This window comes from Medicago sativa, chromosome 4 (assembly GCF_051527215.1).
Source record: "Medicago sativa cultivar Bolivia chromosome 4, Bolivia_mono, whole genome shotgun sequence".
NCBI lineage: Eukaryota > Viridiplantae > Streptophyta > Magnoliopsida > Fabales > Fabaceae > Medicago > Medicago sativa.
Genome location: NC_140752.1, coordinates 66,217,262 through 66,357,219, shown reverse-complemented (window position 1 = coordinate 66,357,219; position 139,958 = coordinate 66,217,262). Strand labels below are relative to the sequence as shown.

The window sequence follows — 139,958 nt, the reverse complement described above, 5'->3', positions numbered from 1 at the left end:
ATATACGAAATTACGAATCTATATTATTATAAAGATAAAAAAAAAAGTACACATGACATTTTAATTTACTTACAAGACTTAATTGCTCTTAATTCTTCATTTGTAAATTTCCTACAATAAACACGTTACTTCTTTTTTGTTATTATTACTTACTCATATTAATTTAGTAATTTTTATGAACATTCAAAGTTATTATTACTTACTCATATTAATTTAGTAATTTTTATGAACAGTCTTAATCAAATCAAGAAAGAGAAGATTTTCACGTGCCAAAGCAATTGCCCTTTTTTATGGTGAAAATTTTATAATTTTTTGTCAATCATTTCTATACATGCTAACAATTCAATTAATAATCTTAAACAAAATTAAAAAAATATCTACTTCGAATCTCTATAATAAACAAAAGGCATGCACAGCAAAAATAAATCAAAATAGGTGAATAATTATTGATTTAAATTGTACTAAAAAAAACTGATTATGATTTTATTATACAGTTTCCACTCTATTTTATTACTCAATTATAACTTAATCTTTGTATTTTCTTCATAATTTTTTTAATCTATGAAAATAATATCCTAAGTAAATAGAAAATCATTTTAACGTATTAATTTTCCTACGAAAAATTTAAAAAAATAGTTTTCCAAATATTTGTTTTAATTTTTGGAAAAATAAATCAAGGAAGGCAAATTTTCCAATCAAACTTATTAGGCCATATTTTGTTAAAAAATTGAACAAGCAAGAATTTTGGTTAAGAAGTGTCCATTTAATCATACATTATCACTGCAAGAATTTTGTTTTGAATGAAAATTATATGCATTGATTTTAGTTGATTACATAATATGCATGTTCAAAGATAATTAATAACATTTACCTTCAATTCCTTAATGGTGATCATCATTTACCTTCAATTCCTTTTTCCTCTAAAAAATAATTTGTTCAATTCCTTCAACATGATAAATAATGGATGATTTGCGTTTTTAATCATATGTTTAATGTTCAATAATCTGCTAGCCTTTTCCCTATATATAGTCGATCCATCTTACCTCATTTTCACTTGCTTATTCATTTCATATGATCTTATTACCTTTAAAAAATTTGCAATGGTACCATACACATATTCCATTTCCGTTGTTTCTAAATATGAATCAACCATTAACGTTAGAAAAAAATTAATCAAACAACGTGTTTTACTTCTCTTGCTTGAAACAGAAATTTTATAACATCAAATAAAATGTATAATTAAATTAAATAAAGGATTAAATGACAATGAAAATTCATGAATGAGTTTGAATGAAAAATAACCGTTAAAATAAAACTTATAAAATAAAGCTTAATTCTCTCGGAAAAAAATAAAGCTTAATGAAATTTTTTATTTAAAATAAAGCTTATAAAAATATCCAAATAAGATCAATTACATTGGACAAATCTTTTTGCTTAGTAATATTTGTTTTTTGATACATTTTACTTAGTATTTTAATCTCAACAAGAGTGCACTAAAGATGCTATGTAAATCTTCTTTCTTTTTTAATTTCACTAAGATAATAAATAAAACGATGGTAACCCTTTACCGCTGATTAAGGATCCATTTCCTAAAAAGAAATACCCTTCATTACCAAAAAAATATATTTATGAGTTGATTATTGTTTGTATAATACTTCGAAGTTTACTCCGCTAATTATTTTTTACCAAAAATGGTAACAATCACATTTGGATTGAATCCGTGTGAGACACAACAAAATATAAAGTTTTTTTTAATTGTTTTTCTTAAAAAAAAATTGGTATATGCAAATTTCACTATTGTAAACAAATAAAAAATAGCTTCATTTTTTTTTCAATGAAAAACTAATTGAATTTTTTATCACTTATTAATCATGTTTCAAAGGCAACCATCAAATTATCATCATTGTTTGATTTCTCAACCAATCAAATGGAGTCATGTATTCTTTGCCTTAACTTTCTACCAATTAGAGTAACTAAATCATCATAGGTTTCAATCATACACGTATTTGTTAACAAGTAAATCAAATATATATATATATAGGTACAACAAATATAACTTTCTAACATGCAAAATCTTAAATGTTTTTCTGCTCAACTTTCAACTAGCATGGTGACGTGACATTTTTTTTTTCTTGGGCTTTCATTTTCATTTTTTTTCGTTTCTCAAATATGAAACGTATCATTGATGTCATTACAAGAACCATTGAATTGCTTCTAAAATGCAAGGACCATTGAGTACGAGTATATGATATAACATAATGAGTATGTGTAACATTCCAATTTGAGTATTAGAATTTAAAACTTTTTCAACTCAAATGGAGTTTTACTTTAAGATTTCAACTTAAAACTTCATATAAATGACTTTGAATAACTTTATTTAGAAGAAAGATTTATAAAATATTTACATTTACATAAAAGACACCTTAAAAAATACAACGAATAATGAGACCCTAAACTAGACTCTACTGTGATCCGGCCTTTGATGATACTTTGAAAATTACTTATACCTGAAAAATAGAAATAAACGTGGGGTGAGAGTATGAGTGTATGTCATTGCAAGGACCTTTGAATTGCTTCTAAAATTGAATTAATTCAAATTATTTCTGGTCAATTTGTTTTGATAAAAAAAAAGGATCCTAAAAATATGTCAGATTATATAGTTGATTTAATTATAATGCTATGAAGAGTATCATTTTATTTTTCTACGAAAGATGCAAAATCATCTTAGCATTTAATGAAATATCAATTGTCTAATTGAATGTATTTATTGGTTTTCTTTGATTGTGTTTTTCAGATGATGTTAGAGGTTCTTGGTACAAACTCAGATGAAGAAGAAAAAAATTAATTTTGTTTTGAGAAAGAAAGAAAAATTAATCTAACAACTAATTATTAAAATTTGCCATTAAAAAGCCTTTGGTTAATAGGATATATTTTTTCTTAATTAAATATATAACTTTTAACCTATGATGATCAATAAAATCTTACGTCTTACATTTTAAATAGTATTCTAGACATTTTTTAAATTAAAAATAGAAAATAATTGATATTTTAAGGATCTTTTATAATAAGTTTTCTTAAGAAAAAAATTTATGGAGAAAAAACAAAAAAAAAAAACTAGGAGACGTAAACCTAATCTGATAAAAATTTAGGGACATAAATCGAATCCAAGAAAAGAGCTAACATGAACTAAGTTATATAATCACATTAGGTTAAGAACAACCACATTAATTAACACTGCATCTTCGTCAAAATCCTTAAGACATTAGATATATGGATCATCTCATTTATATGTTTCTCCTCATCTACTGATGCATTCAATGTGAAACTTTAACTCACATATGACACATTAGCACCACTTAGTGTGATTTAATGGATGGAGGTTTATACTCATTTCTTTCATGAGAAAAGAGAAAGTAAATTAGGAAATGAAAGATGATAAAAAAAATTGAACATGAGAGAAATGATAATGAATATCTCCGCAATCAATACATCATAGAGTTCAGAGTTATGAGGAAGCCTACAATGAGTTGGATCATTACATTTGTCTAAGAGAAACCCCACAAATGAGATTGACACCACATCTTCATTCAAAACCTTAAGACATTAGGTATATTGGACATCTCATTTATATGTTTCTCAATATTTACTCTTGCATCAAATGTAAAAGGTTAACTCACACATGTCACATTAACTTCTTCTCTCTAAGGGTGCGAATCTTGGTGTCTATGATTTGACGAAATATCCAACTAAGATTGGAGACACAACCTGTAAAAAAGATGGGTTGGTGGCACTTTTATAGAGCGGCGTTTTTACCCATTTCTTTCATGAGAAGAGCGTAAGTAAAATAGAAAAAGAAAGAAGATGAAAACGAAATTTAAACATGAGAGAAATGGTAAGGGAAAATAACGAGTTTTTGATAATTTATGAGTTTGTTGATGAAGTTATAAATTATTGGGTAATTTTTCTACCTAATATTAGAATCATTAAAAAAATGTCACATAAATTTAAAATGTCTAATAAATGTGTATTTTGTCAACTCATCATAACACATCTACATTTTTCCTTTTTCAGATCCTCCAAAGACCAATAGAGAAGGAATTTTAAATATTGCTTTCACCAAAAAATAATTCCATCAAAGTGAATGACATCAAAAGTTTAAAATACAAGATAATAAAATTAACACAAATGACACCTAAAAATTAACAAAAACAAATCATTGTAATGCTGGGACTTCCTATGAAGCTTACATTGAATTATATTCACTATCAGACTAAAAGAAATCAAACAAATGAGATTGACACCACATTTTTATCCAAAATCTTTAGATACGTGTATATGAGTCATTCACTTCTATGTTATTCATCATCTACTCTTCCATCTATTGTAAAATTTTAACTCATATCAAACACATTAACATCTCTCTCTCTCTCTCTCTCTCTCTCTCTCTCTCTCTCTCTCTCTCTCTCTCTCCCCCCAATGTGCGACCCTGTGTCCTTAATTATGTGACATACTACATTGTCAAATAAGGTCAAATTAAGACACAACATGGTCAAAAAAGTGGATTGATGTAATTTAATGGATTGAGGTTTATGTTCCTATCTTTCATGAGAATAGAGATAAAAAAAATTAGAAAAAGAAAGAAGATCATGAAAAATAAATTTGAGATTAAGAGATGTGATAGTGGTATAAAAAAAAGAATTGTGTGTTTTGTCCATGAGGTTATAACAAATAGAGTGATTTTATAGTAATTTTATGGGTATTGAAGGAGTTTGAGATATTTGAGTAATCGATTTACCAAAAAATTAAACTCAATTAAAAATACGCCACAACATTTAAAAATGTTCAATAAACATGTATTTTGTCAACTCAACATAACACATCAATGTTTTTCTATCGTGAAATCCCAACGAAGACCAAAACTGAAGGAAGTTAAAATAATAGAGATTGATATTATAAAATATTGCTTGAAAGCGAACAACATCAAAAAACTTCAATTTAATATAGAAAGTATACAAACAATGTTGAAAAAACTAACAAAATAATTCATCAAAATGTTTAGAGTTTCATGGCCACCTACAATGAGGTAGATCATCACAAAGCACACAACTGAGATTGACACCACATCATCGCCCAAAACCTTAAAATATTATGTATATTGGTCATCTCACTTATATGTTTTTAAAGATCTACTTGCATATATTGTGGAATTTTAAGTCACAATTGGCACTTTAACATATCTCCCATAAGTGTGAGACTCTTGCGCATGAGGTCTGGTGACATAGCCAAATAAGGTCAACCAGAGGCACAACATGGTAAAAAAATATGGGTTGATAGTGTTTTGATGGACGTAGGTTTATGATCATCTTTCATAAAAAAGAGAAAGGAAATTAGAAAAAGAAAGAATATAAAAAATATATTTAAAGATAATAGAAATGATAAAGGAAAAAAGTAGGGTGTGTTTTATTCATTGAAGTGTTAGGAATATAGCAGGTTACTGGTAATTTTATGATATATTTGAAGATTTATTAGTAATTATTTCACCCAAAAAGATAATCAATTAAAAAAATATTACATAATTTTTAAATGTCTGATAAGCATGTGATTTTTTTTGAGGGAGATAAGTATGTGATTTGTTAACTTAACATAACACGTCTACATTTTTCTATTACTAGATCCCACCAAAGACCAAAAGTGAAGGTATTTAAAATAGTAGAGATTGAATATTTTTTTTTCTTTCATGAGAGTGAACATCTAAAAACTTATACTTAATATAATAAAATTAAACTAATGACATCCAAAAACTAAAAAAAAATAGTTCATCATAGTGTTTGGAGTTTTGAGCAAGCTTATAATGGATTGATCATCACATTTGACTAAGAGAAACCCCAAAAATGAGATTGACACCACATCTTCACACAAAACCTGAAAGACATTATGTATATTGGTCATCTCACATTCATGTTTCTCAATATATACTTTTGCTTCCAAGGTAGAAGTTTAACTCACACATGACACATTAACATATCTCTATTATGTGTGAGACAGTCCGTATTTCTGATCTGGTGAGAGAGCCAAATAAGATCAGAGGCATAACATGTTAAAAAATATGGGTTGGTAGTGATTTTATAGAGAAATGTTTTTGTTCCTTTCTTTCATGAGAAAGGAGAAAGTATATTAGAAAAATAAAGAAGACGAAAAAGGAATTTGAACATGAGAGAAATGAAAAGAGAAACAAGTAAGGAGTGATTGTTTTTCTCTAAGATAATAAAGTATATAATGAGTTATTGGTAATATTATACATTTATTGAAGGAGATAAGAATTAATCTGTAATTATCTTACCAAAATATTAGACTCATTAAAAAAATTCCACAACAATTTAAAATTTCTAATAAACATGTATGTATTTTTTATCTCAACAAAACACATCTACATTTTACTATTGTCGGATCTTACCAAAGATCAAAAGTGAATGAATCAGATATAACAGAGGTTGAATAATTTTTTGACATTTAAGATAAAAAATTAAACAAAACGACATTCAAAAACTAACAAATAAAAATATCACAACGTTGGAACTTCTGTGAGAGTCAAAATTGAGTTGTATGATCACATTAGGTTAAGAGCAATCACACGAGTGAGCTTAACATCACACCTTCATCCAATGTCTCAAGGCATTTCAGCATGGATCATATTATTTATTTGTTGGTCACATCTACTCTTTCATACAATGTGAAATTTTAACTTACACTTAACACATTAACATCTCTCCATTAAGTGTCAGACTCTCCGTGTTCGTGATCCACCACCTAGAACACTCCCGCTCCCCTACAACGTTGAACCATGATATCATACCACAGTTGGACTTTCTGGAGAAGCCAACAATAATGTGGATCAACTCATCGGAGAAAGGGTAACCACACGGTGAAAATGAGACTACATTTTCATCCAAAAATTTAAGGCTTGAGTATGAGTTTTTCACTCTTTTGATGTTCAACCTGTACTCTTTCATCTAATGTTGAACTTTAACTGACTTTTGCTACATCGCAATATTATCTCTTAAGTTTGACGGAATTCTAACCCGTGCTTGGCACGGGTTTCCATGCTAGTATATAACAAAAGTCTTAAATTTAATCGGTTTCCCTCAACAAAAAAAAAACAGTTTAATCGATCAAATAAAAGCCGAATAAAAAATTAATAGGACTATTAATTTAATGGCATTTAATCGGTTTCCATAAAAAAAATCAGTTTTATTGGTCAAATAAAAAATATAATCAATTTGTTAGGTTATCAAATTTGAGGTCATATCTTAGCTATTAAGCAAAATATAATATTTTTTTAAAATGTTTTGCATTTGAAAAAAACTAAATAGGACTATGAATTTTACGGCATTTAATCTGTGTAATAGTTTTTACGAATTTAGAGGAAAGGTCTAAAAATATTATTTTTTTAGCTATTAAACAATTCCAATTTTTTATTTGGCCTAAGGTTTATTTTTTATTTTTTTGAGGGAAGGTTTAATGTTTATTTTAGCAAGTCCATTAAATACAATCAACTGAAATCATATTTTTGATATTCTTGCCAATCACCCATTTATGATATTCTTTGACTAATGAACTAATGATATGTTTTTAATTCCAATTAAATACCTCCAATTGCGATTTTTTTGGTCCTAAAATAAAGTATCTGATTTTATTTTTCTTTCCTAAAATAAAGATTGAACAATTCAACGAAATTTATTCAAAAAAAAAATAGTTTAATGAAATAAAAATGTGACTTACATTTTATATTTTGTGATAAATTAGAAAACTGATATTTTGCAATTTTAGAGGAAAGGTCTTAAAATATTATTATTTTTATCTATTAAGAAATTCTAATTTTTTTTTGGTTTAAGGTTTTTTTTTTTGAGGGAAGGTTTAACGTTTATTTTAGCAAGTCCATTAAATACAATCAACTGAAATACCTCCAATTCTGATTTTTTTTTCTGTCCTAAAATAAAGTATCCGATTTTTTTTTCTTTCCTAAAATAAAGATTGAACAATTCAACGAAATTTATTCAAAAAAAAGAAAAAAATCAGTTTAATGAAATAAAAATGTGACTTACATTTTATATTTTGTGATAAATTATAAATCTGATAATCTTTTTAATAGGTTAAAAATATATGCAATTTATTCTGCATATTTAAATATGTTATAATTGAAATATTATATTATATAAAACAATCTCGTTAAAATTTCATTATTTAATATCAACTATAAAATATATGATAATAAAACATTACATTACACGATTATATAAATAATATAATAATACAATATAATTGGTCTTCCAAAAAAAATACAAAATAATTGATACACATGGTTCCATATATTAATTAGAAAAAAATAATTAGAAAAGTTAATACACAAAGTTACAATAATGCAGATTTGAGAATAAGACAATCTTAGAGTGCCACATGTCGTGACTTGAAAGAAATTCTAAAACATTGAAATGTGGTGACACATGTCAAGAAGAGAAGAGAAGAAATGAAATAGGTCCTAAATTTATATAACTAGTTTGGACACCCGTGCCAAGCACGGGCTAGAATTTGGTTACACTTGACGTACAGAATATTATTATGTATCATGTATCGATTAAAGCTAAAGATTTGATAAAATAGTGGAGGTTGAACAACAAAAAAATGGAAAAAAAACTCATACTTAAACCTTAAAGTTTTGAATGAAGATGTGGTATCATTCTCACCTATGAGGTTGTTCTTTCTCTAATGTGCCGATCCACACCAGTGATGTCTCCCCTCGAAGGTCCAACGACGGTATCATATCCCGGTTCAACATTGTGGGGGAGCGGTTCTTGGTGGTGGATCACGTATACAGAGACTATGATACTTAGTGGAGAGATGTTAATTTGTCAATTGTGAGTAACAATTTCACATTATATGCAAGAATAGATGTTAAGCAACATATAAGTATAGTGACTATATATCTAATATCTTACGATTGGTGCAATATCAATTTCACTTATATGATTGGTCTTAGTCTAATGTGATGATACAATCCATTGCAGGCTTCCACAGAAGACATAATATTATGATGATTTTTTTTTGTTTCAGTTTTTGGTTGTCATTTGTTGAATTTTTAGCCTTAAATTTTAATTTTTAGATGTCATTCGCTTTCATGCAATTTTTTTTATTCAACCTTTGTTACTATAAATTTCTTTACTTTTGGTGTTTGGTGGAATCATAGTGGAAAATATAGATGTGTTAGGTCACAAAATACATGTTTATTAGACAGTTTAAATTGATGTGGTATTTTTTTAATGGGTCTAATATTTTGGTAGCATAATTACCAGCAATCGCCAACGCCTTCAACAAATCCATAAACTATCAGTAACTCACTATATTACTTATACTCTCATTTGGTAAAACATACTTTCTTTAGTTTGTTCCCTCGTAATTTCTCTCATGTTAAAATTCCTTGTTCATGTTCTTTCTTTTTTTAATTTACTTTCTTTCTTCGCATGAAAGAAACAAACAAAAACACTCCTCTATGAAACCATCACCAACCAAATTTGTTTACGATGTTGTATCTGTGATCTGATTTCGCTATCTCACTATATCACATACACAAATATTCCTAACCTTAAGGGAGATATGTTAATGTGTCATGTGAGTTAAACTTCTATTTTGGATGCAATAATATATATTGAGCAACATATGAATGAGTTTATAATATGCCTAATGTCTTGAGGTTTAGGTGAAGATGTGGCGTCAATCTCACTTCTGGAGTTTTATTAGTCAAATGTGATGATTCAATTCATTGTAGGCTCCCTTATAACTACAAATATTATGATGAATTATTTAATTTTTTTTTATTTTTTAATATAATATCTTAATTTTTTAATATTCAATATATATTTTTGGATGCGTTCGATTTCATTCAATGTTTTATCCAACCTCTATATTTCAAATATTTTCACTTTTGATCTTTGATGAGATTGAACAATAGAAAACTACATATATGTTATGATGAGTTGATAAAGTACATGTGTACATGTTTATTAGACATTTTAAAATGATGTGGAGTTTTTTTTATTGAGTCTATTTTTTGGTGAAATAATTACTCATAAATCTCTTACTCCTTCAAATAACCCATCAAATTATCACTAACACACTCTTTTCTTAATATTTCCACGGACAAAACACACACTACTTTTTTTCCGTAATCATTTCTCTCATGTTTAAATTTCTTTTTCATATTATTTATTTTTCTATTTTTCTTTTTCTCTTTTTCATTAAATGTGGAAACATAAATCTTCTTCCATGAAACCACCATCAACCAACCTTTTTTACTATGTCTTGCCTTCGTCTAGCTTTATTTGGCTATGTCACCAGATCTCAAACGAAGAGAGTCTCACATTTAACGAAGATATGTTAATGTGTCAATTGTTAAGAAACAGATACGTTAGATGATCAATATAACTAATGTGTTAAGATTTTGGTGATGATGTGGTGTCAATCTCACTTTTATAGTCGCACTTAGCTTAATGTGTTGTTCTAACCTATGTTAGTCTTTTTCAAAACTCCGAACATTATGATTAACTATTTTGTTAGTTTTTTGATGTCATTTATTTCATTTTTATATTAAATATAAGTTTTTGGATGTTATTCATTTTCATGCACTATTTTTTAATCAATCTCTATTATTTCAAATTTCTTCACTTTTGATCATTGGTTGGATTTAACTATAGAAAAATTCTCACGTAGAATGTTGAGTTGACATAATTCGTGCTTATTAAAAAGATTTAAATGTTGTGGTGTTTTTTAATTAGGTATAATTTTTTGGCAAATTAATTACCCAAAAATATCAAACTTCTTCGATAGACCTATAAAATTACCAGCAACTCACTTTATTTCTTATAACCTCATCGACAAATACACAATTCTTTTTTTTTTTTACTTGTATCATTTATCTCAATCTCAAATTTATTTTTCATATTCTTTCTTTTTCAATTTCCTTTCTCTCTTCTCATAAAAATAAGAAATATAAACCTCCTTCTATTTAATTACTACCATCCCATCTTTATGACCATGTTGTGCCTTCATTTGACCTTATTTGCCTATGTCACATAATTACAGACGTGGAGACTCGCACACTTGAGAGAGAGATGTTAATATGTCAAATGTGAGTTAAAATTATAATGGAGAAAAGAGAAGATGTTGAATAACATATAAGTGATATGAACTAAAAAAATTGTATGAAAATGTGGTATCAATCTAATTTTTGTGGTTTCTCTTAGCATAATGTTACGATATAACCTAATGTAGGCTACACCGGGAATTCCAACATTATGATAATTTGTTTTGTTAGTTTTTGAGTGTTATTTTTTTTAATATTTTTAATCTTAACATTTAGATGTTGGACATCATTCATTTTCATGCAATTTTTTTTGTCACGGCAATATATATTTTTATTCAACATCTATTATTTCAAATTCCTTCACTATTGGTCTTTGGTGGAATCTGAAAAAGGAAAATTGTATATGTCTATTAGACATTTTAAATTGATGTCGAATTTTTAATGAGTTTGATACTTTGATAGCATAATTACTAAATTATCTCAATTTTCTTCAACGTAACAAACCCATAAAATTACCAACAACTCACTATTCTCCGTTACTTTTTTTCTCATGTTCAAATTCATTTTTCATCTGATTTCTTTTTCAACTTTATTTTTTCTCTTCTCATGAAATAAATGAGTGAAAACATCTCTCTACGAAATGACCTTATTTGGTTATTTCACCATATCATAGATACAAAGAGTCTCACGCTTAAGGGAGAGATGTTAATGTGTCGTGTGTGAGTTAAACTTTTACACATTAGATGCAAAAGTACATATTGAGCAACATATAAGTGAGATGTGGTGTCAATCTCATTTTTTATTTTAGGGGTGTGTCAATCTCATTTGTGGGGTTTCTCTTAGCCAAATATGAAGATCCAACCCATTGAAGACTCCCCCATAACTTCAAACATTATGATGAAATATTTTGTTAGTTTTTTAATATCATTAGCTTAATTTTTTATATTAAATATAAAAAAACATTTTATTTTTTTGCGTTATTTTAAATTCCTTCATTTTTGGTCTTTGGAGGAATCTAAAATTGGAAAAACGCTAATGTGATGTTGAGTTGACAAAATACATGCTTATTAAAAAAATATATGATAGATAAATTAGGGAAGTAATTTGATGAGTTACATAAAAAAAAAAATTAACAAATGCACGTGTACTTTTAGAAGGTACTTTATTGATATTTTGTTTGGCCTAGCTTCTCCTTAAAAATGTAGAGAAGCTGACAAAAAGCTGGGCCAAAAGGTACGTGCATTTGTTATTTATTTTTTTTTTGACAATTACATGCATTTGTTATTAAAACATATGACATAATTTTAAAAAAAATAAAGATAAACATTGTAGGAAATTCGTAAAATTGAAATTTGAAAAATTACCGAGTTATTGGTAAAATTTAATTTTAGATATCATTCAATTCTCCTTTTAAATTATCTTTGTTATTATTATTTGACAAAAAAAATTCCTTTAGAATCTGGCAAATAGACTTTAATTTTACATAAAAAAATTGAGGCCACATCAAGGTCAGGACATGTCTCATGATTCAATAAACACTTACAAAATTTTTAGAGATCCCTTGTCAAAGAGATCTTCATGCTAATAGCGGAGATTGAATCAACACCCTTGAAATTGAGTCAACTCATTATTAGCAAAACCAATCTTGATTAGGAATGCTATTATTAGTATTAGTAGGGGTGTTCGCGGTGCGGTTTGGTTCGGTTTTAAGGGTAAAAGTTATCTGAACCGCAAGATAAATAAGTACGCGGTTTGGTTTGGTTCGGTAGACTTTTAAAATAAAATCCAAATCAAACCAATCCGGTTTGGATTAGATTGGTTGGTGCGATTTTTTTAGACAATAATATTTTTTTTGGTTTTCAACTTTAAAATCAAATTAAAAAGCTAAAACACAACATATTTTCAGCAATGTTTTAAATTTCATCCAACATTATAATTTTATTTTCATCCAACAACGTTTTCAACTACGTAGACCAAATTAAAATGTGGACAAAAAGTAATCCTATTTTGTAAGAAATACAAAAGACTAAAATTTTAATCATTTTCTAAGAGTTCAAGTAGCACATAAATACATTTTTGATAGAAAAAGCAGCAAAGTAGAAACTTAATAAGAGAAAAAATATGTTCTTTTATTAAAGTTTCCATTGAATTTCTATGAGTATTGATCTAGATGATATATATTTAATTAGTTTTTTTTCTTATATTGTGGTTTGGTTTGGTTGGTAAAATCAAAACCGCAAACCGAACCAAACCATGCGGTTAGGTAAAAGAAATGATCAGAATACATCCGAACCAAATGCGGTTTTTTGTGGTTTCGGTTTGGATTGATTCGATTAGCGGTTTTTCTTTTGGATTGGTTCGGTTTTAAACACCCCTAAGTATTAGTAGCAAAAATAGTGAATCAAAACATGATATCATATAATGGTATCATTTAAATAACATTTTTTCATCTGACTAAATAAATGAGACATTTAACAGAATCATTCTAATTTAAATTACCACATTAATGACTATTTTTATTTTTTAGTCTATTATTTGTCTGACCTATTAAACGACACAGTTTAATATTTATTGGATCAACCCAATTAAAATGACACATAAAATATAATTATTTTAAATTATAAGAATATAAATTTCAAAATTTAATCCATTAAAAAAAATTAAAATTTAATGAATTTTTTTTTGTGAATTTGTCAAAAACTTTTTTATGTAAATTAAATATTCCCTTAAAACAAATGAATATAAAACATTAATTAAAAGGTTAAAAGATTCAAATAATTCATTTTTTTTATACAGATAGGAAAATCGAACTATTTGAATTTTAAATGTCTTCCATTTATTTGTTATAATATACTACTTCAATATTTGTTTGTTTCCATCTTTTTTTTTTGTTTAGTTGTTTCCTTTCCTTTTTTTTGGTAGTGTTTTGTTGTTTCCTTTAATTAAGGGCTATAATTAACGCTATCATTTAATTTTTTTTCTTTTCTGTTTCCTGTCTGATCCATCAAATGAGGCATTTTCATTTTAAATAATTAAATGACACATTTTAACCTTTATATAATCATTCTAATTTAAATGACATATTAATTACTCTTAAATTGCTTTATCATTATATTATCCTTAATAAATGCTAAAAATAATTATATTTGAGAACTATATTAAATTATTAAGTATACAAAAATACATGAAAATTTTGTGTTAATATAATTCATTTTGTGTTATATTTGAGAACTATATTAAATGGATTTTTTTTCTCAAAAAAAAATCATTTTGGCTTGTTAAAAATACCAAATACGTGAAACTTAGAAAGAAAAAAAAACAAAAAGAAAAAAGGCATGATATTGAGACAAAAGATTGAAAGTAATACAATTTTTGATTGAAATGGTGGGTAAAATTGCTTGCAAATGGATGATAATTATAATAAAGGGTAGATAACAAAATTAACAATATTATTTAATAGTCCCCACAAAAAAAGTTATTTAATAGTAACTATCTAATTGACAAATTAAAGGAGAAAAAAAGTCATATATTGATTGTCAAATAGATAAGATGAAATGACATTTAAAGGATTGTGTATTATCTCATATATAGTCAAAAGAAACCATGTATATTGCTCAATGGTTTTTTTGAAGCTTTTGATACATTCTATTGAAGAAACTATGATAAGTGAAAATCCGTCATAGTAAAACGTGATGATTTAAGATGTCTTCTTATTAGAAAAGGTTTGTCCAAATTAGATGATGTGAACCAATTGTATGCAACCTTTATGATGATGTTTAACATGTCCAGAGATGTGTTTAAAATCATCAATTAGGATTCATCAAATAAGAGTTCATGTGTAGGATTCATCAAGTAAGAGTTAATGTGTAATATACGTTTTTGTGCAAGACAAAAATTCATAAAATAGATATAGATAAAGGCTAAATCAATTTATTGAGATTAGTTTATCGACATATAAATTCATTAAATAATATTCAATAAACCTAAGATATCTAAACTCTAACATCTTGATTCTATATCAAATACAAAACATTGCCTTGACTAAAAATTATATCGGTTGATGTCTCTAACATCTTGATTCTATATCGAATGCAAGACATTGTCTTGACTAAAAATTATATTGTTGATGTTGAACATCTTGAAGTCGTAGAATGTAGACACATGCTCTCCAATGAGATCATGTGGAAGTAACATTATCAATTAACAATTAGATACAAATAAAAAAGAAAATCAACCCCATAATCTACGACCAAGTGATTAAACTTCTATGATTTCAAAACACATAAAAAATAATGAAAAAAATAATGATTTGTTGATGGGGGAAGAGACGCATGAAAATAATGAAAAACAAATTGTCTATATATAGGGAAAAAAATCATGGCATGATCAATTTTGATTGGTTGATGAAAACTAAATGAGTCATTGTCCATCTTGATTGGCTAATAAAAAAACAAATGAGTCATAATTCAATTTGATTGGATGATAAGAAAACATTAAATGTGATGAAGAATGTGAAGATGCCACATGTACTTTTGCCCATAGAAGTAAGCTTTTGTATTATATAAAGATTTCGATTACTATCTTCCCTCAAATAAAAAAAGTTACTATCTAAATGTCAATTATATGTAACAAAAAAAAATCAAAAATAAGAATATAAGTTAGTTCATTTCATTAGTACATTATCATTATGAAAATAAGAATAGTAGTTCATTTCATTAATTTCATTATCGCATAAAAAAATTCATGGATTGACAAAAAAAATTGATAAGGTATCAATCGGTCATAGTTGCGCTAATAATTTGTATTACAAAAAATTACTATTAATACTAATATTACATTAAATTATAATACAAATGATATATATGGTTACAAATATAAATATGGAAAATTATTGAAATCCAAATGCTTGAGAATGCTACATGGAAGGTCATTAAAATCCAAATGCTTGAGAATGCTTGGTTTCTCAAGAGTGCCACATGTCAATACCATATTGAAACTTAAAAAAAGGGTCCTAAATTTATATAATATAGATATAGATGATATTCTCTCCGTTTCACAATAAATGACTTTTAGAGAAATCAATTGTTTCAAAATAAACGTCACGTTCACTTTTCAATTTAATTTATGTCCTCTAATCAACGTGTCTACATTAATTCAAAAATAATACTTATTCTACTTTTGTGAGAAATACACCAATAGTTATTGAAGATAGTTTAACAAAAAAATTATCTTTTTACAACATTTTTGCATTTCTAATATGAATGTACTATCTCTTATCACGTTTATAAGAAACAATTAAGTTCTTAGATTTATTAAATACTTGTTGTATCCGATCTTAAATATAAACCAAATATATCAATTGCCGAATGAATTAAAAAAATCAATTGTTTTTTTTTTAAATAAGACATGAGAAACATTTGTTTTAAAACAGACGAACTATAAAGTTATTTGCCATTCAGATTTTTTGTTAGTGAATAGTAAAGAGAGTAGAGTTGAGGTGTGTTGAGTGTGCCAATTTAACTACGCCATAAATACAACTTGTTCTCTTTTTTTCATCCAGCCAGCTGCAGATGCAAATGCAAATCCTCTCAAACCCCTTTTTTACTATGTCCACCTTCCATTCCTCTCCTTTTCTCTCACCATCCTCTTCGCTTTGATTTCATCTCCCAAATTATGCTAAATTAACCGCGATTTTTTCCCCTTCTTCTTTCTTTCCTCTCATCCTTTCTCCATCTATCACCACACTCGATGACCGATATTAAGGTAACTTTTTTTCATTTTCATTTTGTTGAAAATTGGGAGAATATAAGATCATAGAATTATATACCTAGAAATAATAATTTTTTTGTTCTTTACTTTTTTTTTTGAAGGACTTGAATTACCTTTTTATATGATAATCAAGGTTTTTAACCACGGTAAAGTTAAGACACAATAGTTGATAATTGATATTGCAGAAAATTGCAATCAGATATTTGTGATGTTGCATAAAATTCCAGTGAAACTCTAGTAGAAGTGACATCAAAACTTTGATGTTGTTGTGGCCACAATTACAAATTCAAACATTTTAGTAAAACCTTGATGAGAATGTCAATATGTCATAGATTTGATTTGGTGAATTTTTTTCTTGTCAAATGTTTTCGTTGTAGATCTTTTACAAGGTTTGTAACTTTGTTGGGAGCAATGAAGTGGAACTGATTTTAAATATTCTCCACCTTCTCACTTTGCTTTCATTAGATTTTAAATCATAATGATAATTTTATTTTCATCAATTTTTTCTAGGTTCTACTGCTATGATTTAACCCTTTTATTAACATCTAGGCTAATAGAAGTGTTAAAATCATAGCGAAGAACAGGGAGAAAAATGAAGGAAATGAATTTCTCATTATATTTCCAAGCCTAATGTAAGCAATCAAGTTGAGGAGTTGGTGAGGTATTTAAAATAAGTTGGTGGTTTACACTTTTTCATTTATACGTGGTTATAATGTTATATATTTGTTATTGCTTATTATAATCTATAATATCTAAGGGTTGTTAAATGAAAGTGTTGTCTCTATTTCATTAGAATGATAATAGTAAACCCATGGCGTGGTTTTCTCCGTTTTAATTCCGATGTAACATTTTCTTTTGCTGAAGAGGTGACTATTGATTATGATTTGGAAATGAGTTAACTTAATCTTTGTTGTATAGGGAAGAAGTGGGCTTTGTGCGTTGCCAGATGTGAGACAAATTTGCTTTAGAAAAGGTCTTCTATATGGATTTTCGCGAGTATTTTCTATACCATTGAAAACACTGCGTGGAGCTAGTCGGTCATTGAGGGTAGATCAGTTTTGCAGTGTAGTGAATATTTCCTCCTCGTTAATGATTGAATTGGTGAGCAGATATATTCTTCCATTTTAAGATTTTCATGGGGCAATTAGATCTTTTATTCAGTCACTAAAGCTAACGAGGTTTGTGAGTCAAAATCCTAATGTGTTATATTATCTCATTTTTCTTTAATTTTCAGGTTCCGTGCCTAAGAGACAATTATGCATATATTTTATATGATGTGGATACAGGGACTGTCGGTGTTGTTGATCCTTCTGAAGCTGCGCCAGTCATAGATGCTTTGACCAAGAAAAATCTAAATTTAACTTACATACTGAATACACACCACCATCACGATCACACTAATGGAAACACAGAGTTGAAAGAAAGGTACGGGGCAAAGGTATGATATATTTTTATCTTTTTTTTTGCTCTTCATTTTAGTTTCTTTGTAAGTGTGCTTTCAGCAAAAATAATCTGAATATAAAAACATAGTTTGTGTTTGAATTAGGTTTCACTTGCAACGAGCAGGTTTAAAGTGAGGATTACTTTACTCGATTTGTAACTATTCCCATATTGTGTTATAGGTAATTGGCTCTGATGTAGACAAGGAAAGAATTCCTGGTATTGATATCTATTTGAGTGATGGAGATAAGTGGATGTTTGCCGGTCATGAGGTGCAAATAATGGCCACTCCTGGTGTCACTCAAGGTCAAATTCATGGTCTATTTGTATTAGTACCTCTTCTTAATTGCTGTCATTTATTAAAATATTTTAATTGATTAGAGATTAGCTTAATTCGCTTGTTTGGCACATTGGCTCTTTTAGTCTCCTACACTTCACTTACCTATATAATATATTGTATATTCTTTTCTCAATAACATGGCCCTGCCAATACTATGCCCAAGACATTTAGGGCTTGTTTGATTGAGGTTTGAGTTTTTAAAAACCATTTTGTAAAATAGCTTTGAAAAACAGTTTTTTAAAACATGTATTTTACCGTTTTGCTTCATTTTGTCTGGCTAAACATCTGGATTTATTTTGTCAATACTATGAAGTAGGACTTACTATTTGATATTTTTGGGTTATTGCTTTTGCCTTTTGCTAGTTCACACTTGTGTTAGGCCCATATAATTTGGGTTTTTCCTGTATATACTTTTTTTATTACCTGAATCTGCCAGTCCTCACTTTCGCAATATACTATTTACTGCAGGCCATATAAGCTTCTACTTTCCAGGATCTGGGGCACTTTTTACAGGAGACACCCTGTTCAGCTTATCTTGTGGCAAGATCTATGAAGGAACACCGGAACAGGTTGATTTGGATTACATTTAGTCTTTCATTTTATTTTTCAGGGTGACAACTGGAAGATGCAATGTGTTGTCTGTGACAAGTCATTGCATTTTGCAAATATTTCTTTTCTTTTTTGCATATCTTGATTTATCCCTTCAATTGAAGTCCTAAAATCTGGAAATACCTTCACAAAAGCACTTGATCCACAGTTATTTAATTTGCAATTAAATGATAACTGTATGATATTTGAAACTTATATTCTTTTAAAATAATTCATAACTGGTAAATCTGAAGTTCCTGTTCCGAAAGGTCCTGTTTGAATTGAGGTTACCCATGCTCTTATTTTTTAGCTGTAATCTATAGTTATAAAATATTTCGGTAGATAAATTCCCCATATACACATTCACAGTGTAGGAACATTTGAATTGAATTACTGGAATATTGACATTAGGCAACAATAATTAAATTTAGGGTTATGCTAAAAGTAGTAGGTTTGTATAGGATTCAACAATATTTTAACTTTTAAAAAGTTAAATTCATCATTTTTCACCATTTTCCAATGCAATATTTGTATTTTTATCCTCTTAACCAATGCCCTAAGGGCACTCTTTAGCATTTCCCTTAAATTTATATTGTTGTGCTTTTTCATATTTTCAACTTTAAATATATGATGATATTGATATGCCATTCTTTTATGCTTTGTCAAATACTATTTGTCTACATAATTTGTTTTTGAATATTAGGTGCGGATTTCTGAATATGTTGCAAATGTGCAATATAGCTATGATTTAGCTATTTTTTCCATGGTGTCAAGTCAGATACTTGATTCTCTTGTAACGCGTATTATTTCACTTATCAAGAATTTATTCCGTGTTACAGATGTTGTCTTCTCTCAAAAAGATCACGTCATTGTCAGATGATACAAGTATATATTGTGGTCATGAATATACATTGGTTGGTTTTTTAATTTCATCCTTTATGTTTCCTGCTTTCTTTTCTAAGCCTTGGAGTTGTAGTTTTGACTTTGGTTCTATGAAATTTGGCAGGATAATTCAAAGTTTGCATTGTCCATAGATCCTCAAAACAAGGAACTTCAATCCTATGCTTCACATGTAGCTCACCTTAGAAATAAAGGCTTGCCCACAGTAAGTTTGCAAACTTCGCTTCTTTTACAAATGGTTTGAAATACTCTCTTCTCTAACTGCTCATTACCAATATTTCAGAAATCATTTTTATTAAACTTTTATTAAGCTTACATACATGTTAGTTTTTGATCGGGATTCCCTTCAGTAAAAATTTACGAAGTCACTGCAGTCACTGTTGGATTAAGATCAGACAACTCACGTTTCAACTTTGATGCATTCAGTTCAAAATACAAACTTGAAACGTGAGCTGCTCGTTCTAGATTCTAATCCGATTTCTTGCCTAGTTGCCTGTAGCAACTATGTGGTTCTTTTAGTGCAGGGAATCTAAATCCATTAGTTATTGGTATGTTTGAATACCCTGCATTCTGCTTTTAACAAATTATTCATGTTTCCCAGGTTCCAACTACACTGAAGATGGAAAAGGCTTGCAATCCATTCCTTCGCACCTGGAGCACGGAAATCCGGCGAAAACTAAAAGTTGCAGCCACAGCAGATGACGCTGAAGCCCTGGGTGTCATTCGACAAGCAGAGGATAATTTTTAGAATTTTTTCAATATAAATTTTCATGAATATAGATATGTATTGTGTATAGATTAGGTTATTGAATCCATCAACAATTACATGTTGGTGTCTTAATATAATTTTTCAATTCTCCTGAGTTCATTCCAAAGTTACTGTTAAAAAATTAGATCATTTTTGTTGGCACGTTAATTATAATTTTTTGAGGAAGCTCAGCACAGACTTTGTTTTAGCTTATTCATGCATATGTTGAGAATGCTTAGTGCTTTGGATAGTTAAGTTCTGGTCCATCTTCAATGAAGATAACTAGTTTTTACATAATAAGAGCATGAGCTTTAACTTATTTTAATTAAGTTGATTATGCATTCAAGTGTGCATTCAACTTCAAATTTCCTTAAAAAAAATTCAAATATTTTGTATATATATTTATCAACTTTTGTTGAAGATCATTTCTTTGGTTTGTAAGTGGCCGTTGGGCGTTGGCCATACTATATCTATATTTATGTAGCACACTTCTGATTGAATGTGTGTCTGATGTCCAAGACCGGCAAATTCAATTATGTTATTATTTCAAGTAATTGTTGATGTTGACGTTGAGTATGTGTCTGATATCCGTATATGTATCATGTATCGGTGGTTCATAGAGATAACTATTCTGCTAGTTCTCTTGCTTGAGGATGCTGGTGAGTTTAGTAACTTAAGAGAAAGAAATTGATTGTGAAGTGAAGCTCTTTAATCAGTTGGATTTAAGTATGGTGGATGGTAACTTTCACAAATTTATAAGTTGATGGATGGATTCCACCTAAACTTTAAATCGCTAGCAGATTGACCATCCCCATCGCCATTTTCATGTCTTGTAAGTAACCAACAACACCATCATCATGTTAGTCGAATATGACATTACTTTAAGCGCTTTATGTTTTGTGTATGCTGGTTATCTCATATCTTTTGCCATTATCCCTGTCTTTTATTTTTTATTTTTAATTATTATTATTATTATTATTATCAGTTATTTATTTTTTATCTTCTAGATCTTATGCACATTTCAAAATTTCAATTGAGCTAAATTTGGATTGAGGATTTTAGAAGGTGTTGTAAGTCTATACTACAGTAAATATTTGAGATTTTTTAAAAAGTGAAAGAATAAGACAATAAATGAATTTACAACATTTCAAATTTCAATCACACTTAATTATGCTGAAAAACATTTAATAACTTTTTTTTAATGTAGAAAAGAAAAATAAGTTATCTCATGCTCTCCAAAATCCTACATTTAAACATAAAAAAACACTAACTAGTACTCAGACCTCAAAATGTTGATGTCCAAACTCCAAATAAATTATCAACATTCATCAGTACATCACAATTAATTTGGTTAACCACTTCCAATCCGGTGCAGTTGGATCTATGTCTTAATGTTTATGCCCTGTCATAAGAATCATAAAAGCACATAAATGTGCAATGTAGTGACAATTGGTAGGTCTATAGTCCCCACCATAAACTGTGATGTGATCATCATCATCATCATCCTACTAGTTTAAGTGGACCTTTTCACCTTATGTCTCTAATAATAATATAATATACTTTATAAGTAGTAATATTATTATGTTTATTATTATGGATCATGTTACCAAGTATTTTTAATATTTTCCTATTATTGTTTTATGAGAAATACTTATTGGTACGAGCAATGAATTGACGAAAAGGAAAAAATGGTGTTGACCAGCTAATTCATTCTCACAAACCTCTCAGTTTTTCGTTAAATCTGGAGTTATAATTTCGCTCCACTTTTTACATGTGTTTGTTCGTTAATTTTCGTCTCTAAACCATCAAACCGAATAACACTCCTCTCATTTTATTAATTAATATTCTTATAGTGCAAAAATGTATAGTAATGTGAATAAACATATATTGACCCAATCCGATCAACAAGATATTTGAACTACTAAGCAAATGTGACACAGATTGATCTCCAATTCTTTACACATGGGAAACATCCAATTGACTAGAGAACTGTTATGTTTACACACATATTAAGAAATGTAATGATTAAAATAAAGAGAATGGTTATTTTACCAAATTATCCTTATTAACTATTGGTTAGTTTTAAAAGTAATACTTTGGAAGTAATGTGCAGAGTATTATTTGGAGGGTACAATTGAAAAGAAAAAGTTATTATTGCATTGGAAACCGAAAATGACATTCATTTTGAAACAATTTTTTTTTGCTAAAGCGACACTCATTTTGAAACAGATGGAGTAATGAAATAGTAGTTGTTTGATTGGTTCCGTTTTTCAATGAAGTATGTTATTTGATGAAACATATTTAGGAAAAACAAAGCAAATGAGAAAATAAAAACACAATCAAACTACAAGAAAGAATAGAAACACAACGAAACTACAAGAAAGAAAGAAAACTGTACAAATATAATTTCTAATTGTTGGCATAAGCATCAAGAATCAAGATCAGGGTCATAATCAAATTCTTAACCGTGAGGTATTCCATTCCATTGTCCAAAAGATTCTAGCTAGCCCCAGGGGGTCCCCCCCACTCTCAGTACCACTCACATTTTCCGCGCCAAAGTAAAAGTAAAGAAACAACAAAGATTGTTCTTCTTCCTCAAGTAACTACCTCTCTCTCTCTCTCTCTCTCTCTCATTGCATTGTTCGCGTGAATGAATACGATACGACATTAACATTCATCGTTTCACAGTCGCATCAATGGCGGTTGACGCCGATCGCTTCCAAGATTCAAACCCTAAAACTTGCGTAGTTTTAGGCGGAAGAGGATTCATCGGAAAATCATTAGTCTTACAGCTCTTGAAACTCGGTAATTGGATCGTTCGAATCGCCGATTCAACCCACTCTATCCAACTTCACCACTCCGAATCTCTCCTCGCCGAAGCTCTCTCTTCTTCCCGCGCTTCTTACGTCCATCTCGACCTCACCGATAAACACCGCATCGCCAAAGGTAATCGTTCAATCGACGCGATCTTCTTTCGGTCTTCTTTCAATTCTCTAACAATGTCGTTTTGTGCAGTTCTAGAAGGTTCTTCCGTCGTTTTCTATTTGGATGTTGATAGTTCCAATAATGGCGACGATTTCTGCAGTTCGTATAAGCTAATAGTTCAAGGTACTCTTTGATTTTCTTTGATTCATAATTGTATTGATTTTATTTTTTAATAATGTTATTTGATGTTTAATTTAGGTGCGAAGAATGTGATTAGTGCTTGCAGAGAAGCTAAAGTGAAACGCTTAATATACAATAGTTCTGCTGATGTTGTGTTTGATCGAGATAAACCGCTGGCATATCCGTGGAAAGTGAGATTTTGTTTAAGCTTGTTTCCTTTGTTTCTTTAATTTTTTTTATAAAAGAATCAAGAGAAATTGGATTTGATGTTTTTTATCCGAGTAAATAGTTCATTTTAGCCTTTAAATGTATGAGGTTTGTCACTATATGACCTGAACGTGTATCAGAATTACGAAAGTATACTTGAATGAGCCTTTTGTTAGTCAATTTTGTCCTCGTAAACTGTCTTTTGTTGGTTAATTTGGTCCTCGGACGTGTCTTTCATTACTCAGTTTGGTCTATGGAAAATGCTATTTGAAGACACACTTAGGGATGTTTTTGGAATTTTGATACACTCAGAGACTATAGTGGGACACCACCTCAGACATATAGGGATCAAAATGACTATTTACACTTTTTCATTTACAAGTAATCAAGTGATTTTAAAAGGGAGATGTGAATTGCAGGTTGATAACATGTTAATTGACCTTAAGGCTCAAGCAGAAGCTTTGATTTTGAATGCTAATGACATTGATGGAGTGCTGACATGTTCGCTTCGTCCTAGTAATGTGTTTGGTCCTGGTGACACAGAATTTGTGCCATTTTTTCTAAAGTTAGCAAGATATGGTTTCACAAAGGTGCTTTACTTTACACCTGCTTTGTTTTTTTTTGTTAATAGTTGTAAGTTCAGAATCTGTTTGTTCTTAATAGTCCTAGTAATGTTTAGAGGAAAAAGTTTTTCTTAATAATATTGTAAGCTGTACAAAACTTAACTTTTCAGTTCTTGTATTAAAAAATTATAGGTGATTAAGAAAGCACAAAATAATTTGTCAAAAAAAAAAAAAGCACAAAATAAGTTGTTTTTTTTTTTTTTTTTCTCCCTTTCTTATTGAAGCTTATAGTTTTAGCTTTGCATGAAAAACCATTTCTTCATACCAAGTGAATACTTGTCTACAGACTTTTCTGAATTTCAACTTCACTAAACTGGGAAACTTGACTGATACTTCTTTGTGATACCTTTTCTACTAATTTTGTACTAAGAACTATCTGGTTTGAAACCCTTTTCATATGTATATGTTAGTAAACATAATTTCATACAAACTCTTGTACTTGAGGCAATCTCTGAAATCCACAATTACGGATCCTCCTTGATTAGCAGTGATTATTGGATATGCTGTAAATACTGTTGAGTTATACCATGAAGCTGAGTTCAAAGTTTCCTAGTAGTCTTTTATATGTGGCATTGATTTACATTGGTTAACAATTTCTCATTTCAGTTTATTATAGGGACTGGTGATAATTTGACCGACTTCACCTTCTCTGAGAATGTTGCTCATGCCCATATCTGTGCAGAAGAAGCCTTAAATTTCCAAACGGTTTCTGTGGCTGGAAAGGTGTATATATTGAATTCCAATGAGGTTGTATTAACTGCTTTATTTGATATTTAAGCATAACATAGCAAATGTTTTATTACTTCATCTGCAGGCATTTTTTATCACGAATCTCGAGCCTATGAAGTTCTGGAAATTTCTCTCACTTTTATTGGAAGGTCTTGGATATCAAAGGTAAAAGTTAGCAACTTGTTTACATAATGATGACATAACATTGTCTACAGTATTGCTGATGCTTAGTTATATATGTTTGACATGATCATGTGATATAGCATATCCGATATTTTTGGTGAAAAACAAAACTTCGTAAATTATATGTAATCTGCTCATATCGTTAGGAAAAATATAGCCACTGGCTGTCACAAATTTTTCTTTTTCATGTCAATATGGGAGATGTCTAACCATCTTGACTTTAATTTTTGAAGAACTAGGTTTTTTATGCTGTTTCATTTGTCATACAAAGCATAGTTACTTAGTTAGTTACCTTGCGGTGTTTTAGTTTTGTTCATTTATCTCTTTTTTGTGATAGTTTTTCTCTTTCGGCTTGCTACTTCATTCACCGCAGCAGGCAACAACCGTATTTCTTGCTTTTATATTAGTTTTTTTTTTTTTACCTTTTATGCTATTAACCAAAATATAGAAATCCTTCCTTTAATTGCAGGCCATTCATCAAGCTTCCTGCCAATTTAGTGCAATACGTTCTCTCAGTTTTAAAGTGGTTATATGAAAAGTTGGGACCCAGATACTTCAATTATCCCTTATTAGTTCATTTTATTCAGTTAGCTTTACACACCCGAACTTTCAACTGCTCAGCAGCTCAAAAATATATTGCATACGCACCGATAGTCTCCCTTGAGGTTTAAATCTGCCTGTTTATTTTAAATTGTTACTTGTGAAATATTTTGTATTCTTGTTCTTTCTCGTTTGAACTATTAGTGACAATTGGTTATATGGGGTATAACATGTAACATTTAAATGACGAAATATCATCGTACGAATGATACAGTGCAATAAGAAATGATTGCTTCCTTTTTGATACTGTTTGGACCCCAGAATTCTCATACATACAAGTATAGTCAAAGTGCACACACACACACACTAGAGGGGCCTTTTTATTTCTTTTTGTCAATTTTTAAAGATATTAATCAAAGATGGATTCTTACCCTTTCATCAAAAACTGAATTTCGCTTCCAAATTATTCATCAGGTGATATATAAATGCTTGAAACAGTATAAATGTTCATCCATTAGCAGCCACTTTATTTTCCTTCATATATGTTACTTTAGACCTGTTCTAAAAAGAATGAAATATTTTTTTGCCTGCGTCTATTTATGGTACATAAATTCTTACTACTACGATTGCTTTTGTATTCACTGAAATTTGATAATACAGGAAGGTGTCACATTAACCATAGAGTCATTCTCCCATTTAGCTAAAGATTCATCTTTTTCAAGATGCTGTGATCGGTCAAAAGCAGATAAGCTGCTTGGCAGTGGAAAAGGTTGGAACATAATACTTTCTCGTGTTAAAATGTTTATATCTGGAGCAATGAAGTTTTGTTCTCTTAAATCAATTAATGTGATAGAAACCTTTGGTTGAAATGGAATGACTTAGAGCATATTGTTTGGTATATCTTACTGCATGGATTGGTTGCATCTTGTTTGTAATACAAACTTTGTATATTGACTCTTAACCTGCAAGTTTATCCTGACATAAGTTTATGGGCACCAACAACAATAGTAAAGACCTAGCTTGTAGGCTTGTTGGGATATCAGTCGTTTTTTGTTTACTAAAGAGTGTGTGTGTGTGTGTGTGTGTGTGTGTGTGTGTGTGTGTGTGTGTGCACGCTTCAGTCAGTTTCAAAAATATGTAATGAAATCTTCCGTACTCTTGTTTGTGTATTGGTACAAGATAAATATAAGGGTGGAAAGAGAAACACATCTCATTGTCACTCATGCTATTTTTTTATTTTATAATTATCCTCCTTTAGTATGAAAGTGAACTGAAAATGATTTTTCACCCATGTTCTTCCACCTATGAGCACACACCAAGGACACTCCCTCGTTTCTATTACCCCTTCAAAGCATACCCTCAGGTTGCATCTGTAATGTACTTTTCTCTTGTTACTTGTTAGTATCTTCTAGTCGTAAACCTTTTCTTGTACTCACAAAATTGATGGGAAAGTGGACTTTCTTTTAAAAAGGGCAGCCCGTTGCACAAAGCTCCTGCAGGGTCCGGGAAGGGGTCCCACCATTTGTGTGTTGTACACAGCCTTTCCCTGTTTTTCACACTAGAGGTTGTTTCCAGGACTTGAACCCATGACCTTTCAGTCACATGACAACGAATGGGCTTTCTTTTATCATTATAAAATCGTGTAGGTAGAATACAATTTGAGTCATACATCGTACATGGAAATTGAATATTTGGTGGTGTATTTGTTAACTATTCTGGATTCTGTCACATGACAATGAATGGGCTTTCTTTTATCATTATAAAATCGCGTAGGTAGAATACAATTTGAGCCATACATCTTACATGGAAATTGAATATTTGGTGGTGTGTTTGTTAACTATTCTGGATCAATGCACTTAAATAACAGTCTGTTATGCCGAATAATGAAATTATGCACCGCTTTATTGTTACAGTGGCTGACATTTTGTTGTGGAGAAACGAGAAGGCATCCTTCGCATGTTTCCTTGGGCTGGTTTTTTTGTTTTATTGGTTTTTCCTTTCTGGAAGCACTTTTATATCATCTGCTGCAAGGCTTTTGCTGCTTGTGACTTTACTTCTATGTGGACATGGTTTTCTGCCGTCAAAGCTGTACGTGTATGCTCATATAGACTTCAACTTTATATTTTTGCATTTTTAATAAATTTAGAGAACTTTGTCTTCTGGACACTGGATAGCGCAATTTTTTAAATGAAAAGCCTGTTCTGTTATTCAGCTGTTGGTGCTCTATGCTTTTTGTCCTTCTGGTTAAATCTTTTGCAGAGCTAGATTTGATAGTACTTATCTATGGCTTATTTATTTAGTTAATTTATTCAAAGTGGTTAGTGGTATGGTTTATTTCTTAGCCATAAGGCTACTTATATCTCACCACAAATCAGTGCTACTGCTAAGTTCGGGAATTACGTCATGTTATTTGAAAATTGTTTTGGGAATTTGGGGTAACAGGCTCGCATCTTCCTTCATAGGTCACTGAAAAATCTTTTGCCTGTACGACCATTTGCTGCAGATTTGGTTTCTATATACAGAAAGTGCCTGGGTCTAATTTTAAGATCTCTGATACGACTGTGAAAGATTCAGTTGCAATTACAGTTCATCTATGGAACAAGGGGTTTCAAAATATAAAGGGACTGGCCCAAGGGGATGATTGGTCTATATTTTTCAAGGTAAAAGATGCGGGTCTCGTTTTATTATTATTTATTTTTGTAAATAGTGTCACTTCCTTTCCTATTCTAATTAAATTTATTATGTTTTCTTTTAAATATATGATGTCTGCATTATCTGTTTAATGAGAATGCATGCAATGTATTTAATGTCAGAATCTTTTATTTGGTCTATGAAAAGGTTAAAGATCTATTTAAATGCCAAAAAAGAGAAAGAAAGTTGAAAGGAAAAAACATATTAACTTTATATACTGTAAATGTAATAGATATTATTACATGTTAACAAAATCCTATCTCTTTTTCATTTAACAAAACTCTCTCATTTGTGATGGAAGAAAAAGATGCCATGGACCCAATCTTGTCTTTTATTTCTTCCAAGTTCTAACTCATTTTTTCTCCAGTCTTCTTTCCCCCCTTCATTTTCTCCCAAAACAAAGGCAGGCTTAGAGAGGCAGTCTGGAAAGATTTAACGGTTTATACGTGAATAATTTTTTACTGTGATTTAGATTCTTGGATTCTATTTTCTCCAACAAAAAAAAAAAAATTCTAGGATTCAGTTAGACCGATCATTAATAATTCATAGCAGGTCGGTTGCCTGTTTATTGAAATAGGGCAGTCATATACGTGTTTTAATTAGAACAGTTATGGTTATGTGATGCAGTTATGTATTTGTGTAATAAATAGGGAATTTATTGGAAAAGGGAAGGGGTTGGTTATCTGGATTTAAGAGGGAGAGATCCAAGCTCTCTAAAACTTGGAAGGGAATATGTGTAACGTACTAACTTTTGTCTTTCTGTTCTTTTCATATTGTATTTGTGTGGATTGTTTAAATAAATAAAATCCTGTGCTGTTCCATTATTACAGAAGGATACTTGCTCATAAATTCTGTTTTCTTCTATATTTTCTCATATTAGATACTAGTCCTAACAGATTCTTTTCCTTCACGTGGCATACCTAAAACATTGCAGGTTGCAGGTTTTCTCTACCTTCTGAAGTTGTTTCTATCAAAGTTGTTGACAACATTGATAGGTGTAGGTATGGAATTCTTGTTTGCAGTGCAGTTGCAGAACTTCAATGGTTTGCTTGCTTTCATTTTTACCCTGACTGAATTTTTGTGCAGGTCTGGTCTTCGCATTTATGGTATTCTTTGTTTACGAGCAATATGAATCAGAAATTGATGGACTTGCGGATATTCTAATTACTATTTCGAAGGAGTTCGTGGTATATTTGATGAGAAACTTACCTGTTTCTGTATCGCGGCTTCTGCATTATGGCGACAACTTTCAGCATTACCAAGAACCAGGATGCGGGCAAGATCTGAGATAGCCAAACAGAGGTTTCGGCTTAGCTCTCTGATCTTTGACATCCTATAGGCTGTAGGTTACTCGCAAAGGTGGAGTTGTGCCCCTTTAGAAAAATGGGGAAAGATAGAATCATGTTTTAAAGAATGCCCTTTCTCCCCCGTCCTAACTTCTGTAATCACAATTGAACCGGTGAGTTAAGGCTGAAGACGATGTCGTTTGAAATTACCGTTTTTCTTTGTTTTAACGGGTGAAATATTAACAAATAGATAGATTGATGATTCCTTGACATCAATGAGCGTGCAAAAGGAACATGCAACTTTCTCTTGCCAGTAAAAAATTTGAGGCTCACGATTGTGAGATATATGTAATGTACTAGGCTTCTCTAAATAGATATGTAAATTGCTTTTAAGCTCTAAACATATTTTTGGTCTTTATAACTTGTGCATTTCTTTACCGAATGGGGTTGGATCTAGCAAGTGTTTAAACTCCTTATCCCATGTACACATGTAGTGTTTGATACGTCTAAAATAAGAATACTTATCTAACCTTTTTTGTCTACTTGAGCTCTTATAAACACTAGTAATCTATTATACTAGTAACTAGCTTTGTCACCCGTGTGCTTTGTTCTAGTGGTAATGTCTCTTGTATTTTGACATGAGGTTCTGTGTTCAATTCAACACCCAGCAAGCTTGTTTTTACAATAATTATTACCCAGCAGGCTTTTTTTTATTTTTCCCTACATTGCTTCAGGTTTTTTGAGCCCCCAAAACTTTTTTTTTGAGTCGATTATATAATTTGCCTAAAACAAACTTTTGTTCTTAACTAAAAAAAAGGACTTGCATATTTGAATATAGAAACGTTATAACCGTAATACACAAAATAGAGAACTAACGTTGTGTTTTTATAATTTACATTAAAAAATAATATTTTAGTGTTTTTTTTTTATTAGGGAAATTAAAACCGGACCTTTAAATTAGTTGAGACGACCCTGAGTATCATTAGAGAAATTTAAAATTTAATAGCAAAATTCATGAAAGGATGACAGATTTAGAAGCATTGTAAAAACTATGTTCATCCAATTTATAATTTATAACATGGTTCTTACATAAGTGAAGGATTATATGGATAATAAATGCATGTCGTCAATAGTGTTGAAGCCATACTAATGAAGTTTGACTCTTAATTTTGTTAAAAAAAACATAAATTTTTATGTGAATAACCTCTTTTTAATATCGCACCTATTAATTATTTTAACAAACGTGCTTAAGCATATGTTGGTTCTGCGCTTTGTACATGGAGAGGTCACAACATGACCCATTTCTTTCTCTGGAAAGTGGCAAATAACAGGTAGTTGAAAAAGGATGAACGATATAAATTGCATATCTTTTTTTTTGTGAAACATAAAACACAACATGACCATATGGTATTTATAAGTTCAATGCGGATGGCTCATATAATTAGATGAATGGTAGTTCGACTTGTGGAGGGTTACTTTGGGATTCTCATGGTGATCTTGTTCAAAATTTCTATTGCAAACTTGGCCAAAGTATTCCCATGATGTTGAGATGTGGGGCTTGATCCATACTAATACTATGTGTACTCAATCGTGTTATTTTCGAAACAGAAACTACCAATGTTGCAAAGATGGCTCTCAATCAAGACACTTTCATTGCCTACCTTAAAGGTTATTAATCACGATGTTCCGTTTAACACCCTCATTTTGTTTAATTCATCACTGCTTTCATGAGGCTAATCATATGGGTTTGTTTAATTCTGGTTGTTATTTTTTAATTCGCTCCTTTTGTTTGATTGCAAGGGTTATTCCATTTCCGTTTAATTAGTTAGTGTAATCCTTTTGAGGACTGCACATGGTCGGACTAGGCAGAGTTGAGTTACAACAAATGACAAACATCTATACATTTAATTTTAATCTAAATCTAAATTTTATAAAAAAATTATTTATAATTTACAAACGTCGGTGTAATAAAAAAACGTATATATAGACGAGCATGGAGTGTCTGACTACCACTAGTAGGATATAAAGTATAAATTATTAATTAATTTTTAAGACAATGTTGTTAATGATCTTGATTATCTTGGTGTTTATGAATTTTGATCTCTGGAATATTATGTCCTTGTTTTATGGTGATCCGTAAGATTCATGTCCCTCAAAAAAAAAAAAAAAAACGTAAGATTCATGTTGTACCAAATTGATTGGATTGGATCTTGATCCGAGACAACACAATTTTGGAAATTTTACCCTACACCCCAACAATTATACCCTTACCCTGCAAACCATAAAAAATACCAATTTTAACCTTTTTAAAATCATACCCATTCACCCCATCAATCATCAAGGCTTGTGAATTTAAAAATTACGGACAACTTTTCCGGATTCTTAACAATCCGTTAGAGAGAATATGAAATTGCTATGTCTAATTGTTTGATCCCTAAAAAAATGGTTAATCGTATATGAAACTGTTATCTCTTACTTTTTTCACCTTCTTGCTTTATTTTCTCAATGGATCCTGATCCATTTAAATCAATTGAATATGAAACTGTTATGTCTAATTGTTCAATTTGAGATGTACGGTTATGATAATTTGCAATTTAAAGTGTTTCCTCCACCGTGCAGGCATCAACACAAAGAAATGGTTTTTCATACTCTTGCTATGGTGCAGGCACGAGACAATCAAAATTGAATGTAACAATGGCATACAGAAGTACAAGACAACGATGAGAGAGAGTTTTGGATTTACTGAAATTATCCGGAAAAATTCAATTCAGTTCTTCGGTAGGGTATTAAAATCCAGAAAATTGTAATTTTGAAAAAATTTGAGAGGTAAATGGGTGTGATTTTGGAGAGGGTTAAAATTGACATATTTTATATTTTGTATGGGTAAAAGTATAATTGTAAGGGTGTAGGGTAAATCATTCCACAATTTTATCTTGGTATTGTCTTATTTTTATTGGAATTGTATATTATTTCCTCCGTTCTTTTTTTAACTATCGCCGAGTATGAGTTTTATGTTTTTATTTAATTATCGTTTTGATAGTTTAAGAATAATGTTTATCAATTATATCCTTACTCGATTACTCATAATTATTCATTTTCAATAAAACTAATTAATGTTATATATTTAGATTTTTTTTTAAAAAAATATTAACAAAAATAACATAAAAAGTTAATGAAAATAAATGTTATAGTAATGGATCTATGAAGATTTGAAATTATATAAATAAGATCAATAACATTGTGATTTTTTCGGGGAGTAACATTGTGAAGTTGAGTTGATTAATGGATCAATATCAATCAATATTAACAGTGGCATTGGTACCCTGACATTATGGGGGGTTACACAGTGCGTACAAGTTATCACCTTCTCACTTCACAGGTCTTACCGATTGTGGGTACTTCAGATGCCCTTATTTGACATAAGCAGGTTCCATTGAAGGTCTCTATTATGGCTTGGAGACTGCTTCGTGACAGGTTACCAACTAAATCAAATATGCTGAATCGCGATATTTTATCATCGGAGGCAGCCATCCGTTCGACGACGTGTGGGCAGGCCGAAACAGCCTCCCACCTATTTTTGCATTACGACATGTATGTTCCACTGTGGCAGATGGTCAGATCTTGGTTAGGTGTTTCAGGAGTGGATCCTTACGGTCTCCAGGCTCATTTTTTTTTTCAGTGCACCAATTGTGTTAGGGGGTCTGAAGGCTTGTCGATCTTTCTTGCAGCTTCTATGGCTCTTGTGCATTTGGTTAATATAGCAGGAACGAAATAACAAGTTATTTAAAAATTCCCAGCTCACCATCTCAGAGCTTATGGATAAAGTCAAGTTTCATTCTTATTGGTGGCTGAAGGCAAATAACACTACTTTTGTATTTGGTAGTCAGCGATGGTGGTCGGATCCTTTGAGATGTTTGGGTATCGGCTAATCTTTATTTTCAAGTTTTCTTGTGGTACTTCGTGATCAAATATTTGTATTTTTGAGTGGTCTTTTTAGCACATCTCGTGCTACGGAGGCGACTCCTATTGTGTTAATATAATCCACTTTTGATTCTTCAAAAAAAAAATATTAACAAAAATTTGAAACCATAGCTAAACTCAAAATGGACGTTTGTTTCACGGTTGAGATCATATCCACCCTCGGGAATAACTTTTCTGGAAAATAATAAGGGGCATCTTAATCATAGGTATTATTATTTCCTTAAATGTGTTCGGTTAACAATTGTCACTTTTCTACAAATTATTAGTAAGAGTGAGTGTTATGGGTAGTTACTTCATTTTCATTCCTATCTACATGAAAATCTTTTATACCCGCCCACTTCCTTGTGAATAAAATCATGGGTAAATGGAACTTATATTTTTTGAGTTAATTTGTTAATTTTGAAACAAACATCAAACATAGTATTCTATATTTATAACCTCTATATTCTTGGGAATAATTTTTCCAACCTTCAAACAACCACCCAGTAAATGTGTTATTAAAGGAGTTGGATAGAAGTTACATTTTGCTTAAGTGAAGAATAGAGTTAAATTTCGATTAATGTGAAGTTGAAAAAAAAATCATTTTGCTTTATAATTTATTTTTTAAAAAAACTTAACACAACATTTAGATTGTTGACAATTATTTGTTATAGGAGATAGTGTATGCAAACAAATAGAGGGATTTGTTGAGAGAGTGTGTAAAACTTTTTTTTTTTTTGCCGAAGAAGGAAGGATATGACATCAAATTTATTTGAAATAAAGAGAGCGTGTACAAAAAAAATACGAAATTTATTGGTAAATTAAAATGAAGTTATATTGAAGAAAATGCTCTAAAAATCCACTTCTTTAATTTAAGGGTGCTATTATAAAATTTAAAAAGAAACGAATGGGGTATCCAGTTTGATTGGATTTAGGGTCGATTTCAAGTTTAAAAATTGATCTATGCCATTGTTAGGGTCGAAATCAAACTCACATACATCACAACTTAACTCGTCTTTTACACACCTCGCAGACCAAACCATATACATTCGTACTATTTTTTCTAAAAACTAGCATTCAGACAGGTACTTTGTGTTCGTCTATCCGCTTTTTTTTTTTATTGCATTAATGCTATTAACAATATAAAAATTATATACTTATCTTTTTCAATGATTTTTTTTTTACAGAAACAAACTTAACTCATTTCATTTCTAATAGTAGTTGTAATATAAGATGACATATAATCATGAACTTGGGAACTAGCTAACAAGTGGGCAACATTATTTGCTTGTTTCCTAATGAAACTTATCTTAAAGTTTTGATGATTCATAAGTGAAATTTTGCAAGTATTCAGAATCGCGCCAAACATGGAACTGGTGCTGAAGTTGCTAGAGATGTCGTCAACCACTTGCTTGCAATCAAGTTCGATAGACACCCTCGAAAACCTCATAGTACCAAGCCACATTATCGCTTCTTTTAGACTTCCTGCTTCTGCTTCTTTGGGTTGTGGGAGACCTTTGTACCACGCTGTCTTTGCTTTAATGAAGTCCCCTCGATCATCTCTTAGACACATACCGACCCACATCCTTGATCCTTAAAAATTGCCGCATCGACATTGCACTTCACTTCCCCGACTACTGGTCTAATCCACCTCTCTTGCCCGTGATCCACCATTCCACTATTGTGGTATTCTCCTTGTTCCCTCCTTCTCTGATTTACACGGACCTGCTGCCATTGGAATAGGACATCGCGCGCCATATTCACTGAAATACGCGGTTCTATTTCGACGTTGTTCCATAACTTGTCGTTTCGCCATTTCCAAATGAACCAAAGGGTCATTACGAAATCAAAGAGTTGTTGGTATTGTAGAGATTCTAGTAACTGGAAGAAAAGAGCTACAAAACCATCCGCTATTTCCAAATAACAAATGCGTATAATATACACCCAACAAAAAAAAAAATTCTACCAAAAAATAACACCCAACAAAGTAGCATTCTTGTTGTCAAATTTGTTTAGCATTATAATTAGTAGAATTGAAAAAGTCGATCCAAAACCATATATTTACTTTATATATTCTTCATATATACTAGCAGAAAGACGGACACATCCGTTTTTTTTAAGGAATGTCCGCTTTTTTTTAATTGCTAACACATATAGGCTATCAACAATATTTTACAAAAATTTTGCGTATAAATTACAAACAATATTTTATATAATTTTTTTGATATATATTAAAATTAAAAGTATAGATATTTGTGACTTTCAAATGTAACAAACTTAACAATCCATATTTATTTTTTTCAATGACTGTAATAATATAACAAATATCACAAAATATTTTATCTTTTTTAATAACACCAACAATAAAATATTTTTAAAAAATAGACAACACTATAATTAAGTAAAAATCGGTGTTAACATAACAAATATCACAATATAAAATTATTATATGAAATTTATTTAAAGTATAATTGAATAAAAAAAACCCAAAATCTCCAAAAATCTTTTTTTTTTGTTGACAAACTCTATTTTCTAGTCAGAAAAGATTTTAAAATAAAATATTCTAAGGAAGGAAGAAAATTTGCATTTATATCGCAACCACAACCCTAATCCTAATCCGTTTTCTCTTTTTCCCTCACAACATAACATTCATTCATTCTCTTTCTAGGGTTTTTTTTCTCTCTCCTAAATTTTCACCCTCAATCTCGCAAGCTTCTTCACGTTCCCAGAGCACCACCTTTTCAAATCGCAATGCCGCCTCCGGCGAAGCCAACGCGAGACTCGGATGAATCTTCAACCCCATCGAACAACCTATGGGTTGCGAATCTATCGCCGGACGTAACAGATTCCGATCTGATGGATCTGTTCGTTCAATACGGAGCTCTCGATAGCGTCACATCTTATTCCTCTCGCAATTACGCTTTCGTGTTCTTCAAACGCATTGATGATGCAAAAGCCGCTAAAAACGCTCTTCAGGGATTCAATTTTCGTGGCAATTCCTTGAAAATTGAGTTTGCTAGACCGGTTTGTTCTCACTTTTGCGCTCTCTTAATTTTCATTTACAATCAGGATTCATGTATTATTTTTTATATTTATTCTAATCTACTTCGATTACTCTTGTTACGATTATTGCATTCAACGTTTTCGGTTACTTTTGTTTTCAATTTTTATCGTTTCAATTTGCCTACGAAATTGCTTGGCATGAATTCTCGATTTCTAATCGCTCAAATCAAATCTGTAGTTTATACGATTTTCCGTACTTTGCTTAATCGATGAAACCTTGAAAACTCCTTGTACATGCGATTGGTTTGTATGGTGAATTATTAGGGTATGTTTGGTGAAGTGTCATGATTGGATTGGGATTTAATGTTTTACTGAAATTAATATTGAATTTTAAAAAGTAGCGCGATTCTGCCAAACACACCCCGAACTTATAATCTAAAGATATAATTACTTAGCAGCTTTGATTAAATTAAAATTCACCATACGCAAATTTATAATATTCGAAGAACTTTTTCAATTTTATCGTGAATTTAGATTTGTGAAAGTTGCTAGTCTAACCGGTTGTAATTAGTGATCTAAATCTAACGATATAGAGACTCTGAAAGCTTGTTTTTGTTTTGTATAATTGGTTTATTAAGACGAACAATACTTCATGAAGTTTAGTTTTACCCATTAAAATTCAAAATCGTGCAATAGGCCTTAATTCTCGAATTCTTTCACGCCAGAATTATGCAGAAATCAATTTCTGCTTTGTGCCAATAAAATGCATAATGAATTCACAATCATGAACGTTGTAATTGGTATTGCGCTTAGAAACCACTGCATATTGAAACCGTGTCAAAATAAACAATCAAATTGGTGTTGCGACTCGCGAGCAGATACCTGACGTGCAACTTGCCAAACATCTGCAAAGCAGTAATCAATTACGCAAAAATATATGAACTGTGTTTAAAATAATCGCAGGGACGGTAAATTTTAGTTGCCATAAATTGCGTAGGGTAAACAGTGTTTAACGCCAAAAAACTGGATTAAACCAAGTATTGCCTCAATGAAATGTTGTGAAAAAAATGAGACCAATCTTATTTGATTAAGGGAAAAATTATGTAGATGAAAATGTAATTTATTCTAGGAGATCGGAGTATAATTTTGTTGTAGTTTTGTTAAAAAATAATTTTGTAGATTTAGAGAAGAAAATGCAGAGCATAGGCAATAATGCTTTTAGTAAATAAGGCTTATTTAGGAGAAAAAAACGCATGATGCAGATATTACGAAAGAGTACTTTTTGAGGTCGTGAAACTGCATCTTATCTGATGTGGATACAACCAGGGGACTACATTTATCTCTAAATAATTTCCCGTCTGGTACTGTACTACATCTGGTTTCAACTTTATCTTTGCACACGTACAACTTCCAGATAACATGCGTTTCTGGGAAACTCCAAACTATCCCTGTTACCACCGTTAAAACTAATCCTAGTCCTTCTAATGATGTAATGCAACGTGAATGAAAGAAAAGTAAAAGACAAATAAAAATAACACAGTTTCTATTTATCCATGAATAATAATACCAAATCTAAATAGCAACCTGACTAGTAATTATAAGAGACCCCATTTTCTTTTTATAGCCACGTTTAAATCATCAATAGTAAAAGGTGCCTTTTTTGGTTTCCGAACAAGACTTAGAATCATTCATGGAGCTGCAAATACGTTGTAGATGTAAAATACCAGACTACCAGTAAAATGTAACCAAAAAAAAAAAAAAAAAAAAGATTACTAGTAAAATACAAACTCAATGTATTATAATTATAGAAATACATTGGACATAGTCGGGGGATTCTAGTTCTTAAGTTTTGGCAACAAAAATAAAATAAAATTAGACTGTAATTTAATTCTGTTGCTTTTCAAATTTCTGCGGGGGCAGTTTTTTGTACTAGAACTTAAACTTAGATTTTAGTCCTGTACCGCAAATGTTGTTTTTACATAAAATAAACTCCTTTACACTATCAAACGCGTAATGCATTTGATGAAGAAGCGACTTGATTTCCTTTTTCTACTTGATTATAACAATAGCAATTATAGCCTTTTTCTACGGAATTTATTTATTCTTGGCCACCTCAAGATATGAATTTCTTTTCAACAGTTTGACTGTTAAATCCAAAGTAGGAGCTGTCAAAATTAAGAAGTGGTTGGTGCCTTTCAATAGTTTGAAGCAAAAATACAATACAATTTCCTTTTAGTATTAGCAGATTGTTTTGATTGTAATGTGTTTGAATGTAGATGCTAAGATATGTATATTTCTTCACGCGTGTGTTTAACCAAAAATGACGTTATTTCCAGGCAAAGACATGTAAACAGCTTTGGGTAGGTGGCATTAGCCCAGCTGTAACAAAGGAAGACTTGGAAGCTGACTTCCGTAAATTTGGTAAAGTTGAGGATTTCAAGTTCTTCAGAGACAGAAATACTGCATGTGTTGAATTTTTCAATTTAGATGATGCTATTCAGGCAATGAAAATTATGAATGGAAAACGTATCGGTGGGGAAAATATCCGTGTTGACTTCCTCCGATCAAATTATGCAAAAAGAGTAAGTTTGTACTTTAGAATGCTGATTTTGTTTCTTGTTACTCAACTTCCGTATATTATTAATTACTTCCTCCGGTCCAATATATAAGAGAGAAAACTGGATCAACAAAAATTGATGTACCTGGTTTAAAATTTGGACCAGATGCATCAACTTTTGTTGACCAACTTTCTCTTATATATAGGACCGGATGAAGTAGTTGCTTATTGTACTATAAATATCCCGACGTCTCACGGCAGGATCTATAATTTCAATTTGGTAACTGGGGTGTGGTTCTTTGAAAATGATACATACTGGAATGCTATTTCTTGCAATAAATAATTCATATACGAGTGAACTACCTTTTGTGAAGCTTTTCACATTTTAAAATGGACCTTGGTTGCTTTTATTGTAAGGTTTGTCTGATTTGGTCAGTAGTGTTTTGGATGTGTTATATTAGTTTCATTCCAATTACTTTTCGTCGATGTTTTATAGAAATTGGTGGATTCTGTGTTAGGTACCGATTCTCTGACATTAGTGTGACTATTCCACTAACCCCGAGGATTACCGAACAAGTTGTTTCTTTCATGTTATTTTTGCTCTTCTGGATGTTTTTCATACGCCCCTAACATTTCGTTTTCTGATTTCTGTAGGATCAAGGGCATGATTATGGGCAATTTCAAGGCAAAAGCTTTGGGCCTTCTGATTCTTATTCTGGACAAAAAAGGCCACTGGTGAGAATACTGTACAATGTGCATCTAATTGGATGTGTCTAGTCCTTTTCATCTTTTGTCATTGCCTTGTTGGATGTAATGTGTTGGGATTTGAAGACCATACACTGTTAAGACTTGCATGCACCTATTTGTATATTGGCTGATGTTTTCTTTATGCTGGTATCTTGATTTTTTTTAGTTTTTACTTATAAAAACTTGTTCTCATGTCAACAGAATTCACAACCTCTAATGAGGAGGAAGGGTGACGGTCAACCCAATAATATTTTGTGGATCGGTTATCCCCCCAATGTTCAGATCGATGAGCAAATGCTCCACAATGCCATGATCCTTTTTGGTGAAATTGAGAGAATCAAGAGTTTTCCTTCAAGAAATTTTTCATTTGTTGAATTTAGAAGTGTTGATGAAGCCCGGCGTGCAAAAGAGGGTCTTCAAGGGCGCCTTTTCAATGATCCTCACATAACAATTAATTATTCTAATGGTGACCAGGTACACGGCAAAGACTACCCTGGCTTTTATCCTGGGAGTAATGGGCCAAGACCTGATTTATTCCTAAATGAGCATCCATATCGACCTGCACAAATGGATTTATTTGGTCATAATCGTCCTATGATTCCAAATAGTTTTCCTGGACAATTGCCAAATGGTGGTATTGTTGGTCCAAACATACCAGTGCGGCCTTTTGGTCCTAATGGTGGTCCTGAATCTGTTGTTTCTGGCCCTGAGTTTAACGAGAATAGTACACTACACAAGGGTCCAAACTGGAAACGGCCATCTCCTCCTGCACAAGGGTTGCTTTCTTCTCCTGTACCGGGTGCTAGGCTTCCTGCAAGATCGTCCTCTGGTGCATGGGATGTACTTGACATAAATCATATTCCAAGAGATTCTAAGCGGTCAAGGATAGATGGTGCATTACCTAATGATGATCCTTATGCAGGGAGGGGTATCCTTGGTTCAGCAAGCACGAGGATTACAGGTGGAGTACATGCTTCTGTCCAACCTGATCATATATGGCGCGGACTTATTGCAAAAGGAGGAACTCCTGTTTGTCGTGCTAGATGCGTCCCTGTAGGGAAAGGGATCGGGACAGAGCTGTGAGTTTAATTTTATTTGTTCTTAGTATTTCAATTTAATTTTGTAAATATGGAAGAGGACTTTTCTTCCAATAAGTTTATTTCTGCCGACTTCTTTTGCATTTGACCCCTCCATCCCTATTTGCTGGAAAAGTTACTTGTAGCAAATGGTATATCATTAGCATAGAATGTATTTTCTAAATAAAAGAAATATGTAGGTTTTATGAATTTTATTCGGTTGTGCTTCATGCTAGCTTTTCTATTATAAATTTGTTCTTCATTGTATCATTAGGAAGAAGAAAACTGTTCTTATTACTCCTTTTTTTATTTTTTCTAAAGAAACTATTCATATTATTTTTGGTAAATAAGGTAACCCACAAGCTCTGTCTTTTTTTCTCCAATATAAGTGATTGGCCCTTAGTTCTTGGAAATGGGCCCATTTGCTTTTTCCTTGAAAACTGTCTTACATAGCAGTCAAAATGTATACCTGTCTCAAGGTCTTGTTTAGAGGCTGTATTGAAGTTTGTTTTGTTCATTTATTGCAGTCCTGAAGTTGTGGATTGCTCAGCTAGGACGGGATTGGATACACTTGCAGCACACTATGCTGATGCAATTGACTTTGAGATTGTTTTCTTTCTGCCTGATAGTGAAAATGATTTTGGTTCATACACTGAATTCCTACGCTACCTTGGTGCAAAAAATCGTGCTGGTGTTGCCAAATTTGACAATACAACTTTATTCTTGGTACCTCCTTCTGATTTCCTGACAGATGTTCTGAAAGTCACCGGACCTGAACGTCTATATGGTGTCGTTCTCAAGTTTGCACCAGTACCGAGTGGTGTGCCCATGCACCAATCATCACATTTGCCTGTACCGTCAAATCAATATATGCAGCAGATGCCTCCTTCACAGGCTGAATATGATATGAATCCTGCAAAGGAGGAACAAGTTTTAGCAATGAATTACAACCGAATGTTGCACGAGGATTCTAAGCTTCCTGCTAAACAAGTATACCCACCTACAGGTGGGCCTTCTTCAGTTCAGCCTGCAGCTCCGGACTATGCTCTAAACACTGCTGCTTCTGGGTCTCAAGCTGGAGTTGCATTAACACCTGAGCTTATTGCAACTTTAGCTTCTTTTCTGCCCACAAATGCGCAGTCGCCTGCTATTGATGGTGCTAAGTCAGGTGCAGGCTCCTCAACTGTGAAGCCTCCATTTCCTCCTGTGGCACCTAATGATGGAAACCAATCTCAATTATGGAAACAGGATCATCAAATTGCGGATCAATCCATTCATCCATCTCAGCAGTTTAGGAATATGTATGACAGTCAGAATGCTCATTATCAGCCTTACCCGCCAGCATCAGCTCCTAGCCACACTGCTCAAACGTTCTCTGGCAGTTCTCATATTCAAGACAATGCTGTTAGCCAGCAACAGCAAGGAGTTGTTTCATCTAGACTCGTGTCTAATTTTGTGACACCTACTCAAAGTGGACAGGTAGCTGCATCCCCCCATTTCAGTCATCAGTATCAGGCTGAAGTTCCCCCCAATACTCAGAAAGGCTTTCCAGGAAGTGATGTCTCTGTTTTATACAATTCTCAGGCTTTCCAGCAACCTAATAATAACCACCATCCTTTCCAGCAACCTAATAATAACCCCCAGCATTTCCAGCAATCTAATAATAACCCCCAGCCTTTCCAGCAACCCAATAATTCTATTGCCTTATCTAGTCAAGTTAACAGTGCTAATCCTCAGCATCAGCCTGTCATGCAATATACCGCAGACCAAGTAAACTCAAACCCTCCCATCCAACAACATCCTGCCTTTGGAGTTGGTCAAGGCCCCCCAGAATTGGAGGCTGATAAGAACCAGAGATACCAGTCAACATTGCAGTTTGCTGCCAATCTTCTACTCCAAATACAGCAGCAGCAAACACAAGGAGGACATGGGCCAGGAGTTCAACAATAAGAATTGTTTTCTGTAAGTAACACCCCATAATTGATTCTTTTGAATGAGTGATATAGTTTATCTAACATATAACATCTAGAAATTATGACCATATTTATATTCTTCTCCCAAAAAGTTCACTTTGTGGTTACATACCTTGATACACTTGCTAGTGTAAATGATCTGCGGGCTCTAAACCTGCGTCATGTGACATGTAAACATATACTTGGGCAGTATTGAATTCTTAAGTATAAGAACCTACAAAGACAAATTAAGCAATGTAAACAATTAGATTTGGTAGGCAGTGTTGGGGTCCAAAGCTTTGCAAGGAGGATGTTAGAACATTTTACCTAGTTTGCATCTTTTCACCTGTACTTTTCCCCAAATAAATATTTCGATAGTACTGCCCTTGTTAAAACTGTTGTCAACCTTACCCGAGTTTCAAATTTCAAAATACTAACTATTAAAATCCCTCTGGTATTAATATAAATATAGTTGTCTTATAGTTCTGATGGAGTGTAGCTAGTACCCATACACCTACTTATTTGTCACATGCTCTGTTCTTTTTCTTTTTGTTGTACATCGTATTGTCTCTTTGTTTTTATCATTGCTGTAGTTTACCTTCTGGATTGAATGTGTTTGATAGATAGCAATATTGTGACAAACTCTTGGCATATCGAGTCTTGAACATAGCTCTATTGCACATGCATGATAATTCTTTTTGCTTCTAAGTTTTGTATCCCATTATTTTTTATCAATAGGCTGTGATCTCTCTCTTTTTCTTTCCTCTTTAGAAGGTAGTTTTTAGGGTTGGAAATCCAATCACCCCCTGAACTTATTTTACTGTGAAGGGTTATTTTCACTATGTAAGGATCTCAAATGTGCTTCTAAAGATTATGTGAAGATGACTTGCTCTAATTAAATCTGTATATTTAAGCTACCATTGTTTACTACCTTCCCATCTAACCATAACTAGGGATTTGCTTGACTGAACCAGCCAACAAATTTGGTACCACATTCCATTGTGGATCCCCGCTAATTTTTCTATGTTTCCATAGTTATTTTTACTCCGATAATTACTTAGGGGTTGAAAGGTGTAATAATGTGAGATTATGACCCTGAGATCTTAATACCCACTGATATTTTAGCAACTCCGAATATAATCCTAATGAGTTTTCCAACTTGGTTTAGAGATTTTTTCAACTGATGCCAGTTATTTTTAAACTACGAACAGGATCTTTTACAGAAATCTTTTAGTCCTATCTGGAATTTTTTTTAATTTTAATGGACATTTCAACAAAACTCACGTGGTTAGTCTCATTATTGCAATCTGTGTCTCTGGAGTGTTACCTCTTACCTTCTAATATTAAACTTATGTTAACAAGACTAGAGCCTATCCTTAGGAAAAGTCAGCCCCTGGATATCATTTGTTTGCATTTCATAATAATGCTTTAAAAATGTTCGGAATTTAATCGGATTTATTGCAAATATTGAATTGAATGTGCTTTCATGGTTCAATCAGCCCTGATGGCTTTGTTTAATGAGACATGGGAACAAAATAGAGCAAGAACAACATAGGTCTAGTTGGAAGTCTTTTACAGCAGAAAATTCAACAAGATGACAATAATGCTGAACTACTGTAAAATGTTATTGAATTAACATGTACATATTTAGTAAAACTGCTTTAGATAATTGATTATGCTTTCCGTGTGAAAATTAACACCCAGTTTAAATAGACTTGATAAAACTTAGAAAATATGAGTGTCTTAGACTGTAATAATTGTAGTAATGAATAAATAAATAAATATATAAATAAGATGGAAATTGCTCCTCATGTTTGTTGTCATTCACTCCTTTCAATTACCTCATGTTAATTCCATGTTTGTATCCGCGTCTGCTAGTCCCCTAGACACTCGTTTTTTGTAACAGTAATATGGCCCCTAGACGCGCGACAACCCACTGCACAACCAAACATATGCTAAGTATCTCTAGTTCAGGGGCAATTGATGCATAACTGGAACATTCGATTTTAACGTGATTTTAACGTTCCATTGATTGAAAGTAATCTTGCAAAATTATCATCATTTTTTTTATTCGAGACGTGCCGGACACTAAAATGCGCGTACTTGTAGTCGAGATTCGAACTTTAATTTGTAACGTTGTGGAACTAGTCCCTTCCGCTAGATCCAACTATCTTTGTTAAAATATCAGTCTATTAAGAAACAATTCAATGCATGAATATTAAAAGCGTGTTTTGTTTGGAAAAATAATAGTATCCATAGTACCGTACTTCAGAAATGAACAAGGTTTACAGAATTTAGTGCTTCTGGGTAATTCATCCGTTATTGCAGCGTTGGAGCATGAAGTTTCTGCATCCAAACTCTCCTTAATCAAATAGCTCAGTGATAGATACGAAAGTTCATTTAAGAATTAACTATTTAAGAATTGAATCAATAATTCTCTCTCACAGCTTAGCACCAAAGATTTTCTATTTCGTTCTTGATGTGTCGTGCACACTTGAATTTTTCTCAATTATTAGAACGGGCGCATAATATATGTGAGGGGATCGGGGTTCAAATTCCAGACACCTCAACTATTTACCTTAAAAAGATGAATTTCTATCCGCCATATTACTTAACCAAAAAAAGAGAAAAAATGGGTACATAATGAAACGATTTGCGTCTAGTGTTGTAGTATCATTAATCTTTTCATTACTAGTCTGGTATATATGCTAAGGGAAATGTTTACATATGCAAGATACAGTGTATCAAAAATAGAAATATGTATTTAAAATTGTGATAATTTATTTTTTAAAAAATTGAAAATTTATTTTTCTCAATAAAACTTGCTATTCGTGGAATCATTAAATTGTGGAATCTTGTCGCTAATAGTTTGACACATGTTAGCATGATCTATATACAAATTGTATGTTAAATACATGGTTGGTATTATGGTAACCGTTGAAATCACGTTGAGTCATTATGATTTTGCAAAAGTGAAAATGACGGTGTTTCGTCGTGATTTCAGCTAAACTGCTGTGATACCAAACACGCACTATGTCGTTGATGCATTTTGGAGTAACATTGTTTATCGTATGGTTGGGGGATTTCAGAATTCTCAACGGGTTTCTTAACCAAGTAATGACCAACGTATATTTCACGGACATAAATGTTGATGGATAATTGTTCTACGCGTTTCAACGTTATTATCTAATTCATCAGTACTTTTACATCTTTATTTTCTTTTATTCGATTTTTTATTTACATTGTTTTATGGTAGAACAGTTTCTACGTAACAAGATTAATTTTTTAACTATTATTGACAGGTTTGCAAAAAATCATCATATCGTAATCTTACCGTTTATTTTGACTCTCAAATGGACGCGTAGGCAATGTGTTGTGGTTAGGGAGACGCACGAACGCTAGAGACAGAGGTGACGATGATTTGACGAATTCAGCAGAGATTTCATTAAATTATTTTCATATTAGGATCTTTAGTCTATGTCATCTTAAGATATGTTTTGTTTTATCTACAAGCTATAAAATTGTAAGGTTTTTTTTGACTCAATTGTAATGTTGGATTGTGATTTTTGTTTCTGATTAATATCATTATATTTTTTCCATCTCAAACTTGTACCGACATGCCACTTTGGTTGTTTTTTATTACTTGTTAAAATTGGAAAAAAATAACAAGTTTTGTTCAGATTGTATCAATATATATAGCAGAGTATGGCAAAATAGGTTTAAATTTAAAAGTAACAATAATAACACTAGATTATGAAAATCAAATTGAAAATAACAGGACTTTGGTCATCTCCAATCAGGTGCTTGCTTAGTAGTGTACTTTGAACATGTGTTTGTTCGTTAGTTAAGTGTTCATGCTAGTACTGGATCTTGGAGCACGTGGTGTATGATACTGCGTTTTAACATGTGTCGCTCTTTCATAGTAGTTTCAAGAATTTGTCTGTTTTATCTTAAGTAGAAAAAATCCGACATTAATTTCTTTTGTTACTCCCTCCGTCCCGTTTTAACTGACCCAATTTTAAAAAGTGTACTATTCATATAACATGCTTTGACCTCATTTTTCTATTAATACATAAATACAAAATATAGCATATAAGATCTTGTTGGATTCGTCACGATGAATATTTTCAAAATATCAAATTTTCATAATTTTTCTAATAAATTATTAAAGGTATTTAAATTAAAAATTGTGCATTGGCATACGTGACATGGTCAACTAGATCACTTAATATGGGACGGAGGGAGTACGTTGTAACAAAAAAAGTAAGCAATCAATAAGATGAAGAATATAGTAACATAAAGGAAATCATGAAGAGTAAATTTAAAAGTAATTTGACAAATGCTATAATATTAAATTTTTTTTGTTCTAGTCAATAATATTTTATGTGAGCGCAGTCGGCCCTAGTTTTTTAGTGAGAGAAACTCAAACTTTTCTCTAAGACTTCATTCTCTTTCACCCGCTGAGGAGGGGTGATTTTAGGTCATTTTTTGATCTAAAATCACCCCTCTGCATATATCAAGTGTTTTCTTTTGTGATTTCGTCGTCTTGTGCGGCGTTGTTTGATTTCACGTCTTGTTGCGGTGTTCGTTTGTTTCATATTGAAAGACTAACTTCAGTAAATCACATATTCAACGTTGCAGATCTGGAAGCATGGAGATTCTGGTGATTTAGATTTCATCGTATTTTTTGTAGGCATTTTGCAGTTATATACTATTAACTTGGATGCTATGAGTTTGTTTGCAGATTAATCCTTTACGTTTTTAGTGATGTTAATTTTGATGTATTCTATCAATTTGAATGAATGAATATCGTTTTGTTTTTGTAAAAAAAAAAAAAATTAAGAGTTGGCTATTTCAGAAAAAAAAATATTAGAGTTGGTGTAACTTAATTTTGGGTCTAAACCATTTTTTTTTAGCAAGACCAACACTTCAAAAATTAGGTCTTTATAACACCCGGGTTAAGCTAGAGATTGTTGCTTCCACTTGCTTGAACGTTTAGGCAGTTTCCAACGCAGCAATAAACGTATGCTAAGCCAAATATTGATTGGATGAAAAGATATACGTTGATAATATTAGCTTATAAGTTATATAATATGCAATTTGACATTACCTTATTGATTTCTACTAGGGCAAAAATAATAAGAAATAGTTTTTAAAAGTATATTGAAGTCAGACTTTGCCTAAGAAAAGTACATATGAAATTCCCCTAAAAGAAAGTACATGTGAAATTCAGTCCGACCAAGCTCTAAGTATATGAAAAATTTGTTTCGTTAATCTCTCTATTTTAACACAAGGACTAATGTGATATATTTTCCATTACATATTAAAATTACTTATTATATTGGTAAATTTTCAAAACCACCATGTAGAGCGACTATTTCAAGGAGATCGAGATAGTGATATTTGAGCAACTAAATCGAGAACTTGTTTCCGCTAAAAAAGAATAATCAATGTATATTGTCCTACACTAAGGATAGGTGTATGAATAAATCACTAACTTGGTCATTAAAATTATAATGGTTGGTCATTAATGTCTCTGAAATTGAAGTGCGTGCGTACATCAAATTGAAATGGATGTAAGATCACAACATAAAAAATGTTATTAAATCCTCTACTTATTTTTCTCAAAACATGGATGTGCATGTTCGGCATCAGCTAAGCAACATGACTGATTTTAGTGAAGCAATGACCCTAGAGCACTATCTTGGAGATCCCATTTTAGGAAGAGCTCTCAGGCGTTATGATCTTGGCTATTTATTAGAGAAGGTTCGAAATTATTTAGCTGGTTGAAAAGCTAAACAATTGACTTTGGTTGGACGTATTACACTGTCTAAGCAAGTTATTCAAGCTATCCTAGTGTATCATATGATGTGCATGATTATTCCAAAGAGTGATTTAAAAGAAACTGTGAATCTTCAATGATCATTTATTTGAAGTGATAGTGAAGAGGGAAGAACAACTCATATGATTGGGTGGCAAACTTTAACATTACCTAAGAAGATATGAGGTTTTAGTGTTCATAGTTTACCCGTTATGAATGAGGCGTGTATTGTGAAGCTTGGATTGTTATTTAAGACATGAGATGCACGACTTTTGGGCTTAGGTTATGATTCGCAAATATGAACGTGAAACAATTACTAATGGTGTTGTGTCAGCTTGCAATTATGATGAGAAGTTACTTTATGTCTTGAGAGATTGTCCATATTGGCTTCTTATATATGGATGTACTTCTTAAACGATGATGATGATCGAGCTAGCTTTTTTCTGTGATCTTGAAAATTGGTTCAATTTCAATTTATTTAGTCGGATGAATGGTAGTAATTGTATTGAAGTATGCGCTACAATTTGTTAGTGGTTATGGACACGGTGTAACCTACGAGTCCATGATCCTCTATATGTGTTTGCCAACAACCCTTGTGATTTTGTGGTATGTACAACGACCTCTTATCATTAGACTAAACATGTTGATTGCGATATGTTAGGAAGGAAAAGTTATGACACTAAAGATAAAGAAGAATAAAACTAAATAAGATAAAATCAAATAACTTTTCATTCATTTCATTGATCTGCATAGGGTCTCAAGGACACTATATATAGGAATGATAATAACCTTAATGGGTCTAAAGACTAAAGACTTAACTTAAGGCCCAACTAGCAATAACTCAAGTTAAAGATAAACTAATATAATTTTACTCTTAAACTAGATATCTAAATCATTTATTTAAGTCTAATTTCACTCTCTAACACGATATGATCAATAGAACCAAGACCATTAATACTATTAGGTGGATAAAACCTCCAACTGGTTGGTCTTGTTTGAATACGGGTGAAACATCCAAAGGTAGAAACAGGCTCGTAGGTCGTGAAGGATTGATCAAAGATAATAATGTTGTTTGGATGTGTGGTTTGACTAAATACCTAATATAGAATACCACTTATATAGCGGAAATGTGTGGAGTGTATGAAGGTTTGAATATGACTAAAAATAAAGGTATCTTGAACTTGATTGTAGAGAGTGGACTTGTAGATGGTATCAAGAATGACAAAATCGAGATGAGTAATGCTATGTCCCGAGATAGAGCATCGCGAATTCATCCCGAGAAAGAAAGCAACCAATCAAATTACTCTATTTGCCGGAAAACATGGAGGTGCTATGGAAATCATGGAATTATATAAATATGCTTTCAATAAAAACATGTCACCTGTGTCGGGAAGGTATCGTGAGACTGCTTTTCGCTGTCTATAGCATTTTCCAATCGAGATATCATTCTATAAATACAACTTCGAGTCTCTCTCTCTCTCTCTCTCTCTCTCTCTATATATATATATATATATATATATATATATATATATATATATATATATCAATGACTAAATTACATATGAATGGAAGACAAACAAATAATAAGTTGTGCCATGAAACATGACATTGATATGTTATACATGATCCTTTAGACTCCATGTATAATGTCAACAACCTCTAATGCTAGAAAGATAAAAGTGTCAAATGCAAATGATATAAATTGGAGTGTTAGATTCATGCATATTTTTATCGAAGCAAATAAATATAGGTTGTGTGGTAGATTTGACTATCTAAACTTTTATTGAGGTGTCTCAAGTTCTGGTGGATAATTTTTAGGGTGATGCTATCTTGTGCCTCAAGGACACATGTTAAGCAATCCAAAAAGAGCAATTTTGCATTTGAAAATATAACATCTTAACTTTTAAGAAGTTGAATGCACGACTTTTGATACATATATTTCTATAATGAGTTTCTTAACACGTGACAAGTTAGCATTTGCCTAATTTCTAAGGTGTCTAATAACTCTATAGTTTTTTTTTTGAAGGAACTCTATAGTTTTTTTATTTTTTGACTTTGGCCCGTTTTTTTTTTTCCAATAATAAAAATATTTTTAATTTTTTGTAAAAAAAAATAAATTAACAAATCCCTTAAAAAAAATTATGTTAACCTTTTGTCGTGCATATGTAAGCATCATAAGAGAAGCAGGGAGCATTTCTGAGTATAAGAGAGACATTCTGGTATTCTCATATTGATTGATAGCAGAAAGAAAGAAAGAAGAAAGAGCGATTGAATTTGGAGAAAGAAGATGGATTTGGAATCAGTTGGAGATTTAGCGATTCATGAAATTATGGAAAATCTTAAACCCGAAGACATTGCCAGAATTTCATGTGTCAATAACAGGTTCAAATCTTTCACCTCCGATGATTCTCTTTGGTCCAAAATCTGCTTCCGTGAACTTTCTCTCACTCAACCCATTGATCATCTCGGAAACCCCACCCCTTCCTTCAAGGTCACTCTTCATTTCTAGTTATAATCATTTCATGTGTATGCTTTAGTTCAAATTATGTTGTTTTATCATAAGGAACAATCCTTAAGAAGAAATTGAGTTTGAATCCCAGCTGGAACGGTCTTTGGTCAAATTTTACTTACCTCTCGACCTAACTTTGGATTATTAGAGTCCTTTCCCTTGTGACCGAGGGGTTAAGATAGACAGAGATTTATGTTTTTATAATATAGACCAGATACATCAGTTATTTAATGAACTGAAAAATGATTTTTTGCATATATTTGAGACTGATAGTGACACATAGACGAACACCGGACATGACCACTGATAGTGACACATAGGCACCAATAACAATTTGGGTAAAACCATTTTGGTTCATGAATGTGTGATACACCGTCCTTATAGTCCATGGATGTATCGAAATCACAAATACATCCTCAAGTGTCTATTTAGTTAGTCATTCTAGTCCTTAAATGTGTTTTTTTTTTAAGTCAATTTAGTTGCTAAAATTACAAAGAAAGAGACACTTGTGGATGGATTTGCAACTTTGGTAACAACATCTCACTCATTCAGGGACCAAAATGACTTTGCTTTAATAATGCTAAAAATATGAAAGTAATTGACATGTGGTCAGTGTCGTATGGGTGTCAGACATCAGACACACCCCCAGACCTTCAATCTGAAGTGTTGGTGTGGTAAGTAGATATCAGTACAGCTAGAAATTAGACTCACTGTGTTTTGTTGTGCTGTGCAGGAAGCTTATCAAACTTGGAGAGAAGCTTTTGTTATGTATCCTTGGTCTCTTGTTAAGCGTGTCAAAAGGTGTTGGGACAATATAAAAACCTGGCTCACCAATAACTTTCCAGAAGCTAAGGAAACTCTTTGTGAAGGTGCGTCAGAAGCTGAGATTCAAGAGTTGGAGGATGTCTTAAATGTCAAATTGCCTCTTCCTACAAGGATCCTTTACCGCTTTCATAATGGGCAAGAAATTGAAAAACAAGATCACGATACCGACACATCTGGCACTTCTTTGGGAATTATTGGTGGTTACTCCTTCTATGATCATTTCGTGAATGTTTATTTATTACCTATAAGTCAGGTAATCCAAGAAACTCAGCAAATTTCGCACAACTTAGGATTTTTAAGAAGATCCAAGTATGTTCTTGTGGCTGCTTCATCCACGTACAGTGAGAAGTTGTTCTTCCTCAACTGTACCAATGGTCAACTATACGTTGGGACCAGAAATCTTCTTACCAATAGAGACTTGATGCCATGTGTTCCTCAGAATCTGATTAGTTTGCATCATGAGATGGACAGCGAAAAGGTTCAGGATGCCATGCTACTGTGGTTAGAAGAGCATGGTCACCGTTTACAAAGTGGTTTTATCAAACTGCTTGAAGAAGGAAATGCCAAAAGCATTAGTCTTTTTCCAGAAGAATCCCCTCTTTGTTCAATTGCTGTAACCAATGGTGTGCAGGTAGGAGAGTATATATTACCCCTTATGCTTGCGCCGTTAGCTTTGTTCATTCGGGCATGAAAAAAAAATCTTACATGATAATGTTCGATGCAGTTTTCTTAGTACTAATGAGATGCATGGATATATATTGTCACATCATATAAAACTTGACATGTTATACTATATGCCTCCCGGATGTTTTACCATTTATATCGTATCAAAGTTTCTGTGATCTGCTGCTTTTGAGGAGAGAACAGTTGGTTTTTTTCTCATTGGTGTTGCATGGGATGTTCCAATTCAATTGTCTATTCTCTTGATCACTGGATACTTTTTTGAGTATTGCTTATTTCTTGTGATTAATTTTCATGTGAAAACTTATAAGTATTTCTTATTTTTTGAGATTCGCGCCTCTGCATTGCTTGTCCCTGAGGGTGTTGATCTTCAAAATGACCGTGAGAAGTATTTATTTTCTTATTCAATCCGCATGTCCTTACAACCTCAAGGATGTGTGATCAATGGAATGTCCCACAGTTCTTGCCAGCTTTATTGGAGGCACTGGATCATCCGTGCTAATGATGCTGTAGTATCTGATGTCAATGGAGAAGCTGTTATAGGAATGGTATAAGCTCCTTTTTCCTCCAATATCCTTTCTTTAAATGTATTTATTTTTTATATTGTACTGTATTTAATAAACTTACATTCTTGCCTAATACATGCTTGACTGTTGGAGTACAATATGTTTTTTAATTGCATCTGTTAAAATATATTAAATATCTATCTTTGATATTATGTTAGACTATCTTAGTTTATCTCCTTGGCTTAGTTTGTAATACCTATAACTTCAACAATATCGATTGTCTTGAAAAATCTGGGAAGATATTAGCTTTGTATGTCTCCGATGCTTGGGTAATAACTTAATTGCATATAGGCTTTTCTCTTGGATTTTACACATTTTGTGATCAAAGTTTAAATGAAAAGTTTGATCCAAGTGCATTCTAACTGATCAAGGTATGATTGCTGGATTCTAATATAAAATTTTCGCATGTATTCTGTTGTGTTAAGTTATACAATCAGAAGTTGAAGTTTCTCTTCCAGCAGGGAATCAGTTTTAGAATATATAGAAAAGTATACAATGGCACTCTATAGTTTCCTTGTTATGAGCTGATCTTGCAACCCTAAGTCGCGTAAAATCTGGAGCTTTGATGTCCGATGGTGCTAGGCTTAGTTGAACTGGTGATTTATAGCTTGCAAGCAGACGAGTCTTCCTCAAGTTCAACCTCGCAAGCATCATAAACGCTGTACTGTTTTGGTGGTTCTAGTTTCCATAAAGAGTGTCTATTGTTTGTAGTTTTGGAAGTGCTTTTTAGAACTTTCATTAGAAAACTAATAAAAATGTCTTCGCCTTTCAAATGCAAGTATTTATAGTTGAGTGAAGTGGCCAAACTACTTACTTTGATAAATGTCTTTGCAGTACCCACTTTTGCGTCCAGGTGACAAAGAATTTGTTTATCAGAGTTGCTCGCCTCTGCCAACATCATCAGGTTCCATTGAAGGTTCCTTTACCTTTGTACCTGGAAGGTATGCTTTTCCTTCATTATTATCGCTGTTGACATTCCCACGTGATTTCATTATCTTTGATTAGTTTGGTAATATAGAAGTCTATGTGTTGGGGTTTGAGGAATTTTCTATGACATACAGTTGAAACCCTTTTTATCTGATATACTTGAATTGTTATTTTTTTAAGTCTTACTATAGAAGTATCTGTATGTGAGTGTTGAGCCATGGGTGGGGGGTGTTGAAGATACCGGGTTGAACTTATGGGATGAAATTAAAGTTTGACCATAAGAAAATTCCAGATAGCTGTTGTTTAGCAGAATTAAGATCTTCTCCATTTATGACCTTCTCCATTTCTTCCATTTTGAGAGATAAAGACACACACAATTATAAAAAAAGTTAAAAAATAATTAATGCGATGGGAACCACTTAGTGGTAGGACCCACAATCTATCTTTTGTGTGTATCTCTTTCTAAATGACATCTTCCATTTATTTTTATAAATGGAGAGGATCTCAACTCGTTGTTTAGAGACTTCAGAATGGCCAAGTAAGTTGGATAGGGGTGATGGATGGATATGAGAACATGAGATTGTCCGGTCTTTGAAGTATGTACCTTAACGGTGTATTTTCCGGGTCAAATGAGGTTGTGGTCAATGTTGTTTTGACATCTGTATGGTGTCAACTGTCAAGTCAACTACTATGGTTAGTATTGCTTGTTTACCTTCTTCAATATATGATAAACAGGATCTCACTACTAGCTATTGGCAGTACTTTAGTATCATTAAATCCAGATCTTTTTTTTTTCTCCTTTCGTTTATGAGTAAGGTAGTTTTCCGTTGAATGTCATTGATTCAATTCAAACTAATGTTAACTTTTGGGATATGTCCGCTATTCAAACCTTAATCTTTCCAAGGATGGGATGGGGTGTGGATGCCTTGCAAGCATCAAAACTCATGCATTTAGTACTAAGTAAGTTCAAGTGCTATCATCGAGGACTCAATGAACTAATGTTTCTTTGTTTTTCTGTGTCTGATTTCAGATTGGTAGACCCAAGAGGGGATCCATTCCTAGTTCAAGTTGCACATTTCCCTCTTCAGCTGCCAGACTATATTTTCTGATTTGCTTCTTGGTGGAATTCAGCTATCTTTAATGGTTGCAGCTCTGGGTTATGTAGTTCTGGTGCATCATGTTACTTTGTATGAGTTGCTTGGTTGTTGAGTTTAAGTTGGTAGTGCACTATTTCCCGTTGTATTTATCTATATATATTTGCAGGGTAGTAATATTGGGATTCTCGCAATCTTTGTATGAAATGTATTGCATATATACTTAAATAATAGTTTTGTCGTTTAAGTTATTCGAATCCAATCTACTGTTATTGTAAAACATATGTCGTGGAATTCAGTGTACTTGACATAGGCTTTTGTTCTCAAAGAGGATATATTATTCAAGCATCAGAAAAGAAAGTAAATGGATCTATTTCCACATTATTCGTGATTAACCACGCAAAATAGCATTTCAACAGGGCTGTCAATAGGTGTTTATTAGAGTGTGTTTGATATACATAGCTCAAGTACAGCAGAATAATATAAGACAAATAATCCATTATTTTCATCAGTTATAAACTATAGTGTATGTAGAACTTTCTTTCAACATCATCATATTTTTCAAGAGGTCTTTCAACATCATGCTGAGAGGGATACACGAGAAACTATACTTTGGTAAGGATGCAGATGCTTCAGGAGGATTAGGGAAAGGAGTTTCAGATTTTAATAAAGGAGTATCTAGTGCTTATCGAAAGTGTATATTTCAATGCTTTTTTCCAATACTACAATGGATTGATTTCCAAGCAAGGTGCCGTTTAGTTTGGACTCATAGAGGTTTTGGTTCATGCTGGACCAATCAAAATGACCGTGTATTGAAGGTATCTTCCGGTTATAGTACACCCTCCTGGTACATATGAAAGACAGAGCAAGTATTCCCCATTATCCTTATAAAGTAACAAAATAAAATATTGTTTAATAAATAGGGTTGACATGATTCATTTAATATTTCCTCAAAAATGATTCATTTAATATATATATATATATATATATATATATAGAGTCAGGATCCGTTGACACCAGGTGTCAAAGAATTCGTTGACATCAAATCCCAATCATTCATTTAAATTGATCTAAAGGTTCACATTTATTCACTTACAAACTTCACATGATCTCTCGTTCCTTAATTGTACATAACTTATTCTCTCTCTGATATCTTTTATTGCCGAAAATCAGTCATCATATCCTTCCTCATCTTTCTCTTATGATGATCACTTCCTCAATCACATCATCTTTCTCCTATGATGATCACTTCCTCAATCACAATTCAGATTCTTTTACATTAATTGTGTGGTGCAGTACAAAAAACTAGTTTATCAATGGATTAAGGAAATTTACGATATGTCATTATTATTGGCATTTGATTCAATGAATTAATTAATTAATTAAGTTAATTTTTATTAGTGGTGATGGAAATTTGGGATGATCAGGAAAAGGAATCAAGGTGATGGCTGCAAATAAATATAGGTGCATGATCTTCTTGTTGATTCCATGTTTTGTTGTGAGGGAAACCTTGTTGATAGGATTACGCGTCCAGAATTGGAGAGAAGTAATACCATTATACTATTATTAAGCTACATACATTTGAAAAGGGTGTGACAACGGTGAAAGCTTGAGGAAAATACTCATTACAGCCTTAGGTAGAAAGATGAAGAAGGATATGGCCACCGTTTTTTCAGCAATAAAAGATACCAGAGAGAGAATAAGTTATGTACAATCAAGCAATGAGAGATCATGTGAAGTTTGTAAGAGAATAAACGTGAACCTGTGGATCAATTTAAATGAACGATTGAGATTTGGTGTCAACGGATCCTAACTCATATATATATATATATATATATATATATATATATATATATATATATATATATATATATATATATATATATTATGGTTCAGGCTTAATGAAGATTGATGCATAATTCACATTACATTTAATTTTCTTTTTACAATATTAAATCTAATTGTTGAAACATTTAAATGAAGATTCCTTAAAAAAAACATTTAAATGAATATATTTTTTTCATTAATTAAAATATCAAATTACAGTCTAAAACCTAAAAAGTTTGTAATTGAAGATTCGTCTCCCTCAACTCAGGAAAAAGAAAATGTTTTTCAACAACATGATAAAAAAAAAAAAAGGAAATAGCAGTCACACTAGATATGGAAAAAGGAATTATTTAGAACATAACATACCCCTCTCTCCACTATTTCCATAAAATTAATAGTGGAGATTTGAGAATTTTTTTGGTGCAATTTGAAATTTTTGATTAAAAAATTAATTAAATATATATATATATATATATATATATATATATATATATATATATTTTAAAATACTAGTAAAATCACGGAACTTGAACGGAAAACCCTACCTTTTGTTTCTTCTAAGAATCAGTAGGTATGTTCCTATGTGGAGATTTCTACGTACACTTTGTTGCACATGAAACTTGAATAGCCATTACCCAAGAATGCATCATATCCATCCAAATATTTTAATAGTATATCTACGACTATTATCAACTTGGTTCATGTTGGACCAATAATTTCATAGGTCCAATTTAGAAGGAACCTCCAAGCAAAGAAAGAGAATATGTTGAAGCTAGCTGATGAACAATATGGATAGCTTCTGTATTGATGAGAGACAGAAATATGAACAGTGTCTGTGTGCTAATCTGAATTTGCTAGTAATATACTCATTATTTTCCATGGCACCTCACTAATGCTATGATGATACAATTGAGTCCTATCACATCACGAGAACGACATTGCTAGCATTGTCTCCATTCCACACCCTGTGTAATCTTAATTGACTTAATTTTTCATAGAAAAATTGATTCTTTCGTTAAATTTCTCTTGGCCAAATTTCGTATGCACAACACTTGCAAAACTTGACATTGCAATTTTAGGCATACAGGAAATCAAGGCATTAGGTAGGTTCCTATGAAAGAGAGAGAAGAGTCATAATGGACCACTTAAGTACCAAGTCTTTCAAAGTCATAACATTTTTAAAATAGCAGTTTCCCAGTATCATATTTATTTCTTTATGTGAAAAATCAAACAATGTTGCAATCATATAACATTTTTGTAGAATCCAACCAAAACTCCGATCCCAGTTGTTGGCAAAAACAAAATAGAGAAATCAAGGACACACAATCACCACTCAAGAATTTAACTAAAAATCTTTAAAGTGGAGAAAAATCACAACTCACAACCCTTGTCTAATGACAATGGAGAAAATAACATTATACAATTATTTTTTTTATAATATATAGGCTTCTCTCAAACACTTCATAATTACGTCATGAACTACATTTCACGATATTCTAAGACAATAGTATAACAAGAAAATTTTTTAAAATGTTTTCGACTAGTTATGTAATAAATACTCCCTCCGGTCTCAAATACTCCCTCCGTTTCAAAATGAGTGTCGTTTTAGCCAAAAAAAATTGTTTCAAAATGAGTGTCGCTTTCAGTTTCCAATGCAATAATAACTTTTTCTTTTCAATTGTACCCTCCAATTAATACTCTGCACATTACTTCCAAAGTATTACTTTTAAAACTAATCAATAGTTAATAAGGATAATTTGGTAAAATAACCATTCTCTTTCTCTTAATCATTGCATTTCTTAATATGTGTGTAAACACCTAAAACGACACTCATTTTGAAACGGAGGAAGTATAAGAAAAGATTCCTTTTTTAGATTCATTGAATAATTAATGTATCTGCCTTACAATGTAGACCAGATACATTAACTACTCAGTGAACCTAAAAAAGGAATATTTTCTTATATTTGACACCGGAGGGAGTAACTTATAACTTATCTAAGTACGTGTTTGCCATACCTGTGGAAGTGGGAAAAACGCCGTTTTGGCTAAAGCTCCAATTTGGAGCTTCTGCTTTTTTCACGGCAGATTTGCTTTGGTAACTGTGCCTGCCGTGGTTTTGGTTGGGAAAAAGGTATACCAAACACACGCTAAATATATAGTTTTGGCTTCACTCTTCCTCTGCCATGACGATATGAGACTTGTTTAAGATTATCTCATATCATCCAACTCTGATAATTCTCGTGTATTGCTGAACATAACAGCAAAACAACTTCTGTTTTTATTTAAGGAATCTTTAATTTGTCAGCAAGTTTACTATCCTTGTCAAGGCTCACAATTCATACCATGTTTGGATATTTATTAGACATGTCGAGCTACGTGAATAATATTAAGTTATAATAGTTGGAAGGCCATAATTTTTTATTTTATTTTAATTATACAACTCAAAGTTTACTATTTCCATTGGATTATTATATTGTTTGACGTGAATTTCAAACTTATTATAAAAGGTTTGGTTGTCTTAGGAGATCCAGAAGAGCATGTCAATTAGTGGGCAAAGAAACCTAAATGCTTGCACATTCACCTTGATGTCTACGCCACTTGGTTCTCTTCTCTGTCGCCATTTTTTTTATTGGTGGTGAATATTTTTTTATTGGTGGTGATCTTTGCTCTCTCTGTCGCCATTTGGAACCAACAAGGTAATTTCCCCAAAATTTTAAAATACAAAAAGACAAATAGTATAATCTTAAAAGAATATGAATCCAATTCATATGCATTTGCCGGTGTTGATGTTTGTTAATCACTGTCGTCATATCAATAGAAACATTTGTCTTTTCTCTTAACAAACTCTAAAGTCATAATGGGATTGATTATGATCATGAATGTATAATTTTGTACACCAACAATGTAAAGAAGTTAAACTCAAACAACATATGTGTGAACATTTTGCACAAAATATATTTATATAGATATATATAAAGGAGATATATGATTTTAAAATGACCTTTTGTCTTCGAATTATACCTTTCACTTAAACTATTTTAATTGCAAATTTATCTTATGTATAATATTGTTTAAATAATTAATTAAATAAATAAGATAAATACCATATTACCATTATAATATGATCAAATCCACTATAATATTATACAATTAAGCGTAATAGAAAAGTTGAAATCATGTTCTCCCTCAATCTCAAATTATGTTTTTTTTTGTAGTTTCACCCGGTTATTAAGAAAATGATTAGTATTGTCAATTTTAATGGTATAGTATGTTTTATTACTAAAACACTCTTGTACCAAATTACTAAAACACTCTTATTAGTTATGATTATTGGAATGTTTTTTTCTTACGCAAAGAGAAATACAATAAAAATAACATGCTCTTTCAAAAAAAATAATAACATGTTAGTGGAAAAGAATGATAAATTTTATATTGTATTATAAAAGGGGTGAATGATTTGAGATAAAGAAAGAAAAAAAAGCAAAGAGAATATTTAAAGGGAAATGGTAATATGTGTCTTTAGGGCAAATGTTAATATATAAAAAAAATAAAATTGAAATTATGTATTGAAAATTGTGTCAGACCGATTCTTTAGAAATCCTTCATCTTCTTCAACATCCGAAGCACTTACATATGCATGTATACGCTTCTTTGTTGATGAAGATTTTTGGTATAAAGGAGCATATTCCTACAATTTCTTTCCAGCATGTGCTTAGAGAGGACAACTATTGCACAACTTTTTTAGCCGATCTCAGGCGATGTTCAAGGCTAGGATTTTTTTTTGTCATTCTACAAAAAAAAACTAATAAATGAATTTGTTTTATTTCTCTAAAAATTGAAAATTAATTTTTCGAAATAAATACTTGTTATTTGTGAAATCTTTAACATTTGTCCAAAAACACATCTTAGCATGACCCATACTTAATACGAGGCAAAAATTTTTTAAAGTGAGTAAAAGGTAAAGTGAAAAATCAATTATTGTTATTGTTAAAATATATCTACAATATTTATCTTCACTTTATTAATTAACGGTCGGTCACTTAGCCAATCTTCAATGGAAGGGTCTCAAACATTTAAGACCTTGTACCTATTAGATACTCCATTAGGGATAAACTTTTTCGGGGCCTATAAGACACAAAGTTTCACTTAATACTTTCAATCTTAAGTGTGACCCACACTTTTTAAATATTAAAAAATTGAAATATAATATATAAAGTTAAAAGAATTGATTAGTTTGTTTCATTTAAGAGTTTGTGTGAGATGTTGGGTTTGAGTAACTGAATACTTATCAGATACTATATTAAAAAATTATCAGAAGTGATATATACGCGTGTGACCCAGTTAAATATAAAAAAAAATAGTGTTTCTATTATGGATGCTCTTGGGTATGATCCGAGACGGTGAGAATAGTGTATTTATACAAAAAAGAAAAAGGCTTTTTTTATGAGAAATGATATTTGTACAACCATTTTATGACAACTTTCTCTCTCACACTCACATGACATACTACTTATCCTCTCTCTTCCTTTTTCTCTCTCCATTGTTTTTGACCAATAAGAAGAGAGAAAAGTAAGGTTGTCACCAAAGTTGTCATCATTTGGATGTACAAATATCATTACTTTTTTTTTTTTTTTTTTTAATTTAGGGGGCATAGGTATTCCATCTTTTTCTTTTTAAATAAAGAGGACAGGTATTTGTCCCCGACACCCCAGTATTCATTATTCCTTGTTTTTTACTCTTTTGGTTTTTGTTTTTGAATAATAAAGAGGCGTTCCTTGGTGATCCTGAAGCAAGCAAGCAAGCAAGCAAAGTAAATCATATGATCCTAACTTTGAATCGCAAAACCCTAATTCCAGATCTATCTCCATTCTCTTCTCTGCCTGCAACACATCACTCCTGTCTTTTACGTATACAGTACTGGTACGTCTACGTATTTCAATTCTATACGTATCCCTTATTCCGTTGTTGCTTAATTAATCACCTCTAAGGTTTCTGTGTATCCATCCTCTATTGTTTAATTTCCATTTTCTAAGGTTGTTACTCAAACCGATCAACTTTAGTTTTAATGCTTGTTTAAGGTTGTTTAACATTCATCATCATCGGCAAGATAGTTGCTCAACATCTGTTGATTTATTCCAGGCAAAAGATTATGAACAGCATCTAACTAGGTAAAATTCAGAACCTCTGAAATTAGCCAACCTTTTCATGTTGTAACTTGTAAATACATCTCTCAATCCCTGTGCAACTTGATCTCTGTTTTGTTAAATAACTAAATTATGTGATTATAACATGTGAACCCACCTGGGTTGGCCTGGTGGTGTGGTGTGGCTTGGGACTTTGGAGGGTGCTCCTCTCAAGGTCTCATGTTCGATTCCCCCAGTATGCCAATTTGATTGATTGGGCTAGTTTCACTCCTTCAAAAAAACAATTGCTTTTAACATATGTGTTTGTCCTATAAGTATTTATGTTTAAGCTATTTCTATAAGAAAAGATAAAATAAAGTCCATATGTTTTCATATAAGCTATAAGCTATAGTTTTCATAAGTTATGCTGGAGAGCTAATAGAAATGTAGTCTCACAAGTGCTTATTTATGTTGGAGAGCTAATATACATGTTATAAGCTGTTTTCATAAGCTCTCCTAAACAGTCTCACAAGTGCTTATTTTAGTAGATAAGCTCAAATAAGCAAATCCAACCAGACCCTAAATCTATTTTCTTGACACCAATTCCTTACATTCATGTCTTTTGCTTTAGGCCTCAACTTAGTTTGGGCCGACCCTTGAGTGGATCACATTGCTTTACCTTTTGATTGTGTTAGAGTTAGCAATCTCATAAGCTTATATTGTGTATTACTACTTGAAAACAGTACATATGATGGCCGGCCCAAAGGATCAAAACAAATCTGAATGGATAGATAGAATAAGATCTGAAGGAGCCATTCCATTTCTTGATCCAGGTAAGTGTTCAAATGGCTGGGGTTCACCACCCGGAGATGCATTCATGGTTAGAGGTCCTGAGTATTTTACCACAAAGGTTAAGATTCCGGGAAGTGATTATCTGCTCAAGCCTCTTGGATTTGATTGGATAACAAGTTCAATGAAAATTGGTGAGATATTGAAGCATCCGAATAGCAGAGTTAGAAAGGTGATTGAGAATGAGTTTCCTGATGGTGATAGGCCTTTTGTGTGGGCATTTAATCTTCAACTTCCAACCAAAGATAACTATAGTGCCGTGGCGTATTTTACAAACAAAGAGCCTATTGCTGAGGGGTCACTAATGGACAGATTCTTGAAAGGCGATGATGCTTTTCGAAACTCAAGACTTAAGATGATTGCCAGTATTGTTAATGGTCCTTGGATTGTGAGAAAAGCAGTCGGGGAGCAAGCAATATGCATAATTGGGCGTGCACTTTCATGTAAATACTGTGTGACAGAGAATTTCATGGAAGTAGATATTGATATTGGATCTTCTATGGTTGCATCTGCAATAGTTCATTTAGCATTTGGTTACGTGACAACTTTGACGGTTGACATGGCTTTTCTTATTGAGGGACAAACTGAATCAGAGCTTCCAGAAAAACTCTTGGGTGCATTCAGATTTTCTAACGTTGATCCTGCTTCTGCTAGACCAATCGATCCGTCATCTGTTTCCAGCACTATTAGTTTACAAAAATCTTTTCCCACAAGATTGTGGAATTCAATTGGGCAAATTCTTCATTCAGGTTCTCAAGAAGATGGCTCTACTTCTAGCTCACAAAATTCTAAATAAACTTGTATAGATATTTTGGGTCAAGTCCAAACGTACATATGCAGTTTTTCCATCTCAAATTCAAGCAAGAGCCATATTTCCAAATTTAAGTTTGAATCCATTTCAACTATGTGTGATGTGAAGGTAAAAGTTTAGTTTGGAAATGTTCCTTACTGAAAACCAACCGAGATCTATATTCAGCTTTTGGTGTGCAAGCATAAATTGAAGGGTTTCTGATGGTAATCCAAACACACATGAGAGAGCAAACCTATTCGATATTTGTTTCACTCAATAGCTTGCTTGTATTTTAGTAAATTCATTATGATATTTAGATGTAGGCTTGTAAACACAAACAATTACTGGCATTCTGTTTTTTTTATATGTTGCCATTCTTTCTTACTTTCTTATCTTGATTACACCATTTTATCTTTCTTCCCCCGACTTCAAATTAAATCGCAGAAGAAGAGCTTGAGCAAATGTGCATTAGGCCTCAAATGTATATTCAGAGTTACTTGACCTCTGACTATATGTTTTAATCTCTTTGTACTTTCTTCGATGTGATATCTACATATTTACTGGAGGAACCGAGGAAAATGGTTATTCTTTCAAACAATTTTTAATGGTAGAGTTCAGAGCATCTGTTGCTAGCCTTAATCTTATCTAATGATGTATTCTAATATTGCTACAGAAAGTTAAACTGGCCTCCAAAATGTTTTTTGTATAACTGGTTATTGACATTGTATATCTCTATTAATTTTAAGTTCATGAAAGATGAAATAAACACAATTGTAATATGCTAGGATCATAGTACATACTTTTAAAATGAAAATGTTGTTTCCATGACAATAGTTTGTGTTTATAAGAATCATGGGCAACCCTGCAAAACCTTTTCCTTTTTTTGTTGAAACTACTACATTTTTAGGGAGTTGGAGATGGAAAAGGGGAATAGATAGTGGGTTCTTTTGTCAAGTAAATGATACTATATGACATTTGCTCCCCCTACATTCCTCTCTTAAAATAATAGATTAGGGGACATATTCTATAAAAGGTCATCAACTTTCCCAAGAATTTATGATAAATTTAACAAAGAAACTCTGAATTCAAACTCAAGCAATAACAAGCGTATAAACAAGATTCAACCATTTGTACAAGCTCATTGACACTGTATATCTTCTGCTTCACACAACTCATTATTAAGCATCTTTATTAAATCTCGATTTTATTTCAAATTTTTCATACGTCTCCCATTTACCTACTGCACAAATACATACATGCTTATAAAAAAAAAAATCAAAGTAAAAAACTTGTTTAATTGAGAAACTTTCATGAGCTAAACTTATATTAAATGAAGCAGCCATAGGCCTAAATATGCTCGCACACAAGGTTGTGGAACTCCAAAAGTCTAGATAAACTGGTAGAGTCTACACAAACTTAACTCGTAAACATGCAAGAGTCACAAGTTTACCTAATACTACCATTAAAACAGTAGCTAAATTTTGAAAGTAAACTTTCATTTTAAAAAAAAACACTGTTCCTACGTGCAAGCCTGGTTGTCACTTGTCAGGTTAGATCATCATAGAAGCTGGATACTTTGATGACTAAGCATAAATTATCAAATTTGTCCATTCAACATTTAGGAGACGTCAGGTTGACCAATATGTTCCCCCCAAACACCAGTTTCTTTTATCAAATTATCAGTATCAATTTGGTCTCTCAAACACTAGTTTTGTTTGTCAATGGTACGATTATAGACATCAATCTGGTCTTCAATTAAGGTTTGTTTTACATTATGAAAAACCAAATTAATGTCTAGAATCATTGGAAGATCAACTTATCATTCCAGCTATGTTTGAAGTTCCAATTTGAGTATTTGCACAATGAATAAGCATCACTTGATTCCTTAAAAAACATCATTTGATGGCAGCAAAAACAACATCAACAAAAAGCTTTGAAAGAAAACAGAAATGCAATATCAGGTTTATCGGCATTTTATACAAGACTAGTAAGTTTCCTAAAATAATACTGGTTAAATAGTTTACAAACAGTAGAAATCATGGAAAAACCAAACCAGATCATTCAGTGATCAAATGCAATAATAAGTTTATCAGCATTATAAACCTGTCTAGTTAGTTCTGTAAAATACAACTGGTTGAATAGTTTACAAGCAGCGGAAATCATGGAAAAGCCAAACCAGACCACGCAGTGATTACACTCAGTAACTTAGTAGACTAATCCAGACTGCTGAACTGAATCAACTTCAATTTCATTGATGATTTAGTTACTAATTTCTATTTATACATCAACCAACTAGGAAATGGTAATAACATATCTTAAACATAATCTTATCATCGATAAACACAGCAAAATCTGATTCTACCACACATATTGATAAAGGAGTAAAAAGTAGCAAGACATTTGCAATGAGCAGTGTCACTTCGTCAAATTGGCATATATTATCTGAAACATTCATTACCATATAGCTAAAGATGCAAACTCTAAACACAAATATTAATGAAACTATGAACAAAATCTATATTGGAAAAATTGGAGTTATATTGCTATCAATACCAATTGTGTCGATGTTACATAATCACGATACATCAGTTCAACAACATTAGACAATGTCAACATTTCCATCTGGCAATGCACTCATCTGCAGGGTTCTGCCATTCCCAGATGCCAAAAACCGCACGGACGGTAAGGAAGGATCTGTAACAGATTCAATCTCAATGAAGTTCAGGTCAAGTGCACCAGATTTCTTCAAACTCATAACAAAGACAAGAACAATCCAACCCAATAAGGTAAGTGCCCAGTAATTAGTCATCCCATGAATCAAACCCCAAGCTATAGCATATCCAACAACAATCCCAGATAAATGGCCAATAAAACTCGCCTGAGGAACAATAATCGAAGTGAAAATAAGCGATTCAAACGGAGCAAAACTAATAGGAAGCGAAAGAAATCCAAAGAGCTCCAACTTGGAAGAAGGTTGCTTCACAGAAAGAATCGTCATCCAACCAAAAACAACACACGAATAACCAACAGCCGTCACTCGACGAAAATACTCAACCTTGAATCTTTGAATCAACAAGTGATACATTGCCAGAACCAAAACCCCGGATACAACCACCAACACTAGTGTATACTGCAAATAATACTCGACACCAAGGCCAACATGATCCAATTGCTCTACAACCCCAAGACTCCAAAGTGCACTCATGTTAAAAACAAGATGAATTACACTTATATGAGAAAATGCAGAAGTGATTATTCTCCAATATTGTCCTTCCATTGCAGTCTCATAACTCAAACCAACATGTGAATAACCAATATTTTTCTTCTGTATATAAAACCAAATTGCACTGCAAATTGCTATAATAACACTTGTTGCTGGTTTTTCCAAGATCTCATAAATCAAAGGCTTACCCATTTCCCCAAAATCACTTCTAAATCCTAATTTCCCAAAATCACTTCTAATTTCTACACTTGTGCAGCAATTCCAAAAATCAAAACTTTAGCAAAAAGGGTGATTAAATTTTCAATCAAACAAGACAATAAGAATCTATACAATCCAATACTCTCAAATTCAAATTCAAGGGTTTTTCTGGAAACTCATAAATTACTGAGACCCATGAAACGAAAATTTGTGCAGCATTGACCAACCATAGAAACAAAAAGTTGTTTGCGAAAAGAAAATGGATTGGGAGAAAAAAATACCAGAAAGGTTGAATCTTTGTCTTCAGAGAACGAAGAGGGAGTTGATGAAGAAGAGTGAAAAAGCTGAATTGGATAAGGGGAAAATGGGGTTTTTGTTGTGTGAAACGGATTGAGAAGATGAGTCCACACCGTGATTGATTCAGCAACTAGACGGTTCTTTATTGTTTGTTTGTTCTTTGATGGCCTACACTGTGTGAAGCAACATGTGTATACTTAATTACCAATCATAATCAATTTTTCATCCATGTCTTCATCATAATTTATTAATTACTGTAATAGGGTAAATTCTAAAACTACTTAGACCATCTCCAGTTCACCACAAAAATAAAAAACCATCGCCAATTGTAAAAAAAAAAAAAAAAAAAATCATCTCCAATTGAAAGGTCTTAAACATTTAGGGTATGTTTGGATTGATGGTTTGGAAGGAGAAGGGAGGGGAGAGTTCACTTTTATTTTTTAAATTACGAATAATATAAAATGTTTTTTTAAAATAAATTAAGTGTCTTTGAAGTATTATATTTGTTAATTCAATTTTCTAAAAACCATTTTATAATGTCTGTAATTTAAAAAAAGAAAAGTTAGCTCTCCCCTCCATCCAAACACACCCTTAAGACTCGCGATCTCATTTAAAACTTTCAATCTTAAGAGAGACTCATACTCTTTTAATATTAGAAAATTGAAATTTAACATTTCCCAAGCGGTTATTAGGTAATATTATTAAAAAATTATAAATAAGTTATGTGTACACCCATTTAAGTATTCAGAAATTGGTGTCTCTATTGTGGATGCTCTAAGGACTTAATCGATAATGACTAATGACAGGCGTGGTCTAGGTTCAGTTTCCACTCTTATTACGGAGATTTCTTTGATGAAGTACTACATTGGTTGAACTTTGGGAGTTGTCTTAATTTTGGTGAGTCTCAAAATTTAACTTACTTATAATTTCGTATTACAACAAAAACACCATCGAATGATGGTATATTTTAATCATTGTTTATTAGATGATGACAATATCGACTAACCCTATCCTATTTTCACTACACATTATCGTTAATTCGTTTAAAAAAGGGTGAGCTGAGTAGGTCAACTTTAGATATAGAGTAGGAAATTCCACTCCAACCCTTTTTATGGCAGTTTGGTGGATTGTCCCATCAATATTTTTTATTTATTAATTTAAATATTCATAAAAACAATGTAAAAAGGTGTAAAAAAAAAAAACTTAAGGTTGTGTTTGGTAACACAAATAAGCTAGTTTATTGAACTAGTTTATATTGTTTTGATAGGAAGAGACATATCTAGTTAAAAGCTTTTCACATTAGTTTATAACATTTTTCAAAATGTTATTTCAAATTAAATAGTATTTGAGCTTATAATTTATAGTTTTTGATAAATAACTACCTACATTTTATATCACATACAATTCGGTTGTCATCTCATGGTATATATTTTTATAATTTCTTGTTAGTTTTTTTTTGACCTTGCTCTTAAGTTCATATGTAATATATAATTTTACTTAAAATTTACGATAAATAGGGAAGCTAGTTAAATGAAATTCATAAAAAAAAAAAGTTGTTAAATAAAAAAAGTCAATTTAATTCATAAAGCATATTTGTCATTTTGGAGATGAAAATATTTGAAATAAATTTAAATATTTAAAAAATTACATTAATTAAAAAGTTATATATAATTTATAAAAATAAATAAATAAACAAACATGTCCGTTTAGGTCCCTTTATATTTATTAATCGCTTCAACAGCTAATTTTACTAAACACCTTAATTTTAATAAACTTATTTTTCAACTATAAGTTATTAATTATCAGTCATCAACTCTAAGCTAATTTATCAACTATCAACTAATTTATGACTGAAGGAAACTAAAATATGCAACAAATGAGTCTACTAAAATATAAAAGTTTTTTTTTTGAAGGACTAAAATATAAAAGTTATCATTCAAACATCCATGTTCTATCGTCTAAAAATCTATAATATGTCAACATCGTAACACTCATGAGTTCACTAGTTAACAAACCACCAAAAGCATATAGCTAAACTCATGAAAACAAAGTGGTTGAATTAAATGATTTTTTTCTCTATTCTATGGAGGATAAAATTGAAAAACAATTATGATTTGTAAAAGAAATGAATAGTAAATAAGTTTTTTCTTTTAACTTGACGGACAACAACGCCTTCAAAAATCTCATAGTCTTTTCGAAATGCAAACCCTGAAACGCCTCCGCCCTCCCCTCGTTCTTGAATTTGATTATGACCCTGTAATTTTCACGAACCCTGAAACAATTCGATACTCCCTTCTTTGTTTATTATGGAATTTTGGGTTTTTATCAGAGGTAAATAGGAGCACCTGCCCCAACGCTCTCATCGTATTTTCCGGCCTTGAGGAAACAAGTGATATGGCCAACGGGGAATTGAAGATCGACTTTGCTGTTTCTTGAGGTTGCCTTCTTGGCAGCACCGGGACCTAGTGTTTTGCCTCTACCAGCCATTGATGATGAACTTGAAAATGAAAAAACGGAGATTTAAAGAACGGTGAAGTTTTTGAATCGATGAAAGAAGAATGAACGAATATTCAGAAGAACGAATGTTGAAGGTGAAAAAAAGGGTGTTGGTTTTGAATTGAGCATGTGGTTAAAGATGAACTGGGTTTGTGGTTAAAGGTGATAGATCTGATAAATGGATGTTAGTTTTGATTGTGAGTTAGATGATAATGGTGATGTTATAGATTTAAGGGTTTGTTTGATTATGTGTTTTTGTTGAAGTTGAAATGAAGAATTCTTGAAGAAAAAAATGGGTTTTTTTTTTTTTTTTTATGAAGATGATGAAGGTTGTATGAAGATGAAGACTAGGAAGAAATGAAGAAAAGAAAAATAAATTAGGTGTTGATGATACACTGTTAGATATAATAGACCTACTTTATATGATGGTTTCTTTTTTGAGGGGGGTTAAAATTATCGAAACATGTATAAAGGACGAAATTGAAAATTTTAATAGTTTTGAGACTAATTTTAAAAAAAGAATTAAGTTAAGTGACCAAATGTTTAATTAAACCTAAAAAAATGGCTCTCCATATTGGTTCTTCTTTTACTATTCATTCCAAGTTTATTGGTGCAATGATGTTCATCGAAATTACTACATCACGTTGTTGACAAAGAATTTAACTAAAAACTGATTTTGAGTTGACTGAGACTCTCGATCTAGAAATAATATGGGGAAAATGTTAAAAGTATTGAAAATAAAATAAAGTTATGAAAATTTAAGATTTAAAAGAGAAAAAAAACATTATTTCAAAAAGTTAACACTTTATCATTATTGTAAAACGACCTATAAAATTAGACAATTTTTTTTTCTCTTAAAATAACTTAGGCTTAAATGCAATTTTGATCATTCTATTTTAGAATTTGTTAACTTTTGATACCCCTATTTTCTAAAACCAAGTTTTTGATCCCCCGATTTATAAAGTCAATAGAAATTTATGGTCCCCCTCCTCTTTAGATGATGTGGCGTGTTCATTAATGACATGGTTCCTACATGACATTGTCTATATGGTCCATCATTTAACACATCATTTCCATGTCATTTTAATTAAAATACAATCATAAAATAAATAAATTAAAATAAACAATTCTGAAAATAAAATGTAAATATTATTCAAGATCCCTAACACAAAAAAATTATGTTCTTGATTTTATACACACTGATTTGAAAATATTGAGAAAAGCTGCTTTGCAAATCTTACCACGCCAACAAGCCACATTTATACAAATTCACACAATAAACGTCACCCAGCTGCATTTGCATTTGCTCCCATCATCAAACTGAAAGACTTCACAAATTCACAGTTTTCGCAGAAATATAATTATATAGTCTATCAAGATTAGTGTTGAGTTTAATGAAGTATATAGTTACAAAATCCTTTGGGTGAAAATTTTCCTCTTCTTTCATTCAAACAAAATCCGGACTGGGTGACATGAACAACAGATGGTGCCAAAAATCAACAAGAGAAATTCTAAGGTAACATCACATGATCTTTTTGCTAATTTTAATTTCACTTTGTGTATATATATATATATATATATATATATATATTGAGTTGGAGTTACATGTTGTATGTAATTGTGGTTGTGTTATATATTGTATTTTAATTTATGTTACTGTTTCGCAGTGCTGGAGGGAAGAATGAAGAAGGAGGGCGATGTGGAGGCCTATTGAAAATCAATTTAGAGTTTTTTGGTGTTAAGGTTTTTTTTTTTTTTTTTTGACAAGTGGTGTTAGGGTTCTTGAATAATGTTTATATTTTATTTTCAGATTTTTTTTAATTTTAATTAAAATGACATTGAAATGAGGTGTTAAATGATGGACCATGTAGGCAATGTTGTATAGGATCCATGTTATTGATGAACACGTCACATCATACAAAAAAAGAGGAGGATAAATTTCTGTTGACTTTATAAATAGGGGGATCAAAAACTTGGTTTTAGAAAATGGGATATCAAAAGTTTTTGGCTAAAGTGCAACTTTGGCCCCTTATCTTTCAAAAAGTTGCGATTTTGGCCCCCTAACTTTGAAAACTACAATTTTGGCCCCCTAACTTTGAAAACTGCTGAGAAGGCGACACGTGTCCAAAAAAAGGGGCCATTTTGAAAAGATAAGGGGTCATAATCGCAACATTTTGAAAAAATAAGGGGTCAAAAGACATATTTCCCTTATGTTAGGGGGTTAAAAGAGCATATTTCCCTAAACATGGAGGGCCAAAATTGTAGTTTTCAAAGTTAGGGGGCCAAAATCGCAACTTTTTGAAAGATAGGGGGCCAAAGTTGCACTTTAGCCAAAGTTTTTTTGAAGGATGGGATATCAAAAGTTAACAAATTCTAAAATAGGGGATCAAAATTGCATTTAAGCCAATGAATTATATTCTGGAATAAGGGATCATAATGTCCTAGCTGTAATATAACGTTAATATATTCCCAAAAACATTCGATATGTTCTATATGGTAACATTCTTAAAAACTTGAAGTTACTGAATAAAAACAAAATTGTTGATTATCATGCTCCCATTGTTTGACTTCTTTATTCTTTAGTTGAGTTATGCTATAAATCTCGTACTCTCTCCGTTTCAAAATGAATGTCGTTTTAGGTGTTTACACACATATTAAGAAATGCAATGATTAAAAGAAAGAGAATGATTATTTTACCAAATTATCCTTATTAACTATTGGTTAGTTTTAAAAGTAATACTTTGGAAGTAGTGTGCAGAGTATTAATTGGAGGGTACAATTGAAAAGAAAAAGTTATTATTGCATTGGAAACTGAAAGCGACATTCTTTTTGAAACAATTTTTTTTGGCTAAAGCGACACTCATTTTGAAACGGAGGGAGTAGTAACCATTGAAGAAGGAGAAATCACATTCCCTTTACAAAAATGAGAGGAGAAATCACATTCAAACACTCTATATGCAACCAACCAGCATGTACAATAATTAATTAATTGGAGTAAGAATTTATTCACACCAAACTTTAAGATTGTTAATATTTGGTGCAACAAAACAACCAAACCTCAACACCCTGTTTCCCTATATGGTTTAACCGCTTAGTTAATAGTACCAAAGCAAAATCAAAACAAAACTAAACTAAACAAATATTTTGTCTATAAAATCCTTTTGTACAAGCTATTTCCTCTTCACTCCAACATTTTCATATCCTTTACTCAATATGAGAAATTCCAAAGTTCGACCCATCAAATTATCCAACAATTCTTATGCAAGTTCTTCTATTAACACTTCCCTTCAACTCCAAGTAACACCAACTTTGAAGCTTGATCATGGATCATGGTCTCTTCGTGGTCGCGAATTTTGGTACGCAAGGCAAGCATTTCTGAATAGTTACCATTTCAATTTGGAAAAAGAGAATGTTAGTTTCAAGGAGAAGCTGAAAAGGTTAGTAAAGGAAGTGAGTGAAGCTGCTATGAGAGTTGCTTTGGGTATGCGCAGAAAGATGCACAAGAGAAGGCTTGGAATAAGGGCTTATAGGGTCACAATGTCTTTGCCATCTATGTTTCTTGTTACCATGAGATGTTTTATGCCATGGTTTAACAAAAAAGGAGATTATGTAATGTAATAGTAATAGTAGTGTGTGTATAATGTGGACGAATAATGTGTGTTTTAAGTTTTAATTAAGAAGAATAATAAAATGCAGTTGTGATCCTCAAGTTTTATAATCCAGCGATTTTGGGAATTACTTTTCCCACCCTATGACCTTCTCCCGCGCCCTATATAATTTTGTGCATTTCGGATTTTAAAATCTGGATTCATGTTTACTATTTCGGATTTTGTAATCCGGACAATTCTTATGTATAATCAGCCATCAGACTCTCTCACATTTCAGCAGTTTTGAGTTTTGCTTTTAAAAACAACAAAAAAAACTAAGTAAAAAATGCTAAAAACCTATCAAATAAAATCATAAAATAAAAATAGCTCCAAAAAATTCTAAAAATCAAATAAAACTAATGCAAATTTTTTCGGATTTTTCTGAGAATATGAAAAATTAAAAAAAATGAAAAATGGGTCTAAACGATGAAATTTTGGATTTTGAGGGACGGAGTCCCGTAAGAAGTCCCTTCTAGGGAAGTCATGGTCCTTGAATTTTTTCTGATTTTCTGGGGAAGTTTCGGACCAATCCGATCAAGTAGCCCGAAAACCCGATTTTTGACTAAGAACAGGTAACAATGACCCCAAAAACAGAAGGATGAGAGTTAGGAAGATTAATATTATCCCTAAAATGACTATCCGTGTTACAAACATGTTTAGAATTCGTGTTGATAGAGTTCAGATTATATAATTCGAACTGTTTTACCTTGAAAAAGGGTGTTTAGGGGGTTTCCGGATTATGTAATCCGGAAACATCATGTAACGCGCCCTATTTTTTGAAGTTTCCGAATTACAAAATTCGGAAAAATCCGTTACTCATTTTTTCACCCTTTAACAAAAGAAAACACCATTCCGGATTATAAAATCCGGAAACTCAAGGACAGTTTTGGAAAAAATAGGGCGCACGAGAAAACCCATAGAATGGGAAAAGTAAATCCCAGCGATTTTTGACCTCCCAATTTTAGCGAACAAAAGAAATGCTAAGTTGGGCCTTGGCCCTCTTTATCTACCAAAAAAAAAAAGAAATGCTAAGTTTTCCAACAACAGAAAAAAAAAATTGGTAAAAAGTCTTGCGGATATTCAAATATAAATAATTGATGTAACATAGAAGAGAGATATTCTATAATATAATTAACGTTAACCTATAAGTATGAATATTCTTATTTCAAAATAAAATTAAATATTCCTGAACCGAGCAATTTAACTCAAGTGATTAATGAGTTCCACAAATGAAGAATTGTTGAACTTGAGTTTGATTCCTGTATAAATTTATTTATTTTGTTATACTTTACTTACATTTCGTCGAAACTCTAGATTACTAGGGATTTTTTTTTAATATTTTTAGATGGAATAATTATTTATCAAACTTTATTTACCACCAACTGAATTTTAGATTACATGGCCAATTTTTCATGGGAATCGGAGGATTAAAAAAAAAATATAAGTATGAATATTCTACAAGAAATTTGATGTCGAGGAAAATATTCACCCTGTCTTAGCTGAGGTCATGGGTGTTGACTTCTATTCATCCCTAGTCTTTTCTCCAAATTAGAATTGCAAATCAAAGAAACCAAGAAAATGTGGTAACTCAGACGGGTAGTCCGACTAGACTTTTGTTCACCAACCAGGCAACAACCGTTCTATTCCATCATAGGTTTATTTGACTTAATTAAAAGGGAAATCCAACCACTTTTTATTCACAATATTTACATCTTTTTACTTGTTTTCTAGTTTTTAATCACATCACCTATGCATTTATCCTTTTTTCTTTCGTTTCTTACGCTATTATATATATAGCACTATAAGAGCATCTCCAATGGGAGAACTAAATTTAGGTTGCTTAAGTTGATTTTTGTGGATCCAAATTGCCACATTGCAACTAAGCAACTTTTAAGCAATCTCAATCAATTTTACTCCAATGGTGATTAACAATAAGCAACCCTATACATGACCCCACAATTTTGTATTTTTTAATCTTCACTTAAATTTGATTCAAATTTAAATTTAAATTTACATATTTTTATTAAATAGCTAAAAGAGTTAATGAAACCAATTCTGTTAATAAATAAATAGTAATAAAAATTCATTAAGAATTAATGAAAACATTTGACACAATTTTGTAATAAATAAATAATTAAAAAAAATAGTCATTGTGAATTAATGGTTCGGTTGACTTTCAACCCACCCACACTTTCTTCTTGTATCTAGACTCTCCACTCTGTTTTTCTTTCCTCACTCAAATCCAGCAATACAACAATCACCATTTTGTTTCTCTAAAACAATCACTATCCATCCACTCTAAATCCAATCCATTTCTTTCTCCAAAACACTCATAATTTTTTTGTTCCGCTCAAGCATGACCCAAGCCATAGCTTCATTTTTTTCTGGATCTATAATTCCCTTATTCCATTTTTTTTAAGATCTACTACCTTTTTTTTGAGCGGTTTGTGAATTTTTATTTGTGGAAAAGTTTTTATTTGAGACTTTTTCATGAGAATTAATCTGAATTCCATTGCAATAGGTTAATCTGTTTGTTCCCTCCTAATATGTGATTTTCTGTTGAGATTTCAACCATGTTTTATTGTTTTTTATTGAGAAGCAATCCACTTTTTACATTGCTTAAATAAGCAACGGACAGAAAAAATTAAGCAATGAAACAGCCATCTGTATTTGCTCCAACGCTGAAAATGTTAAGAGACAGAACTTATACATCCACGTACACAATAAGCAACTAGCGCTGGAGATGCCCTAAAATTGATGAGTCCATCTTTGCTCCATTTACAAACAACGTAAATGTAACTTGGTGTCAAAAAAAAAAAGTTCATATTTAACCCTAGTAGTGTAATTTGGTTAAAAATTACCTATACAGGTCAATTTGAAAATAATTTTACTTGAGGAATGAAAGTAGCATTACTCTTCAGTCTTCACATGCAACTTGGAATTTTTTTTTGATGAAAAATACTCCAAACAACGTATTTGAGCTGGAATTTACATGAAATCATACATATAGTTGGTAATCTCATTATTTCCCTAAAAACATATGGAAGTCATGTGGTCACCACCCCACTAGTGTAGTACAAATTTGGTTTATAGTTTGATGGAAGTTGTGCATGGTAGGCTCCGATTTCAAATGCCGCTAAATACCATTTTATTCCTCTCAAATGCCGCTATAAATCCCGTGTGATGATCGTGTGATTGGTATATCTCCCAACTTTGCTACTCCTACTGTCCTACATGCCTACCTCTCAAAATAATTAAATGAAGTTCTTAAATTCTCTTTATAAATGGAAATTATTCGTAATCCCCCTCCTATATGTACGATTTTAAAAAAAAAATGGAAGAAGTTGCGAATGAAGAATGTGATTTACTCCTTTTTGAATAAACAAATTAATTGAGTAACAAATTATAAAATAAAATTAAACTATTTTTATATAAACTATATGTTATTTTCATGGGTTTCACTTGGGTGACATAATTTTTAGTGACATTGATATATTTTAGATGAGAAATAATGATGAATGAATAATTAAAATAAATTATTTAGATGAGAGAAAATGATTGATTAAAAGAAAAATAGAAACAATGTCACTAATGTCACTTAAAACCAACGTCACTCAAGTGCCATAAGCTATTTTGGAGAACTTATGAAAATAAATTGAAAAATATTTATGAACATTTCATTATGATCTAAGTTTTTTTTAAATAGTCTCACAAATATTTATGTAAATAAATAAGATCAAATAAGTGAATTTAAACATACTATTACCCTGGTGGCACCCTATTTCCCCTATCAATATGTACTTTTCAAGTTCCATAGGATGGGCAACTTTTGAGCCAAATTACAATGCTAAGTTCAAATGTACTCCCATAGACTTTGATCTTGTCCAGGTGCATGATGCACACGCTACACACGTTGAATTTAAAAGGAATTATGAACCAAGACAACTAGACAAGACCCCCCCCCCCCCAAATTCAACGACTCTATACATCTACACCGTGTAAAACACAATAGTGGATCCAAACAACCCATTATGTTTTCACACCATCATCGACTTTTCTATTTTAATGCAGTCTACGCCATTTTATTTAATCCTCCGACCTTGATTACAAGTGTAGACATATTTAAAGTTTGATTGTTAATAGGATCATATGTCAATTTATATTTGTAAGTGGGAATCGTAGTGGGATTGCTTCATATGGGATCTTGTGGATGGAGAGTTTTGTTCCGCCGAGATAGAAGAAAAAATTCTCCCAAAAGTGTAGGCATGACAATGGAACGGGGTGAAATCGGAAAAAATTCAAACTCATATCCAAACCCTGTCAAAGCAAGAAAAATCCGTTAAATTGAGTTTGGTTCGGACATGTACCAACAAATATGAGTTTTGTTGTCATGCCTACAAGAGTGGTTTTTGTTTAGGGACCCCAACCAGTGTACAATAACATTTAAATGTATATATTCAAGTGTTTTATATTGGTTAAAAACAATAGAAAGGAAAGAAAAATGTAAATATGAAAGAAATGTCTAAAATTATCTTGATCAAATATAATTTCATTTTCAATAGCATTTTATATCCATTGAAAATTATCTTGATCAAATATAATTTCATTTTCAATAGCATTTTATATCCATTGAATTAGTTCAAACTCTAGAAGAGAGAATTAAATAAAGGCTTAATAGCAGTTTTGGCCCTCTATGTTTCAAGAAGTTGCGATTTTGACCCTCTAACTAAAATAATTCGATTTTGGCCCCTATGTTTTGCCCCTTTGCACTTTTGGCCCCCTAGGCCAATTTTGACCAAGTCAATGCTGACATGGCGCCACATGTGTAATTTTTTAGTTTTTTTAATTATTAAAAAATACTTTTTAAAATTTTTTTAATTAAAAAATAAAAAAATACTCTTTTTTAATTAAAAAAATATAAATAAAAAATAAAAAAATTACACATGTGGCACCACGTCAGCATTGACTTGGTCAAAATTGGTCTAGGGGACCAAAAGTGCAAAGAGGGCAAAACATAGAGGGCCAAAATTGAATTATTTTAGTTAGAAGGCCAAAATCACAACTTCTATAAACATAAAGGGCAAAAACTGTTATTAAACCTTAAATAAAAGGAAATACACCTTGCTTAAACCGTGTGATTTCTTTATTATCATCTGCAACAAATAATGTTTGATACACCCTCCTTCCCTACATATCCTTGTTATCCCACCCACTTAACAAAGCACATGATTCCCCATCGACTAGGACCAAACATATAAAATATCAATAAAAACATAGGGTCCACAACAACTACTTGGTTCCTCCTCAGCCACACAAGTACCAAACAGACCCCACTCTAGCTGTTACATATTAATACGTAACTATTCAAGATCTAACACAAAAGATCCTTATCTTCTCATTCACACACTCGCTATATTTTGCATGGTCCAAAACATATTCCATTCACTCACACTTTTTCAATATTTCTCTTTGTTCTATATCTTAATCTTTTTTATCCATCCATCAATACTTTTGACTATTTTTGGCTTGAAAAACCAAAAGGGTTTGGAATATTATACTTGATAAACAGTTTAAAAATATTGGAAGAGAAGAGGTGTTGGATTTGATAAGGCTAAGATGAAAATACAGTGTGATGTGTGTGAAAAAGCTCCTGCTACGGTGATTTGTTGTGCTGATGAAGCTGCTTTGTGTGCTAAATGTGATGTTGAAGTTCATGCTGCTAATAAGCTTGCTAGCAAGCATCAAAGGCTTCTTCTTCAATGTCTTTCTAACAAGCTTCCTAAATGTGATATCTGCCAAGTATGGTTTTGTTTTTGCTTTTTGTTTTTTTTTTTATTTTTATCATTTTTAGTCTATCAATTATAGAAGTTTAGCAAATATGATTTTACTCTGAATTTCTATTTTATTTAAAACCTTTAAAGTCTTTTTTTTAATTAAAATAATATTTTTGGAGCTTCATGATGAATTTATTTAATAATATATTGAATTTTGTAGGATTTAAGATTAGGGTTTTAAGAATGTTTTCTAAAAATGAATATATTTAATTTGTAAATTGTTTTAATAAATTATTATGAGAGTTTGGAATAAAGATTTTATTTGTACATATACATCCCATGTTATTTTTTTTTTGCACATGCATCTGTCTTCACATCTGACCAGCGGCGAAGCTAGCAAAAAAATTACGCAGGGGCCAACTATAAAGCAACAATAAATATTTTTAAAACCAATATATTAATTTTAAGGATAAAATATGTTTTTAGTCTCATAGACTATAATTTTTTAGGTTTAGTCGTTACAAAAAATGTATTCAATTTTTGTCTCGATTTTTTAAAATTTTACAACAAAAAAAAAGTGTTTTCAGTCTTACATTTAATCTATAACAAAAAATTAAGGACTAAAATCAAACAAAATCTTAGAAACTTAACTTAAAAACCGCAAGTGTTGCAGTGACTAAAAACAAATTTAATCCAAAAATTAACCAATACATGAAAAAAATTACAATAATTTTTACTTATATGAAATGTAAATTAAAGCAACAACAAAGAATAAAAATTGACAATAATTATTTAGAAAAGTTGTGTAAAATGCATGTCAAGAAGACAAATTTATCCGTAATTGACCGTTTACTAAATAGATTAAAAATGTATTTTCCAATGTAAGCAAATATAGGTTATTTGAAAGAAACTATTGTCCATTTAATTTGTTTATGACTATTGTCTTAATAATTTTTACTGTTGAAAGTTTTCTCTATAACTGTTATTGAGACCATAAGCATCAAACCAATATAAATAAATCTATCAATCATGTATTAATATTTTTACTTTCTTATTTATGTTAATTTTTGACAATTAGATTTGTTTGGGGTAGCTCAATGTTTATTATTTGAAGTAGCCGAATATAATTATATACCAGTCAATTGAAGAATAGTATATATTTTGGGGTAGCCAAGGCTACCCCTTGGTCATGAAGGGCTACGCCCCTGCATCTGACCATGTAGATTCATGAAGATTTTTGTGAAGATATTTAAGCAACTAACATGATAAAATAATGATATCATGCTATAATTGTCTTTGATTGGATTGGATATGCATGTGTATAAATGTTTTTCATCATCCATAGATAGAAATCAATGTCTTGGAATAAATGGATGATGTTGTGTTTGTAGCAGGAATCGAACCCTTTCTTCGGTGTCTCAGTCCATACCACTAGACTAACCCTTAGGGCACGAATAGGACATGCCTAAAGAATCGATCAAAAGTGTAATTAAACCCTATTTATTTTGAATAAGAAGCATCTAGGTAATCTAAATATCAAACCCAGTACATCAGATTTAGCATTTAAAGAATTTATCTCTTTAAATCAAACAGCTCCACAACCCGTTACACTGTGCAATGGCTTTAGAGAATCCCGATCCGAATATTGCAATTTTCACCGGGATTTTGAATTGTGTTTCGAACTGGATTAGTTTATTTGATGTTGAAGTATTTGCTGAACATGGATGATTTTACTGACTTTGGCCTTCATCTTATAACTATAGGATAAGCCAGCTTTCATATTTTGTGTTGAAGACCGAGCACTGTTCTGTAAGGACTGTGATGAACCAATTCATGTAGCTGGTAGTCTTTCTGGAAACCACCAGCGCTTCCTTGCTACCGGTATCCGTGTGGCTTTGGCTTCTAGTTGCACCAAAGACAATGAGAAAAGCCAAGTTGAACCATCTAATCCAGACACGCAACAAGTTCCCGTCAAAGTTTCTCCTCCTCAGCAAGTGCCTAGTTTCGCATCCTCTTGGGCTGTTGATGATTTCTTGGAATTAACTGGCTTTGATTCACCAGACAAGGTAAGACAACTTTATTTCATGATATTGTAGTTGCAATTATATGCTCTAAGAAATTCGTTGATTACTGATTGAGAGATTATGATTTATGATGGAGGGAATGACAGCTATAAAGTTTACTTCAATGATTCAGTATAAATGTTTGCATTGTACACAATCAAGAATTTTTTTTGTTGATAAATGATCTGTGAAGGAAACCAACTTGGGTTGGCTTTGTGGTGTTGGCTTGGGACCTTGGAGTGTGCTCCTCTCAAGGTCTCAGGTTCGATTCTCCCCGGTACCCATTTTGGTGGGTTAGTTTGGCTCTATGAAGGAAGAAACCAGTTCGTTTAATGAAATAATGAGCAAGAGTAGCTTAACTTCTCTACAGTACACACTAACTCTGCCGTTTGGTTTCTGTTTATATGAATTTTTGAGGTCTTGAATTAATACTTCGAACCATATTTGCACAGGCAATGGTAAGGAGATTTTTGCCTTTATGATTATATTAACAGTAACATAATTTTGATGATCCTCCTTTATATTGTTTTAATATTTGGAACTTTTTCCTTTCTTTCTTTTCAGAAGCAATCCATGGAGTTTGGAGAGCTTGAATGGCTATCGGATGCAGGTCTTTTCAATGACCAGTTTCCTCAGGAAGGTTTAGCTGCAGCTGAAGTTCCGCAACTTCCAGTAATGCATGCTGGCAGTGTTTATCCTTACAAAGCCTCTAAATCTTATATGTCTTACAAAAAGCCTAGGATTGAAGTCCGACATGAAGACGATGATGATGAGCACTTCATGGTGCCAGATCTCGGCTAAAGCACAAGACCATCTCACCTGTTCTGTTCCATGAATCTGTAGATGGATGAGTTATATGCAGACTTCTCTAAAGATACTATATGTACTGAAAGTATGTTAACTAGCTGTGTGCAGTATCACATTTTACAAGCTTCGAGTCAATTCGAAGTTCAGAAAAGCGTAGAATTATACCTTAAAGGTATTAAAACTTTGCATGGCATTTGTGATCATTGTTTACAATCTAGAGGTGCTCACACCCTCCATGCAATATTGGGTAGTTTATGTTGTGTATGGTACTATGGTTGTTATCTTGAAGACCATTTTGGTATAATTGCTACACTGAGGGTTATGTTGTGATTTGAGAACTTGCGAGAAATTGATCGATTAACTTGATCCATACTTAAGGAACATAGAGCAAAACTGCTATAAGTACTATGGTGTTATCGAATTGAGATTCAAATCACAAATTCGAAGATCTCGTTTTTTGAATCTTGAAATCTTATTATGAATCTTAAGATACACCGTCAACAAAAATGACATTTTAAAGTAAAAAAACAAGTGACATAACAGCATTGTAAGTTGATATTTACTCAAAAAAATCATTGTACGTTGGTATATCATATATGAACATCAAATAATTCAAGTTTCAAGCCATGTATCGCATGACAAAAGAACAGTGGTTAGTTTTACAAATATGGCCTGAAAATGTAGCTGGCTATACAAAATTTAGGTATTGATCCATTCAAGTCATATATCAAATTAACTAGAAAATGTGGTTGGCTATACAATATTTAGGTATTGATCCATTATTGGAAGATGTGATTCATGTCCAAATTACACACTACATATTTATATCAATTAGGTTCATTTTAACATCGAATTGAGATATGACCTGCATGTATTGTAATAATTGATAACTGAAAAGTACAACCATGTAGGATCCATTCCTACAGCAAAGATATGCCTACGATATTTGGGGGCTTCATGAATCACGTTGCCTTCTACTCGCTAAAATAGTATGCGAGGCATTCATTACTCAGAAGAATAGTGGTTTATGATAACCACAAGTTACCAAAAAAGATGGATTTTGGCTATCAAATAGACAAATACCGAAGTTGCTTGCACACAAATTGTGTTGCCTTAATGCATTCAGTTGCTTGTGCCTATCATGCACAAATTCTTTTATAAAACGTGATGCTTCAAGTAGTTCTGTGTAGAGTTGTACAAAGCCAGCAATTATAGTTTTAATTTTGATACAAGGTGCAAAAAAAAAAATTACAAATTACAATTATAAGTGTGACTTTACACGGACAAGTAGTTAGCATTGAAGTCGTTTTATTGATCAAATTATTAGGATTCATTACCAATGTAAAAATCTTCGAAGTGTTTTAGCCTTCTGTATAAATATTTATAGTATACAATCATGCCCCCACTTAACAAACTTTTGGGATCAGTCTCTTGCGATAAATAGGTCAAACTTAAAGGACCAAGGATGTAATTTGTTCTTAGTTTTAGTCAAGTTTCTATTTTTTTTTTTTTACCTTCAAAGCTCATGTATAAAAGAAGTGTTACTTCTTTTCAAGGTTGGGTGTGACCTTTTAGGGGGTAGCACTTGAGTGACATTGAAATGACGTTGACCAACCACAATATCACAAGTGGTTTTCTTCTCTCTCTTTCACATAGATTTTTTGTTTTCTTGTACACTTATGACATTGTGGTTGGTCAATGTCACATGACATTGACACCCGAATGTCACCTAAGTGCTACTCCCTTTTAGGAGACTCCTCCCTCAGAGTTGGAGACTTTGTTGAGGCTTGATGTCCTAGAATGATCTTTGTTGTTATTGTTGTTTTTATTCTTTTCTTTCTAGCAATCTACCAAAAATAAATCATTTCATTCCAACAATAACCTTATATCATCTATCAATAATTTTATATCATTATAAGAGAGAGCGCGCACTATCATTATAAGAGAGAGCGCACACTCTTATATCATCTATCCATAATTTTACATTATTATAAGAGAGAGAGCGCACTCTTAGTTGAGCTCTCTTACTCTACAAGCATCATTCTCATTATTCCCCCCAATGGAGATTACCTATTAAATACCAAGGGTAAATGAACAAAGCTTCCCCCATTGGGATGGTCTAAATAATGGAGATTACTTGGTTACATGCACGACAGCTTTCTACCAACGCCGCTTTTCGGCTATGTTTGGAACAGCAGAAACAATAAGGAAAGAAAGAACAGAGGAAAGAAAGTTTATTGGAAAACGTGTTTCCCTAGTTTGGTTGCTTTGTTACTGTGGATAGAAAGTATCATTTTGGTGGGGGCCCACATTCTAAAACTTTCCGCTCAAAGAAGTGAAGAAAGGTGGGGAATGGGTTCAACAATTGTAAAATTACAATATTGCCAATATTTGAATAAAAAAATTCCAATGGCATGTGCTTGTTTTCTAACCTGTGACTTTGGTTTTAGGCATTCAACTTTTATTACTACTATATATGTATATGCACTATAATAACACCGTTAATTTATTATTTGTTTTTTAGGAGTTATTATTTGTTTTTTTATTAATATATATTACTTTATATATATATATATATATATATATATATATATATATATATATATATATATATATATACTATTCAATTTTTAATGTAAGGATATTTATGTCATTTTAATAAACATAGATCTATCTTTCCTTTACTTTTCTTTCCACTTTCTTTGATACCAAACGGTTAAATAATCATATCTCACTTTCCATTCACTTTCTACTCTCTTTCATTCCTTCAACAATCTTCCCTCATACTATCTTTCCTTTCACTTTCCTTTGTCTTCCAAACAAACCCTTCAGGTAGCTAGACAATTTTTCTCTGGACTATTTAAGAGTTTACTTCACACTTTTAGAGACTGTCCAAGACCCAGAATACATTGCTATTTGGAAAGCCTTCTTTTCCACAAGTACGCATGTTTCAATTTGCATTATTTCTTTGTTGTTAAAGCATGCACTCTCTACCTAATAACGTGTTTGAATTATGAAAGGCTAGGTCTTCAATGAGAATGATTTGTTGAACTGAATTTTCTTAGCCATATGAAGGTTTTGCACTCGGATGTGGTGCACCTCCTTACCAATGATAGCACCGTCAAACCCAACAGATAAGTCAGTTGGCCAGTTGGCCTCTAAAGCTTTGGATAGCAAAGTCAATGTTGATGGCACCTTCCTATCAAATTCATGTGCATCAGATTTTTTTATGGTTTGACGAGTAATAACAGTGGAGATTATATATTTTACATGGCTTATGTCTATCTTATGATGCAAGTTTGAAGAATTATATTCTTGATGCTCAACCTCTTCATCTTTATGCTCCTTCGATTAGTCACATTTTTTGCTTTGTCGTTGAAATTAGACTGTTATTTTTTTCATCATACACTTGCAAGGATATATGATAAGTTTGTAAATTGACTTGATTCTATTTTATTTTTCGTATCCAACTTAAGTTCCCAAAACATCCGTGATTCAATTTCTGACCAATTATTTTAATGAAAAAAATCACAAATTAAATCAGTTGGCCGAGACAATGTGGACTCAAATCAAATCTTTATTGAACTACTGGTTACAAAATTTGGAAGAAAACATTGTTTGGCAAACCAAAATCATATATGATGTTACCGTTGATATGCAGAAAGGAAATAAAATAAACAAAGAAAACCAAAGAGATAAAAACCAACTTAAATTGATAGAAGAACTCCAGCGGAAAAATGTAAGGGTGAAAAAAATATATAAAAAAGAAAACTAAAACGAACGATATTTGCACTAAATTTCTATGCCTTTTTGATCAGGCTAAGGACATCAGCTTCTGTTGGAAGAGCTGGAATTGCTCCCTTTTTGGTAGTAGTAATTGCTCCACATGCATTGGCAAATTTAAGTACTTCCCTTAACCTTGCTTCATCCTGTTATTTAAAACGAAAAATAAATCAATCACTAAAAATATGAAAACACTTTGCTAAGATTAGAAAAACACCAATATAATACAAGTATGGATAAATCATCTACAGTCTTGCTAAGCACTCACTTCAAGTATGGATTGATCATCTACAATCTTGCCCAACAGAGCTCCAACGAAGGAATCACCAGCACCAGTTGTATCAACAGTGTTGACATGGAAAGCATCTACTGATCCTTTGAAATTCTGATTTGTGCAGAAAAGGAGAAAAATTGTCACAAACTGAGATTATAATCAGAGCCACTTAACATACTTTCTAAAACATGCAATATTGTTATTGAGGTAATGTCACATACTCACATGACAAAACTACAATCTAAATGCAGAGAGGGAGGTTCAATTGTTAACATTTGTAGCAAGTTATTTTACCATGAGAAGTCCACTAAAGCCATAGCACAGGTGTGAATGTATCATCTAAGTTCAAACAAATGAAAAGCATGTGCACTACCACAAAATATAGTAAGCCCCTCCCCCTAGTTAAGTTATTGAATGGAAACGAAAACAAAGAAAAACAAAACAAAGCATTTGTTTACAGTTGAAAAGTAAGGTGGGAAACAGAACTGCTTATTAGACTAACTAGAGATCGCCTTTTTCAATTGAATTTGAACCTAACTACTGGCATAAGCATTTGTAAGTCTGTTTATGACATGGTCATAAGATGTTTCAGCTTATTTCATAAGCTCTTCATAATAGTATATGAAAACAGTTTGATCTTATCTTTTTTTTCAAAGAAATATCTTAGACATAAGCACTTATATGATCTGTGCTTATGCTTTAAGCTGCTTATCCAAACAAGATCATCATTGGAAACTAACCAAAGTACTACAATACCCTATGTAGGCTAAGAGTGAAAGATAAAAAAGAGCCAGCAAGTAATAGAGAAAAAGGAATAAGTAAAATTGAAGATTAGGCATTTTACCTTTGTATAATATCTGGAACCATTTTCACCAAGAGTTACAAGAAGTAACTTCAAATTAGGGTGCCACAGGGAGAGAGCAGAAGCATCATCAATTTTATCACTTCCAGTTAGAAATTCCAGCTCCACATCACTGACCTTGATGAGATCAGCCTTGTCCCATATACTGAGAATTTGCTTACGGGCTTCCTCTGGTGAAGGCCACAAAGGTAGCCGGAGGTTTGGATCATAAGAGAGTAAGCAACCTGCCTCCTTAGCAACTTCCATTGCCTTCAGATGTGCTGATCTGCATGGCTCCACAATCAAACTTATCGATCCATAATGGAAGACTTTTGCCTGAAAAATCATGTTTCATAATTCAATTACTCTTTTGGCATGAAAAAAACTGGATTCCCTCACTCACACGCGCATACAAAACAGGTAGAAAATTGATCAAGATTGGACTGTCCAAAACAATGCAGATTTTGATTTGTGTTATAATTTAAAAACCGAGCTTGAATTTGGATCATCTGATCTTAATTGGATCAAAAGCGCTGGAATCACCAACCGTTTGGTATTCGAATTCTTAATCCACCACCACCACTACCCACCTAGTGACCTAGACCAATTTTACTACTTGCACACATTTGATGTGTCGGGTTGCGAGATCAATCCGCAATTCCTCCAATGTGTGGGATTAACCATAAAAGAATAAAAAAAAAAAGGTTAGGCAATACATTGATCATGCATAGAACTAAACCGCGCATGATATAGTAGGGCTAAAAATTAAACTTTTCTAAAATATATGCACGTGGTTTCTAGGTTTTAATTTCTTTGTTTTTCAAAGGCAAGTTTATAGAGTGTTAATTGTGGTCCTTCATTTGCATGCAATAATGCAAAGATAAATCATTTTAATCCTTAAACCATCACTCTCTCATCGAATTGACCCTAAAACTAATAAAATCAACTAAAAAGTTCCAAAATTATACACACATTTACCAATTAAGTCATAATAGTATATAGTTTAGAGATTAAATTAATTATATATATTCAAATCAAAATTTAGAAATTAATAAATAAATAATTAGATAAAAATAAATAACTATAGTGAATCAAAAACAGGATTTTTTTTTTTTTTTTATCTAACGAATCAAAATACAAAGGTCAAAGATGCTGATGCCATGATAGCAACACAACAGTACTTCCACTCCAATCAATAAACGTCACGATAATTAATTAGTAGTAATATTTATATTTATTTATCTAAAAAAGGACACAGCCACAGTGTATCACACTAGTATGTTTGAAGTGGGACCCAAACCACTTGCCTACTTCACCAAAAAAAAGCGTAAGCCACAGCCCTCTGAGCAAGGAAAACACGTGACATCCCTCACGTGACAAACACACCACCCATATCGTATATATCACCTTTTCTGATCGTATAAATATTTAAAAATCAATTTAATTTTAATTAAAAAAATTATATTTTACGTTATATATTGGTCTATCTAGATCCACCTCGGGACCCACCGCATGGAAAATCTGACTCAGCAATATCCAATTAAACACGCGCGTGAAACAGAATCATAACTACACTACTAAATTTTCCACAAAAAAATCAGATCAAAAAAAGAAACAATAAATTTGAGAGAGAAAGAGAAGAAATTTGCATACAGATCTGATGAGTTCAAGATTGAGATCTTCAGGAGTAAGAAGCATATCAGCACTCGGATTTCTGTAAAACATGAACTCACGCTCTCCATCGGCGCGTAGAGTAACAAACGCCAGTGCAGTACGAGCGCCTTTGTCAAAGTTGATACCATCACCTCTCACGTTGTTTTCTTTCAAGATCCCGGCGAGCATGTGACCGAATTCATCATCACCGAGTTTTCCGACGAAGGCAGATTTACCGCCGAGTCGTGAAACAGCGATCGCGACGTTAGCGGGAGCGCCACCGGGGGCTTTGAGGAAACCGGGAGCTTCAGCAAGGGAGACGCCGGAAGTGGTTGGGACAAAGTCGATGAGCATCTCGCCGAAGCTGACGATGAGACCGGAGCCGGTGGCGGGGAGGAGGGAAGCGTTGGAGGCCATTGGTTTGGGATGTTGTGAGAGAAAAAAGAGTGATTTGATTTGAATAACGTAGTGAGAAGGAAGAATATGGATATGAGGTGAATATACAAGAGAGTGTGATTAGGTGGAGTTTATATAGGAAAAAGAGTGATTATAAAGGATTAGGATTGAATTACGCGATTAATGGGATAAAGTTAATTTGAAGTTATCCATTTTCTTTTTCGTTAAGATTCTTTTAACCTTTTCTTTAGAAGAAAAAAGGAAGAATATTTTTTCCTTTCGGAAAATATCTGAAAAAACAAATATCCCAAAAATATTAGTTTAACATATTTTTTTAGAGAATCTATTTTATTTTTTAGAGAATCTATTATCTGTAACATAGCAATATATAAAAGAATCATGATATTTTTTAGACTAGTTTTTTGTTTTCTTCATTATTTCAGTTATACCATTAAATAAATTTATTTTTAAGAATTTATTTAAAAGTAAAAGATAAAAAAAAAAATATTTATTATAATGCTAGTAAAAGATAAACACAATTTGTTACTATTTAAAAGTAACAAACATTCCTTAAAAGAAAGTAACAAACATATATACATATAATTTTAAATCAAGATCAAAATTTCATATAAATCCTTTATACTTTTATATTGTTGGTAAAAGATAAACATAATTTTTTTTTGGTGAAGAAAGATAAACATAATTTGCTACTATTTAAAATAACAAACATATATACATATAATTTAAATCAAGATCAAAATTTTATATAATACTTAAATAGTAACAAATATATAATACTTTAAATTGTTTATTATAAAAAAACTTTAAATAGTAACAAACATGATTTGCTTTTATTTCTTTTTGAAGGATGATTTGCTTTTATTTAAAGTGACAATTTGAAGTCCTCGTGAGCTTAACTCAGCTGGTTGGGACAATGCATAAAATATGCAAGGTCTGAGGTTCAAACACCGGCCACTAACAAAAAAAAATGGCCATTTGAACACTAGTTTAATATATCTGAGGTTCAAACACCGGCCACTAACAAAAAAAAGTGGCCATTTGAACACTAATTTAATATAATAATACTTTTTTTGCGGTGATAAATTTATTACTTAATTTGGTTGCAAGATTCACTTTTTAATCTTATGGTTTTCGTTTGAGACTTGACACCAGATTTAATACTTTTTTTTTTTAAGGACCAGATTTAATACTTAATTTTCAAATAACCGGATTTTTATGATAATAAATAACTAGAATATTTAATCAAGTATAATGTTTTTTTTAAGGGAATCAAGAATATTGTTGACGGATGGGAGCCTTGAAAGCTTTGTTGTTGCATTAGCTAGTTTAGTTTACCCTATGATGTTTCTCTAACATTGGGAGCTTTGAACACGGTTAGTGGTCGAAGTGCCTGAATTGTCACCATAATGGCCTCTTTTTGCTTTCAACTTCCTATTATGCTAAACTTCATTATGAATCATGAGCTTAACTATGTCAGCCAACCATTTATCAGTTATGAGATCAAGGGCACGATCATTACCACCTGTTGTTCAGGTAGATCAACCATAACATTTGCCGCATCACAATGAGAAGCCTCACTTGTTGAGATTTTAAAAGTGTGGACTGACTCATTTGTTCGTCCAAGACATGATGACCTTTTTTTTTATGTTGACGGAGGTTTCATGTTGTTGAGACTCTTTCTATAACACAAGTGCATACGCCGCATGTAGTCGTGCTTGGATGAAAGTTTTACATATGTCATATGAGAATGGACCTTCAATGTAGCTTCATTATTTTATTTATTTTTGGATGGATTAATATGAAAGCTGCATGTTAAAGATGAGAACTATGATGTATGTAAAACAGATTTTCAACATTGAGGATAATCAAATACAAAAACAAAAAGATTTTTAGTGTTGCCAACATGGTTTAGTTTAGATTTTAGTACAATTTTTTACAAACGCAACCTTAATATGCTAAATGTAGATGACGTGCCTTTGAAGAAAGAAAAGGTGCACGTGAACGGTGTAGTTTTTTATATATGAATATCCGGACCACCAGCCTCCCCTTTCAAGATTAGAGTCACACCCATCACTTTTGATGATCCAAACTTTTTATATTTTTAGTTTTGTGGTTGTTAAAATTGATTTTGAGTGAATTGATTATGTAAAATTGATTTTGACTAGAAATAAGTTAAATGTAAAATAACTTATTTGTGTTTAGATACATTTATGTAAAAATATGTGTTGAACTATAAATTTGTGTAAAAATTAATTTATTAATTTATACGCAAAAGCTACAAATAATAGCTTCAAATCGAATTAATTTTGGAAGCAAAATCAATTCTACCCCAAAGCAACCAAACATGTCAAAATCATTCCTACACCTCCATAATCAATTTTGAAAGTGGAAGCAAAATCAATTCTACCCAAAAACAACCAAACATGTTGAAATCATTCCTACACCTCCATAATCAATTTTGAAAGTTTAACCAAACATATGCTTAGTATTTACTACAATTAGTGTCCTCAAAGTATTGTAGAACCATTTACTACTCATGATGGTTATGTTGAATTTGGGGTCACGTTCGGTCTATGTTTGAACTTTGGAGAATATACTATGCTCTTGAACTTGTTTGAGACACAGGTTATCAGATGTTTTCTTTTGAATCAGATTTGCCTATTGCAATGTTTCTGGTTACCAAGAGGTGTCATTCGACTCATTCTTGTTTTTCAAGTGTCTCCCTCATCAATCGCATTATAATAAAAGGTTGACGGATCACAATCACACACATTGATAGGCAAACAAACAGGTTAGTGACTAGCTTGTAGGTCATGTCCTTTCTCTACCCATGGATACCCACCTTTTAGACCATCCTCATCTAAGTTGTGATAACCTTTTATGATAAGATGTAACACCCGTTTTGTATCGGAAAAAAAAACAATTGAAAGAGGAATTGAACTCGATCAAAATTATTCATGAAAGGAAAGCTCACTAAATTTTTGTTTAGAAAAAACACAGTATTTACTACAACAACAATAACCACCATATTTTATATTCCTAACACTCAAGATTATTAAGGCTTTGTTTGGGAGTTTGGAGGGGAGGGGAGGGGAGGGCTTTGGGGGGTTGGAAATATATAGAAAAATTGACAAAAAATTCACATTTTTTGAAAGAACAGTTTTTTAGAGAATGATAAATTAATACTTATGATTAATATACTTTTAATTTTAAGAATATAATAACAACATAGATTGGATTTGAAAAATTCATATAAACCCTCCATAACCCCCCAAAACCCTGCCCCAATACAATTTTTGAGTTCCCCCAAATGAGGGGGATTTTTTATTATGAGTAAAAAATTAACCTCCAAAGCCCTCTCCTCCCAATGTCTTATATTTCTTCCACTTTCTCCTTCCTTTTTTCCAAAACCCTCCCCTCCCCTCCCCTCCAAACTCCCAAACAAAGCCTAAAAGACGAAAAATATGAAGAGATTAAAACATGCACTTAAGTGCTGTTTTTTTTACTCAACTGAAGTGTTGTTTGGGAGTTCATATACTTGAGAGAAGCTATAGTTTTGGAGGAGGGGTGCGGGTCAAGGCCTAGTTAATGCTGAAAGAACGTCAAAATGCTATAACTGGGAGGACACTACTAAAAACTCCATGTACTTCTAAATGACACAGATGATGTGGAAGGGCACCTTTCTTTTTTTTGGTCTAATTGAAGGGCACTTTCAAACAAACAAAATTAGCGATTTTTTTAACTAGATGTGTTCAGAGTGAGAAAGTAGTGCCCTTGTCTAAACCAACATGCAATAGTCTAGAAGGTTATGGTTATTTTGATCAATATAAATCATATTTGGTCCCATAAATATAACTCAGTTGTAAGAACAACGTCGAAATTTAGACCGCAAATTTCATACTTAAAAAGTATATTCCAATCACTAGACATCTTTATAAAAAGAAACCGCACTCATATCACGAGGTTTTCAACAATATAATCACCCTTTGCACCAACATGTGGTAAAATCTAGGGGATTATGATAATATTGATATTGATGCCGCACTAAGATGACATTATTATTAAAATGGACAATTTATCTGTTGTCTATAATTATAATGGAGCAACCTTCTACAAGAGAGACCGTTAAATGCTTTTGGATTGGTGTTAAGATAACGTGTAATGAAATCATCAGTTGAGCTATCAATATCATTCATAATTCATTCACCATAAATCTATTAGTATTATAAACCATGACATTTGGAATCAGAATCATTTTGAGGTTTTATTCTACTTTCAGGTATTTCACCCCTTTTGGGTCCCTTTAGCAATGTGTCTTTGATTATATCAAAAGCAAACATAAACAAGGGCCATGCATGTCCTCAATCATGATGATTCACCCACACCACATCATCAACAAAAAAAACTAACAAACACTTAACAAGAGTTAGGTCTTGTCAAATTGCGGATTTAAGTGCTTTATAGCATAGCGAAATTTGAACAAATCATTGTTCCGCATTACGCTACATAGTGTACAGTTCATTGAAATAGCGTAGCGAAATTTGAACAAAGTATTTTCCGCAATCCGCAATTCACAGTACTGGGTCAGATAGGTCAGGTAAAATTGCATCTACTTTATAAAAGACTACAGGACTCAACAAAAATTCATTTTCTATAAACAAATTTTCGATTTCATTCAAGACATTTTTTTATGTACTATTTGGTTTGGTACTCAAGGCAACTTTGAACAATATATAATTAACTTCTAATCTCTAGTGATGGGAATTTGTTAAGATAACAATTCTAGATTCTTAAAATGGTGGGTATGTTTACACATTGATGATGGACCTGTGGTTGAGCATGCACTTTCATCTTGCATTTTAGTTAAATATACTTCTCTTTCTTGATCATCATCCGAACCTAACATGCTACCTTCTTCAGAATCTGATTCACTCATTGACAAGTTCCCATTTTCAAAGTTATCTTCGGATTCTGATAGCTCCGTCTGTGAGGAATCTGATTCTGTCTCTGAAAGATAATAGCTACTTGAATCAAGGTTCTTTTTATCATGATTCCTCTTTTCCATGGAGCTTCCAATTGGACCGTCGAGTATAGACAAAGGATTGCGGTTGCTAGGGTCGCCATAAAGTGCAACGTGTCTATGATATAGCTCCAATTCTTTCTCCGCGATAGCAATGAAGCGCCTCACTGACTCGAGCGATTGCTCATACTTGGATTTTTCAAGTGCCTGTGAGAAAAAAAGAGAATTAAAAAAGAAAGTTATTTGACCCATCTCAGGTTATATTACCAACAACCAATTCACAAAATCATTGAAAAAGCATTTCCCTCCAAAAAACAGCATTGTCAATCGTAGAAAAGTTTATTCAAATTCCGCTACGTAAGAGTGCTATATCACCGCTATAACAGCTATTTGACAACATTTTGTATTACACATCGTATTATTAAACAATAGTGATATATTCAAATTCTGCTACACTAAAGCATTGCTATATCCGCTATTTAACAACACTGTCAAAAAATTGAGTTGCATTTCCAATTCTTTTTAAATGATATGATTAAAAAAACAAAACTAATGATGAGTTTTAGATTAAAAAAGCACAGAAACACACCTTTTTCTTCGACAATGTATCTATCGGCGACATAACCTCAGGTTGCATGTAGTTCTTTCCACGATAAAATATTATAGTGTCATCGCCTATGATGTGAATTGGAATACCGCCACTCAATCTGGCAAGTTCTTGTGCATACTCGTGTACTTGACCAGGTTTACAAGGCTTGCATATGCACTTAACAGTCTCATGTTTCTTCCAATGCATATGCATATTGAGAATAACCCCTCCAAATAATCCTCTTCTGCCCACTTGTAGATAATTAGAACTCTTCTGAGCCATTTTCTTCAGATAATGTCGTTCCTCCCCCGTCAAACCATCTGGTTTTACCTCCGGACCCTGAGCCTTAGCAACTTCATATCGTTTGAGCCGTTCAATAAGCAACGCTTCTTTGACTCTGGCCTGGGGTTAAAATCAGAGTCATGTAAAATTTAGTACAATGTCTAGGAAAATAAGCATTTCACGATTTTCTCAACGAGCACTCAAGGGGAGAAAAATTAAAGAATTTTACAATAGTGAGTAATTTAAAACACAGCTACTCGTATAAGCTGAAACTAACTTCTGCGTCTCGTTTTTCAAAAACGCTTTCATTTAACTTCTCCATAAATTCTATAAGCTTATAGAGACTTTTCGGTACGTGAAGAATCACAAACTTATTTTAATCAAGAAGCTGCTATAAATCAGAAGCAAGTTCAAACTGAACATTATTATATTTAGGTTCATGATAGAGTGTCAATATTGATTTTGCCTTCTATCAAGCGTGATTATTAGATGCTTGCTTACTTCAGTAAAAACATATTTTGCCTTTGAATCTCAGTTTGACACTTTGACCAGATCAAGAAAAAATGTAGTTTTTGGATCAAGTTAAAAAAAAAAAAAAGTACACTTGAGTGTTGCATGGAACTTGTTTCTAGAGAGCATAAACCACTTTATATCAACTAAATTTTAAGCAAATTAATTTCTCAAATACAAGTTCATTTGTCAAGCACTGATCCAAGCACACACTTAACCACTCATGAGATCAACATATATCGAAAATGAACAAACAAAAAGCCATGAGCATTAAGCAAATGATGGAGTGGTATGCTGCAATACGGTTGGCACCTATGCAGCACCGACAATTTAGATTTAAAGTGTGTTTGGTGTCTGACAGGTGTCGGTTTCCAACACTGACACATGTGGTTATTTTTAATCACTTTCATGTTCTTAAATTATCATTGATGTCTACGTGTCACTACCAGTGTCATGTTTGATGTTTGTATATGCGTTTCATAGGTGCATTGATATGGAAACAAAACAAACATAGAATCCAATGACAATGCTTACATTGTTAATCTTGAACTTAATCCTCTCTTCAGGATTAGCAAACTTCTGCTTTTTCTTCTTCCCTTTAACACCAAGTCGACGTGGATCTCTCCTATTCGCCGCTTTCCTCTTCTCCTTCTCTCTCTTCCTTTGCATCTTCAACCTCTTCTTAGTCTTCCACTTATCTTTCCTTGGAGCCTCAACCTCATGAGTCTCGAACTTTGTCTTCCCATCCTTTATCACAAGGTTAACCTTCCCATAACTCAACTCTCTCAAACCCCACCAAAAACCTTCCTTCCCATGAACCACACAATTCCTGAATGGAGAACCAATAGAATATAATTGTCCCCTCCAAACTAACCTAGAACACATACACATATGAATTAGAACACAAATATAAACATTACAGTTAATTTTAAATGTCAAATCAAAGCTTTTGACACTTCTGATCAAAAGGGTGTTCAGTGTCTGAAACATGTGTCCGTGGCCGACACGTGTGATTTCATTCAATTATTTCATTTTCTTAAATTACTACCGGTGTCAACATGTCATTGTCGTGTTTGTGCCAGTGCTGCACACATTGAAAGTCTTCAACTTTCAATAACCAAAAATCACCAACAAGGAAAATAAAGCTAACCCAATTTAGTTAATTGAATATAGTATTCATGACAATCACAAAAATTTGATTTTTGAGTTATAAATTAACCATAACTAATAAAACATGTCGTAGTGAGAGGAATGAGAAAGAACCTGGGAGGGACCGAAAACGAGGTAGCAGCATACGAAGATGATTTGAATTTGAATGCAGTGGAAGCTCTACGAATAGTGCGGAACAACGTAGTTGCCATGGTAAGAGATGAAGAAAAACTTGAACAGTGTTGTGACTATGTTTGTGTTGTTGTGTTGTTCTGGTGCACCACCCGTATTGGATCGGGTGGGTTATATTTCGGGTACTAATAGGATCCATCTGGTAGAACACGTGGCAAGAAAGTATTGGGTTAATGAACAATGTTGACTTTTTCATAGGTTGAGAATCAATAGGATTTTGACACGTAAGAGGGACTCTTGGGAACTGTATGTACGTTACCGCACCTAAATATCTTTCTTTGTATTCTGGTGTTTCTCTCTGAAAAGCACTTATCATAGAATCAAAAAATATTCAGAGGAAGGTTTTCTAGTTTCACCATCGATTTTTTCAGTGAGTTTTTTTATTTTTGTTTTCATTTCTATTTTTTTTTATTGTCTTCAGTGGAAATTGTATTGATGATTTTGATTCATTTGGTATTTTAGGGTTTTTTCTTTTCTTGTGATTTTGAATCTTCTTTCTTTATGTTTCTACAATTAAATTCAAAGGGTATTGAGAAAGTAACTCAAAATTGAAGCTTGATGTTGGTGTTGTTGGTTTTTTCTTTATGTTTGTGGTGTTGTTTTATTTTATGATAGAAATATGCATGTCTACATTATATATGTACATGTTTTGTTCTGTTAGTGAAGAAGAATATATTGTGCTTGTTAATATTGACATGATCTGAGCTTATTTAGGCTTTTCTTGACTTGATGCATTTATTGCACAAGTGCATACCTTTTAGATGCATGCTGTATGTCCTTGAGTTTTTAGAGAAGTTATAAACTGTAGCTTCAATCGTAGCGCGTGTTCAACATTGATCAACCGCGATAACAAACCGACACGTAGTTGAGTTGATTATTGTTTTAAATTTTGGCAGTGATGTAGAAGCCGAAGATATTATTGACTTTTATGATTTGATTATCAACAAATTATAGGACATGTAGAAACTTATATGGCGAATAAAATTTGGAATGCTTGTTTTAAGTTGGGACAAATTATGGTCATGTTTGAGGCCATATAATTCAGAAACTCTTACTTTTACATTGCAGTAATGGCATCTAACGTATGCATAGGTTATCTTCATTTCATGATTAATGATTAACAAGTTTTAGTCCAAAGAATGTGGAGTTTTAGTACTCTCATTTTACTTATTTGAAGGAACGAGAAAGCAAAATTTATTTTTAAATAGGGAGCGTATGGACAAACTGCTTAATTAAATATTTTACGTTACATTTTCTTTGCGTTTGGATATACACATTGAGAAGCTTTTGTTTTCTCAATTTTTGTTTTTATCGTAAAAATAGAATTTGGGATGAATGGAAACCGAAAATGGGACGGGTGTAAACTCGGTATAAATTGTTTCCATAAGCTGTCTAGGAGAAAAAAACTTCAAACCAATCATAAGCTATATTTGTAAGCCATTTTATGAGATAAGCTCTAAGTAAATTCTTCCTAAATAAGCTGACATAAGCCGAGATACTCTTCCTGATTTAGGGTTATGCTTTACTTTTAGTTTTGTAATCTATTTTGGTTGTTTGGAGGATAGTATTTGACAATCATTGGTGATCCAAAGGCTTTGTTTTGTTTATTATTGGGAGTGCATTTTATTTTGGTTGTTGTGTTGTGAATTTTATTGTCATTGTTTGCTTTTCAGAACTTCTTTGTAAACCGTGTCCTCATTGTAGTCCCCTCTGAAAGTAAACATTTTTCATAAAATAAAAAATAATATGAGTTTTGGGATTAGGACTATATTTATTGACACGATCTCTCTTTAATTTGATTTCAACCTATGTAGCCAATAGTGGCCCTTGGGCGCTACGCGATACCCGATTGCATTGCAGATTTCTGCAGCAGATGTAGTCCCACTGATAGCGGCCCAGTTGCGGTTGTAGTGGCCGCTACTGTCAATGTCCTATAAAATTCTGAATTTTTTTTTTGGACTTTTTGGTAATTTCACCCTTGTTTATTTTAAATGCTTAGATGAGTTGTTTTAAATTTTGAAGGCTCTAAAACTTATTTGCTTTATATTGGGTTTGAATATTGATAGCAATTAACTTTGATTATTAGTTATGAATATGTCTTAAGTGTTGTGTTTTTCTATATTTTTAGCTTTTATGTGTATAATGAGTTTCTTGTATTGTTTCCCTAAACTTGTGACGTAGTGGCCATACCGCTACCCGCTATCCCACCACGACTACATAGATTTCAGTATGCGAGTTATGGAATATAAAGCTTTGATACTCCAAATTGGAAAGTATCGATTTCTGACACGTACCCTATACATTCCCGAAAAGTATCTAATAATTTGTTTTGTTCTTTTTTTAAAAATGTTTTCTCCGATGCAAGATGCATCTTCAATACGTCTTACCTACTTAATATATAATTGTCATTCAGATATGACATGTCATTTATAGCGACTTTTTAATATAATTTTTTACTATTCAGGTACGACATGTCATTGGCAGTGACTTTTTATTATAACTTTTTACCATTCAGATACGACATATCATTGATATTGACTTTTTAGTATAATTTTTTGCCATTTTAATTGTGTTTCGTTACATCATATATGTTTGTTAACGTATCTTGGTCATGGGCGGCACATCTTGATTTTTCAAATATTCCTATATCTGTATCGTTCTATGTATCTGGGCTTCTTAGGTTATCGATCAATCTTGTAGACTGTTCTGTAGAATATATCACCTGAACACTGAAAATCTTATAGCAGATCTTTTGTTGTTGCAGTGGATTTTGAGATTGATGACTCTGTTAATGGCGATACAGTAAGAGATGGTGCCATGGTTGTAGCTGGTAGCATACCTGAGGAATACATAGAAGAAGAAAGTTCTGAACCATCTTACAAACAAGACCAAGATGATAACGTGACTCAAGATTCTTCTGGAGGAGTGTTAACAATACCCGCTGCAGTTCCCACACTACCAGACGCTTCTGCTGAGGAGCCCTATGTGGGTCAGGAGTTCGAGTCAGAAGCAGCAGCGCATGCATTTTACAATGCATACGCAGCCGAGGTTGGATTCATCATACGCGTAAGCAAGCTCTCACGATCAAGGAAAGACGGAACTGCTATTGGACGGGCTCTTGTTTGCAACAAAGAGGGTTACAGAATGCCTGACAAGCGCGAAAAGATTGTGAGGCAAAGGGCAGAAACAAGGGTTGGTTGCAGGGCAATGATTATGATGAGGAAAATTAATTCTGGTAAATGGGTTATTACGAAGTTTGTAAAGGAGCACACACATCCCTTGAATCCTGGAAGTAGTAGAAAGGATATGTTTGAAATTTATCCGGTCAGTTCCTATGCTTTTTCACTACCGAAGAATTGTATAAATTATAATAGTTTATTGATTCTCGTATATATTGTAATGGTTTATTCCGTTGATTGTCATTGTTACTTTATGCTTGATAGATTGAGAATGAATGGTATTAGTTTAAGGATTAGATAATTTAAGACCATTTCAGAAATGAAGTTTTTAGGATAATATTGGTTCTTTCACACATTTTAGCAAAATTTTGAATGAAGCTTCTGTCTTTTTTCACCTTATATAATACTTCATCCATTCATTTTTAATTTTCGTTTTTGTAAGAAACAAATCTTATTTATTTGTCGTTTTCCAAGTTCAATGCAGAATTAACTATTGTTTTGTCGATAATACTCTTAAGTATTTATCGCAGAGAGAGAAATAGGTAGAATGAGATGATAAGTAGTTAAAGGTATTATAGGAAAATAGATCATTCTTGTTATGTAGTTATATTGGCCACCTTATCCTTTCCATGAGAGAAATTGCAACTTAGAAATTACTTTTACGGCACTTTCTGCATGTGAAGAACTCGCGTGATTTATAATTATTCTATTCTGTTCTCTTTTCAGTTTAATTTTTTCCCCCTACTTACCTCGTTTGTTTCTATGTCAGTCTCAGAACGAACATGATAAAATCCGCGAACTATCTCAGCAGTTGGCAATAGAGAAAAAGCGATCTGTGACATATAAAAGACAACTTGAAGTGATATTTGATTATATCGAGGAGCATAATGTGGGTCTCTCAAGGAAAATGCAGCGTATAGTAGACAGTGTGAAGGAGATGGAACCTAAAGAAGAAGAAGAACATAATCATTGATAGGTTCACCTTTCAATTATCTAGATTTTTAGTCATTATTATTGAATCTACTGTCGATGTTAAAAAATGCTCCAAGATGAGGTGTGCAATAATATCTAATAACTGCTGACATAGGTTTCTGCTTTTAGTATTAATATGATACAATGGTATTCATTGCATTGCTTTTTATTTATGCCGTCAAATTTTAGTTTAGTAGCAGAAACTATTTTCAATCGAATGTATAGGTCCTTTGAGTCTATTCATATGAAGTTGGTGCTAACAATTGTGATAACTCATAAAAGGCATTCAAATGCCTTGATAGCGCTTAATTATTCCATAGCTGATTTTGCAACATTTTATCCAAGCTTGCCCCTTTTGTATAGTTTCAAAATAACTATTGATGATCTATTTTGTATGGAATGAGACTGTTTCAGAATGCCGTGCCTGGGTGTTGGTATCTTTTTCACCACTAAAATCTAAACTTCTATCGATGGAGTTTTTGTATTGGTTACTTGTAGTCATAACACAACTTCATTGGTTGTGTTCATTATACAACATTATCTTTACTTTAATCTGCTGCAGTATATATCAAGCAACTAGGTGCATGTTTTGGCACACCATTTGGAGCCAGCAAAACTGAGTCTGGATGCAGTCTAGATATTATTTGATTTATACAATATGCTTGACATCTCCAAAAGTTCATTAGCTGTAACTGTCTCTGGCTCCAAACTATGGTTGAAGAAGTTGAAAATTCTCTCTTCTCTGTTCGCCAAAACTCCGTTTGGAGTTTCACCTGATTTTCCAAGTATTTGTCAGTATCATTACTACTGCGTTGAGTACAGAAGGAAAGAAAGGCGTTGAAATATTTCATGATGAGTCCGAATAATATCAGTCCGACCCAAATCATATGTTTCTAGAATATCGGTCCAGATGGACCAGGCGTGTATTGTAACATTGGCCCAGAGCAATATCTATTGCGCAGGCGGTTTTTGTACTGTTTGTAGATTCAAAGTCTCCATGGATTTGAATTTTCTGCATTCATGAAATAGTGCGCAATGGTTGATCTAAACCTTTTGATTGAGGTTAGATGGTTCGTGTTTTGACTTTGTATTGCAAACACAACTTATCAAAGTTGGAACATGATTATCTGATGTATTATGCAATCGTGTCAAATGTGTGATTTCGCGACGGTAGAGAATCCATATCTCACCACCATGTTTTCTTTTTCTGTTTGCTGAGCTGAAGAGAAGCTTTGTAATATATTCCCCTGCTGTGCCATTATTATACCTTCGCCTATTTAGTTTGTCAATTTTGTGCACATGGCACATTTTATTTTACGTTTTTACTAGTGTTCGAGTCATTTCATCAAACCCAGAGACTTCATAACAGTTTGCATGCATGGAGTTTTATGCAAGAGATGAAGCCAGAGACATTAAGAACATTTTACATTACCCGTTAAAATTGAATCAAAAACAAACAATCAGCAAAATAATTCAAATAAAATACTATAAAAGAAATCATTTTACAAAGTTCCACCACCCAAAATACTTTACAGAATATAACATCAAAACAACAAAAAATGGAGACACCAAAGTTGTAATGAAATGATCAAATAGTTAACCAAGCCTAACAAAGTGAAAAAAAAGAGGAAAAAAAACACCCTATCTCTATCTTGTCCCAAAAAAGAAAAAGAAAAACACAAATCTCATCTTATCTTATGTTGTTTGTACACACAAAAGATGGGAAATGAATGAATTGAATTACCATTGCTTGCATTTGTTACAATACATTACATATAACATGAATAAATAAATATATATAGATAGCTAGGCTAGGCTAAAATGGGCAATGAAATAGAATTAACCAAGAGCACTGAAACCTCCTCCTTTCATCATTTGCTTAAACTCCTTATAATTAACCATACCATCACCATCAACATCCACCTTCATAATCATCCTCTTACATTCCTCAACGGTTCTTCCTTGTTTAAGACCAAGAGATGACAAAACCACTCTCAGTTCCTCGACGGTTATAAAACCGTCGCCATTTTGATCAAAGACGTTGAAAGCTTCCCTCATGTCTTCCTCTTCGTCTTTTTCGTCCATGATGGATTGATATAACTCACCAAACTCGTCTAAATCCACGCAACCGTCTCCATTGACATCAATCTTCTCGATCATTTGTGATAACTCCTTGTCAGGTATGAAGATTCCTAAATTCTCCAAAGAATCCGTTAGTTCTTTCTTTGTTATTCTACCGTCCCCGTTCCTATCGAACATTTGGAATACACGCTTTAGCTCGTTTGGATCCATTTTTCGTGTTGTGATTAGTCTTATTTTATTTGTTGAATTGTAGAACAAGGTGAAGGAGGAGTTTTGGTGATTTGGTTTGGTTGGAGGAGGAGGAGGGGTTTCAGCTTGTTTGCGACAAAGACAAGACAAAACAAATGAGAAATGAAAACTAGGAGGTTGTAATAACGTAAACAAAGGAGTGAATATGGATCCTTAGGAATAGAGGTGGCATTTGTGGTGCTTGTAGCTTTTCTTTTTCTTGTTATGGCTAACTGGTTTTTTGGGATATGGAATCTAAATAAAGAAATACACAAGTTAAGATTAGATAAATATACAAAGGAGTTAATTCAAAAGTAGTGGATGGTTTAACTGGAAAAAACGGGTTAATTTTAACTTAAATTATACAAAGTGTCTAAAGATGTCATTATATTTTTGTGTCAAATTGGTTTTTTGTCTTTAAAAATGTTTACACATTGGAACCATTTTTATTCTTAGTCCAAGTCTATTTCTGTCACATAATCAATGAATGATATATTATAAAAAATGTTTCAAAACTCAATACCACAATTAGACTCGTGTTGATAACAATGAAATCACTATCTTATTCGAAAAAACTAAAAAAGATAATGTAAATTTTGATGAATTAGATATTGTAATAGATCATTGTGGTGTAATTTAGATGTTATCTCAATGAATTTAAGATATAATTTAGGTTCTTGAATTGTCAAATAAGACTTTTGGTCATAAACATATAGATCTATTAAAATGAGTACTTTGACCATCAAGTTTGTGTTTTAACATTAGACAGATTGCAAAAAAATACGATGGAAATTTTACCCTACACTTATACTTCTACTCTCTCTCTAGGTAGATGATATTGATCCTTTAACCATGCATATTTTCTTCTCGAGACGGAAGGTAGTTATGCGTCCAGGTGACCTTTGACTACCCCATTATTATTATTATTGTTGTTGTTGTTGTTATCCTTGTTGTTGTTGTTGTTGTTGTTGTTATAAGTTAGTGTATTTTTATGTTTAACTACTCCAATAATATAGATTTAGCTAGTCAAATAAGTTATTTGTGAAAATTATTAGTAGAAATATGAAAGGCAAAAAATTATCACATGTTGATAAATTTATTTTTCTACACTTTTTAGTCTATATACTAACATATACTAACTACACAAAGAGTTTTGTCAATGACAAAAATTATCAAAATAAGAATTGTAAAAATATATTTGTCGCTGCTTTCTTTTTACTTTACTTTTCGTGTTATCTATCCTTTCAAGTAATTCTAACTTGATCACCATACTTTTTTACCATCTACATTTCACATTACTTATTGAAAAATCAACTTAAGTCAATTACATATTTAATCAATGATTTAGACGTCAATTTTACAGATCCATGCATGAATTTTGACAACTATATTATTATACAGATTTTACCGTTGTATGTCATTAACTTGTGTAATATATTGTTTTAACATAAACTTGTGAACTTTAAATTTGTTAAATATATAACCATATTTGATATACTTTAATACTTTGGATGTACAACAAGCCCTCCAAATTGCTCTCGATCTTGGTCTCAATCATGTTGTTTTTGAAATGGATTGTCAGCTTGTTGTGAATGTTATCCTTAGTAATAGCCCATATGTTAACGAAGTAGGAAGTTTACTCTCTAATTGTAGGGCGTTGCTTTTTTCTAATGCTACTTATGCTCTAGCTTATGCTAGGAGACAAGCTAACAGAGTCGCTCATAATCTTGCTCGAGCGTCTATATTACATGTTAGTCCCAGTATTTTCAATCACCCTCCCTATTGTATTGACTCTATTATTTTAGATGAAAAGAAATGAGTTATCTTCGCGTCAAAAAAAAAAAATTGGATGTACAAATATTGTTTATTTTTTTTTTTTTTACAGGAAAATAACTTTTATTTTTTTAAAAATAAAATAAAAAATCCAATCCAAAGTATCGAAAAAATAAGGAATCGAAGCTGTCAATCTTACTACAGTAAAGCGCACAACCAACCAAGTACCAACCCCGTTGGCGTTGGGTTTGGGTCATTCAATTTCTTCAATTCATCACTCACACTCACTGAGTGTGGGTTTCAACTAACTCGGAATTCGTCAAAACCCTCGCTCGCACTGCTTCTTCTTCTTCTTCTTCTTCTTCTTCTTCTTCTTCTCACCAACATTATCAGGTATCTATCGCTTCTCTCTTCTATCGCATTTCAGCAACTTCAATCTGCATCGTACTAATTCTTAAGATTTACAACTAATTAGTTACTAATTATTAAATGTAGCTTAAAATATGGATTACACATAACTTATTGCTCTAATTATTACATATTTATGTGCATAAGCCAATATCACATCATCTGCTTTTTTATTGCATTTTTTTTTTCTGTACTTACAATACCTAGTTGCTATTATTGATTAAGGATATGAAAACCAGGCTTTGATTTTAGGTTTTGGCAAATGTTAGTAGTTAGTTTGTTAGATTAATTTTTACTCCTTCGTCTGTGTTTGAATCCATGACCTCTAACTCCTTTTTCCTTAGCTCAAAGTAGTTGAGCTACCCAACCCCCTCAAATCATTGTATAACTAACAGTTAGTTACAACCTATATACATCGACACCAATAATAATTTTAGAAAATGACATAATTCAATGTAACCATATGCGTCGGTGTTGTGTTAGTGACGGACACCAACACTTGTCTGTTTGACACTAGGACACTCCTAATCCCAAGAAAGGAAAATCAGGAAGCTAGTAATGACCTACCTCGACAAGCTTCTAGATACAGAGAAGCTAATGTACTATTGCTACTGAATTTTAAGTGATTTCTTTTATTTTCAAATTATATTATAATCTGTTATATAAATAGGTTTTATGACTTTTATTTTTTTTTATTTTTCAGATAATAATATATATCCATATGTACATTTAAATGTCTATCATCCTATTTTTAAAAGCAAGAAAAAAAATAAAAATATAGAATGTGGTTTGAACTGAGCATATTGTTCTAGTTATTGTACATTTATGTGCATTGTTTGTGCTTAAGGAAAGAGTAGATAATCTGGATTTTGGTTGTGTTATTGTTTTCTTTGTACAAACAAACAATCCTTTGTAACGTGTATCATGTTCAGAACCTGCAGGAGGCTTTATCTTTGCAGTGTATCAAAGGGGCTTTGAAGGAGTACCGGTTCCCTCTTTGACATCCATTCAGCTAAAAATAAAATGAGAAATAAAAAAGCGCGCCAAAATAATGGCAGAGCTGTAGAAGCAAATGCACCTTTGGCGGAGAATGATATTGTTCAGTCAATAAAAGCCGTTACCGAGTTCCCTCGCTCGTCTTTTGAGTTCTATGTCTGGTCAGATGAGGGAGTTAATCTTCAAGTAGATTTAACTTCGTCCCCATCAGATTGGACTAATAAGTTTAAAAATGAGGTCCGCGTAAGTGACAACGTGAATGTAAACAAATCTCGAAGTTTTCGGCAAGATCTCTTGGAATTACGAGAGAAATCTCCCTTCTTGTGGAATACAGATTATTGTCAAATTTTTGATCGTGATGGACAGGCCAAATCTTCGTCCAAAGGGTTGAAATTGACCAAAGGTGTTGCAGAGTTATTTCAACAAAAAAATGGTGAAAACCCTCTAATGTCGTATTCAGTAATCCCATGCAGCATGTCTGATCGCGGCAAGCTGGAGCTTCAACATTCGAAGCCTGATAATCAATGTTCTGGGAATTGTGGTCTTCCAAATGGTTCTTGCATTGTGAACCCTGGTCTGGTGTGTGCGGGAGCTTCATTAAGTAGCTCTGTGGTATTATTACTAAATTTTGTTGCCTAAATGAGTCTGCTTTCTGAAATAATTCAGATTTAAAAATCTTTCATTTAATTTAGGGTTTTATCAACTGAATTGAGATATTTTTCATTGTAGTTTGATCACTATCTGTGTGTTTTTGTAATATGTTGTTGTTGTTGTTCTTGATCGGTTGTTTACATCGGTAGCTCTTCAGATTGTGTTCTTTATCTTTAGAACTGTAGATTGTTTTAACCCACAATAACACTCTCGTGAAAACAATTTGTACTTTTCATGTTTGTGACGGGTTGAAGATAATAAGACTATTGATTATTAATTAAATATTTTCCACCTTACAAGTTTGGATGATCTTTTTCAACTTCTTATGTTAATGTTCTCATGCGCATAGTGTATATTTTTATGTAATCACTTGACTATAGTAAAAAGTATTCAATTTTTTCGCAGGAGGCGGCCAAGATTGTTAATGGAAAGATGCATTCGCGGTAATTAACTTTGTTAGTAACAAATTGCAGTTTTTTTCTAGCTTTCAGGCAGCTGCTTTGATCATATTTATACTTTGCTTTCAGATGCTCCCGATTAGATGACCGACTTAAGAAGTCTAGCCTAGATTCTGATGATCACGTTTCCAAAACAGAACTTCGCAAAAAGAAGAAAAACAGATACTCCGAGATTCAAGGTTCAAGTACACTTGCTACAAGAATTTTAAGAAGCATGAAGAAAACTGCTGTTATGATCCTGCCCAGTGGTTCTGTGGAATTACAAAATTCGGAAGTTGCATGTTGTCATAAATATGCATCAGTTTCACCCTGTGACAATGAAACCCTGGATTTAAAGGCTCCAAAGAACACTTGTGAAATGGAACAGTACGGGCTACTCAAGTCAAGTGAGATTAATTTCGTTACTGATAAGAACGATTACCCGTCACAGACTGAAGAATGGGTATTGTGCTTTTCTCTAGCCTTTGATATGTATGCAATACTTATTTCATTTTTTTTCCTTCTAATTTAGAAGAAATTTCATATTTCCTTCTTTTTCTCTGATCATAAAAGTGTTCATTATATTTGATGTGGCTGGGTCATTTTAATTCCAACTTTACGATTTGGTGATAGTATAAATATTGTATTTTATAGATGGAAGTTTCGATAACGAATGATATTTTTCTGTAAATTGAAGAAATTTATCTGTCATATGTGTTACTAATGCATTCGGCATTGCATCATACAGCTTTGCATTATACAGATTTGCATATGAACAGTACTTGCTAAAATATATATGCTATCAACTAGTGAAGAATTTGAAATCTACTAGCACAGGAAAAGAAATGTTAATGATAATGCTTCTCATCATTACACAATTGATATTATTACTAAATGCTATTGCCTAAATTATCCTGCTTTCTCAACTAATTCGGATTCAAAAATCTGTCATTTGATTTAGGTTCTTATAAACTGAATTGATATATTATTCATTGTAGTATGGTCAGTATTTGTGTGTTTTTTTATTATGTTGTTCTTTATTGGTTGTTTACATAGATAGCTTTTCAAATTTTGCCATCCTTCATGTTTGAAGTTTTAGATTGATTTAACCCACTGTAACATTCCGATGAAAACAATTTGCACGTTTCATGTTTGTGATGTGTTGAAGTAGATGATATGACATTATTGATTACTATTTAAATATTTGCCACATAACAAGTTTGGGTGATCCTTTTTGACTTCTCATGTTGTTCGCATGTGCATAATGTATCTATATTTTTTAGGTAATCACTTAGCTATAATATTAAATCATTCCATTTTTTGCAGGAGGTGGCCAAGATTGTTGATGGAAGAATGCATTCACGGTAATTACTCTTGTTAGTAACAATTTGCAGGGTTTTCTAACTTTTATGCAGCTATTTTGATCATATTTTTACTTTGTTTTCAGATGCTCTCAGTTCGATGACCCACTTACGAAGTCTAGCCTAGATTCTGATGATCAGGTTTCAAAAACAGAACATCGCAAAAAGAGGAAAAACAGATACTCCGAGATTCAAGGTTCAAGTACACCTGCCACAAGAATTTTAAGAAGCAGGTCGAAAACTGTTGTTACGGTCCTGCCTAGTAGCTCTCCGGAATTACAAAATTCGGATGTTGCAAATTGTCAAAAACATGCATTGCTTTCACCCTGTGACAATGATGGATCCCTGGATTTAAGTGAACGAAAGAAAACTTCTGAAATGGAACATGACGGGCTACTCAACTCAAGTGAGATTAATTTCGTTATTGATGGGAATAATTACTCATCACAACCTGAAGAACGGGTATGGTGCTTTTTTCTAGCCTTTGAGGTGCATGCAACACCTTTCTACTTTTTTTCTTCTCATTTAGAAGAAATTTCATATTCCCCTCTTTTTCTCTGGGCATCAAAATGGTCTTTAGATTTGATGTGGCTGAGTTATTCCAATTCCAACTTAACAATTTGTGGCTAGTATAGATATCGTATTTATAGATTAAGTTTTTGATGATGAAGGATATTTTGCTGTAAGTTGAAGAAATTTATCTGTCATATGTGTTGCTAATGCATTAAGCTTGGCATTATACAGATTTGCGTATGAACAGTACATGCTAAAATATACTATGCTTTCAACTATTCAAGAATTTGAAATCTACTAGCATTGGAAAAAAATGTTAATGGCAATGTTTCTCATCATTACACAATTCATATTATTACTAAATGCTGTTGCCTAAGTGATCATCCTGCTTTCTCAATCAATACGGATTTAAAAATTTGTCATTTGATTTAGGTTCTTATCAACTGAATTGATATGTTTTTCATTGTAATATGGTCAGCATTTGTGTGCTATTGTATTATGTTGTTCTTTATAGGTTGTTTACATATGCAGCTTTTCAAATTTTGCTGTCCTTCATGCTTGACATTGTAGATTGTTTTAACCCACTGTAACACTCCCATGAAAACAATTTGCACTTTTCATGTTTGTGATGTGTTGAAGAAGTTGATAAGACATTATTGATTACTATTTAAATATTTGCCACATAACAAGTTTGGGTGATCCTTTTTGACATCTCATATTGTTCTCATGTGCATAATGTATCTCTTTTTTTATTTATTTTTTTATTTTTTATTTTTTATGTAATCATTTAACTATAATATTAAAACATTCAATTTTTTGCAGGAGGCGGCCAAGGTTGTTGATGGAAGGAAGCGTCCAGGGTAATTATTCTTGTTAGTTACAACAATTTCCAGCGTTTTCCTAGCTTTTATGCTACTGCTTTGATCATATTTATACTTTTCTTTCAGATGCTCCCAATTGGATGACCCACTTAAGAAGTCTAGCCTAGATTCTGATGATCAGGTTTCAAAATCGGAACTTCACAAAAAGAGGGAAAACAGATACTCTGAGATTCAAGGTTCAAGTACACCTGCTACACGAATTTTAAGAAGCATGACAAAAACTGCTGCTGCGGTCCTGCCTAGTAGTTCTCTGGAATTACAAAATTCGGAAGTTGTAAGTTGTCATAAACATGCATCGGTTTCACCCTGTGACAATGATGGATCCCTGGATTTAAGTGAACCAAAGAACACTTCTGAAATGGAACAGCATGGGCTACTCAACTCAAGTGAGATTAATATTGTTACTGATAGGAACAATTACACGTCACAACCTGAAGAATGGGTATGGTGCTTTTCTCTAGCCTTTGAGCCTTTGAGATGTATGCAACACCTTTTCATTTTTTCCTTCTCATTGTTTGGAGCTGTAGATTGTTTTAACCCACGTTAACACTCCCATTAAAAACAATTTGCACTTTTCATGTTTGTGATGTATTGAAGATGATAAGACATTATTGATTACTATTTTAATATTTGCCTCCTATCACGTTTGGGTGATCCTTTTTGACCTCTCTTGTTCGCATGTGCATAATTTTTATTTCTTTTTTTCTTTTTTTATAATTTTTTTTATGTAATCACTTAACTATAATATTAAAGCCTTCAATATTTTGCAGGAGGCGGCCAAGATTGTTGATGGAAGGACGCGTTCGCGGTAATTACTCTTGTTAGTAACAATTTGCAGTGTTTTCTAGTTTTTATGCCAGCTATTTTGATCATATTTATACTTTGCTTTCAGATGCTCCCAATTTGTTGATCCTCTTAAGAAGTCTTGCCTAGATTCTGATGATCAGGTTTCAAAAACAGAACTTTGCAAAAAGAGGGAAAACAGATACTCTGAGATTCAAGGTTCAAGTACACCTGCTACAAGAATTTTAAGAAGCATGACGAAAACTGCTGTGGTCCTGCCTAGTTCTCCGGAAGTTGCAAGTTGTCATAAATATCCATTGGTTTCATCCTGTGACAATGATGGATCTCTGGATTTAAGTAATCCAAAGAACACTTCTGAAATGGAACAGGACAGGCTACTCAACTCAAGTGAGATTAATTTTGTTACTGATGGAAACAATTACCTTTCACAAACTGAAGAATGGGTATGGTGCTTTTCTTTAGCCTATGAGATGTATACAACAACTTTCCATTTTTCTCTTCTCATTTAGAAGAAATTTCATATTTCCCTCTTTTTCTCTGGGCATAAAAATGTTAATTAGATTTGACGCGGCTGAGTTATTCCAATTCCAACGTTTATGATTTGGTGCTAGTATGAATACTTTATTTTATAGATGAAATTTTGGATAATGAAGGATATTGTGCTGTAAATTGATGAAATGTGCTGCTAATGTATTAAGGTTTGGATTGTCCGCTTTGCATATGAACAGTACTTGCTAAAATATATATGCTATCAACTATTGAAGAATTTGAAATGTACTAGCTTGGGAAAAGATATGTTAATGATACCGATTCTTATCATCACACAATTGATATTATTATTACTAAATGCTGCTCCCTAAATGATCCTGCTTTCTCAAATGATTCAGATTTAAAAATCTGTCATTCGATTTAGGTTCTTATCAACTGAATTGGTGTATTTTTCATTGTAGTATGATCAGTATTTGTGTGCTGTTGTATTATTTTGTTCTTAATTGGTTGTTTACATAGGTAGCTTTTCTAGTTTTTCTGTCCTTCATTCATGTTTAGAGCTGTAGTTTGTTTTAACCCACTGTGACACCATGAAAACAATTTGCACTTTTCATGTTTGTGATGTGTTGAAGAAGATGATAAGACATTATTGATTATTATTTAAATATTTGCGACATAACAAGTTTAGGTGATCCTTTTCGACTTCTCATGTTGTTGTTCTCATGTGCCAAATGTATCTTTTTTTTATGTACTCACTTAACTATAATATTAAAAAACATTCAAATTTTGGCAGGAGGTGGTCAAGGTTGTTGATGGAAAGGAGCGTCTAGGGTAATTACTCTCGATAGTAACAATTTCCTGTGTTTTTCTAGCTTTTATGCAACTGCTTTGATCATATTTATACTTTCATTTCAGATGCTCCCAATTCGATGATCCACATAAGAAGTCTAGCCTAGATTCTGATGATCAGGTTTCCAAAACCGAACTTCTCAAAAAGAGGAAAAATAGCTACTCTGAGATTCAAGGTTCCTGTGGTAAACCTACTACAAGAATGTCAAGAAGCATGACGAAAACTGCTGTCCTGGGTAGAAGATCCCCGAGGCTAATATCCAAGGTGCTTTGACTATTTAGGCATTGAAGGGAAATTATATGATATAAAACCTGAAAGGCAAACAAGTTCATTCAATTTGATCGTAGCATTCAATGTCTTAAATAACATGATGAACAGATTAACATCTGAAAATTGGTACTTGATATTTTAATAGGATGTAGATCATTGAATTTCCCTTCATTATGCATTTTATACTTCAAAATGTTAAAAGTTAAAACTTCTACTGAATAGTTTTCTAATTATTGTTACTCAAAAAACCTTCTAATGTTCCCAAATGATGTGGAACGATTGATATTTTTTAACACAAACATACAACCTCATTGCTATATTGATTTAGAGTCGAATTTTCTCTGTTCCGTTATAGCTTCTCTCTGTTTACTGAAACCTGCAAAAGCTACTTTATTTACTGTTTCCCTTGCATACATACAAAAAGGTAGTTCTGGCAGCTGGCTTGCATGCCGTATGCTTTTACTTTAGATGTTATTTTTTGTTAAAAGCTAATAACTTCAATTGCGTTTGTGTTTGATTCTTCCATGTTCTTTTTACTGTTTGTTTTTGTTGTCCAGTGAGTTCATGAAGTGCTTTGTGCGTCATTTCAAGGCATTAGTTCCAGATTTTTCAATGAAAATATAATCCACTGTTCCAATATGGAACCATGGCATTTAGTAGGTATGAACAACAACTCTCATCCTATATTCTTTAAACATTTAGTACGATAAATCAAATAACTGTTCTCACGATTCACATTTTTGTTGTTGTTTGTTTTTACGTTTTTTTATTTAAATTAGTAATGATTATGTAATCAAACACACTTTATGAGAAAAGAGGCTTCATTATTTGTTGCTCTGCTTTTAATCATGTTAATTGGTTGCAGGTAACATTATTCATTTGGAGAAGAGTTATAACTTACACCCACAGTAATACAAAGCAAGGTGGTCTTTTGAGGTAGATTTCAGTTAAACAGTAAAGAAATGAGCTATATTGTTCTTTTTAGTTTTGGTATTTAGAAATTATAAAATTGTTATGTATTTATATGTAAACCTTCAAGAAACTATTTCGGATTGTATATTTATATGGATGAGCTTACGTATCATTGAATTTATTTAGCTTGATGTCGGCATATTTGAAATATAATAGAATTGAATTTGAGCATTGAAACTAGCAGCAGTTGAATTGAAAATTTCCTGGATGGCTTATGTAGCTAACTTATAGAAATTTGTGAAGTATTAAATATACTCACTGATACTAAGAAGACAAACATTAAATAAGAGTTAAAAATGTCATTTATGCAATAAATACATCTTGAAAGTTTTTTTTTTTTTTGAGGGAATGCATCTTGAAAGTTGTGACTTTTTTATATTCCCTCCGGTCCTATTTACAAGAGACAAATTACTTTTTAGATACATTAAATAATTTATGTATTTGGTTTAGGTTCTTGATTAGATACATACATTATTCAATGTATCTAAAAAGTCAACTTTCTCTTGTAAATAGGACCGGAGGGAGTATATATTGAAGGTGAGAAAAACACAAGAAGGGGGGTTGAATTGTGTTTTGAAAAATTCTTCGTTTCTCCTAAAAACTGAACACACTGATCAGAAGTTAAGTGAGACAGCTTCTGAAGTGATAATCAGAATCTAAATGCAGCGGAATAAAACAGAGAGAGAAGAAGAACGACACAAAGCAATTATACTGGTTCCTTCCACAATCCGGAAGTAGTCCAGTCCCCCTTGCACTTCCAAGGAGATTTCACTATGAGTAATATCTGATTACAAATGCTCAAGCACAAAGCAAGAGACTTCCTTTGCTCAAGCACACAAGCTAGACACTTCCTTTGCTCAAGAACACAATCAAGAGACTTCCTGCTCAAGCACAACTGCAAGAGACTTCCTAACTAAACAAAATTACACAGAAAATTGTTTAAGGTTGAACACTTGATATACAATCAGAGGTGCTCTCAATACAAATCAGATACAGACTCAATGGACTTAAGAATTTCTAAGATATGACTTTTAGACACAGAAATTCTAAGTGAATGCAGAACAATTTCAGCAGAGATTTGGCACTTGTAAAAATGTTATGAGTCTTTCGTTTAGCGTTCTTGCATTGCCAAATTTCTAGGTCTTCACTCCTTTATATAGAGGTGTGAAAGAGACGTTGTGAAATTGCCAGCACACCAAAGAGTCGTTGTTGAAGCTTGATCTTTCACCAATGATCTTTTGCCTGATTTGGTTGTTGTCCTATGAAGAACCAATTTAAAATCCATTCCTTATCCAAAGGAACATATATGCAGGCGAGACCGTATTCTGGAGCTGTTTTCTTGTCTTGAAGCGTGGACACAAAACAGAGTAGTGGAGAACGTGGCTGTACAATTCGTACAATAGTACAATGTCAACGCTTTCGTCCAAATTGCAAGCACATGCCTTCAAACACCTTTGAAATGGCCGTTGCAATGTTCCACTGATTTTCTGCTGTGTTTTCGAGACCAATAGACAGCTTTTGCAATGTAGATCCTTCAATCTTTGAATGTTTTACAAATCCAGTTGATCTTCAGCTTCTGGTGAAATGACTTCTGATGATGCAGCTTCTGATGAAGCAGCTTCTGCAGCTTCTGATGGTGCAGCTTCTTCAGCTTCTGATGATGTGGCTTCTGGACCTCTTGTCTTCAGAAGCACTATTCTTCAGGAGCAGCTTTACTTCAAGAGCGGTATTTCTTCAGGAGCAGCTTGACTTCAGGAGCGCTTTGCCTTCAGAATCATCTAAGCTTCATTTCCTTTTGCTCTTTATTTGCTCATTCAGAACCAACCAATGATGTAACTTTTTAACTGTGGTCTTGTACACTTGAACAAATATTAGCTAGTCCAATTTACAATTTTTAATACCTTGTTATCATCAAAACTCTTTAAGGTTCATTGTTAAACACATTTTGTTCCAACAATCTCCCCCTTTTTGATGATGACAAACAATAGTATTTAAAAATTGATCAATTGTTGTTAATCTAATTAACAAGTTGACTTTGGGGTTCTGAGGTTTGTAAGCTCAGAGTCTGAGGTTTGTAAGCTCAAACTCCCCCTGAGTCTGATAGTCTTTAAGGTGAGGTTTGTAAGCTCCCCCTAAGTTCTATCCAGGTTAATTAAATTCATTTTTCGCACAATAAAATTATCAGAGCTTTAAAGAATGAATCAATGAAAGAATTAATTCGGAGATAAGAAGAATGGTTCAATTAATTTTACTTGAATTTTGATACTCCTTCTTTCGTTCATAGCTTATACCAGTAAGGTAAAAAAATGATAGAAGTTTTTCAAAAAAAAAAAATTCAAATGCCATTAATGGGGCTCAGAGCCTTTAAATACTTGTCACATATACTCCCCCTTTTGTCATTATCAAAAAGATGAGATAAAAATAAGCATAAAAGACAAAAAGATTTGAGAAAAACTCAAACATGAGAGAGTATACTAAGAAATTAACTAAATAAATCAGACCAAAGTATATGAACATGAATATCCAATTATCAGAAGCAGCTAAGCAGTCAGAATCATTTAAGCATTCAGAAGCATTGAAAAATAAAACAAGATGGTTTCAGAAGCAAGGACTAAAAAAATTAAAACAAAAACAAACAAAAGATGACACTAAGGTGTGCAACTAATGATTGGTTTGTTGTTGTTTCTTCATCTTCTCCATTTCTTCAGTTTTTGTCTTCAACAATTCTTCAAGGTATTGTTGCCTCTGGAGAAGAGCCTGTTCCCTTTCCTTAGCCTCTTGCTGCTGCTGTGCCATCTGTTTCTTCAGAAGCTTACACAACCTTGCTTCTCTGGTCAAGTAGTCCTTTTCTGAGAAGAAAGGCTGGTTTGCCAGGAGCAGTGTAGAACTTCTTACTCTGAGATTTTGCTTCAGATGTTCCATTAAATTCCTGACAGAAGCTTCCTTGCTTCTGATGCACTTAGCCTTTACATTTTCAATAAGCTCAGCTGCCCGGTTCTGAAGAGATGCCCAGGAGTCTTCATATGCGTTGGTGAGATCAATTGACCTTCTTTGATCCACCAGATTATGCATTTGACTAAGGATTGTGAGAAGCTCAGCATTAATTATATCCAGATTCCAGGTTGTTTGTGGGTGGTTGTTCAAGGGTTTCAAGATCAGAATCACTGTTTTCCAGGTCTTGAACATGGTTAGAAACTGGAATGGTAAAGTGTGTTTGTGTGTTTGAAGATGAGGGCTGGTCAGAAGCAATGTGTGCGGTAGAGGTTGAGGCTTGAACATTGACTTGAGAGTTGTCAACATCCATGGGAGTTGGTTCTGGGGAGTGTTCAATTTCAGTTGGTGGTTGTTGTGGTGAAGTTGATGTTTGAGTGTTGAGTTGGGGGTCAATGGTAGCTATTGGTGATTGTGGGGGTGTTGTGGGTTTATGTGGTTTAGGGTTTTGTTGATGGGGGTTTTCTGAAACAACATTTTCAGAAGCAGCTGCTTCTGGAGTTGTTTCAGAGTCTTTTTCTGAGGTAAACTCAACATTTTCTGGAGGAATCATGTTGAGAGGTTGAATGTTAAGGGGTTGAGGGTTAAGGCGAAAGATAGTATCAAAGACTCTTTCTCTCTGCTCAGCCATTTCAGCCAACTTCTCATTAATTATGTGACCAACTGGTTCATAAGTAGTTGACTGAGAGGGCTTTGTGTTGGTTTTGGTTGATGTTGACTGGCTTTTTACTGGTTTTTGAAAAAGTTGAGCTAAGGGTATATCATCATCAGAATCATCAGAATCTGATAATGATGAGGATTTGGAATCTGATGATATATTAATTACCTTCTCTGGTTCAGGATCAGAATCCTCTTTAGCAGACTCACTGGTCATCAGCATCAGTTGCTTGGCTTCTGAAACTACAGACTCTTGTAGGTCAGCAGCAATTTCCAAGACCTTTTCAGCTGCTTCCTTCTTCCCTTGTAAGTCCTTTAACTCCAAATCAGAAGCAGCTTGAGCTGTCATGGTGATATGAGGAAAATCCTTGGTCCTCCTCAAAGCTGGCTTCCTCTTCCTCTTTGGTATAGCTGGTTGTACAGGGGCAATACCAGAACTTAGGACTACACAAGAGTTGTTGTCTTCAGCTACTTCTTCAATTGATGGCATTGCAGAACCACCAATCTTAAGCTTGACAGAAGCAGGTCTTGCCTTCTTTGCAGATTCTTCAACCTTCAGATATTCTTCTTTGGTCATTTTCCTCTTAACACTCTTGCTTTTTGCCAGAGGCACAGTACCACCATACATTTCCTCAGGTACCTCATCCAACCTGATGACCTCTTTGGTTGCCACATAGTTTTCCTTGATGTACCTCATCTGTACTTCAATAGGATCCTGTTTGCAGATGGGTGGAAAATCCCTCATAAGATCAGACACGACATGAGATTCACTTAGATCAGTTCTAAGTTTGGTGACCTTGCTGATCAGCTTCATGTTCTTGAGCGTTTGAGCATTTATGAATGCTCCAGTTTTTGTATCCAGCATCTGATCTGTGTAGCCTTGAGCTCTGCTTAAACTGTCCAAGACACCTCCTTGATAGAATATCTCTGATAAGAGTCTGCCATAAGGAACCCAAGGCCTTGGTTTGTCCTTCAGCTGACTCTGTTTCAGACACTCTACCAAGTACTTGAACATGTATTTGGGCACATTCACCTTTTCCTTCTTGATGAGGTGCTGGAGAAAGACCTTCTGAGCCAAATTTGGTTTCTCATTATCACCACATGGAAACAAATCCTCATTCTGAATCTTCAGAAGCATCTTGGTTTTCATGTTTAATTCAGCATATTTCTTCTCCTTTTCAGAATTGTATATAACCAAGTTAGCTCTTTCCTTCCAAATGCGTTGTTCAGCAGCACTTGAAAGATCAATTCCAGAGTAATATCCAGACGCTTCAACCTTAAGAACAGCTTCTATCTGCCATTGAGTAATTCTTACTGGAATACCGCAGATACTTGATCTGATTTCATCCTCAACAAACGGTGCAAGACCCATTTCTTCTCTTGTTTTCCCTTCTAATTTAGGATACATTAACACCATTTGACTTTCCTCAGCAAGGGATGCCGCTCTGTTGTAAAATTTTGCTCTTACCCAGAAGTGTCTAACCAGAGCTTCGTATGTTGGTCCATTCAACATTTTGAAGTAATGCATGAGTCCTTGCTCTTCAAAGTAGCTTCTGATCCAACACTTATGAAAACCCAGAGAATCAAAATCCACTAGATTCTCTATCTGGACTTGTAAATCCCATTCTTCCAATTTCATGCTTCTTCCTCTGTAGTCATATTCAGGGATCATTCGTGAAGTAGATACTGAATCTTCTCGTTGCGAACTTGATGATGCCATTTCGATGATTGACGAAGATTTGAAGAAGATGAAGATTTTAGGGTTCTAAGGTTGAGAGAATGCGCTTACTTCGCAAGAAGTTTGAGAGCAAATGTGTTTGTTGTGAGTGAGTAGTGTGTGAATTGACAAAGTGTTAAAATTAAAACGATTGCAATTCAAAAGAGACAAACAAACATAACATTAATGACAAAATTGGGGGCGCGTGAAAAGTACTTTCAAAGCTAAAATCATCATTGCCCTTTTTAGTTATACACCAACACATACAGGCCACGTAAGAAGTTCACAGAGTAACTACCAAGTTAGTGGGCCAGAAGTTACTTTTAAAAAGTAACTCCCAACGTTTCCACTAATTCAACTATTCAGAAGCAATAAATCCAGCTTCTGGACTTCAGATGCTGACGTCATCAGAAGCGAGTTTTCCTCAGAACCTCAATAAAGAGCTTCTGATGGACTACTGCTTCTGAACTAACTTCAGAACCTAAAATCCTATTCAGGAGCAAGCAAACATCTAATCAGACACGTAATGCATGTTCAAATTTTTCTTTATAAAATCAAATCTTTCAACAGTTAAAGGCTTAGTAAATATATCAGCCCATTGATTTTCAGTATCAATGAATTGTATATCTAAAATTCCTTTTTGAACATAATCTCTGATAAAATGGTGTTTGATTTCAATGTGCTTAGCTCTTGAATGCAAAATTGGATTTTTAGACAAACAAATAGCAGCAGTATTATCACAATAAATGGGAATACTGTTAGCAGTTATCTGATAATCTTCCAACTGATGTTTCATCCAAAGTAGTTGTGTACAACAACTTGCAGCTGAAATGTATTCTGCTTCTGCTGTAGACATAGCAATAGTTGTTTGTCTTTTGCTAGCCCAGGATATAAGATTATCACCCAGAAATTGACAATTGCCACTGGTTGACTTTCTTTCAATCCTATCACCAGCATAATCAGCATCACAGAATCCAATTAGCTTATAATCTAAGGATTTCCTATAAAGGAGTCCAAGATTAGTTGTTCCTTTCAAATACCTGAAGATTCTCTTGACAGCAGTCATATGAGATTCTCTAGGATCTGATTGGAATCTTGCACACAAGCATACACTGAATAAAATATCTGGCCTAGATGCAGTGAGGTATAACAAAGAACCAATCATACCTCTATACAGCTTCTGATCTACTTTAGCTCCTTCATCTTCTTTGCTTAAGGTGCACGTAGGGTGCATTGGAGTGTTCATCACTTTACAATCTTCAAGTTTGAACTTCTTCAGAAGCTCCTTTGTGTACTTTGATTGATGAACATAGACTCCATCTTTGCATTGATTGATTTGAATGCCAAGGAAGAACTTCAGCTCTCCCATCATGCTCATTTCAAATTCATCCTGCATTAACTCAGAAAATTCCTTGCAAAGAGATGCATTAGTAGAACCAAATATTATATCATCAACATATATTTGCACAACAAGAATATCTTTCCCAAGGGTCCTTCTGAAGAGTGTAGTATCAACCTGTCCTCTTTTAAAATCATTCTTGATTAAGAAATTACTTAGTCTATCATACCAAGCTCTGGGAGCTTGTTTCAAGCCATATAGTGATTTCTTCAGTTTAAAAACATGGTCAGGATATTTAATATCCTCAAATCCAGGAGGTTGCTTGACATACACTTCTTCTTCTATGACACCATTTAGAAATGCACTCTTGACATCCATTTGATATAATATTATGCCATGATTAACTGCATAGGAAAGAAGTAACCTGATTGCTTCCAATCTTGCAACTGGAGCAAATGTTTCAGTGTAATCAATGCCTTCTTGTTGACTATACCCTTGTGCAACAAGCCTGGCTTTATTTCTTGTTACTTCACCTTGCTCAATCAGCTTGTTTCTGAATACCCATTTTGTTCCAATAATGTTCTTGTGCTGAGGTTTGGGTACCAGATCCCACACATCATTTCTTTGAAATTGATTCAACTCTTCTTGCATAGCTAGGATCCATCCATCATCTGAAAGTGCTTCATCAACTGTTGTAGGTTCAATCATTGAGATTAGTCCAATCATTGACTCCACTTGTCTGAAATGTGATCTTGTTCTTCTTGGACTATCTTTGTTTCCAATGATTAGCTCCTCAGGATGTGAAGACTTGTGTTTGAATGTGTTTCTGGGAGGATCTTCTTGATGTGAGCCATCTTGTGCTTCATCAGAAGCAGCTTCATCTTGTGCTTCTGATGTGGGTTCAGCTTCTGGACTATCTTCAAACTCAGCTATCTGATCAGGTTCTGGAGTAGCTTCAGGAACCTGTATCTCTGCAAAACTTTCACCTTGCTTTGAAGTTTTATCTTCAAGCTCCTTGTCATCAAATTTAACGTGCATAGATTCTTCAACACAGTGTGTTTCTGAATTATACACTTTGTATGCCTTTGACCTTTCAGAGTAACCTAAAAAGATTCCTCTTTGGGCCTTGGCATCAAATTTCTTTAGGTAGAGCTTGTTGTTCAGAATGTAACATGTACATCCAAATTGATGAAAGTAAGAGATATTGGGTTTTCTTCCTTTAAAGAGTTCATATGCTGTTTTCTCCAAAATAGGTCTGATATAGATCCTGTTTTGAACATAGCATGCTGTATTCACTGCTTCTGCCCAAAAATGTTTTGGTAAATTGTTTTCATGAATCATGGTTCTGGCCATTTCTTGTAAAGTTCTATTCTTTCTCTCTACAACCCCATTTTGTTGTGGTGTTCTAGGAGAAGAGAATTCATGGAAAATTCCATGTTTTTCACAAAAAGCTTCAAATGGCTCATTTTCAAATTCTCCACCATGATCACTTCTGACTTTCAAAATTTTTGATTCTTTTTCAGATTGAATTTGAGTGCAGAAGCTACTGAATACATCACACGCAACATCTTTACTCTTTATGAATTTCACCCAAGTCCATCTGCTGTAATCATCAACAATGACTAATCCATATTTACTTCCATATAAGGATGCAGTACTCACTGGTCCAAATAAATCAATATGGAGTAATTCTAAAGGTCTTGAGGTTGAAACAATGTCTTTGGTTTTAAAAGATGATTTCACAATTTTCCCTCTCTGACATGCACCACAGAGTGCATCTGAATGATAGTCAATGTCTGGTAGCCCTTTCACAAGTTGTAACTTACTAAGCTTAGAGATTAACCTCCAGTTAGCATGTCCCAACCTTCTGTGCCACATCCATTTCTTATCATTCACTGATAGTAGGCACATCACCTTCTGATCAGCCAGTTCAGAAAAATTGATTTTATAGACATTGTCAACTCTCTTTCCCTTGAACACAATGGATTTGTCTTCCTTGTTGATTACTGTACAGTTGGGTTTTTCAAAAAGCACATCATAACCATTATCACAAAATTGACTAATGCTCAAAAGGTTATGTTCAAGACCATCTACCAACCATACATTATTAATTGAGGTAGAGGAATTACCAATAGTTCCTGTACCTATGATCTTGCCTGACTGGTTGCCTCCAAATTTCACATTTCCTCCCTCTTTCATTGTTAGGCTGAGGAACATGGACTTGTCTCCTGTCATGTGTCTTGAGCAACCGCTGTCTAGGTACCATGATCTTTGCTTTGGCACTGCTCTTAGACATACCTGCATCATTGACATTTTTAGATTTAGGTACCCATTGTTCTATGGGTCCTGGAAGGTTAGTACTTAAGGCTTTACTCTTCACTTCTTGTACCTTGTGCTGTGAGTTGGGTTGCTTCTGATTAACCATCACCTTAGGTTTTGGTATTTCAGAAGCAGTAACTGTCTTCTTCTGAAACTTAGACTTCAGAGCCCCAGATTTTGGTTTTACCAGACTCTGAGGAATAGGTTCTGATCTTTTCAGGATCCTAACCTTTGAAGTCTTGGAATCAGATTTGATCATAACCTTTGACTTAGAGTTCTTTGGCTTTGAAGTAATCTTAGCCTTAGAACTAGAAGCTTCAGGTTCTGATTGAACAACAGTTTCCAACTCAGCCCCTTCTGGTACAAAGAAGGTTTTCAGTCCTTCCTTGATGCATTCACAACAAGATTTTAGATTGGTTTTCTCAAGTTTCACTTCTGGAAAACCAATTCCTCTGCCATTGTTCTTGTAAATGCTATAAATCATAGAAGCTACTCTGCTTCTGTCAATGCCAGATATAATAAAATCTTCAAGAGCAATTTCATGGTTACTTAAAGGTTTTTCATTACACTTTTCTTGTAGCTTCTGACATAAGAACCTGAGCTGATCTTCGTATGTTTTACACATGAAGTCAAAGCCCCTAAGTCTTTGTTCAGAAGCTTTCAGATCCAATAGAGTTGATTTTTGCTGTTGTACCAAATCAGCATATTTTTCTTTTAAATCCTTCAACTCATTGGTTCTTACTTCAAAATGTGTAAGAAGTTCTTTAAGTGACTCAACAAGTTCATCTCTGGGAATTTTGGAATATACCTCGTTTTCATCTTCTGAGTCTGAATCTGATCCAGCTTCTGAAGTTGCTGTTGCTACCAACCCAACAGCTACCTTTGCATCTTCATCAGCTTCCTCTTTATCAGATCCAGATTCACTACCCAAATCATCCCAGGTTGCCATTAAACTCTGCTTAATCTGCTTCTTGAATTTGCTTGGTTTGAATGTAGACCTCTTTGACTTGTCCTTTGACTTTTCTCTTTGAAGATCAGGGCATTCAGCAATGAAGTGTCCAGGCTTCTTACAGTTGAAACATCCCTTCTGATCTTCTTTCTTTGAGCTTCTGCGGTTACCTCTTCTGGAGAGAAACTTTCTGTTCTTCTTGGCCAGATATTGAAGTCTGTTTGAGAGCATGGCCATTTCAGCAGCATCTGGTTCAGAATCTGAACTTGACTGTTCTTCCTCTTCAGATTCAACCACTTTGAGAGCTTTTGATGACTTGCCTTTGGATGGAAGAGCTATTGATTTACTCTTCTTAGTAGACTCATGTTCATTAAGACTTAACTCATGAACTTTGAGAGAACTAACAAGATCTTCGACACTTAAAGTGTTTAAATCTTTAGCTTCCTCAATGGCAGTCACTTTTGGTCTCCATCTGGCAGGTAAGCTTCTAAGTATCTTGCTTACATGATCAGAAGCAACATAGCTCTTTTTTAGAATCTGTAGCCCAGAAACTAAGGTTTGAAACCTTGAGTACATCTCCTCAATAGTTTCATCATCCTTCATCTTGAATAACTCATACTGATGTACGAGCAGGAGAGCCTTTGCTTCTTTGACCTTCTTGCTCCCTTCATAATTTGAACAGAGAGAAGCAAACATAGCTTTAGCAGTGGATTTGTCACTCATCTTCATGTATTCTGCTTTGGGTATGTCAGTGACAAGGGCTCCTCTGATAATATGATGCTTCTTGTAAAGTTTCCTCAGTTCTGGAGTATGTTTCTTTCTATCCACAGCAGCTCATTCTTCATCAAGGACTAAATCACTAACACCATCTTCCAGAATATCCCATAATTCTTCATCTAGGCTCATGATGTAACTGTAAAAGTTGGTCTTCCACCAAGAGAACTCTTCAGCATCTCCATTGAATTTTGGAATCTTTCCAACACTGGATTTCTTACTGTCACTATAATCATGTGAGACATGTTTATAGCTAGTATCACCAGAACCAGTAGGAGGAGGAGTAGACATGTTTTTCTCAGATCTTTGACTGTTGCACGGTTAAGTGTTACACAACAGACCAAGGCTCTTGATACCAATTGAAGGTGAGAAAAACACAAGAAGGGGGGTTGAATTGTGTTTTGAAAAATTCTTCGTTTCTCCTAAAAACTGAACACACTGATCAGAAGCTAAGTGAGACAGCTTCTGAAGTGATAATCAGAATCTAAATGCAGCGGAATAAAACAGAGAGAGAGAAGAAGAACGACACAAAGCAATTATACTGGTTCCTTCCACAATCCGGAAGTAGTCCAGTCCCCCTTGCACTTCCAAGGAGATTTCACTATGAGTAATATCTGATTACAAATGCTCAAGCACACAAGCAAGAGACTTCCTTTGCTCAAGCACACAAGCTAGAGACTTCCTTTGCTCAAGAACACAATCAAGAGACTTCCTGCTCAAGCACAACTGCAAGAGACTTCCTAACTAAACAAAATTACACAGAAAATTGTTTAAGGTTGAACACTTGATATACAATCAGAGGTGCTCTCAATACAAATCAGATACAGACTCAATGGACTTAAGAATTTCTAAGATATGACTTTTAGACACAGAAATTCTAAGTGAATGCAGAACAATTTCAGCAGAGATTTGTCACTTGTAAAAATGTTACGAGTCTTTCGTTTAGCGTTCTTGCATTGCCAAATTTCTAGGTCTTCACTCCTTTATATAGAGGTGTGAAAGAGACGTTGTGAAATTGCCAGCACACCAAAGAGTCGTTGTTGAAGCTTGATCTTTCACCAATGATCTTTTGCCTGATTTGGTTGTTGTCCTATGAAGAACCAATTTGAAATCCATTCCTTATCCAAAGGAACATATATGCAGGCGAGACCGTATTCTGGAGCTGTTTTCTTGTCTTGAAGCGTGGACACAAAACAGAGTAGTGGAGAACGTGGCTGTACAATTCGTACAATAGTACAATGTCAACGCTTTCGTCCAAATTGCAAGCACATGCCTTCAAACACCTTTGAAATGGCCGTTGCAATGTTCCATTGATTTTCTGCTGTGTTTTCGAGACCAATAGACAGCTTTTGCAATGTAGATCCTTCAATCTTTGAATGTTTTACAAATCCAGTTGATCTTCAGCTTCTGGTGAAATGACTTCTGATGAGGCAGCTTCTGATGAAGCAGCTTCTGCAGCTTCTGATGGTGCAGCTTCTTCAGCTTCTGATGATGTGGCTTCTGGACCTCTTGTCTTCAGAAGCACTATTCTTCAGGAGCAGCTTTACTTCAGGAGCGGTATTTCTTCAGGAGCAGCTTGACTTCAGGAGCGCTTTGCCTTCAGAATCATCTAAGCTTCATTTCCTTTTGCTCTTTATTTGCTCATTCAGAACCAACCAATGATGTAACTTTTTAACTGTGGTCCTGTACACTTGAACAAATATTAGCTAGTCCAATTTACAATTTTTAATACCTTGTTATCATCAAAACTCTTTAAGGTTCATTGTTAAACACATTTTGTTCCAACATATATAGACCAAAACTTTTTTAAATTTTTTTTTCTTATATAAAAGACAGGAGGGAGTACAGTTCATCATCCTGTTATGGGTATAAAACTGGATTTCTATGAACATGAGGGGTTGAAGAACCCACAAGCACAACATTACTGTGTTCATCTATCATCCTGTTATGGGTATAAAACTGGATTTCTATGAACATGAGGGGTTGAAGAACCCACAAGCACAACATTACTGTGTTCATCTCTTGACCATGTTCATCAATCATCTCCATCCTCCATTGCCGTGTTCTGTAAATTCAGATTTAATCATATCAACTTGTCGTATTCATCATCACCATCGTCTCTAAAAGATAGCTCAACACTGCCGCCACCACCAAAACCACTAGTTGTTCTTAACTTGGAAATATTTGGATTGAGAACCCTTTTTTAGAAACTGGATTGAGAACCCTTTTGTCACTCAGTAAATAAATTTTAATTTTAATTTTAGGGTCATGTTAACTTGTGCCCTAAGGGCACATGTTAAGGAACCCAAAATGAGAAATTTTGCATTGGAAAACATGATAATTTAACTTGAAGTTGACAACACGACTTTTAATACGCATATTACTATAATAAGATCCTTAACATGTGCCCTTGAGGACACAAGTTAACATTTGCCTTTAATATTAGAATCAGGATTTGTTAAAATTTGTTTTCACAAATATAAGCAAATTTGTGAAAGAGAAAACAAATTGCTTATTTCCTAAAAAAAAAAAAAATTGCTTATATTAGAGAAATTTGCAAATATTTGTTGGACCTCTTATATTTGCTTAGAATATGGATTTGTTAATGTTTTAGAATCTGGACCTCTTATCAGAGAAATTTGCTTATCTAATACGAGATCCAAAAGTCTCCCTACAAAACCAGTAGAACACAAATAAATAGCCTTCGAGAAAACATATTAAGGTTACAAATTTATGATATATTGGAGACTGTATCAAGTTTTAAGAAAACATATGAAACATCATATACCTGGACTTCGAGAAAGTATTACTGATTTCAACTATAAAAAAAAAAAAAAAACTAATATCACATTAGCTTTAATTTATAAAGAATGGGATCAAATATGTTAGTATTCATTCTTTTTTACTAAATAACACTTTGATACTGAGACCATTTCTGTAAGTCATCATCACTATCATCAGATTGCTCTGGACTATGATACGCCATGGGATCCTCCTGATCTTTAACATCAGCACTGTCCTCCTCAGTTGTTACAACCTCTTCCTGCACATTCAGATTACAAGAGTCTTGAATATTTGCAAGGTCAATTAGATAATAAGAAATATTACAATTATGTGGATTTAGTTTAAGATATTCTGAATCTATAATTGAAGTGGTAAAAATATGTGTCTTTATTGTGCTAGGATATGCCTTGAAAGTTTTTACGTCATATCACATATACATGATGGTGAAGTGTTGTTCCCTTGTATAAAATGGATTCTCAAGGGAGCGGGGGAATAACATCTCAATCACAAATCTATATACGTTGCTTCTATATTAAGGTTTAAATTACATGGAAGTAAACTTGAGTAACGAAGGACTGAACCATTTAAAGTGCTAATTTTGGTTGAAAGATCATTATATTCCAAATTTTAACTCACAAACATCATGCACTAAGAATGTCTTTGATAAATAAATGAGATATAAAAGAAAATTAGCAGAAACTATATGTGTACCAAATGAATATAGACCTCAAAATATAAAACAAAACAAGCTAAGAGTGCATACATTAATTCCAGGTGACATGTCTTCAGTAGTGTCTTCAGTGGCTTCCTGATTTGCATTAGTGGTAGAAATTTGTGGCAGTTTCGCAATCACCGACTTAAAAATATGATGATCTAAAGAGAGAAGATTATAGATTTCATTCAGTAAAATGTTATTCCACATCAAGGAGTAGTAGATAAAGAACAATAAACCCTACTGATCATGTACTATATGACCATGAAGAGCACAGACAAGTAACTGAAGAGTTTAACCTGATGAACGACTATTAATAGCATCAGTTATTCGTAAAGGATGATGTCGGTCTTCATTCTTGAACTTCAGCATAATTTGACGTCTTGATTTACCAGAAAAAATTTGTTGAATCATTGTAAAATCTAGGCCAAACTCCTTCAGAGCCTATGTTTTAAAAAAATGAACAGTTATTTTATTAAAAATGACTAATCTGTCTCCATTCCTAAATCCAGAAAAGACAAAATTAGTAATATAATTGTGTTTAAAGAAATAATAACGACATATTGTAAGAATCATGTGAAGAATACCTCATAAAACTTTTCGGTATCTTGTTTCGACCATTTTACCCTAGGTGACTTGTCCCTGAAAGAATGGGAATTGCATAAAGCGACAGTTGATGCAAACTTTTTACTAGCTTGATCATCCTCTTGGTCTCTACAACCATCATCATCTGAACTAAAAGTCTCCTCTTCACTATTAGCACCAGCATCATGAAAGAAATCCCCACCACTGCAGATAAATATTTTAAAATACAAATATAAATCTATTTACTACTGGATGATGGTAAATAAGATGTTTGGAACCACGTAAGATGTGCAGTGAATTGCAGTAAATAAAGCAAGAAAGATGTTTACTGCGCTATACGCAGATTTTCAACATAGATATATATTTTCATATTAAAAAAATATAATTGACAAGGAAATAAATCGTGAAAGCTAACAAAGGGTAGAAGATTCTACCTAACTCAATCACATACAACGAATATACACATATGTCTTAACTTCTTAGGCTGCTAACAATTAGCTACACTAAATATACTCCAATACTGCTTTGATAATACACTGTCGAGCTGTGTTGCTTACCTTCGATTGGTGGAAGACTTTGCCTCCTTTTTCTGCATAGGGAAACAAATGGAACAGTTAGTGAAATTTAAGCCATAAGCCTACTAATAACAATTGCTAGGAATTGTAACACAAGGAATATAGTTGAGAATACCTACCTCCGGTCGCTCCTTATTTTCTGCAATTGCAAGAATATCCCTAAGAGAAATTGATTGAGACCCAAGTTCATAATCATCCAGCAGAGCCTGGTCCACTGTGGGAATGAAAATACTTACACAATAAGCACATAAAATATAGTCATTAAAATGATAATTAAACAAATAGATTGATTAGTTTACCTTGTCTTTTTCTTCGCCGAGAAGAACGAGAGAACTTTTTGGGTGGTTCTTTAGTAGTTTTTTCTGAATCGCCATTTTCCTTGCTTTTTTTGTATGCTTTTCCATTTTTAGCCACATATTTCTTTTTTGAACTTGCTACTGCTCTTTTCTTCTTAGATGAATTATCCACTTCGTCCTCGTCATCATTTTCTTCAAGTTGATCTATATTGTTACAAATATAAGGAGGGTCGAGTTCATCATCATCCTCAATCAATGAGTTTGACTTTTTAACATGTTCACAAGCTGCTTGTTTTCTCAGCTGCCTTGAGCTTTTACCACGGTCATCCTCCACACCAGCAACAGATGATCTTTTACGCTTCCTTAGAGATTTTTTCCTCTCATTAGCATCCTAATAAAAATTACAAATGAAATGAAAAATCATCTACAATCAAATTCAGAATTAAGAGAAGTGAAAAAGCATGACAAATCATAATAATTAACGTTTACTTCTTTTCCTCAGGTAACATCTTGCTGTAAAAAATCAGCTAATGTAGGACTATCTACGGAGTTTGTAAACTCTTCTGCAGAGCATGAAAAATATTAATATAATTTGATAAACTATTCTACCTCTTGTACTTTTCCGGAAGTAAAAATGGAATGAATGTTGTTCTCGGAAATTGCAGTGCTATTGTCGCCTGAAGCACTTTTGAAGCCAACATTTAGGCTGTCTTGCAATGAGTTATTAACTTGCAAACTTTTGTTGCTGTCAAGGAATGCAGTGGATGGGGAAGGCACTTTATTCAATTCAGTCTCTGCACCATCTAATAAGAGACCACATTTAATAGTTGTCAATGCTAGATATGAAATGATTCAATGTCTGACGCATTGTGACACTAGTGCAAGATTGAGCTTGAGAAAAAAAAAACCTTCAAATACGCAAATGATGTGCAAACATAATTACCATTATTGAGGTTGGTCTCAGGAATGGATTTAGTGACGGTGGGGGTTGAAGCAACATGCATGTTCTTTCCATCTACAGACGAGGTAGCATGTTCTGATTCAGATATTTCCTTTCGTAAGGACTGTTTTGATTTGACCTTCGGCGCAAACTTGGCACTAGGCCGAGCTACAAAAAGAATATAATTATATTATATTATAATTATAATCCAAGTACATAACAACCGTATGTATAAAAAAAAAATAAAAAATTAAATTACATCCCATTACTAACCACGTGCAGCAGGAGCTTCAAGTAGAACATCATCAAAAAGATCCATGAGGCAGGCTGGCCTGAGAAATTAAATTAATTAAGAATGATAATATAAGTAGAAGATAAGCACCTCGCCATACCGTAAGCAATAAAGTGGAAAGGGTAGATCAAACGGCCATTAAATAAACATGATAAACAAAAGTACGAAAGTCAGCAATATAATATGTTGGAAAAAGACCTTATTAATGTAATAGCGTCCGCAATAGTTAAAAACCCAGAAAAATCGAAAACCAGGACAGAGAAGCGGTGATAAATCACATAGAAGACATAGCCGGCATGGTTTGAATTTAAAACAGAGAGATAGAGAGGTGGTTTATTTAAGGTCAGTTTTGCTAATTAAAGTAGAAAGGAGAAGACCGACTAGGCCTTTACATCCTTGCCCTAACTTCATTCTCCCGTTCATTCAGTCTGCAAGTAATAGAACAATTACTCGCTTGCGACTTAAGAAGGGACAATGAAGCTTATAACTATTGTAAACCAAACACGAGTAATCATTATACTACTCTAAACAGCATGGATTAATTTGATCACCACTTCAATTTCTTGAAACAACTATGCCAAGAAGTGGTGGTACAGGGAGATATAAGAATTCTCAAATGACAAAAACAAAGAATGTAAACGAGAATGATGGATTTAATGCAGACTATACATTGGTAAAATGTTTTAATAGTTATATAATCACTAAAAAGCAGAGAGATAGTTAAACATAAGATTAATATAAAGCCACTCATATTATAGTAAGGTATTGGTTCATCTTGTTCAACACGTTTTGGCTGCACCAACCAAGTTTTGAAAAATAAAAAACGATTTGAAATGAAAATGATTGTGATGAAATAAGAAGTTTAGGGATTTCGAGTTAGTTACCTTTTCTTTTGATTTGTCTTGAATGATTGGACAGCGAATCCACCGGAAAGTTGGGGTTTGAGGTCGGCGATTTCGGATTCGGCTGCGAAATTCAGAAGAGAGGAAGCAGGGTTGAGTTGTTGTTCTATAATTCAGATAAGAGATGGAAATTGTGGAAAATGAGAGTGAAGAGAGCGAGGAAAAGAGCAAAGGGTGAGAAACAAGGTTTTACAACTCAACTCGTTTTGACGATAAACTAGACTCGAGAACTTGTATGGGTGTGTTTGTTTCAAGTTTATCAAATTTATTGTTAGGAATAACATTTCTTGGAATATAAAGATGAGAATTTTATTCCAAGGTATTTAAAAAAAATATGTTTGGTTAACTAAATAATATTCCTAGGAACCATAAAAATAGGGATTATAATAGGTAACTATTTATGAATTTATTCTCATCTCCATGGGAACTTTATTCCCACCTTTTTCCTTGGGAAAATTTTTCTATTCCCAGGAACATTTTATACCCGGAAATAAAATTTAGTAAACTTGTAGCAAACATAAGAATATATATTCCTATCATTTTATTCCCGGGAATCAATAAATATAACTTGAAACAAACACACCCTATGAGTTTACCTGAAATTAAAATTAAATAAAATTTATTATTTACATGATATATGTAAACTAATATAATATTGTAAATAGTCAAATAGTGTAAAATATGACTAAATTATAAAGGTTTTCAACCACCCTAATGAAACATTATGTTCAACTAAACATCAAAATACAAAATAAACTTGTAAAATCATAACTCTCTTAGACCATCTCCATTGGGAGGGTCTTAACTATTTAAGACCCGATACCTATTAGGTACCTCCAATGGAGAGAATCTTTTTCAGAGTCTTATAAGACCCGGGGTCTTATTTAACCCCCACTTTTAAGCGGGACCCGCACTCTTTTAATATTAAAATTTTTAAATATAATGATATAAAGTTATTGATAGTTGATTAGTGAGTCTCATTTAAGAACTTTGTATAAGATCTGGGTTGAAGTGATTGAGTGCTTATCAGGTACTACTGTTAAAAAATTATAAATGAGTGATTTGTACATGTGTGACCCATTTAAGAACCCAAAAATGGATGTCTCCATTGTGGATGCTATTAAGTCTTAACCATCCAAAAAGACAAGTTTCAAAAGTTCCTAAAGTTGTTAATAAAAATATAAAAAAAAATAAAAAAATTAGACTTACATTCCGATTTCACTCGAGTTTACCCGATTTTACCCGAGTTTACCGAGTTTGACCAAGTTAACTCGAGTCAAACTCGTTAAACATTCTGATTTTACCAGAAATCGAGTTTAGCTCCGAGTTGACACGATTTTGGTACCTAAAAACGTAAACTTGGTAAACTCGGCGAGTTAACACTCAATTTGTGGAACATTGGTGAGAAAGAGATGAAAGAGAGTGAATTGATTTTGAATTAATGTGAATAAAAATGTTATATTAATTAATGTGAATTTCCAAAATTGACCTTGTAATATTGATACTATGGAAATAAATCATTAAGAATTACTATAATTAAATTATGAAAAATGCTATTTCTCTAGAAAAATAGCATCAAGAATTTTTCAAGCAATTTTTAATTGCATGATTTATTTGTTCACTTTGTATTTTTCAACCACACCTCCTTGAATTGTGGCAAATAGTGCATTGTGATTGGTTTCTCTTTATTCTTGAAGAATTCTTGACGTTATTTTTCTTGAGATATAACATTGGTCTTAAATTATATTACCTCCAACAATGGGTAAAGAATAGTACATATGTTGACACTTGTTGACGCGGAGGAATAAGAGCATTCTTGAAGAAGAGTTTCATCGACCTTTTAATCCAATTGATGTGATTCTTAAGATGGTTATGGAGATTGATAATGGCTAACAAACACACGTAACTGGATGGCCTCAGCTTACTAACACTATTTTCATTGGATGGAAGATACTCCGAGAGGGTTGGGTTAAACTCAACTGTGATAGCGCGCATAAAAGCTCAGTTAATCTTTCAGGATGTGACGACCTTCTCCGTGATAGCAGTGGAAATTGTTTGAATAGCTATGCTCGTAAGATAAGTTCATGTGACGCGTTGGGGGATGTATATTGATATGGATATGGCTCGGAGACCGGGGATCACACCTGCAAGTGGAAAGCGACTCATCACTTTTAGTTGACATGGTAACAGGAAAATGTAACATCAATGAAAATGTTCCTACTTTGATTTGGCGCATTCATGACCTAAAAAACATGAGTTGACATGTTCAGATCAACCATACATGGCGTGAAGGAAACAAATCAGCAGATTGGTTAGCTAACTTTAGTTTATCTTTTAGACACCTTTGATTTACATATGATTGAGACTCATCCTAGAAAACTTCAACATCTCTTTTTTTATGACATTTCTCGTGCTTGCATGCTTCGAAATGTTCAATTAATCATTTAGTTTTCTTTTTCTTTTTCTTGGACTCCGCCCTCTTTTTTTACCAAAAAGAAAGTACAACCACCTGCAAAATGGTAACTTTCCCTCTCGCATGGAGCCCAAATATCAACCCATTTATACGTTTCATCCACTTTGAATATTATTACCTCAATTCTAAAGATCCCACCTAACTTGAGTTTTCTTTTCATAAGATTATGAAAATTAATTATTTTCTACTATTGGTGTTTCCACATGAGCAAGCAGGCACGGCTACGTGAACTAATCAGGTAAAAGGATTTATTTCACTCTAGATGGAACACAAGCTAAACCTTTATTACTGTTATTTCTTAATCAACGTGTCATTAGCGTCACTTAAAAAGGGACGGAGATCGTTTTGGTATTGGGTATCTTGCATGAACAACTACATAGAATGACCGCTTAAGTCCATCGGTAGTATCACAATGTACGACAAAACTTTTTATTTAGAGCTAAATAAAACATAGATCAAACTTAGATTTCTAGTTAAGTTGAATAAAACTCTAATTATTTAATCTAATTAGAGTTTTAACACATGAATGATTAGTAAGAAAAAACCCCATTAACCATAAGCCAACTTAAAAAAAGGAAAAAGAACTAATGAATAAAATGAAATGCACTCTGACTTGGACCATTGGAGATGGAGGTTAAAGGAAGAAAGATTTAACCATTAGCCAACAATTTCTCATGAAACATTTTATTGCATTAAATTTCTCATTTAATGCATTCACCAACATTTTTTCCATAATAGTTACAGAGAAGAAACAGTTTCTGTGTCATTTTAATTTAATGCCACCGTCTATCTTTGATTCCATTGTTCTTTGTCTGCATTGCATTGCAACCACCTTTCAACACTCTCCTTCCATCTATCTTTTTCAGTTTTAGATTTCCTCCACCAACATCACCACCATATGTAACTGCATTGCAATTTGCAACAAACCTCACAAGCTTTTATCACCTTTTACTCACCAAGTCATCAAGAAGCATAAGCATTGATTCACAGAATGAAGATTCTGACTCTTCCTGCATTGCTTCCCTGGATTTTGTAAGCTTCTAGTCATAGTATTTTAGTTCATAATTAAGTTTGTAACACTTGCTCTAATGCTCTTCCCTCTAAACTGCATTATCAACTGTTTTTTTTTAGATGGCAAATGTTAGCGAGTTATGTTAGTTTCCGGGTTTGAGCCCTAGACCTCTAGGTCAGTACTCCTTTGTTGCGCCTCAACTCACTAGCTGGTTTTCTTATTATTGGTGAATATTCTTTTGTTTTATCCATATGCTCTTTTGGTTGCTATGTATCGCGGGGTTCTAAGCAACCACTGAGGTCTAGCGCAAGTGGTTGGTGCGTAGTGTAGGAAACTGTTGTAGATCCTGATGTACCGAGTTTGATTTTTAATCATAAAAAAATGGGGTTCTCAGCAAGACATTTTTTAATCTATGGTTTGAATATTTTATTTGAACTTGTGGTTTTAATATCAAGTTTTTGGTGTCAAGTTTATAGTCTTGGTTCCATGTCATCCATTGCCATCTCATACGGTGAAAAAGGTTCAGTTTTTTGTGGTTTGAAATCAGATGGATCTCATACTGTGACATGTTATGGATCCAACTCAGCTATAATCTATGAAACACCAACCCATTTCTCATTTCATGGCCTAACAGCTGGTGATGGATTTGTATGTGGTCTTCTAATGGATTCAAATCAACCTTATTGTTGGGGTAATAGTAACTACATTGAAATGGGTGTGCCTCAACCTATGATTAAAGAAGCTCGGTACTTAGAAATTAGTGCTGGGGATTACCATGCATGTGGATTGAGAAAACCTTGGAATGAAAATGTTTCTTTAGTTGATTGCTGGGGCTATAACATGACCAAAAGTTACGTGTTTGATGGAACGGTTCATTCAATTTCAGCCGGTTCTGATTTTAACTGTGGATTGTTTTCTAACAATAGGAGTGTTTTGTGTTGGGGTGATGAGACTAATAGCAAAGTTATTAGTTTGATTCCTTCAAAAATGAAGTTCAAAAAGATTTCTGCTGGTGGTTATCATGTGTGTGGAATCTTAGAAGGGGTAAATTCTAGAACTTTTTGCTGGGGGAGAAGTTTGAACATTGAAGAACAAATTTCAGTAAGAAATGTAGGTGGTGAAGGAAATGTTGATTTGGCTCCAAATGATACAATGATATCTGTAGTAGGAGGAAGGTTTCATGCTTGTGGCATAAAAAGCTATGATCATGTAGTTATTTGTTGGGGATTTATGATCAAACCAAGCACTTCAGTTCCTAGTGAGATTAAGGTTTATGAGATTGCAGCCGGTGATTATTTTACTTGTGGAGTAGTTGATGAGAAAAAATCTCTTATGCCTGTTTGTTGGGGTGTCGGGTTTCCTACTTCTCTTCCTTTAGCGGTCTCCCCGAGAATATGCAAGCCTTTTCCATGTCCTTCTGGTTTCTATGAATTTGATCAGAAGGGTCTTTGCAAGTTTCCAAATTCTGGTGTTTGCATGCCATGCAGTGGTGATTGTCCTGTTGAAATGTATCAGAAAAGTGGATGCAATTTGGCATCTGATAGAGTGTGTGAATATAACTGTTCATCTTGTTCTTCTCCGGAATGCTTCTTACACTGCTCCTCTTCACATTCCAATGTTGGCAATAAAAAGAAAAATGAGAAAATTTGGGCTTTGCAGTTACCAGTGATTATTGCAGAGATTGGTTTTGTTGTTTTCATTGTTAGTGTTGCATCATTAACATCAATTTTGTACGTTCGCCGCAGGCTAAGAGATTGTGAGTGTCCTGCAAGATTAGAAAAGGCGAAGAAACTCAGTAGAAGTTCTTCCCTCCGAAATGAGAACATCAACAACAGGATCCGTCCGGAAATGGAGGAGTTCAAGCTTAGGAAGGCTCAAAGGTTCACCTATGAGGAGCTTCAAACTGCAACATGTGGATTCAAAGAAGAATCCATAGTAGGAAAAGGAAGTTTTTCTTGTGTATTCAAAGGAGTTCTGAAAGATGGAACAGTTGTAGCTGTTAAAAGGGCTATAGTATCTCTATCTTCTCCAAACAACATGCACAAGAATTCCAATGAGTTTCACACTGAACTTGATTTACTGTCAAGATTGAACCATGCTCATTTGCTCAACCTTCTTGGCTACTGTGAAGAAGATGGAGAAAGACTTCTTGTCTATGAGTTCATGGCTAATGGATCTTTGTATGAACACCTACATGGCACAAACCAAGCGTTGAAACAGCAATTAAACTGGATAAGAAGGGTAACAATAGCAGTTCAAGCGGCTCGTGGAATCGAATATTTACATGGCTACGCTTGTCCACCGGTGATTCATAGAGATATTAAATCATCAAACATACTCATTGATGAAGAACACAATGCAAGAGTAGCTGATTTTGGTTTATCATTGTTAGGTCCTGTTGATAGTAGTTCTCCGCTCGCCGAGCTACCAGCCGGAACTCTCGGTTACCTTGATCCCGAATACTATAGACTTCATTACCTCACAACAAAATCCGATGTCTATAGTTTTGGTGTGCTACTCTTGGAAATTCTAAGTGGTAGAAAAGCTATTGACATGATGCAATATGAAGAAGGGAATAACATAGTTGAATGGGCAGTGCCTTTGATCAAATCAGGAGATATATCTGCAATTTTGGATCCAATTCTTAAACCTCCTCATGATCTTGAAGCATTGAAAAAGATAGCTAATGTAGCTTGTAAATGTGTGAGAATGAGAGGAAAAGATAGACCTTCAATGGACAAAGTAACAACAGCTTTGGAAAGAGGTCTTGCTGTGTTAATGGGTAGTCCATGCATTGATCAACCAATTTTACCTTCTGAGGTTGTTTTAGGAAGTAATAGATTGCACAAGAAACCATCTCAAATATCTTCAAATATGTCAGTTTCTGAAATTGAGGATCCAAGGTTTGAGCTTAGAGCACCTTCATGGATAACATTCCCTAGTGTCACATCTTCTCAAAGAAGAAAGTCATCATCAATGTCAGAGGCAGATGTTGATGGAAAAGTCGTCGAAGTGAAGAATATGTGCAATGTTGGTGGAGGGAGTAGTGATGTGTTGAGAAGTCTTGAAGAAGAGATTGTACCTGCTTCTCCACAAGAGAGAATGTTCTTGGAACACAACTTCTAGTTTTAACCATGTGTAGCTTGATTCTTTCAAAAAAAAAAAAAAAAAACCTTGTGTAGCTTGATGCAAACTCAGGTTTTAGTTCTCATTTCACTGTGGCGTTTGAGACGATTTTCCTTGCAACTGCTGCTACATGTAATTTATTTTACATTATTCTGATTAGTATAAGTAATTTGTGATGCTCATGCCATTAAAGTAGAAGCAGCGGCGAAGCTAGCAAAAAAATTACGCAGGGGCCAACTATAAAGCAACAATAAATATTTTTAAAACCAATATATTAATTTTAAGGATAAAATATGTTTTTAGTCTCATAGACTATAATTTTTTAGTTTTAGTCGTTACAAAAAATGTATTCAATTTTTGTCTCGATTTTTTAAAATTTTACAACAAAAAAAAAGTGTTTTCAGTCTTACATTTAATCTATAACAAAAAATTAAGGACTAAAATCAAACAAAATCTTAGAAACTTAACTTAAAAACCGCAAGTGTTGCAGTGACTAAAAACAAATTTAATCCAAAAATTAACCAATACATGAAAAAAATTACAATAATTTTTACTTATATGAAATGTAAATTAAAGCAACAACAAAGAATAAAAATTGACAATAATTATTTAGAAAAGTTGTGTAAAATGCATGTCAAGAAGACAAATTTATCCGTAATTGACCGTTTACTAAATAGATTAAAAATGTATTTTCCAATGTAAGCAAATATAGGTTATTTGAAAGAAACTATTGTCCATTTAATTTGTTTATGACTATTGTCTTAATAATTTTTACTGTTGAAAGTTTTCTCTATAACTGTTATTGAGACCATAAGCATCAAACCAATATAAATAAATCTATCAA

At 32.9% G+C, this 139,958-nt stretch overlaps 14 protein-coding genes across 34 annotated transcripts; 9 read left to right on the top strand and 5 right to left on the bottom strand.

Annotated features, from left to right (window-relative positions):
• Nucleotides 1-16,692: 16,692 nt before the first annotated feature.
• On the top strand, nucleotides 16,693-21,034 carry LOC146930891 (hydroxyacylglutathione hydrolase 2, mitochondrial-like). 2 transcript variants are annotated; one of them, XM_085702363.1, is made up of 9 exons: nucleotides 16,693-16,897; nucleotides 17,414-17,564; nucleotides 17,822-18,004; nucleotides 18,138-18,341; nucleotides 18,526-18,649; nucleotides 19,152-19,252; nucleotides 20,111-20,185; nucleotides 20,278-20,376; nucleotides 20,773-21,034. In XM_085702363.1, the coding sequence occupies exons 3-9, from the start codon at nucleotides 17,993-17,995 to the stop codon at nucleotides 20,917-20,919; spliced, it is 762 nt and encodes a 253-aa protein (XP_085558489.1). In that variant the 5' UTR covers nucleotides 16,693-16,897; nucleotides 17,414-17,564; nucleotides 17,822-17,992; the 3' UTR covers nucleotides 20,920-21,034. The 2 variants fall into 2 exon arrangements, with proteins under 2 accessions (XP_085558489.1, XP_085558488.1); XM_085702362.1 differs by lacking the exon at nucleotides 17,414-17,564.
• A 2,202-nt stretch (nucleotides 21,035-23,236) lies between these two features.
• On the top strand, nucleotides 23,237-30,684 carry LOC146930890 (3-beta hydroxysteroid dehydrogenase/isomerase family protein). Of its 7 annotated transcripts, none has more exons than XM_085702358.1 (13): nucleotides 23,237-23,518; nucleotides 23,608-23,865; nucleotides 23,935-24,027; nucleotides 24,103-24,215; nucleotides 24,651-24,821; nucleotides 25,461-25,577; nucleotides 25,669-25,748; nucleotides 26,236-26,431; nucleotides 26,967-27,075; nucleotides 28,220-28,400; nucleotides 28,810-28,966; nucleotides 29,932-29,998; nucleotides 30,084-30,684. In XM_085702358.1, the coding sequence occupies exons 2-13, from the start codon at nucleotides 23,616-23,618 to the stop codon at nucleotides 30,287-30,289; spliced, it is 1,740 nt and encodes a 579-aa protein (XP_085558484.1). In that variant the 5' UTR covers nucleotides 23,237-23,518; nucleotides 23,608-23,615; the 3' UTR covers nucleotides 30,290-30,684. The 7 variants fall into 7 exon arrangements, with proteins under 7 accessions (XP_085558484.1, XP_085558482.1, XP_085558480.1 ...); XM_085702356.1 differs by having other exon boundaries at nucleotides 26,215-26,431; nucleotides 28,220-28,394; XM_085702354.1 differs by having other exon boundaries at nucleotides 26,215-26,431.
• Nucleotides 30,685-36,857: 6,173 nt separating this feature from the next.
• Nucleotides 36,858-47,184, top strand: FPA (RNA binding protein). Of its 2 annotated transcripts, none has more exons than XM_085702352.1 (6): nucleotides 36,858-37,267; nucleotides 39,583-39,828; nucleotides 40,458-40,538; nucleotides 40,752-41,629; nucleotides 42,154-43,588; nucleotides 46,881-47,184. In XM_085702352.1, exons 1-5 carry the CDS (start codon nucleotides 36,995-36,997, stop codon nucleotides 43,574-43,576), a joined length of 2,901 nt encoding a protein of 966 aa, XP_085558478.1. In that variant the 5' UTR covers nucleotides 36,858-36,994; the 3' UTR covers nucleotides 43,577-43,588; nucleotides 46,881-47,184. The 2 variants fall into 2 exon arrangements, with proteins under 2 accessions (XP_085558478.1, XP_085558479.1); XM_085702353.1 differs by having other exon boundaries at nucleotides 46,583-47,184.
• Nucleotides 47,185-51,573: 4,389 nt separating this feature from the next.
• Nucleotides 51,574-56,383, top strand: SKIP16 (SKP1/ASK-interacting protein 16). The gene is made up of 5 exons (XM_085702351.1): nucleotides 51,574-51,890; nucleotides 52,642-53,364; nucleotides 53,744-53,962; nucleotides 54,815-54,921; nucleotides 55,938-56,383. Exons 1-5 carry the CDS (start codon nucleotides 51,687-51,689, stop codon nucleotides 56,014-56,016), a joined length of 1,332 nt encoding a protein of 443 aa, XP_085558477.1. The 5' UTR covers nucleotides 51,574-51,686; the 3' UTR covers nucleotides 56,017-56,383.
• A 6,150-nt stretch (nucleotides 56,384-62,533) lies between these two features.
• On the top strand, nucleotides 62,534-64,974 carry LOC146930887 (ENHANCED DISEASE RESISTANCE-like protein (DUF1336)). 4 transcript variants are annotated; one of them, XM_085702347.1, is made up of 3 exons: nucleotides 62,534-62,748; nucleotides 62,907-62,996; nucleotides 63,695-64,974. In XM_085702347.1, exon 3 carries the CDS (start codon nucleotides 63,700-63,702, stop codon nucleotides 64,594-64,596), a length of 897 nt encoding a protein of 298 aa, XP_085558473.1. In that variant the 5' UTR covers nucleotides 62,534-62,748; nucleotides 62,907-62,996; nucleotides 63,695-63,699; the 3' UTR covers nucleotides 64,597-64,974. The 4 variants fall into 4 exon arrangements, with proteins under 4 accessions (XP_085558473.1, XP_085558474.1, XP_085558476.1 ...); XM_085702348.1 differs by having other exon boundaries at nucleotides 62,889-62,996; XM_085702350.1 differs by having other exon boundaries at nucleotides 62,862-62,996.
• Nucleotides 64,975-67,110: 2,136 nt separating this feature from the next.
• RBL13 (RHOMBOID-like protein 13) lies at nucleotides 67,111-68,529 on the bottom strand. The gene has a single exon (XM_085702346.1). The coding sequence runs from the start codon at nucleotides 68,003-68,005 to the stop codon at nucleotides 67,190-67,192; it is 816 nt and encodes a 271-aa protein (XP_085558472.1). The 5' UTR covers nucleotides 68,006-68,529; the 3' UTR covers nucleotides 67,111-67,189.
• Nucleotides 68,530-79,895: 11,366 nt separating this feature from the next.
• Nucleotides 79,896-83,425, top strand: STO (B-box zinc finger family protein). The gene is made up of 3 exons (XM_085702344.1): nucleotides 79,896-80,250; nucleotides 81,989-82,291; nucleotides 82,853-83,425. Exons 1-3 carry the CDS (start codon nucleotides 80,068-80,070, stop codon nucleotides 83,087-83,089), a joined length of 723 nt encoding a protein of 240 aa, XP_085558470.1. The 5' UTR covers nucleotides 79,896-80,067; the 3' UTR covers nucleotides 83,090-83,425.
• A 3,229-nt stretch (nucleotides 83,426-86,654) lies between these two features.
• Nucleotides 86,655-90,139, bottom strand: LOC146930884 (fructokinase-2-like). The gene is made up of 4 exons (XM_085702343.1): nucleotides 89,647-90,139; nucleotides 87,997-88,329; nucleotides 87,147-87,263; nucleotides 86,655-87,024 (listed from the first exon to the last, which is right to left on the bottom strand). Exons 1-4 carry the CDS (start codon nucleotides 90,061-90,063, stop codon nucleotides 86,896-86,898), a joined length of 996 nt encoding a protein of 331 aa, XP_085558469.1. The 5' UTR covers nucleotides 90,064-90,139; the 3' UTR covers nucleotides 86,655-86,895.
• A 4,571-nt stretch (nucleotides 90,140-94,710) lies between these two features.
• On the bottom strand, nucleotides 94,711-97,835 carry LOC146930883 (RNA-binding CRS1 / YhbY (CRM) domain protein). Its single transcript, XM_085702335.1, has 4 exons — nucleotides 97,728-97,835; nucleotides 96,999-97,338; nucleotides 95,673-96,074; nucleotides 94,711-95,290 (listed from the first exon to the last, which is right to left on the bottom strand). Exons 1-4 carry the CDS (start codon nucleotides 97,823-97,825, stop codon nucleotides 94,832-94,834), a joined length of 1,299 nt encoding a protein of 432 aa, XP_085558461.1. The 5' UTR covers nucleotides 97,826-97,835; the 3' UTR covers nucleotides 94,711-94,831.
• A 270-nt stretch (nucleotides 97,836-98,105) lies between these two features.
• Nucleotides 98,106-102,300, top strand: LOC146930882 (uncharacterized). Of its 6 annotated transcripts, none has more exons than XM_085702341.1 (3): nucleotides 98,106-98,175; nucleotides 100,570-101,129; nucleotides 101,760-102,300. In XM_085702341.1, coding segments are annotated over exons 1-3 (759 nt in total). In that variant the 5' UTR covers nucleotides 98,106-98,174; the 3' UTR covers nucleotides 101,958-102,300. The 6 variants fall into 6 exon arrangements, with proteins under 6 accessions (XP_085558467.1, XP_085558465.1, XP_085558464.1 ...); XM_085702339.1 differs by having other exon boundaries at nucleotides 101,754-102,300; XM_085702338.1 differs by having other exon boundaries at nucleotides 98,106-98,331; nucleotides 101,754-102,300.
• Nucleotides 102,301-103,676: 1,376 nt separating this feature from the next.
• On the bottom strand, nucleotides 103,677-104,679 carry LOC146930881 (calmodulin-like protein 3). The gene has a single exon (XM_085702342.1). The coding sequence runs from the start codon at nucleotides 104,246-104,248 to the stop codon at nucleotides 103,796-103,798; it is 453 nt and encodes a 150-aa protein (XP_085558468.1). The 5' UTR covers nucleotides 104,249-104,679; the 3' UTR covers nucleotides 103,677-103,795.
• A 1,560-nt stretch (nucleotides 104,680-106,239) lies between these two features.
• On the top strand, nucleotides 106,240-114,849 carry LOC146930880 (uncharacterized). 4 transcript variants are annotated; one of them, XM_085702334.1, is made up of 14 exons: nucleotides 106,240-106,432; nucleotides 107,389-108,022; nucleotides 108,500-108,537; nucleotides 108,622-108,994; nucleotides 109,858-109,895; nucleotides 109,979-110,354; nucleotides 111,228-111,265; nucleotides 111,353-111,728; nucleotides 112,057-112,094; nucleotides 112,179-112,533; nucleotides 113,373-113,410; nucleotides 113,495-113,693; nucleotides 114,257-114,359; nucleotides 114,565-114,849. In XM_085702334.1, exons 2-13 carry the CDS (start codon nucleotides 107,471-107,473, stop codon nucleotides 114,257-114,259), a joined length of 2,424 nt encoding a protein of 807 aa, XP_085558460.1. In that variant the 5' UTR covers nucleotides 106,240-106,432; nucleotides 107,389-107,470; the 3' UTR covers nucleotides 114,260-114,359; nucleotides 114,565-114,849. The 4 variants fall into 4 exon arrangements, with proteins under 4 accessions (XP_085558460.1, XP_085558457.1, XP_085558459.1 ...); XM_085702331.1 differs by having other exon boundaries at nucleotides 107,389-108,055; XM_085702333.1 differs by having other exon boundaries at nucleotides 107,380-108,022.
• Nucleotides 114,850-128,134: 13,285 nt separating this feature from the next.
• LOC146930879 (uncharacterized) lies at nucleotides 128,135-132,744 on the bottom strand. Of its 2 annotated transcripts, none has more exons than XM_085702327.1 (11): nucleotides 132,486-132,744; nucleotides 131,583-131,641; nucleotides 131,313-131,477; nucleotides 130,979-131,172; nucleotides 130,373-130,760; nucleotides 130,193-130,287; nucleotides 130,056-130,087; nucleotides 129,501-129,702; nucleotides 129,213-129,357; nucleotides 128,965-129,074; nucleotides 128,135-128,460 (listed from the first exon to the last, which is right to left on the bottom strand). In XM_085702327.1, the coding sequence occupies exons 2-11, from the start codon at nucleotides 131,626-131,628 to the stop codon at nucleotides 128,323-128,325; spliced, it is 1,515 nt and encodes a 504-aa protein (XP_085558453.1). In that variant the 5' UTR covers nucleotides 131,629-131,641; nucleotides 132,486-132,744; the 3' UTR covers nucleotides 128,135-128,322. The 2 variants fall into 2 exon arrangements, with proteins under 2 accessions (XP_085558453.1, XP_085558454.1); XM_085702328.1 differs by having other exon boundaries at nucleotides 130,979-131,163; nucleotides 132,486-132,706.
• A 3,029-nt stretch (nucleotides 132,745-135,773) lies between these two features.
• Nucleotides 135,774-139,306, top strand: CR4 (crinkly4). The gene has a single exon (XM_085702329.1). It carries the CDS (start codon nucleotides 136,370-136,372, stop codon nucleotides 139,112-139,114), a length of 2,745 nt encoding a protein of 914 aa, XP_085558455.1. The 5' UTR covers nucleotides 135,774-136,369; the 3' UTR covers nucleotides 139,115-139,306.
• Nucleotides 139,307-139,958: the final 652 nt, after the last annotated feature.

What these genes read in the sequence shown, in the direction of transcription:
- LOC146930887 (XM_085702349.1), top strand. Translation starts at nt 63,700, where the DNA reads ATGATGGCCGGCCCAAAGGATCAAAACAAATCTGAATGGATAGATAGA.
- RBL13 (XM_085702346.1), bottom strand. Translation starts at nt 68,005, where the DNA reads ATGGGTAAGCCTTTGATTTATGAGATCTTGGAAAAACCAGCAACAAGT.
- FPA (XM_085702352.1), top strand. Translation starts at nt 36,995, where the DNA reads ATGCCGCCTCCGGCGAAGCCAACGCGAGACTCGGATGAATCTTCAACC. An exon ending in AAATTGAGTTTGCTAGACCG is followed by an intron (nt 37,268 to 39,582) that starts GTTTGTTCTCAC and finishes CGTTATTTCCAG; the next exon opens with GCAAAGACATGTAAACAGCT. An exon ending in GATCAAATTATGCAAAAAGA is followed by an intron (nt 39,829 to 40,457) that starts GTAAGTTTGTAC and finishes TGATTTCTGTAG; the next exon opens with GATCAAGGGCATGATTATGG.
- LOC146930890 (XM_085702354.1), top strand. Translation starts at nt 23,616, where the DNA reads ATGGCGGTTGACGCCGATCGCTTCCAAGATTCAAACCCTAAAACTTGC. An exon ending in TAAACACCGCATCGCCAAAG is followed by an intron (nt 23,866 to 23,934) that starts GTAATCGTTCAA and finishes CGTTTTGTGCAG; the next exon opens with TTCTAGAAGGTTCTTCCGTC. An exon ending in CAAGATATGGTTTCACAAAG is followed by an intron (nt 24,822 to 25,460) that starts GTGCTTTACTTT and finishes TTCTCATTTCAG; the next exon opens with TTTATTATAGGGACTGGTGA.
- LOC146930884 (XM_085702343.1), bottom strand. Translation starts at nt 90,063, where the DNA reads ATGGCCTCCAACGCTTCCCTCCTCCCCGCCACCGGCTCCGGTCTCATC. An exon ending in ATCTTGAACTCATCAGATCT is followed by an intron (nt 88,330 to 89,646) that starts GTATGCAAATTT and finishes ATGATTTTTCAG; the next exon opens with GCAAAAGTCTTCCATTATGG. An exon ending in ATGATCAATCCATACTTGAA is followed by an intron (nt 87,025 to 87,146) that starts GTGAGTGCTTAG and finishes TTTAAATAACAG; the next exon opens with GATGAAGCAAGGTTAAGGGA.
- LOC146930879 (XM_085702327.1), bottom strand. Translation starts at nt 131,628, where the DNA reads ATGGATCTTTTTGATGATGTTCTACTTGAAGCTCCTGCTGCACGTG. An exon ending in TCGGCGAAGAAAAAGACAAG is followed by an intron (nt 130,288 to 130,372) that starts GTAAACTAATCA and finishes TCATTCCCACAG; the next exon opens with TGGACCAGGCTCTGCTGGAT. An exon ending in ACATGTCACCTGGAATTAAT is followed by an intron (nt 128,461 to 128,964) that starts GTATGCACTCTT and finishes CTGAATGTGCAG; the next exon opens with GAAGAGGTTGTAACAACTGA.
- LOC146930880 (XM_085702331.1), top strand. Translation starts at nt 107,471, where the DNA reads ATGAGAAATAAAAAAGCGCGCCAAAATAATGGCAGAGCTGTAGAAGCA. An exon ending in GATGGAAGAATGCATTCACG is followed by an intron (nt 109,896 to 109,978) that starts GTAATTACTCTT and finishes CTTTGTTTTCAG; the next exon opens with ATGCTCTCAGTTCGATGACC. An exon ending in GATGGAAAGGAGCGTCTAGG is followed by an intron (nt 113,411 to 113,494) that starts GTAATTACTCTC and finishes CTTTCATTTCAG; the next exon opens with ATGCTCCCAATTCGATGATC.
- SKIP16 (XM_085702351.1), top strand. Translation starts at nt 51,687, where the DNA reads ATGGATTTGGAATCAGTTGGAGATTTAGCGATTCATGAAATTATGGAA. An exon ending in ACCCCACCCCTTCCTTCAAG is followed by an intron (nt 51,891 to 52,641) that starts GTCACTCTTCAT and finishes TGTGCTGTGCAG; the next exon opens with GAAGCTTATCAAACTTGGAG. An exon ending in TTTACCTTTGTACCTGGAAG is followed by an intron (nt 54,922 to 55,937) that starts GTATGCTTTTCC and finishes GTCTGATTTCAG; the next exon opens with ATTGGTAGACCCAAGAGGGG.
- CR4 (XM_085702329.1), top strand. Translation starts at nt 136,370, where the DNA reads ATGGGGTTCTCAGCAAGACATTTTTTAATCTATGGTTTGAATATTTTA.
- LOC146930881 (XM_085702342.1), bottom strand. Translation starts at nt 104,248, where the DNA reads ATGGATCCAAACGAGCTAAAGCGTGTATTCCAAATGTTCGATAGGAAC.
- STO (XM_085702344.1), top strand. Translation starts at nt 80,068, where the DNA reads ATGAAAATACAGTGTGATGTGTGTGAAAAAGCTCCTGCTACGGTGATT. An exon ending in CTAAATGTGATATCTGCCAA is followed by an intron (nt 80,251 to 81,988) that starts GTATGGTTTTGT and finishes TTATAACTATAG; the next exon opens with GATAAGCCAGCTTTCATATT. An exon ending in GCTTTGATTCACCAGACAAG is followed by an intron (nt 82,292 to 82,852) that starts GTAAGACAACTT and finishes CTTTCTTTTCAG; the next exon opens with AAGCAATCCATGGAGTTTGG.
- LOC146930883 (XM_085702335.1), bottom strand. Translation starts at nt 97,825, where the DNA reads ATGGCAACTACGTTGTTCCGCACTATTCGTAGAGCTTCCACTGCATTC. An exon ending in TCGTTTTCGGTCCCTCCCAG is followed by an intron (nt 97,339 to 97,727) that starts GTTCTTTCTCAT and finishes TATGTGTTCTAG; the next exon opens with GTTAGTTTGGAGGGGACAAT. An exon ending in TTAAGTTCAAGATTAACAAT is followed by an intron (nt 96,075 to 96,998) that starts GTAAGCATTGTC and finishes TTTTAACCCCAG; the next exon opens with GCCAGAGTCAAAGAAGCGTT.
- LOC146930882 (XM_085702336.1), top strand. Translation starts at nt 99,732, where the DNA reads ATGTCCTATAAAATTCTGAATTTTTTTTTTGGACTTTTTG. An exon ending in TTTTTTTTTTGGACTTTTTG is followed by an intron (nt 99,772 to 100,569) that starts GTAATTTCACCC and finishes TTGTTGTTGCAG; the next exon opens with TGGATTTTGAGATTGATGAC. An exon ending in ATATGTTTGAAATTTATCCG is followed by an intron (nt 101,130 to 101,753) that starts GTCAGTTCCTAT and finishes TTTCTATGTCAG; the next exon opens with TCTCAGAACGAACATGATAA.
- LOC146930891 (XM_085702362.1), top strand. An exon ending in AAGAAAGGTACGGGGCAAAG is followed by an intron (nt 18,342 to 18,525) that starts GTATGATATATT and finishes ATTGTGTTATAG; the next exon opens with GTAATTGGCTCTGATGTAGA. An exon ending in GAAATAAAGGCTTGCCCACA is followed by an intron (nt 20,377 to 20,772) that starts GTAAGTTTGCAA and finishes CATGTTTCCCAG; the next exon opens with GTTCCAACTACACTGAAGAT.